Source organism: Lutra lutra, chromosome 8 (genome assembly GCF_902655055.1).
Source record: "Lutra lutra chromosome 8, mLutLut1.2, whole genome shotgun sequence".
In the NCBI taxonomy this organism is placed as follows: domain Eukaryota; kingdom Metazoa; phylum Chordata; class Mammalia; order Carnivora; family Mustelidae; genus Lutra; species Lutra lutra.
Window position 1 is genome coordinate 82,414,698 of NC_062285.1, and position 144,179 is coordinate 82,558,876.

General features: G+C 38.8%; 1 protein-coding gene across 1 annotated transcript; it reads right to left on the reverse strand.

The window, feature by feature from the left end:
- Positions 1–38,773: 38,773 nt before the first annotated feature.
- Positions 38,774–110,919, reverse strand: AEBP2 (AE binding protein 2). The gene is made up of 9 exons (XM_047740789.1): positions 110,076–110,919; positions 85,689–85,896; positions 77,546–77,653; positions 63,855–64,041; positions 58,884–59,008; positions 47,205–47,272; positions 43,517–43,630; positions 40,902–40,928; positions 38,774–40,352 (listed from the first exon to the last, which is right to left on the reverse strand). The coding sequence occupies exons 1-9, from the start codon at positions 110,735–110,737 to the stop codon at positions 40,307–40,309; spliced, it is 1,545 nt and encodes a 514-aa protein (XP_047596745.1). The 5' UTR covers positions 110,738–110,919; the 3' UTR covers positions 38,774–40,306.
- Between the last annotated feature and the right edge of the window lie 33,260 nt (positions 110,920–144,179).

Below are 144,179 nucleotides of genomic sequence, written 5' to 3' on the forward strand. Positions count from 1 at the left end.
TTTCTAACTCCCTGACTCACCTAGGCTAGTCTTCATCTCGCGAACCCTCCGTGGATGGAAGAACTCAAGTGTCTTGTCTACATCAGCAAGAGCGATTTTCATCCCATCCCTACGCCTACATAAAACAGAAACCACCACTTCAATCTCCCTCCAGAGCAGTATCAACTTATGCTAAGAAGGATATTCAGATCAGTCTAAATTGTTATAATTCTGGAACCAATATTCACTTTCTCTGTTTACTCCCTTAACGGATACATGAGACCCATTTAGTGGGAGGAAAGTGGGACCGCCCATATTTCTTAAGAAATAACCACTCAGGCAGGAGATCAAAACCCAAAATTCTGATGAAATCCTTATGATTGTGAAAGGAGAAGAAATAAAAGAAGAAAGCACAGGCACTTAAAAACCATAAAAAGTTTGATGTCAAGAGAGGGAAGCTTTGACTAAACAGGAATAAAAAGATTTCTGAGAAGAGAGTGGCCTCTCTGACACAGATGGGCAGTTTTACAAAAGCTTCAGATGGGGCAGACGGCTTTAAAGACAGGGACTGGGTGGTCCTGGCCAGTGTGAGAGAACACTGGTTTTTCCTGGCTCGCTCTCATGCTCAATCTCTTCAATGTTCCACACTTCCGCCATCAGTAGCAGCTCAGGAGTTGTTGTACGAGAGATTTAGGAGCAGCAATGTGATGGGTAAAGAGTTTAAAAGAATGATCTGGAGCTTGAGTTTGCACAGAATCTCACAATTCATACTTGGGTTGTAGGTTACGTGTCGACTAAAGTGACAAAGCTATTTAAAGGTATTTCCATTTATAATATTCATAAGTTTCAAAAAATACCCATCATCCTAGTCAAATATGTATTTTTTTAAAATGTGAAATAGTGTTAGGGGTGAGGGTGGATGGATTTTTGAAAAAGCTCTTCCTGTTGTACCTCTACCTTCAACCTCAGCAGATGACCTTGAGCTTTTAAGACAAAGTGAATTCACCTATCAAGAACTTCTTTAGTTTCTTCAACTGTAAAATAGGGATAAAAATATCTCTCATAGGGCACCTGGATGGCTCAGTCATCAAGCATCTGTCTTCAGCTCAGGTCATGATCCCAGGATCCTGGAATCAACTCCTGTATCAGGCTCCTTGCTCAGGGGGGAGTCTGCTTCTCCTTCTAACCCTCCCCACTGCTTGTGATCTCTCTCTTACCCTCTCTCTCTCAAATAAATAAATAAAATCTTTAAAAAATAAATAAATAAAAATAAAAGATTATCACAGCAGTGTTTTGAGGAGGACTGAACGAGTTATAATTTGCGAAGCACTTGGATCAGCAGCCGTGGTGGGAAGCATTAAGTGTTCCCACTTAAGCAGTTGTTATTATCCCTCAAGCTCCCCGCAGCAGACCTATAAACCCACCTATGTCTGCACCTACCTTTCCTCCTCCTGCTCCAAGAAAGGTAACGTTCCTCCTCCTATCTAAGCCCCTTATGCTCTGGAGATCCCATCTTTCCAGCCCTCTACAGGACATATTAACAATTATTTTCCCTCATTTCTATATCTTCAACTATGTCCTCTCCATAGGTTCCTTCCCATCACAAGAAACTAAACTTTTAATTCATTTACATTTCCACAGCAGTAAATCCATATTATAATGCCTTTTTCACTTTTTAGACGGATTGTTGCTAATTACTAGTTCTGGATCCAAACTGAACTCATGATCTCCACATCTATCTGTTCTTGGAGACCCTTGGTTCAGTTTCTCTAAAGCCCCCAACCTCCAATATCCACCATAAAATTAATAAATTTCTCCTCTATTAGTCAGGGAAAAGTAGGTTACACTGCAGCACAAAATAACCCCTCCTGTCAGTAGCTTAAAATGACTGAGGTTTATTTCTTACTCAAATTATACACCTGTTGCATGTCAGAGGGGTGTCTGCTCCAGGCTCCCTTGATCAGGGACCCAGGCTGACACAGAGGCTCCACCATCTGAAACACATTATTCAGAGCAGCAGGGGGAAGGAGAAAAAAAGGGACAATTTGCTCCAGCCCTTAAATGTTTCCTTGAAACGTCTCCTTAAATGTTTACTTGAAAGTATATGTTATTTCCACTCATATTTCACACAGCTGCAATTCAAGGAGATGAGATGTAATCCACTATGCACTCAGGAGGACAGGAGAAACAGTGCCAAGTAGCCCATATGTCTACAAAATCAGAAATGATGAGTCCCTCTCATGTCTACTACATCTCCTTGTGGCTAACAAACAGGACGAATAAACTATTGCTCTTGTCTTTTGACCTTATTAATTTTTATTATTTTCCTAAAAGACAGATTATATATACATTATACTCACAGGGAATACCTTCCAGACCTCCAGTGAATGGCTGAAATCATAGATAGTAGCAAACATTATACATAACTATGTTTTGTCCTATACATATGTACCTATGATCTAGTTTAATTACAAGTTAGTCACAGTAAGAGATTAACAACAGTAATTATAAAGTAGAACAATTATAATAATCAATAATAAAAGTTCTGTGAATGTGGTCTCCTTCCAAATTTATTACTGAACTGTACTTAACTTTCTTGTGATGATGTTAGATGATAAAATGCCTACATGATGAGAGGAAATGAGGTAAATGACATAGGCCCTGTGACGTAGCATTAAACTCCCACTGACCTTCCGACCTTACATCAGAAACAGGATCATCTGCTTCCAGATACCGGTTGACCATTGCTAACTGAACCCTTGGAAAATGAAACCATGGATAAGAGGGGACTACCGTATTTACATTTTGCAACAAGCATGAAAATATAAAATACTTCCAAAAGTCCTATAGGACAACCCTCTCGCCAGAAATTAAGTTCACCAATTATGTAATATATGTTTCTGGAAAAGTCTGTTCTTTTAACCAGCCACCGTGGGTCATCACCTCTACCTCCAAGGAAAAATGAAAAGTGTCAGAACCCCTCCCCATTTTCTAAAAAGCTCTATGTTGAGTCTAAAATGTGGCCCCCGCCAAAACCAAATGAGTTATGCCAGATCATAGTTTCTAGAGTGTTTGGACTTTTAGAGCAATTCTACCTTCAAAGATTGAAACAGAAACTAATAAAATTTTTGCATATAGGCAGTGGATGAGAAAGAGCAGGAAGGGCAGGAGATAGAACAGGACTGCTAAGCACACCTTTTTAATACCTAGTTTTTACCTTTGAATGGTGTTGAATGGTGTTGAATATATTTCTCAATATATTCAAAATAATATATACTTATTTATATCTATATATTATATGTAATATATATAATATATATTTTTAAAATAATATAAATATATATTTATATATTGGAAATAATAAATTCAAAAAATAAATTCAAAAATAATAAAAAACAAATGAGAAGGTTAAAAAAAAAACCAAACAACTGGAAATAGTAATCTTTTAAAAACATCATTTACATTAGCACCAGAAACATGAAATACTTAGTGATAAATTTAAAGATTTACATAACTTAGCCAAAGAAAACCATAAAATATAACCAAAAAAAATTTTAAAAACACCTAAAAAACAAGGAGAGTTATGTTATATGCACCAGTTGGAAGCCAATATTGTTAACTGTCATTTTCCCCAAACTGATCTTTACTTTCAAGACAATCCCAATCAAACCAATCAAAATCTTAGCAAGTCTATTTGTAGAAACTAACAAGCTGATTCTAAAATGTAGATGGAAAAGCAAAAAAAATCAAAAAACAAAAAACAAAAAGACTCCACCAAAAAAAAAAAAAAAGAAAAAAAAGAAAACCAGCCAAAAACAATCTTGAAAAAGAGGAACAAAGTTGGAAGACTTCCACCTTCTGATTTCAGAACTTAATTTAAAGTTACAATGATCAGGGCACCTAGATGGCTCAGTCAGTTAAGTGTCTGCCTTCAGCTTAGGTCATGATCATAAGGTCCTGGGATTAAGTCCTGCCTTGGTCTCCCTGATCAGCGGGAGCCTGCTTCTCCCTCTGCCCCTCCACCCATACTCTCTCTCACTCTCTTTTTCTCACAAAAATAAATAAGTGAAATCCTTAAAAAAATAAGATTACTGTGATCAAGAATATGAGGTATTGGGATAGGGATAAACATGGGGATCAATGAAATAGAATAAAGAATACAGTAATAGATTCACTCATACATGATCAACTGATATTTGACAAAGGGTAGGCAATCCAATGGGGGAAAATAGTGTTTGCAACAAATGGTGCTGGACCAAGTGGGTATTAAATAGAATAAATGTACTGACTTCATGCCATACACAAAACTTAACTTGAAGTGGCACATAGAAATGTAAAAGCTAAAACTATAAAACTGTATAAGAAAATATAGGAGAAAATCTTTATTAACCTAAGGTAGGCAAAAATAGTTTTGGCTAGGACACAAAACACAAACCATCAAAACAAAACAAAAACAAAAACAAAAACAAAACCGAATACTTTGGACTTCAAAAAATGAAAAACTTCTATTTTTCAAAAGATATTTAAAGTTAAACAGCAAACTGTATTACATATATATATATACATCTATGTGAACAAAAAGAAAGTATATCCAGGTTATATAGTAAACTCTTATAATACAATAATTAAGAAAGAGCCAAAAAAGTTAATTTAAAAATAAGCAAAAGATATGTACACAAACTTCAAAGAAATATACAAATGCCAATACATATATGAAAAGATGCTCCACATCATTAGTCATCAGAGAAATACAAAATAAAAGCATATTTCACACAACATTACACACCAGACACCAGTTAGAATAGTTAAATTTAAAAATGCCAACAATACCAAGTGTTGATGAAGATATGGAACATCCAAAATTTCATTCACTGATGGTAGACATGGTGCAACCATTTGGAGAACAGTTTGGCTATTTCTTCTTCTTATAAAATTAAACATACTTACACTTACCATATGGCCCAGCAATTCCACATGTTGTATTTACCCTAGAGAAATGAAAAGCTATGTCCTCACAGGACTTTGACACTAATGTTCATGGCAGTTTTATTCATAGTAGCCAAAAAATGGAAGCAATCCAAGGGTTATACCACTGGTATATCCATGCAATGGAACACTACACAACAATACACAGGGGCAAAATAGTAACAGACTGAGCAAAAGAAGGTGGACACAAAAGAGAACTTACAACATGATTCCAATTATATGAAACCTTGGGGAAGAATTCGACCTAATCTATGGTGACAGAAAGGTAAGAAGTATTTGCTTGGGACTGAGCTGAGGGTAAGGGACTAGACTTGAATGAGACACAAGAAAACTTCTCGGGATGATGGAAATATTCTACACCCAGGCCTAGATCTTGGTTTCTAAATACTCTGTCCCTTAAAAGGAACTAGGACTCCCTGGGAAAATGTTCAGGGAAAGTATGAAGCGAACGAAGAAAGTGTAAGCTGAGTTTTGAACAACTCCTTGTGCCAAAAAGGAAGTGCTCACTAAATGGGGACATGTCAAACAAGAAAGGGAAGAGAGAAAAAAAAAAAAAAAAAAGAAAGGGAAGAGAGAAGACAGAAGAGTGTCAACAAATAAATCTATAAAGATGATGGATATTGAGTACTATCATTTTATAACTACCACAGTCAGAACTGACTCGGGCCATAATTATGAATGGATATTATAACCACCGGATGAAAGACTGATGGAAAACAGAATTTACTGAGACACAGCAGACAACAGATTGCCAGATGATTAAACTTCAGTAATAACTGGACAAACCACTATCATGTGCCCTTTTGTGTATCACACTGAATGGCCAAAACATCATGAAAGTATTACTGCATATATTGCTGTAGGCAAACGTTCCAGCTGAATCTCAAGAAAGCTGTTGAACAAATCTAAATTGAGGGACATTCTGTAAAATAAGTGACCTGGACACTTCAAAAATTATCAGTGTTGTGAAGGACAAAACAATAATAATTAAGCTAAACTATACTGGCTAGCCTAAAGGAGATTTAAAGAGATATAACAAAGGGCACCTGGGTGGCTCAGTCAGATATGCACCTAACTCTTCGTTTCAGCTTAGGTCATAATTTAGGTGTCACAGAATCAAGCCCCGAGTCAGGTTCTGTGCTGGGGCAGAGTCTATTTGGGATTTTTGCTCCCTCTCCCTTTGCTACTCCCCCTGTTTGTGTGCACTCACTCTCTCTCACTCTCTCAAATAAATAAATCTTCAAAAATAAATAAATAGGGCACCTGGGTGGCTCAGTGGGTTAAGCCTCTGTCTTCATATCAGGTCATGATCTCAGGGTCCTGGAATTGAGCCCCACACCCGGCTCTCTGCTCAGCAGGGAGCCTGCTTCCCCCTCTCTCTGCCTGCCTCTCTGCCTACTTGTGATTTTCTCTGTCAAATAAATAAAAATAAAATCTTTTTAAAATAAATAAATATAAATAAAAACAAAGAGACATAACCAGTAAATGCACTGCTTGCTCCTCGGTTGGGTCCTTGTTTTAAAAACAGCTATAAAGGGAGAAGAGTCAAGATGGTGGAGGAGTAGCAGACTGAGAGAACATCAGGTCGCAGGACTTCAGCTATATAGTTATCAAACCATTCCAAACACCTACAAACCCAGCAGGAGATCGAACAGAAGAAGAGCAGCAATTCTAGAAACAGAAAATTGATGACTTTCTGAAAGGTAGGACAGGCAGAGAAGTGAATCTGAAGCAACGGGAAGATAGACCATGTGGGGAGGGGCAGGCTCCTAGCAAGTGGTGGAGCAACAGAGCACAAACTCTGAACTTTTATAAGTCTGCTCCACTGAGGGACATCACTCCAGAGGCTAAGGAAGGGTGGAGCCCTCATGGGGACAGTGTGGTCTCAGGTCCCGTGGGGTCACTGAAAGATCAGAGGTGTCTGAGTGTGGCAGAGCTCTCATGTATCGAAGCAGGGAAGCTGACGACAGAGACAGACCCAAGGAGACGGAGCCTCACTCCTTTACCTTAAACTGTATCTGCGGCACAGCCAGACCACGCCTCTTTGAGCAGGGACCCTGCAAGTGGCAGATCTGGGGAGACTCACCTTCCTCTGCCAGAAGAGCAATGCAGCAGGAATCTGCTGGGTTTGGAGACTCCAAACAGGGCTGTGCTCCAGAGACAGAAATGCTCAGTCACAGGCCAGGTAAGCTCAGAGCATGGCCAGAGACCAGGGAGACAGGAGGGATTAACTGCTTTTCTCCGAGAGCGCACTGAGGAGTGGGACCCCGAGCTCTCAGCTCCTCCAGGCTGGTGATTGGGAGGCCGCCATTTTCATTTCTGTCCTCCAGAGCTCTCCAGAAAGCATTCAGGGAACAAAAGCTCCCTAGAGCGAACTCGAGCAGATTACTTATCCTGGCCCCTGGCAAGGGTGGTCCAATTCCACCTTAGGCAAAGACAATTGAGAATCACTGCAACAGGCCCTCCCCCTAGAAAATCAGCAAGAACATCCAGCCAAGACCAAGGTCACTGATCAAGGAGAGCAGAGGAATTCCAGAGGAGGGGAAAGCAAGGCAACCATGGATTTCATGGCTTCCTCTCCATGATTCTTTAGTCTTGCAAAGTTAGTTAAATTTTTTTAACTTTATTTTTTTTTCTTATTCTGATTTTTTTCTAATTTTCCTCTTTCCTCTTTTAACGTTTGTAAACTAGTTTATTTTAATAATACCATTCTTTAAAAAAATCTTTTTAAACCTTCATTATTATAGTCATATTTTATCCTTCATTGTATCTAACTTTATTTTTTGTATATATATATAGGTTTTTTACTTCTAAAAAATTTGGGGGTACAATTTCTTCTTAAAGATCAAAATATACCCTATATTTAGCACAAGGCTTTGTTTTAGCCTCCAGCCTGAGCAAATTCTCTCCACCTTTTTTTCTTTCATTTTCCAACCAACTTATCTTACCAATTCCATTTTGGAATTTTTTTTAATTTTCATCTTTACAGTCATATTCCATCGCTTCATCGTATTTACCCTTATTTTTGTGTGTATATATATATATATATATAAGTTTTTCTTTCTTTAAAATTTTGGGAGATAGTTTCTCTAAGAGAAGAAAATACACCCTAAATCAAGTGGATGACTCTGTTCTATTCACCAGTCTAATATATATATATTAGATATTATATTATATATTAGATTATATATATATATATATATTTGTTATTGTTTTGTTTTGGTTTTGTATTTGTTTTTGTTTTTTAAGTTTCTTTTACCTCTTTTCTTCTCCCCCTGATTTGGGGTCTCTTCTGATTTGGTTAGCTTACATTTCTGTGGAGTCTTTGCCACCCTTTTAGTATTTTATTCTCTTGTTCCATATTCTTATCTGGATAAAATGACAAGGTGGAAAAACCCACCACAAAAAAAAAGAACAAGAGGCAATACCGAGGGCTAGGGACCTAATCAACACAGACATTGGTAATATGTCAGATCTAGAGTTCAGAATGACAATTCTCAAGGTGCTAGCTGGGCTTGAAAAAGACATGGAAGATATTAGAGAAATTCTGTCTGAGAAATAAAAGCCCTTTCAGGAGATATAAAAGCCCTTTCTGGAGAAATAAAAGAACTAAAATCTAACCAAGCTGAAATCAAAAAATCTTTTAATGAGGTACAATAAAAAATGAAGGCTCTTACTGCTAGGATAAATGAGGCAGAAGAGAGAATTAGTGATATAGAAGACCAAATGACAGAGAATAAAGAAGGTGAGCAAAAGAGAGACAAACAACTACTGGAGCATAAGGGGAGAATTCGAGACATAAGTGATACCATAAGATGAAACAATATTAGAATAATTGGGATTCCAGCAGAAGAAGAAAGAGAGAGGGGGGCAGAAGGTATATTGGAGTGAATTATAGTAGAGAATTTTCCTAATATAGCCAAGGGAACAAGCATCAAAATCCAGGAGGCACAGAGAATCCCCTTCAAAATCAATAAAAATAGGTCCACACTCCATCAGCTAATAGTAAAACTTACAAGTCTTAGTGACAAAGAGAAAATCTGAAAGCAGCTCAGGACAAGAAGTAACACAAAATGGTAAAAATATTGGATTGGCAGACTTATCCACAGAGACCTGGCAGGCCAGAAAGAGCTGGCATGATATATTCAGGGCACTAAACAAGAAAAACATGCAGCCAAGAATACTATATCCAACTAGGCTATCATTGAAAATAGAAGAAGAGATAAAAAGCTTCTGGGACAAACAAAAACTAAAAAAATTTGCAAACACCAAACCAGCCCTACAGGAAATATTGAAAGGGGTCCTTTAAGCAAAGAGAGAGCCTAAAAGTAGTAGACCAGAAAGGAACAGAGACACTGTACAGTAATAGTCACCATATAGGCATAACAATGGCCCCAAATTCATATCATTCAATAGTTACCCCGAATGTAAATGGGCTAAATGCCCCAATCAAAAGATACAAGATATCAGAATGGATAAAAAAACAAAACCCATCAATATGCTGTCTACAAGAAACTCATTTTAGACCCAAAGACACCTTCAGACTTAAAGTGAAGGGGTGGGGGTGCCTGGGTGGCTCAGTGGGTTAAGGCCTCTGCCTCTGGCTCAGGTCATGATGTCAGGGTCCTGGGACTGAGCCCTATATCGGGCTCTCTGCTCAGCAGGGAACGTGCTTCCTTTCCTCTCTCTTTGTCTGCCTCTCTGCCTACTTGTGATCTCTGTCTGTCAAATAAATAAATAAACTCTTTTAAAAAAAAGTGAGGGGGTAGTAAACAATTTACCTTGCTAATGGACATCAAAAGAAAGCTGGGATGGCAATCCTTCTATCAGATCAATTAGATTTTAAACCAAAGACTGTAATAAGAGATGAGGAAGGACGCTATATCATACTCAAAGGGTCTGTCCAACAAGAAGACCTAACAATTTTAAATATCTATGACCCTAACATGGGAGCAGCCAACTATATAAAACCAATTAATAACAAAATCAAAGAAACACATCGACAATAATACAATAATAGTAGGGGACTTTAACACCCCCCCTCACTGAAATGGACTGATCATCCAAGCAAAAGATCAACAAGGAAATAAAGGCCTTAAATGACACACTGGACCAGAAGGACATCACAGATATATTCAGAACATTCCATCCCAAAGCAACAGAATACACATTCTTCTCTAGTGCACATGGAACATTCTCCAGAATAGATCACATCCTGGGTCATAAATCAGGTCTCAACCAGTATCAAAAGATTGGGATCATTCCCTGCATATTCTCAGACCACAATGCTCTGAAGATAGAACTCAACACAAGAGGAAATTTGGAATGAACCCAAATACATGGAGATCAAAGAGCATCCTTCTAAAGAATGAATGGGTCAACCAGAAAATTGAAGAAGAACTGAAAAAATTCATGGAAACAAATGATAATGAAAACACAATGGTTCAAAATCTGTGGAACACAGCAAAGACAGTCCTGAGAGGAAAATATATAGTGATCCAAGACTTTCTCAAGAAACAAGAAAGGTCTCAAGCTCACAACCTAACCTAACACCTAAAGGAGCTGGAGAAAGAACAGCAAAGAAAGCCTAAACCCAGCGGGAGAAGAGAAATAATAAAGATCAGAGCAGAAATCAATGAAATAGAAACCAAAAAAACAATAGAACAAATCAATGAAACTAGAAGCTTTGAAAGAATTAATAAGATTGATAAACCCCTGGTCAGACTTATCAAAAAGGAAAGAGAAAGGACCCAAAGAAATAAAATCATAAATGAAAGAGGAGCAATCACAACCAACACCAAAGAAATACAAACAATTATAAGAACATATTATGAGCAACTATACGCCAGCAAGTTTGACAATCTGGAAGAAATGGATATATTCCTAGAGACATATAAACTACCATAACTGAAACAGGAAGAAATAGAAAACCTGGACAGACCCATAACCAGTAAGGAGATTGAAGCGGTCATCAAAAATCTCCCAACAAACAAGAGCCCAGGGCCAGATGGCTTCCCAGGGGAATTCTATCAAACATTTAAAGAGGAATTCCTATTCTCCTGAAACTGTTCCAAAAAAGAGAAATGGAAGCAAAACTTCCAAACTCATTTTATGAGGCCAGCATTAACTTGATCCAAAAACCAGTCAAAGACCCCATCAAAAAAAAAAGAATTACAGACCAATATCTTTGATGGACACAGATGCGAAAATTCTCACCAAAATACTAGCCAGTAGGATCCAACAGTACATTAAAAGGATTATTCACCACGACAAAGTGGAACTTATTCGAGGGCTGCAAGATTGGTTCAACATCCACAAATCAATCAATGTGATACAATACATTAATAAAAGAAAGAACAAGAACCATATGATACTCTCAATAGATGCTGAAAAAGCATTTGACAAAGTACAGCATTCTTTCTTGATCAAAACTCTTCAAAGTGTAGGGATAGAGAGAATATACCACAATATCATCAAAGTCATCTATGAAAAACCACAGCGAATATAATTCTCAATGGAGAAAAATTGAGAGCTTTTCTGCGAAGGTCAGGAACATGGCAGGGCTGTCTACTATCACCACTGCTATTCAACATAGTAGTAGAAGTCCTAGCCTCAACAATCTGACAACAAAAAGAAATTAAAGGCATCCAAATCGGCAAAAAAGAAGTCAAACTATCACTCTTTGCAGATATGATACTTTATGTGGAAAACCTAAAAGACTCCACTCCAAATTTGCTAGAACTTGTAAAGGAATTCAGTAAAGTGTCAGGACATAAAATCAATGCACAGAAATCAGTTGCATTTCTATATACCAACAACAAGACAGAAGAAAGAGAAATTAAGGAGTTGATCCCATTTACAATTGCACCCAAAACCATAAGATACCTAGGAATAAACCTAACCAAAGAGGCAAAGAATCTGTACTCAGAAAACTATGAAGTACTCATGAAAGAAATTGAGGAAGACACAAAGAAATGGAAAAATGTTCCATGCTCTTGGATTGGCAAACAAATATTGTAAAAATGTCTATGCTACCTAAAGCAATCTACACACTTAATGCAATCCCTGTCAAAATCCCATCCATTTTTTTTTTCAAAGAAATGGAAAAAACAATCCTAAAATTTATATGGAACCAGAAAAGACCTCAAATAGCCAGAGGAATGTTGAAAAGGAAAACCAAAGCTGGTGGCATAACAATTCCAGACTTCAAGCTCTATTACAAAGCTGTCATCATCAAGACAGTATGGTACTGGCAAAAAAACAGACACATAGGTCAATGGTACAGAATAGAGAACCCAGAAATAGACCCTCAACTCTATGGTCAACTAATCTTCGACAAAGCAGGAAAGAATGCCCAATGGAAAAAAGACAGTCTCTTCAACAAATGGTGTTGGGACAATTGGACAGACACATGCAGAAGAAGGAAACTGGACCATTTCCACACACCACACACAAAAATAGACTCAAAATGAATGAAAGACCTAGATGTGAGGCATGAATCCATCAAAATCATTGAGGAGAACACAGGCAGCGACCTCTTCGACCTCAATCGCAGCAACTTCTTCCTAGACACATTGCCAAAGCAAGGGAAGCAAGGGCAAAAATGAACTATCGGGACTTCATCAAGATCAAAAGCTTTTGCACAGCAAAGGAAATAGTCAACAAAACCAAAAGACAACTGACAGAATGGGAGAAGGTATTTGCAAATGACATATCAGATAAAGGGCTAGTATCCCAAATCTATAAAGAACTTATTAAACTCAACACACAAGGAATCCAATCAAGAAATGGGCAGAAGGGACGCCTGGGTGGCTCAGTGGGTTAAGCCACTGCCTTCAGCTCAGGTCATGATCTCAGGGTCCTGGGATCGAGTCCCACATCGGGCTCTCTGCTCAGCAAGAAGCCTGCTTCCCTCTCTCTCTCTCTGCCTGCCTCTCCGTCTACTTGTGATCTCTCTCTGTCAAATAAATAAATAAAATCTTTAAAAAAAAAAAAAAAAGAAATGGGCAGAAGACATGAACAGATATTTCTGCAAGAAAGACATCCAAATAGCAACAGACACATTAAAAGGGCTCCACATCATTCAGCATCAGGGAAATACAAATCAAAACCACAGTGAGATACCACCTCACACCAGTCAGAATGACTAAAATTAACAAGTCAGGAAATGACATGTGTTGAGGAGGATGCAGAGAAAGGGGAACACTTTCACACTGTTGGTGGGAATGCAAGCTGGTGCAGCCACTCTGGAAAACAGCATGGAGGTTCCTCAGAAAGTTGAAAATAGAGCTCCCCTACAAGCGAGCAATTGCACTACTGGGTATTTACCCTAAAGATACAAACGTAGTGATCCAAAGGGGCACAAGTACCACAATGGTTATAGCAGCAATGTCCACAATAGTCAAACTATGGAAAGAACCTAGATGTCCATCAACAGATGAATGGATAAAGAAGATGTGGTATATGTATACAATGGAATATATTTGTAGCCATCAAAAGAAATGAAATCTTGCCATTTGTAACAATATGGATGGAACTAGAGGGTATCACGCTAAGTGAAATAAGTCAACCAGAGAAACACAATTATCATATGATCTCCCTGATACGAGAAATTTGAGAGGCAAAGTGGGGGGGTTGGATGTAGGGAAGGAAAAAATGAAACAAGATGGGATCAGGAGGGAGACAAACCATAAGAGACTCATCTCACAAAACAAACTGAGGGTTGCCAGGGGGAGTGGGGTATGGAGAGAGTGGTGGGGTTATGGACATTGGAGGAGGGTATGTGCTATGGTTAGAGCTGTGAAGTGTGTAAGCCGGATGATTCACAGACCTGTACCCCTGGGGCAAATAATACATTGTATGTTAATTTAAAAAAACAACTATAAAGCTCATTAGGACAACTAGGGGAAATAGAACATAATTAGATAATAGTGTTGCATTAATATTAAATGATTTTCAGATGTCTGAAATCTGTTTCAACATGTGTCAAGATGGTGTGGAGGCAGACACAGATGGAATAAATTTGGCTACATATTGATATATCAATATGTGATATATCATAGATATATCTATGAACTGAGGGATGGGTGTCACACGTTCATTATCCTTCTCTCTGTACTCTTAAGTATGCTTGAAATTTTACACAATTTTTTTAAATGAAACCAAAAAAGAACTTGAAGAAACAAGTTACTCTGATATTGGATGGGAAAGGGCTTTCTACCCATTAACAAGAAAAAGTCCCTAATTAAAAAAAAAAAGATTGAGATTTGATTTTTAAAAATCTGTATAAAAATAACGAAAGTTAGACAAACACTGCCTGCAACATACAAGAGAAAAGGATAACTATTCTTACATGAATGAATAATAAATGGATTGTGTGGGTGGCTCATTTGGTTAAGCATCTACTTTCAGCTCAGATCATGATTCTGGGGATCCTGGGATCGAGTCCTATATTGGGCTCCCTGCTCAGCGGGGAGCCTCCTTCTCCCTTTCCCTCTGACCCTACTTCCTACCCGCACTCCCAACCCCTGTAAAATCTTTTTTAAAAATAAAAGGAATGAATAATAAAATAAGAAATAAAACCGATCAACAAGCACAATAATATACCAGGCTTTATTGGAGTAAAATAAATATAAATTAAAACAATGAGCTGCCCTTTATACTTAATTATTTTTATTTTAATGATACTATTCAGGATTAGAAGGGCACTTTAAAAACAATGCCATATACTGTTTCTAGAATGCAAATAACAAAAGACATCTGAATGAAAAAAAAAAATGTGTCTACTCTTTGAGAAAATAATTCCCATTGTAGGATTTTAATTTAGGGAATAACCAAATGCACACTCAAATTTTTCAGTTCAAGAATGTTTATGAGGGACGCCTGGGTGGCTCAGTGGGTTAAGCCGCTGCCTTCAGCTCAGGTCATGATCTCAGGGTCCTGGGATCGAGTCCCTCGTCGGGCTCTCTGCTCAGCAGGGAGCCTGCTTCCCTCTCTCTCTCTCTCTCTCTCTGCCTGCCTCTCTGTCTACTTGTGATCTCTTTCTGTCAAATAAATAAAATCTTTAAAAAAAAAAAGAATGTTTATGTAAGCATTATTTATACTGGTGAGACACTGAAAACTAGAATACTCAACAACAGGTGACCTGCTAACTGCACTACAGGATGCATTTCCAATGGGGTATTGCATCAGTACTAGGAGTCCAGTGATGTGAAGGTGCTCAACATAGCCAGGATCATTTGTTAACCTAACATGGAAAAAAAAAAAATCTGTGTACACAGGGACATCTGAGTGGCTCATTCAGTTAAGTGTCTGCCTTCAGTTCAGGTATTGATGAAAACATCCTCATACACTGATATCTAATATATTAACAAAACATTTTTAGGGGATACTGGTTGGCTCAGTCTGAGTCGGGATTTTGGCTGTCATGATCTCAGGATTCTTAGATCAAGCCCTGTGTTGGACTCCATGCTGAGCATGGAGCCTGATTAAGATTCTCTCTCCCTCTCTCTGTCCCTCCCCCCACTTACATTCACACTCTCTTAAAAATTTTTTAATTTAATTTTAAAGACGTTATTAGATTATAATTTTTGCCTACTTGTCTGTATTTTATGTTACTTTCATATTGGGAAAATTTTCAAGGAAATTATTTGGAAAATGTCCTTTTTGGCTAGGAATTACTCTAAAAAGAAATATAAGTGAATGCTACTGAGAGTGAAGTCACCGTTTTTCCTTGTATGTTATCCAGTTGCTACTTTAAGTAAAAATTTAACTATTTGTAGTGTTAGAGTTTTTTGAAATGCAGATCTGTTTTCTCTCCCCAAAGCAAAGCCTACACAACCTAAACCGAGATTTGATACATATTTCTTCATTATGAATTAGATAATCATGTAAACCAAAAAGGGAATCTTCCTTCACACATGATATACTGTTTCCTGCGGGATCCACCAGTCCGGCTGAGTCTTGTCCCTGAAACAATAATTGATTCAGGACCAAAACCTTCCTCTTCGATACTCTGTATATATGACTGCAAACAAAAGGTTTCTTCAATTTTCCAAATATTATCCTAAGTTTTCTTCTTACTTCTCTCTGGCTGTACGTGGGTGAAAAACACAAGCTATTCCAATGTCTCCTCTTAATCATGGCAATGGAACATTTCTCAGCTAGTTGTATGGCACTTAGTAAAAATTAGTTCAGATAGTTTTCATTAGATAAAGAGTGAAAATCTTCAACCACCAAATCAAAGTAGTTTGCACAAACTGTGACTGTAAATGAAAGTTGTTTAAGCCAAGTAGGCAAGTAAAATTTGTCAAAAACATTAGCTTTACCAAAGCCAGCTGCAGTCCGGTGTTAACTTCACAGATAAATTGTTTCCACACTTGATCACTAATGCCCTTAATGGATTCGTAGGAGATTTATAAATTTTTAAAAAACTCTAGAAACTAGAAACAAAGTCTAACATTATCACAGCACCATAATTCACTTAACAAATACTTCTTGAGCATTTGCTATGGGCCACACACTGTCAGGAGAAAGAGTACTTGTAGATAAAGGATTTTTTTTTTCCTAGCTGCCTTCTAAATATAAACTCAATATACCTCTATATACTCTAGGCCATCACCTCTTCCTGGAGTCATTTTTTTATGGGAATAAATAGAAACCTCTACATTTTTTATTTATCTGTATCACTAACATAATGTATTATTTGCTTCAGGGGTACAGGTCTGAGATTCATCAGTCTTACACAATTCACAGCACTCATACCCTCCCCATAGCACATACCCTCCCCAATGTCCATCACCCAGCCACCCCGTCCCTCACACCCCTTCCCTCCAGCAACCCTCAGTTTGTTTCCTGAAATTAAGAGTCTCTTAGGGTTTGTCTCCCTCTCTGGTTTCATCTTGTTTCATTTTTCCTCTCTTCCCCTATGATCCTCTGTCTTGTTTCTCAAATTCCACATATCAGTGAAATCTTATGATAATTGTTTTTCTGATTGACTTATTTCACTTAGCATAATACCCTCTAGTTCCATCCATGTCATTGCAAAGGGTAATATTTCATTTTTATGGCTGCATAATATTCCATTACATATATACACACCACATCTTCTTTATCCATTCATTTGTTGATGGACATCTAAGTTCTTTCCATAGTTAGGCTATTGTGGACATTGCTGCTCTAAACATTGGAGTTCATGTGCCCCTTCGGATCACTACATTTGTATCTTTAGGGTAAATACCCAGTAGTGTGATTGCTGGGTTGTAGGGGAGCTGTTTTCAACTTTCTGAGGAGCCTCCATACTGTTTTCCAGAGTGGCTGCACCAGCGGTGCATTCCCACCAACAGTGTGAAAGTGTTCCCCTTTCTCTGCATCCTCCTCAACACATGTCATTTCCTGACTTGTTAATTTTAGTCATTCTGACTGGTGTGAGGTGGTATCTCACTGTGGTTTTGATTTGTATTTCCCTGATGCTGAGTGATGTGGAGCACTTTTTCATGTGTCTGTTGCTTTTTGGATGTCTTTCTTGCAGAAATGTCTGTCCATGTCTTCTGCCCATTTCTTGATTGGATTCCTTGTGTGTTGAGTTTAATAAGTTCTTTATAGATTTGGGATACTAGCCCTTTATCTGATATGTCATTTGCAAATACCTTCTCCCATTCTGTCAGTTGTCTTTTGGTTTTGTTGACTATTTCCTTTGCTGTGCAAAAGCTTTTGATCTTGATGAAGTCCCGATAGTTCATTTTTGCCCTTGCTTCCCTTGCTTTGGCAATGTGTCTAGGAAGAAGTTGCTGCGATTGAGGTCGAAGAGGTCGCTGCCTGTGTTCTCCTCAATGATTTTGATGGATTCATGCCTCACATCTAGGTCTTTCATTCATTTTGAGTCTATTTTTGTGTGTGGTGTGTGGAAATGGTCCAGTTTCCTTCTTCTGCATGTGTCTGTCCAATTGTCCCAACACCATTTGTTGAAGAGACTGTCTTTTTTCCATTGGGCATTCTTTCCTGCTTTGTCGAAGATTAGTTGACCATAGAGTTGAGGGTCTATTTCTGGGTTCTCTATTCTGTACCATTGACCTATGTGTCTGTTTTTTTGCCAGTACCATACTGTCTTGATGATGACAGCTTTGTAATAGAGCTTGAAGTCTGGAATTGTTATGCCACCAGCTTTGGTTTTCCTTTTCAACATTCCTCTGGCTATTTGAGGTCTTTTCTGGTTCCATATAAATTTTAGGATTGTTTTTTCCATTTCTTTGAAAAAAAAAATGGATGGGATTTTGACAGGGATTGCATTAAGTGTGTAGATTGCTTTAGGTAGCATAGACATTTTTACAATATTTGTTTGCCAATCCAAGAGCATGGAACATTTTTCCATTTCTTTGTGTCTTCCTCAATTTCTTTCATGAGTGTTCTATAGTTTTCTGAGTATAGGTTCTTTGCCTCTTTGGTTAGATTTATTCCTAGGAGATACCTCTACATCTTTAATGAAAAGTGAGCATCATGATTTAAGAGTACCCCTTTACAGACCACTTTTTAGGAGCTACTTAAAGGAAAACAAGAAATACCTATATCTGAGACTATGAAACCCTTGAGATAAGATCAGATTGCAAACTTAATCAGAAATGAATAATTTTCCTGCTTCCTTCTGACCCAATTGAGTTTTAAATAAGCCTGATAATTTCTTATTTTAAACATACCTTAGCTGGAGCACCTGGGTGGCTCAGTCAGTTAAGCATCTGACTCTTGATTTTGGCTCAGGCCATGATCTGAAGGTTACAAGATTAAGCCCTGAGTTGGGTTCCATGCCAAGTGTGGAGCCTGCTTAAGATTTTCTCTCCCTCTCTCTCTACCCCTTCTGCCCCACTCATGGTCTCTTTCTCTAAAAAACAAAAACAGTGAGTGTTACCTATAACATACACTGGCTATTCAGTACTACAAATTACAAAATTCTTATTAACAGAAAGAATTTATACCCTTTAGAGTCATTCACACGTTAAAAAAACAACAACAACTGGGTACCTGGGTGTCTCAGTTGGTTAAGTGTCTGACTCTTGGTTTGGCTCAGGTCAAACTCATCATCCCATGGGTCGTGAGTTTGAGCCCCACCTCAGGGTCTACACTTAGCAGAGGAGTTTGCTTTAAGGTTCTCTCTCTTTGCCCTTCCCACCACATGTACTTGCTCTCCCGCTTTCCAATAAATAAATAAAATCTTTTTTAAAAATTAGTAAATGCCATACACTTTAAGCAAAATATGCAGAATTATAACCACCATTTTCTATTTTCATCATGTTATAATTACATAAAGGGTGAAAAATTGTTTCTTAAAAAGTTAATTTTAGGAAGTCTTTTCCATTCACTTAATAACAATTTATTAGACATCTTTTAAAATATAAAACATTATGGTACAAACTGAAAAATACAGACAACTGTAACACAAGATACAAAAGTCAGTTAATAACGAGCATTTATGATTTTGGCCTTCTGACTTGGTTGACAACTTTGTGACTGTGTCACTGAAGAACGTTCTGGATCGATGGATTCATTAAACTCAGACATGAAGTGAGTTATCCTCAGAGATAATCACTATACTAGGAAGAAACTTCCATTTTTCTCTTCCCAACCTTTAATCATGCAGTTCGCAGACCCATCATTACAAAGAGGAGACAGACATCAAGGGGTTACCTGATGGTGCAAAGTCACAAAGCTGATGGGAATTAGCAGTTATAACTATCTTCAGCTCACTCCCCATCATTCACCTTTAGAGTCTGCACTTTCTTCTAAGCATAGTCTTGTTCTTCACTACTGCTCCAATGATCATTCAGATTCCAAAATGCATGTAAGGGATTAGTGGCACACTCTGGCCTCTCAGTGACTCAACTTCCTTACATCCAGTGATCACATCCTCACTCCCACCTTAATCATCCACTCTCAGAGTGATCTGCCTGATATTTAACATAGCAATTAATGTATTGTGAGCAAAGTCTTAATCTCAAGATTCCACTCCAACTAAACTCCTGCCTTTCTAGTTCATTCCCACTAGAGACAATGAGTCCACCAGAACTTATGATCCCTTGACTTTTCACTCCCCACCCAAATTGCATTCCATAGACCACATATTTTCCAAGGAATCTTCTCCTCCATTCTACCTGCCTAATAAAATCAAGTTCTAGTTAAAACCAACCCTCCACTAATTCCACACCTGCACCCACAGAGCTCACCACGGCTGGGGGAAAATGTACACAGTAGTGATATCTGTTCTCACTTGAAAGTTAGGACAATAAACCTCATGTTATTTCAGCATTGTCTAGTATTTCTATCACATTTCCTTATTCCATTCACTCTTCCAGATAATTTTCACACCTTCACTTATCCTCCTGGAAGAGAGAAGAATGGAATACACCTAACTGCCTACTCACTTCTGGCACTGACATGTCTAATAGCATCTCACATTTAACCAAACTCAATTTCTCTACCAAATCTCATGCTTGTTAACTCTTCCCCAAAGCTTAACTCAGCTGCTCAAATACCCTTAAGAGTCCCCCGCTACAGACACACACACACACACACACACACACACACACACACACACATTCATCTCATACCCCTTCCTGCCAACCTCACTGCTTCTATCTCAGGTGAAGCCACCATTTCTTTTCTTGATTCACACAGAACCCCCAACAGCTTTCCCTGCTTCCATGTGTGAATGATATACTCTGTTCCCTGAGAAGTAACTAGTAATCCTTTTAAGATTAGTCCTATCACTTTATTCACCTGTTCAACACCCTCCAGTGACTCTGGTCATATTTAGAATAAAACTCAGAGCACTCTCTCTAATGGCCTCTAAGATCCTAAATTACCAGTTAGCAAACTAGGGCCAACATGTAAAATCTGGCCCATGGCATGTTTTTATTTAAAAAAAAGGGGGGGGGGGCTTTTCTGGAACATGTTGCCATGCCCATTTGCCTATGTAACACTTCTGGGGGCTTTCCTGCTACAGTGTCAAAGATTGGCAGCTCGGACAGACACCTGAAAGCACCCAGGTACTTTTTACAGAACAAAGTTTGACGTACCTCTGGTCTCCCTTCGCCTGCTGTGTTCCAGACACACTGGCTGGCTTTCTCTTCATGCAGCGGGCCGAGCCCACTCCTACCTCAGGCCTGGGAAAGTACAGCCTCCGCCCAGAACACGCTTCTCCCACACATCCCATGTTAGCCAGGCCTCTCCGCTCAAACATCACCACTGCAAAGAGAACTTCCCTGACTCTGCTCACTAAAGCAGCACCTAGCTTTTTAGTTCCTCGTGCTGCTTCACTTCGCTTCACTGCCCTCATCATCGACCTCAAATACGTTATTGTCTGATCCCTTACTTGTCCAGAGAACGTTAAGTTCCATGAGGGCAGGCCTTTTGTTCTATTCACTCCTGCATCTCCAGAACACTGCACAGAGTAGGAATTCAGGAAGTACTGAACAACTGGACTTTCTCACTCCTCATTTGAGCCTTCCTTGTTGCTCATTTGATTCTTTCTTTTTATTTCAAGTTGCTCTGCTTTGAATAATAGAGTGTAGAAGAAAAAATGAGAATACTGTACTGTAATTTTGCATGAGAATACTTAATGTAAGTTGATATGAATTACATAGCATACAATCTGAAAACACATCCCTGACCCTTGTATATACTTATTCTCATTTACGGTAATGATGCCAGAGCCATGGACATAAATTAACGGCAGGTTACTATTTATTTCTAGCAGTGTGAACTGCTGGTTTCTATTCAGGCATGGAAGGAATTTGGAAGTCATCACTCTGTCCTAACAAGTGAAAAAGCTGAATTATAAATCAACAACTCTTCTTAGGTCCATCAGAGAATTGAGATCAGAGGGCAAGCCACTGCTCCCAAAACTGGAGAGACAGACGGGTGGATAAAGAGAGTCACAACTTCAGTGGAGCAGAAACTGCCATGGGAACCAGCACTGGGTTAGAAAAACCTAAACCATAATTGGCAAATTGCTAAGGCTCAGTGTGGACAAGTCTGAGAGGTTAAAAACTCAAGGGGACCCAGTCTTAGGGAAGGTCCTCCTACAGTTTTCTAACGTTTACCTCCAGGATTTCTAAGATTCTCAGATGAAGACAGAAAAATGTCCTCTCCTGCTTTTGCCAGAAGAGGGGGAAAGTAGACATTTTGAAAAACACCCAACGCATTCTTCAATTCCTAACAAGACCTGTCCTCAAGGGAAACTATTTTACCAGAGCCTAAACATACATAGTTTAATGAGAGACTAACTGACCTGGGAGAAGTCTTCCAGGTGGGATAAGGTCAGTATCCAACTCTAGTCTCCTCTAGCCATCCCACACCAGCCGAGGAGGGAGAAACATGAGACACTGGTGAAGGTCACACTCCACCAGCGGCTGGACTGTAACACACTTCCCTCTCTGCCTACCTCGCCACCACTGTGCTGATGCCAAAAACCACAGTTCTTTGTACCGGGCACATCACGTCCAGCTTTCAGCAATTACATGGAGGCTAAAAGGCAAAAAGCACATTGTAAAGAGACAGAGCAAGCAACAGAACCAGCCTCAGACGAGCAAGCCAGTTGGAATTATCTGACTGAGAAACTTTAAAAATGAATATGGTAAGAGAAGTACTAAAATACTAATGAAAATAAGTAGGCAACACTCAAGAACAGGTGGGTAAGTGGAGACAGAAATTAACAGAATCAAAAAGAAATGCTAGATTTCAAAAATACTGTCAAAAAAAGGCAGAATGACTTTCTTTGATTGGCTCATTAGTAGACTGGACACAGTTGAGGAAAGCATCTGTGAGGTTGGGGATCTATCAGTAAAATCTTCCAAAACTAGAAAAGCAAGGGAAAGAAGAGAAGAAAAGAAAAAGGGAAGAGAATATCCAAGGACAGTGGGATAGCTACATGCAATGGGAAGACAAGGAGAGAGAGAAATGAAGAGAAGAAATATTTAAACCAATAGAGACAGAGAATTTCCTAAAATTAATATCAGACAGCAAACCACAGGTACAGGAAGCTCAAAGAACTAGCAGGATAAAATGCCAAAAAAATCTACAACTGGGCATGTCATATTCAAACTGCAGAAAATCAAAGATAAAGAGAAATTGTGGAAAGAAGCCAGAGGCAAAAAATACCGTCTCTATAGAGCAGCATGGATAAGAATAACATCAGACATCTTCTCAGAAACCACACAATTAAGGAAAGTGGAATGAAATATTTAAAGTGTTGAAAGAAGAAAAAATTATAAAGTGTTGAGAGGGAAAAAAAGACTAAAATTCTGTATCCTGTGAAATTATCCTTCAAAAGTGAAGGAGAAAGATAAATACCATATGATTTCACTTTATATGTGGAATCTAAAAAAACAAAATAAATGAACAGAAACAGACTCAGATACAGAGAACAATCCGGTTGCCAGAAGGGTGGGAAGAGGGGCAAAATGGAGGGGATTAAAAAGTGCAAACTTAAAAAAAAAAGTGCAAACTTCTAGTTATAAAATAAGTGACAGGGGTGCAATGTCCAGCATAGAGAATATGGTTAACAATATGGTAACAATTTTGTGTGGTGACATATGGTGGCTAGATTTATCACAGTGATCACTTCATAATGTGTGTGTGTGTGTGTGTGTGTGTGTGTATTGAAGCACTGTGTTATATACCTGATATTAATATAATATTGTAGTCAATGACACTTCAATTAAAAAAAAAAGTAAAGGAGAAATGCTTTCTCAGGCGAACAAGAATGAAATTTGTAGCCAGTAACCTGTCTTGCAAGAAATATTAAAAAAAGTTGTTCATGGGCACCTGGCTGGCTCAGTCAATAGAGCATATGACTTGATCTCTGGGTCATGAGTTCAAGCCCCATGTTAGGTGTAGAGACTATTTAAAAATTAATAAAATATTTAAAAAAGAGAAGAAGCTCTTCAGAGAGAAGGAAATATCAGTCAGAAACTCAGATCTGCAAAGAGGAAGAACAATAGAGAAGAAAGAAGTGAAGATAAAATACTTCCACTGGTGCCCTTTTTTTTTTTTTGTCATATTTACTTCATTATGTGTCATAAATTAGAAGTGATTTCAAAAAAATATTTTTAAGTAATTTCAATCCCTAGGCAATCAGATTTGTGTTAAGAAGTGTAAATAGTTTGGAAGCAGGCAAGGAAATGATCAAGGAAACTTGGTTAAGACTTCCTTGACCCAGGGCAGCTGGGTGCCTCAGTCGGTAACCACCTGCCTTCAACTTGGGTCGGGTCTTGGGATGGAGTCCCGCATAGAGCCCTGCGGGAAGCCTCCTTCTCCCGCTCCCTTTGCTGCTCCCCCTGCTTGTGCACACTCTGTCAAATAAATAAAATCTTCTTAAAAAAAGAAAGAAAGCTTCTGAAGGTAACAAGGAATTCCATAAAATACCAGAAAGCCCATCAGAAAAAAAAAATCCGGGGCGCCTGGGTGGCTCAGTGGGTTAAAGCCCCTGCCTTCGGCGCAGGTCATGATCCCAGGGTCCTGGGATCGAGCCCCACATCAGGCTCTCTGCTCTGCGGGGAGCCTGCTTCCTCCTCTCTCTGTCTCTGCCTGCCTCTCTGCCTACTTGTCTGTCAAATAAGTAAATAAAATCTTAAAAAAAAAAATTTTTTTTTTAAAAATCCTTGACACTAATTGTTTTCTTTCTGAGCTGCTGACTTAAAGCTTTTAACACAGCCTTGACAAATACATTCAAATTATTAACCTCTTATCAAAAAGGCACAGTAGTTGGGCACCAGAGTGACTCTGTCACTTAAGCGTCTGACTCCCAATTTCGGCTCAGGTCATGACGTCAAGGTCATGAGATGGCGCTCAGTGTTGGGTGTGGGGCCTGCTTAGGATTCTCTCTCTCTCTTCCTCTGCCCCACACGCCCTTTAAAAAAGGCATAGTACTAAGGTCTTTGGGTTTTGAATCAGGCTCAGCAACTTGCTGGCTGTATAGTACTGGGAAAGTTACCTTATACCTTTATAGTAACTCATCTATAAAACAAAAATAGTGAAACCTGCATTTTATATGTTAATTGTCAGTATTAAATATGAAGGATATGCAAATTTGCCTCGCTCTATGTCCAGCCAATTCTAATGCTTAATGACTGAGTATAAACACTATGCATCTTGTAACTTTCTCTTTACACTAGCTTCATAAATTAGCTTAAAGCTAAAAGTCTATAGCCAATCTTTAGTAAACATATACAATTCCAGAGCATGCATTTTGTGGACATCTCCCCAGCTGTACCTTAATTCCCTATATCTTGGGGCACCTGGGTGACTCAGTCGGTTAAGCATCTGCCTTCCGCTCAGCTCATGATCCCACAGTCCTAGGATCGAGTCCCACATCAGTTCCGCATCAGGCTTCTTGCTTGGTGGGGAGCCTGCTTCTCCCTCTGCCTGCCACTCCCCCTGCTTGTGCTCTCTCACAAATAAATATATAAAATCTTTTTTAAAAATTCCCTGTATCTTATATTTACTATCTCTTTTTTTTTTGAAGATTTTATGTATTTCTTTCTCAGAGAGAGAAGAAAGGGTGCAAAGCAGGGGGACTGGGAAGCAGATGTGGAGAAAGAAGCCGTCTCCCCACTGAGCAGGGAGCCCAGTGCTGGACTCCATCCCAGGGCCCTGGGAACATGACCTGAGCCGAAGGCAGACGCTTAACTGACTGAGCCACCCTAGTTTTTTAAATAATATCTGGCTTCATCATAATAGTATGAAACCTTTAAAACAAGAGGGGAAGGGTTACCTGGGTGGCTCAGTCAGTTAGGCGTCCGACTCTTGATTTCAGCTCAGGTCATGATCTCCAGGTCATGAGATTGAGCTCTGAGTCAGGCTTAAGACAGGCATGGAGACCACTTAATATTCCTCTCTCCCTTTCCTTCTGCCTGCTCCCCTACTTGTATGCACATGCACACACGTGCTCTCTCTCTCAAAAAAAAAAAAAAAAAAAAAGTAAAAAACAAATAAAACAAGAGGTGAAATTAAAATGTAAAGAATAAACTATTTGTTTTCTATTTTCTCCACGGAATGGATGAAACGATCCTAGAAGAGCATTTTAAAAGTATCTCAACCTTCAATCTTCACAGTATGGCACCTGGGCTGACCCACTGGCCCATATTCCCACCCACAAGAAATGCATACTACACACGTCACTGTAGCTATGATTCACTTCTGCATTTTCTTTTTCCCTTTTTTTCTAGCAAAAAGGATAAAATTTGAACTATCTGATATTAACTAAATTTGCTTTGAATTTCTGTTTCATGTTCAAATTTCCTTATAACTATAAATGTCAACTACCTTTTCCATACTAAATAGTATTTTCTATTTTAGGAAATATTCCCAATGTTGCTAAGTTCCTAAGGGATTTGCACAACGTCACAAAATAAACCTTAATGCTGAACACACACAAAAAAATAATTTTGGGGGACGCCTGGGTGGCTCAGTTGGTTAAGCAGCTGCCTTCGGCTCAGGTCATGATCCCAGTTTCCTGGGATCGAGTCCCGCATCGGGCTCCTTGCTTGGCAGGGAGCCTGCTTCTCCCTCTGCCTCTGCCTGCCATTCTGTCTGCCTGTGCTCACTCGCTCTCCTCTCTCTCTGACAAATAAATAAAATCTTTTAAAAAAATAAAAATAAAATAATAATAATTTTTGGCTCAGTTCCATGGTAATGAGGTTATATTTTTCCCTATTTGGAAATATATCCAGATGGGACTTCTCTGTCAGTTTGAATATGACATATCATGAAGGCAAGACCACTTTTTTTTTTTAAAGATTTATTTATTTGAGGGGCGCCTGGGTGGCTCAGTGGGTTAAGCCACTGCCTTCGGCTCAGGTCATGATCCCAGGTCCTGGGTTCGAGCCCCACATGGGGCTTTCTGCTCAGCAGGGAGCCTGCTTCCTCCTCTCTCTTTGCCTGCCTCTCTGCTTACTTGATTTCTCTCTGTCAAATAAATGAATAAAATCTTTAAAAAAAAAAAGATTTATTTATTTGAGAAAGAGAGTGAGAGCATGCACTGGGGCAGGAGTGGGGCAGAGGGAGAGAGGGAGAGAATCTCAAGCAGACTCCCCACTGAGTGCGAAGCCTGACACGGGGCTTGATCTCACAACCCTGGGATCATGACCTGAGCCAAAATCAATAGTTGAACACCAACCGACTGAGCCACCCAGGTACCATAAGGCAAGACCACTTCTAAGGACTTTAAGGGCATTTTTGGTGTTTTATTTCTCACAAAGATAAAATAAGTAATGGACTGTATTCTGTATTACTCCATTGCTTTTCTACATCCCATTTTAAAAGAAAACATGCATTGGTACAGATCATCACAGAGCAAAAAGGACACTTGCTTTGTTTTTTAAGATTTTATTTATTTGAGAGAGTGTGAGTGAGAGCAAGAGAGACAGAGCTCGAGTTTGTGAGGGATGGGGGCAGAGGGGAAAGAGAAGCAGATTCCCTGCTGAGCAGGGAGCCTGACATGGGGCTCAAACCCAGATCATGACCTGAACCGAAGACAGATGCTTAACTGACTGAGTCACCCAGGCACCCTTAAAAGGACACTTATCCTACTCCCTCACCTCACTCCAAAACAAGTTGGAATTGGATAGTAAATTTGACTAAAACCTGATATTAACTTTCCCAGTAATAAACTCTGTAATTTTCAAATCTTGGAAAATTACTTTTAAGTAAAACTTAAACATCTCTGAAAATTATGATTTACTCCTTTTATCTTTCACTCTCTGGACAGCAAGGCAGCGCAGTAGCCTTTGGGCGAGTCTTCCCATCACCACTCCACCAGGCCCAGCTTATCTACTAGGAGGCATGGTGGCCAAAACAAATCTGACCAACAGTTCCTTTCTGTAACCTTAAATTGCTCCCATCAGTCTTTCAGAGAGCCCAGCCTGTGATGCATGAAGATAAGGTCTTCAGCATGGGGTCCGCCCTACCCCACTCACCCACCACTACCACCAGACCCGACCCCTGACCCCAGGCAGTTCCTTAGTGTGGCACATGGAGATCCTTCCAGGTTAAACCACTCCATCTCCCCCTCCATTCCAGCACTAACTTGGTCATCAGCTCTAAGAGATACCTGACTGCTGCCTGCTCTCATGCGCCAGGACTGGCCAAATGCTCGGTGGGCCTCCACAGTACCCCAGGCCTAGCTCCAACATGGCACCTCACATTGCACAGAAATTGTTACTGCCGTCCTCTCCATACTCTCAAGTCCTTGAAGTGTAAGCAGAAAATATTCATTTCTGCTCAAAGTACTTTAAATAGGTGTTGGGTGGGGGCACCTGGGTGGCTCAGTGGGTTAGAGCCTCTGCCTTCAGCTCAGGTCATGATCCCAGGGTCCTGGGATCCAGCCCCACATCAGGCTCTCTGCTCCACAGGGAGCCTGCTTTCTCCCCTCTCTCTCTGCCTGCCTCTCTGCCTACTTGTGATCTCTGTCAAGTAAATAAATAAAATCTTTAAAAAAAAAAATAGGAGTTGGGTACTAAATATTTACACGATTTTACTGTTTTCTGTCTTCTTTGAACACGCCATTTCCTCTGGCAAATCCTATGTCCAGTTTGAAAGTCACTTCCTCTGGGATCCCATTCACAAATTCTTCAAGAAATTTCTCCAAATATTTACTATTTATGTGATTTTGGACATACCATTTAACCTCTCTGCCCTTCTTTCCCGCACCATAAAATGGAGTGATACCAACTTCGCAGTTATTTTAAGGATTAAATGAGTCAATATATCTGAGATATTTAGAAGAGAGTCTGGCACTTGGTGTTTGATAAATGTTCACTATTCCCATTATTCCAAGTAGTAGTATTAATGCCCACTTAACCCATATTATTAAGGAAAAGATTTAGAGAATTCACTTATTTGCAAATGATATATCCAATAAGGGATTAATATCCAAAATATATAAAGAACTCACAAAACTAAAAAAAAAATAATTATCCAATTAAAAAATGGCAGATGAGGGGCGCCTGGGTGGCTCAGTGGGTTAAAGCCTCTGCCTTCGGCTCAGGTCATGATCCCAGGGTCCTGGGATCGAGCCCCACATTGGGCTCTCTGCTCAGCGGGGAGCCTGCTTCCTCCTCTCTCTCTCTCTGCCTGCCTCTCTGCCTACTTGTGATCTCTGTCAAATAAATAAATAAAATCTTAAAAAAAAATGGCAGATGATCTGAATAGAAATTTTTCCAAAGATACACAGATGACTAGCAGACACGTGAAAAGGTGCTCATGTACCACTAAGTACCAGGGAAATGCAAATCAAAACCACAATGAGCTACCACCTCACATCAGTCATAACGGCTAGTATCAAAAAGACAAAACATAACAAGCGTTGGTGAAGATGTAGAGAAAAGGGAACCCTCGAGCACTGCTGGTGGAAAACGGCATGGAAGTTCCTAAAGAAATTAAGAAAAGAACTACCCTATGACCCAGTACATCCCCATGCTAGGCATTTAACCCAAGGAAAATAAAACCACTAATTCAAAAACATAGGTGCATCCCTATGTTTCTTGCAGAATTATTTATAATAACTAAGATATGGAGGCAACCTAAGTGTCCATCAGTAGATCAATGAAGCTGTGGTGTGTATGTGTACATGTATCTCATATATATATATATACACACACACACACTATATGTAAGAATAATGGAATATTACTCAGCCATAAAAAAGAGATCTTGTCCTCTGCAGGATGGATGGACTTAATATTACACTAAGTGAAATAAGTCTAAGAAAAAGTCACAGGGATAAAAAGCACAGCTTAGACAATAGAGCATTTTATAATGTACAGAACTGTTGAATCATTAGGTTGTATACCTGAAACTAATGCAACATTGTATTATCAACTAAATTTCAATTCTAAAAAAATTTCTGGCTGAAATACAAAATAAAACCTGAGATGTTCCCAGGGTGCTTGCATGGCTCTGCCAGCTGAGCCTCCAGCTCAATTTCAGCTCAGGTCACAATTTCAGGGTGGTGACATCCAGCCCCAAGTCCAGCTCCACACGTGGCAAGGAGACTGCTTCTCTCCCTCTCTCTCTCTAAAATAAATCAATCTTTAAAATAAAATAGGGGCGCCTGGGTGGCTCGGTCAGTTAAGTGTCTGCCTTCGGCTAAGGCATGATCCCAGGGTCCTGGGATGGAGCCCAGAGTTGGGCTCAATGCTCAGGAGGGAGTCTTGCTTTTCCCTTTCCTTCTGTCCACCCCCACTCATGCTCTCTCTCCTGGTCTCTCAAATAAATAAAATCTTAAAAAATGAAATGAAATGAAAGGAAAGGAAATGAAATAAATGAAATGAAGTGAAATATTTCCATGTTCGTTAAAAATAAGTGATTTAATGGGTTACCTTTGGTACATCCCTTTGGTCCACGGGATGTAAGGATAAGCAGTTCGTACTATACCTAAGTTTTTTTTTTTTTTTAATAATTTCACCTGTTTCTCTTTACTTTTTTTTTTTAAAGATTTTATTTATTTATTTATTTGACAGACAGAAATCACAAGTAGGCAGAGAGGCAGGCAGAGAGAGAGAGGGAGAAGCAGGCTTCCCGCTGAGGAGAGAGCCCGATGCGGGGCTCGATCCCAGGACCCTGGGATCATGACCTGAGCTGAAGGCAGAGGCTTTAACCCACTGAGCCACCCAGGCGCCCCTATACCTAAGTTTTTTTATCACAATCAACCTGAACCATGGATCATTCTTCACCGTCATCCACCCAGGCGCCCCTATACCTAAGTTTTTTTATCACAATCAACCTGAACCATGGATCATTCTTCACCGTCATTTGGCAGGTGTTAAGCATATCAAGTATCTGTTTCTAACTAGGTGGTAGGTTGAAGTACTGCCGCTTGCTGCTTGTCCGGAAAGTGCCCAGGTCCTGCTCTTGCTCAAGCCAACTCTCAAGGAATTTATAAACTCTTCACTGGAGGTGAAATGTAACAACTTCCCCTAGATTTTCAAAGAAAGTATGTAAATTGCATTCACTGGTCTTCTACCTTAAATCATTTCTACTATAAATTCCCCTAAGTTGGGGCGCCTGGGTGGCTCAGTGGGTCAAGCTTAGGACTCTTGGTTTCAGCTCAGATCATGATCCCAGGGTCCTGAGATCAAGCCCTGTGTTGGGCTCGACCCTCAGCATTTAGTCTCCTTGTCCCTCTCCCTCTGCTCCTCCCCCTGCACACACTCTCTCATAAATAAATAAAATCCTTTTTTTTTTTTTAAGGAAAAAATAAATTCCTCTAACTCATGATACCTCTGCCTTGGCTGTCTAATAAGCATCCCAATATAAACCATTCAAAGCTTAATTCAGCTCTCTCCTGTCCATCTTGCAGTCATTCCCATAACTATTGAGGCTGGCAGTTCTATCTTAACCAGTATCATGCCAAAATAACCTGGACTCATTCTTAACTCTCATACCACATCTGAACTCTCAGCAAATCTACCTCCAATGAATTTCCAAGTTCCAACTTGTTACCACCACACATTCTGGTTCCAGATTATACTTAGTCTTTTAAATGCTCATCCAGCCTCTGCCTTTGCTCCCTTAGTCAATTCTTCAGTCATTAGAATGACTCTTTAAAAACAATTCAGAGGGGCGCCTGGGTGGCTCAGTGGTTGAAGCCTCTGCCTTCAGCTCAGGTCATGATCCCGGTGTCCTGGGATCGAGCCCCGCATCAGGCTCTCTGCTCAGCAGGGAGCCTGCTTCCTCCTCTCTCTCTCTGCCTACTTATGATCTCTGTCAAATAAGTAAAAATAAATCTTAAAAAAAAAATACTTTAAAAACAATTCAGAGGGGTGCCTGGGTGGCTCAGTAGGTTAAAGCCTCTGCCTTCAGCTCAGGTCATGATCTTAGGGTCCTGGGATCGAGCCCCACATCGAGCCCCACATCGGGCTCTCTGCTCAGTGGGGAGCCTGCTTCCTCCTCTCTCTCTCTGCCTGCCTATCTGCCTGCTTGTGATCTCTGTCTGTCCAATAAATAAATACAATCTTAAAAAAAAAAACACAATTCAGAACATCACTTTTCTCTGCTCAAATCCTTCCAACGGCTTCCCATCTCCGCAAAGATAAAATTACTTTTTAATGTTTTTGAATGTCTTGTTAAACACAGCATCACCAATGCCTGGAGTCATGCTAAGACAATGTAAGCAAAATGTACATTTGAATAAATGATCTTGCCTCAAGGGTTTTTATACTTGCTGTTCTCTCTGCCAGGAATGCTTTATTCCCCAGATATTACATGACTTCCCACTAAAGCTCCTACAAGGCTTTGCTCAAGTATAACCCCTCAATAAGGCCTGAGCTACCCTACTTAACTTGCATCACAAATTCTGTCCTTCCCTCCATTTTGTTTTCCTTCATAGAACTTATACTACCTCAACTCTCTGTACATATTGCTCATTTACATATTGTCTATCATCTCCCATCCACACACTTTTAAGTTCCATGAGATCAAGAATATTTATTTTGTTCATCGCCGAACCCCTAGCGTCCAGGGCAGAGACCCTTGAACTTTGCAGAGGCTCTAAGATTCTGCGTTTCATTAATAGTTTATTAAATTCGAAGACTAACAGCTAACTTCAGGACATCCCTAGTACAACAAATTTCTTTGGTAGAAATACTTGCTCTAATATCTTCAGTATAAATACCCAAAGACTTCCATCTTAGGCCACACAACTATCTTAAAAACTGATAATAAGTTACAATTAAACAGATAACTGCTTTTTTAAAAACTGCCTTAAAGGTATCTTTAAACACTGCCTAATCACATCCCAGAAGTCTTTCATACTTAATAAATCTGAAGTGATGATCTGGAATAATAACCTGAAGTCAGAAGAGTTCAGGTAATTTTGTGCTCCCACTACCTACTTAATATATAAATAGAAAACACAGAAAAAATGTGATCACTAGAGGGGTGCCTGGGTGGCTCAGTGGTTAAACCTCTGCCTTCAGCTCAGGTCATGGTCCCGGGGTCCTGGGATCGAGCCCCACATCAGGCTCTCTGCTCAGTGGGAGCCTGCTTCCCTTCCTCTCTCTCTCTGCCTGCCTCTCTGCCTACTTGTGAACTCTCTCTCTGTCAAATAAATAATCCTGATTGATTCTTTACCTGTTTAAAAAAAAATGTGATTACTAGGTAAGTAGGAAATGTAAATATTTAGCGTATTTGTTGTTCCATTTCAAAATCATTATGCTACGTGAAAGCCAAACACCATAGAGTTCATTCTATATGATTCATTTAAATTTTAGAAAATGGAAACCCATCTACATTAATAAACTATAGCTCAGTGTTTGGCTGGCCTAGGCTGCAGAGGAAACTTTGGGAGGCCAACGGAAATGTTGTGTAATTGTTATTGATTTCATGGGTATGTGCATCTGTCAAAACTCATCTAATTGTACAATAAAACTGACTCAGATAAAATACTGAAGATGAAAATGAGATTATTTTTGTGATTACATGTGATTGGAGAGCTTTTTATTCCCCAAGAATAACCAGAAAGATGAAGGAACTTACATGAGATTTCTTCCAATGATAAGAAAAGACCAAGTCTAGAATGGGTTTAAAGGGATTAGAAGATACAGGGGTACCTGGGTGGCTCAGTCAGTTAAGCCTCTGACTTGATTTTGGCTCAGGTCAAGATCTCAGGGGCATGCGATGGAGACCCATGCTGGGCTCTGCACTCAGCAGGGAGTCTGCTTGTACCCCCCCTTTCTGCCCCTCCCCCACTCGCTCACATAATTATTTATTAATATTAATATAGTAATTAAATTTAATTAATCAAAATATCAATAATTTATTATTTAAAATAATTAAATCTTTTTTTTTTAAAGGAGTAAGAAAACAAAGATTAAGACTGCAGTCTTTCAGGACGCCTGGGTGGCTCAGTTGGTTAAGCAGCTGCCTTCGGCTCAGGTCATGATCCCAGCGTCCTGGGATCGAGTCCCACATCGGGCTCCTTGCTCATCAGGGAGCCTGCTTCTCCCTCTGCCTCTGCCTGCCATTCTGTCTGCCTGTGCTCGCTCTCTCTCCCTCTCTCTCTCTCTGACAAATAAGTAAATAAAATCTTAAAAAAAAAAAAAAAGACTGCACTCTTTCAAACCATGATCAAAACAAGGACTATACAAATCGTATCAAGTAAGTATCCACAGCATGCCATTTTACAAATGAAAAAACATGGGCACCTGGGTGGCTCAGTCATTAAGCTTCTGCCTTTGGCTTGGATCATGATCCCAGGGTCCTGGGATGGAGTTCCACATCAGGTTCCCTGCTTGGCGAGAAGCCTGCTTCTCCCTCTCCCACTCCCCCTGCTGTGTTCCCTCTCTTGCTGTCTCTCTCTGTCAAATAATCTTTAAAAAAAAAAAAAGACAAAAGGAGTTCAACTTCCCCAAACCGCAAAGCCAGGTTTCAATTGAACTGAGAATCAACCCAGGCAATTCTCATAACCCACTTTTCCACTTAGACTGATTAAAATTTAAAGGTTGATACTTAAGTACTGGTACAGTGCAGGGAAAAACACATTCATACCCAGTTGATAGTTTATGTTTGCAGCACACCAAAACTTTGGCAATACCAAAACTTAAAATAGACACAACTCACTAACTCTTTTTAAGTCAGCTAATCATCCCTCCCAGGAGACTACACTACAGAAATCTCTCCAACTATATTTTCAAGGATGCTACTGTATTAATTATATGACACCAAATCTGTAAACAATCTCAATGTCAACCAGTAGGAATGACTAGATAATTCATGGCACATCATACCTGGCCATAAAAAAGAATAAAGAACTATTACAGAGGTCTGAGTAAAAGCCAAATCCTAGAACTGAATGTGTAACAATGTAAGAAGCAAGCACAGTAGTTGGGGAAGGACTGAACAAAAGATTTATCTGGAGACGAGGAATGTGTGGTCAGTGGAAAATGAGGATTTTCACTTTTATCGCTATTTCCTACATATTAATTTCTTCATCTTGGCAATTATAATTTTAATAAGAGAAACTAAAATTATTATTTTTTAAATACTACCAATGTTGAAGACAAAGTTTGAATGAAGTGCTGACTATTCTGAATGACATTTAAATAGAAAACTAGGTATTTTGGTTGATTTAGGGAAGAACATACATGGAGATACACAGGAACTTAAGCTTTCTTAACGTCTATAAAAAATGACAATTATTACATTTACTACACTCTTTTAAAGCTATTATGCAGGTATTAAGAAAATATTCAAGTACTCAGAAGAAACCAGTTAGGTTTCCTTAATTTATGAAATTCAAGAAGACCTACCCTAGGAATCTTCTGACCTACACCTATTCTTCTGCAATGCTCGATGATGTTTATACTAAACTACTTACACTGGGCCCAGCTATCAAAGAGTAAATGCCCACATTTTACAATCTATTATTATTCCCTTGCTACACAGTCTCTAAGAAAACTGTTTTACTAAACAGAAAAAGGCCCCAAATTTAATAATCTTATGCAAGACGCATTATGCATAAATGAATTCCTGAAATGGTTTTAATAGGAACATATAAGTCCTTGGCAATTTCTTAATAAATTCCTAAGATTTGTAACACATAGATTTTTCTTTAGCAGAAGCATATAAATACTGAAAAGGAAAACAGGTTCTTTGGGGGGCAATGCTCTGGGACCATGACAAAACATTTAAATAAAGAAATCAAATACTGGGTAACTCCTTCAAAGTAGTGTTATTACTTAAAAATGTAAATCATAGGGGCGCCTGGGTGGCTCAGTGGGTTAAAGCCTCTGCCTTCAGCTCAGGTCGTGATCCCGGGGTCCTGGGATCGAGCCCCGCATCGGGCTCCCTGCTCTGCAGGGAGCCTGCTTCCTCCTCTCTCTCTGCCTGCTTGTGTTCTCTGTCAAATAAATAAATAAAATCTTTAAAAAAAAATGTAAATCATAGCACTGAGTGTTATACACAACTGATAAATTATTAAACTAAGTATCTACTATATGCTGGCTTAAATGAAAAAAATGTTATTCATATCATAAATTGAGGTATTATAAAATATGGAAAACTAAATTGAGCCCCTTTTTAATAAAAATAAACCCCAAATGGGTTACATTACAACTGAATATGTAAAAATATAGTAACATCAATAATCCTTCATATTGAGAATGTTCAGACAAACTGAAGTATATCTCCCTTTATAGGCTCATAAATAAAGGTACATAAATATTATCACAGTGTGGTTTAAGCCAGGTTGTTCTATCCTATTAGTGTTTTATGGACATAATTCTCCAAAATATGTTCCTGCAACAAGTACTCACCTGTAACACCCTTTCAACAAACAGACTATCTTACAGACTATTTCATGCCATGTATCATGCTAGGGACTGGCTGTGGCAGAAACACTGAAAACAACTTTACAAGTGGTATTACAATGTACATTTATTTCCTCTCACACATTGCAAAAAGCAGTTTGGTATAGTGAAAATAATACTGACCTAGAAAAAAAAATGTGCTTTGTAATTCCTGCTGTAGCCACTTACAACTCCTTTTTAATTTTCAGAGTAATAGAACCATGTATTATATACCATCCAAACCTAATTCAGAAAATAAATTGGACTATGTCAATATTTTAAGTCTTTTTTAATTAAAAATAAAAATACAGCATTTCATTACATTTTTAAGGCTCTTGAGGTTCATAACCATTAGAAATGACAAAATACTCTAACCTAAAAGGAAAAAAAAAGAATGCTGCAGACCCTTATTTATATTAAAGCTATTGGGGCGCCTGATTGGTGCAGTTGGTTAGGCGTCCGACTCGTTTTCAACTCAGGATGTGATCTGGGTGGTGATGAGGGTCGGGAGATTGAGCCCCGCATCTGGTTCTGCGTTCAGCACAGAGTCTATTTCAGACTCTCCCTCCTGCTCCCTACCCCTCCCCCCACAAATAAATAAATAAATCTTAAAAAAAATATAAAGCTGTAGTGCTGGATTATAAAGTCCTCCATGAGGTCAGATTCTTTAAGAATTAAAAAAAGAAAAGTATGCATGAAATTTTCTAAGAAATTTTATCCTTCTAAGAAATAGTCTACATTTTCTAGAAGAATATTTTTCATTTTCAAAATGTACCAAAAACCCAAAACATTCAGGGTGCCTGACTAGCTCGATGAGTGCAACATGCAGCTTTAATCTCAGGGTTGAGTTCAAGCCCCGTGCTGGGTACAGAGATTGCTGAAGTCTTAAAACAAAACTCCGAAACATTCAAATGACATACAGGATTTAACTGCCTTTCGTAAGAAAGACTGTCATGTTTATTAGCATCTCCTTGTAGGTCTGTAACCCTAGGCTCTGTTTGACAGATAAATATCAGTTTATCATACTGAGAAGCTACCTAAACTAAGAATTTGTGTTTGACTTTTAGAGAACTACTCAAACATATTAAAGACTTAAAAATAATAATAGTAAGTATATAGAAAGCCCCCACCTATTTTATAAACTTCAACCATATTTTCCCATTTTAAATTTTATCAGAGTATCTAACACTTCTGTTAATCATATATTATTAAAAGAAGAATTCAAATAACAATAAAAGGTGTTTTAAATAACTAGCAAATTCTATCCTTTTAAGAATACTTGTGTATTTAAAACTTTTATTAAGGTGTGAAAGGGAAAGAAGTTTTACAGTCAAAGATTTACTGACATAATTATCAATGCTTTCAATCAGAGTAAAACAAATCTTAAAATATGTTTTATTTTATTTTAATTTATTTTATTTTAATTTTATTTTAATATGAGAGTTAATTACTCTTCATCTTAATTTCCTTCCATCTGAAATTCAGAAATCATGTGTGTCCACTTTAGGGAAAATTTATATAGGAAAAAGTTTATTAGAAAAATAAAGAACTTTAAATTTTACAGTACTTTCCACTTCCAAAATTCTTTTATATAGAGCAGATGTGCCTTATGGTTTAAACATAATCTGATTTACAATTCTCATTTAGTCCCAAGGATACAAAAACACAAATGGTGAAATGCTGGTAACTATTAAGAATTTCAGTGTAAAATTTTTTTTAAAAAACACCATTTGTTGCAGGTACCTAATATATAGCAATATTTACTGAAAAGTTACTGTACTGGTTTGGTACCAAAATTAATAATATCAGATTAAAATGTAGATTAATTTGTGTGGCCTATGTTTATTTTCCAAAATTTTATCGACTATATCAGGAACTGGCAAATTTTTCCTTAAAAAGTCAGAGATTAAGTATTTTGGGTTTACAGGCCTTACGTTCTCACTCCTCAACTCTGCCACTACAGGGAGAAACCAGTCACAGACAATACCTACGTGAAGGGATACACGCCTGTGGGTGGCAGTTTGCCTGCTGCTGAACCATACAATGGATTCTGATAATTTCAGGTGCCATATTCCAAATATGTCATATATGGGGATTAGGAGGAAAAATATAAATGGTAAACATCACTAAATAAACTATTTTTGGTTAAAATGTTCACACTTATTTCCCAATCTTAATTGCATGTGTGTATACATGTATATATACAAGTTATAAAACTATTTCATTTTAATTCCATATTCCTTTTGGTGTTTTAGTATAGATAGTATCGGACCAAAGTCAGATAAGCAGCAAAGTACCATGGTAATTAAGTACTCAGAGGCTAGCTAATCCATAACCATGAAATTTGGTTTGGACATCTCAATATTTTCAAACAATGAAAAAACTTATTTGTTGTGCCCTTCAAGAAAATATGTGATGTATATTTCAGATGTCGTTTAAAAATTTAATTGAACTGTTACAATTTTGAAGCTAAATGTGATTTGCTTTTGTTTTATTAGAAAAAATACTCAGGCAAGGTCTACAATCATCGGTCAATTAAGAATGACTTACAAGAACATGAGGCAATAAAATAAAAAATACAGGTACAAACTATATATCTGAAACACTTCTATTTGGCAATTTTATAACAAATCAAAATTTTAAAATAACAAAGAAGATTGCAGATTACTTCGTAGATACAGAATAAAGCAAATGATGAAGTGCTTAAGCAAAAGAAAACAAAAAAAAGTAAAACACACTGCTTTTCTCTTCTTTTCAAAAATAAAATCACATTTGCTACAGATCAAACGGATAATACCCTTATTAAACAACCATTCCAGAACGTCTTATAGTAGCAGTGCTTTTATTTGCACTTCATTTAATTTTATATGACTCATTTCATGTATATAGCTCTTTACCCCACTGTTAACGAATAAAGTCTCCCATAATTTTTATTATTTTTAAAATTTTTTTAAAGTAAATGAGAAATGATTTATGTATCATGGAACCTTTCCCATTTTGGAACCAAAGGCTTAATTCTATATTTTTGTCTATTCTTTTCTTTAAAAAATTTAGTGTAAAAACTGCTGGTTTTTATATCACTGTAGTAAAGTGAAAACTCCTCCATCAGGAGTATTTTCTGCAGTTTGACTGCATATAACCACATATACTTTACAGTATGTCCTTCCAACAGTAAGGAAATAATTGATTTCACGGTCACTGTCAGAAATGAGTGCCATAATTCTATTATGGGTATAGGTCCTCCCTCAAAAGACTTTCTGGAAGGATGTTCAATGTGTTTTGTTCTTATAGATATTAACAGTAGTACATAGTCCCTTAAGTCTGCAAAGACATTTATTGTTAAAGAAGGTGCTTTATTAACAATTCCTCTGGCAGCACTAGTGAATTACAATATCCTTCAATATTATTTCTACCCATAATATATACATTTAACTTTCATGCCTCTAGAAAAACATCTACAGTACATTTCATAATATAAAAATATATTACAAATCTGCTGAATTATTTACAAGCAATGTTCTATTATCTCTATGCAACATTTGTTTGATACAATACTAACAAGTTACACATATTTCCATTTCTCTAAGTTAAAAAAAATCCATATGGCTTCTTGCTTACCAAGCAAGAAAGTGATTTTATTTTCCTTTTCAAAACCAACTTTGGTGCATAAAGGATTCAGTTTGAAATACTTAAAAAAAAAAAAAAAATACAATTTTTCTTATGTTAAGAAAAAACAACTCATAAACCAAATGCTTTCCTCAGAAAAAAAAAAATTAGAGGCTTATAAAGGTTAAAATGAAAATATGAGGATTATTCAAATAATTGGAAATAGAGGTTTTTCAAAAACCGTTAACAGATTAGTTATATAAGGTAAATATTAACATACTGTACTCCATGAGAAAACCCTAGTCCTGAAAAGGGAGCCACCAGACATACTGCAACACTCTTTAACAGAAATTTTCAGCCCTAATTCGATAGACGAATTTTTAGTTGATTGCAAATGCCGTTCACTGTTTGCTTAAATACAAATTGAACACTTTTCTTATCAGAGTTCTGCAAAAGAACACAAATGGCAACCAATCACATCTATTTATCATAATCGAAAGGTAAATTATCTCTTGATAATTTTCATTATCAAAATATTTCCTAATATGACTTCAAATCAATAGACACTGTCAAGACAAATATCCTTACAGTGCTTTTGGTATTTTTAAGGGCACATGTTGTAATTGTTTTCTTTCCAATATAAACTACTGTAATCACTAAAGGGGGGAAAAAAAAGCAGCTTAAAGCAGCAAGCATGCAAAGCCTTTAAGAAGCTGTTCCACTAAGTTGCCAGAAGAGTGTTTGCTCAGTCTCCCACAGTACCATTCCATGAAAATGTGGATATACAGTAATATATTAATATATTCCACAGAAGAGCCTACTTCATTCACAGAATGTTTACACTAAGCATAAATATTATTCTAAATACTGGATTTAAGGAAAAAAAAAAGGAAAGGGGTTGACTCTAATGTGCAACTTTTACTAAACCCATTGTCAGTGACTAAGACTGCAGGTGTCCCCGCTTGTTTGCTTTTTATGTATTTATTTATTTTTTACCTCTTCAACCTCTTCTGCGGCATTGTTCTAGAAAAAGAGAAAAAAGAATATTATTTTATTCGACTGAATCAAAAGCACATTAAGTATTTCAAAAGAGACATTAAAAACATTAAATAAGATATAGGCAATGTGATAATCATTGATCATTAAAATTTATTTCCAAAGCATTCATACTTTAATAATTGCAAACTCAGTTACATAATACAGCTTTTTAATAAATCTTTTAAGTAATCTGATTCTAAAAGAGATTTTCATGCTTAACACATGCATGTTAACCAAAGAGAACTTTAAAACTGATGCTTAAATCTTAAGTAAATGTTCTTTCTAGTTTCATTTTGAGTATATTTTTAGAAGGTTTATCATGCTTTCATTTTGAGATGTGTATAAGCCACAAGATAAGTCTCCTAAAAGAAGTTAGAACAATTGCTTTTTTACTTAATTTCACAAGTTTTCCAAATCCAAATCCAGTCCTTGCTCACATGTTACATCACAGCAGATGTAGCCAGTTCTATTAATCTGTACCACTTTAGGAAAGACTTAAATGCTAATTTCCAGAACAGGAGAAGCATGAAAGTTTAGACTCAAAATTAAATGTTAAGAACGGGTAGGGGGGGCGCCTGGGTGGCTCAGTGGGTTAAGCCGCTGCCTTCGGCTCAGGTCATGATCTCAGGGTCCTGGGATCAAGTCCCACATCGGGCTCTCTGCTCGGCAAGAAGCCTGCTTCCCTCTCTCTCTCTGCCTGCCTCTCCGTCTACTTGTGATCTCTCTCTGTCAAATAAATAAAATCTTAAAAAAAAAAAAAGAGCGGGTAGGGGTTAGGGGTGGGGGGTAAAATACAGTTAAAGAAAAATAACTCCACAGATGCATTTAATATGTCTTAAGAACATGTTCATTACCCAAAAATGAAATCAATAAGAACTGCAGATGTACACTTTTGAGAACATGCAATGCAATTCCTATGCTCTTTTAGACAGTAGTTCTGCACCTGAATTTTTTAAGTCCCTAAAAATATTCACTAAAATATCTAATTTGCTTACAGTATACACAAGAATTACAAAAATAAGCTGGTCTGTGAAAAAGGAAGACCCTTAGAGAGGGGCAAGTAGAACATAGGGCAGAAACACAGAAGTTAGTCTGAATCTTGTAATTAAGATTCATGCCCCTTTGCCAACCCTCTGCATAAGGGATGTTTACAACCAGTTCTAATAGCAGGGTGGCTTTCCCAAAATATCACTCTTTTAGAATGCTAATTTTAATTACTCCCTTCAAAGAGTAAGCAGAAATAAACCCTAAATTAAGTACCAGTAAATAAAGAATATTCAATTATTTTTCTTATAAAGAGAAAGGTAAATCGTGACTTTCCCATATTTTTGGTAGTGGATTTCCTTCAATCTTCTCCTTTAAGGTAATTTCACTATTACGCTAATCTCTTGATAACACAGTTCATCACAAAAAACAAGTTTTGACGGTACTTATTATTAGCACCTTCATTAGATGTTTAAAATAAATTTGGGGGGAGTAGGGAAAACTCAAGAGTCTCAGTGTTTCCATATGGCAAGGCCCATTATGTTAGAATTTAATTCTCCAAAGATATCTCCAATTATAAGAAATCCTATTATACTGAATAACATTCCAAAAAATCGAGTCATAGAATTAACAGAACCTTCAAAGTGTTTAATTGCTGAATTTGGCATAGGACACAGTCTCTTTAATGATAACTAAAATTCACATTTGGTGTTATCAATTATTATATGCTATTTATTCAACCTATTTCTATGCAAAATACATACCAAATTAAAACTGATTTTAAAAACACACAAGTTTGCTCTTGAAGAGTGCTTCTTAAGCATTTTCACCACTTTCTAAATTACCCTAGTATATGTCATTTGGATGGAGGCAGTAAGAAGAGTTCAGTCACATACTATCTGTGTAACCTTGGACAAGCTATTTAAACTCTTGCCTCAGTTTTCCAATCTGTAAAACAGAGATAGTAACACCTACTTCACAGGCTGCTGTGAGGATGAAGTGTATGTAAAGCACCTAGCAAAGTGACTCAGCACATAGTCAGAAATGTTGGTCTCTTCTCCTTCCCCCCCTATACCTTCATAAGCACAGCACACTAAAACAAAGGTCAGATCAGAAAATTATTAGCAATGTGAACACTGAGCTACCTCTTAAAAACAAACACAACAATATTTAAACTGTTCTCCTAAAAAGTTTGGGTGGAGTATAAGTTTAAAAATTTAACCATTTATGGTATTTTAGGCCACATGAGATATATTCCCAGACCCACAAAAGACTGGTATCATAAAAAGAATCACATACTTAAATAAAAGGCACTTATTTTCGAAATACTATATATATTACAATCTAAGCTACATAAGATAAATCTGGAATTAAACTGGCATATAAACTTTACCAAAATATTATCTTTCTGGATCCTAAAATTTATAAATGTTTATATAATGGTATTTCCATATACAAAGCTCCAGAAAGCAAACTATGCTTGGTACTGAAATTTAGTACTTAAAAATAAGTCTTAACCTGATATCCAAAATTTAGAGAGTTTAAGATTACAATTCAAAAGTAAAACATCAAATCAAGAATTAAATTACCTGTATATGTTTGGATCCAAAAGCAAGGCAGTATCTTTGGGTAGCTTTGATAAATGAACTACTTTAGTTTTTAATTGATGTCGTTCACTTTCATTCACCCACACATCAGGCAGACTACGAATTAAAAAATAAGCATAAAAGAAATAACATTAATCTTAAAGCTTATTCTTTTTTTTTTTTTCTGGGAAACTAGGGGTTTCCTTTTATTTTTTTTAAGGATTTTATTTATTTGACACAGAGAGATCACGAGTAGGCAGAGAGGCAGGCAGAGAGTAGGCAGAGTAGGCAGAGAGGCAGGCAGAGAGAAAGGAGGAAGCAGACTCCCTGCTGAGCAGAAAGCCTGATGCGTTGCTCGATCCCAGGACGCTGAGACCATGACCTGAGCCGAAGGCAGAGGCTTAATCCACTGAGCCACCCAGGCGCCCCTTCAAGCTTATTCTTCATATGACCTTACATTACCCAGACTTTTCTGCTAGTGTGACTGAGTCACCTAGGTTAACAAGCTTTTGTAGAACCAAGGAACAGCAAGGATGCAGAGTCCCAGCTAAAAAATGGCAGTGAAATTTCAGGCATGAATTTGAGAATGAGTTAGGAATTTTTGGTGGTAAAGCCATATCAAACTCAGAAACATGCATTATAAAACACTGTCTTTTAATTTACTAACTAAATTCATATTTGAGCTTGACTTGATGACATTTTGACAATGTTTTTTTTTTTTAATTGAGGTACAGTTGACTTCCAATGCATAGTAATTCAACAATTTTAGATATTACTCTGTTACCGTATCACATTACACTATTAGTGACTATATTCCTCATGGTGACACCAAGTTTTTTAATGACTAAATAAGTAAACACTCCACTAGATCAAACCCCATGTAAAAAAATGCACATGTGATCAAATCCTGAATTCAAAGAAATCTAATCCTACCAGGAAGTTCAAATAAAAGCATTCAGATACTTGGACTGATCAATTTCCAGAATACTAAGAATACACATATATTTCAATTTATCTTGAACTACATTTATAACCTTAATATAAAAAGAGCTCTTACAAATCAGTATGAAACAGGTGAATATTCACTGGGGAAAAAGGAACAGGGAAGGCAAAGGACACAAACCAACAATTCACCAAAGATTAAAAAGTTTAAAAATGGAGCGCCTGGGTGGCTCAGTGGTTAAAGCCTCTGCCTTCGGCTCAGGTCATGATCTCAGGGTCCTGGGATCGAGTCCCGCATCGGGCTCTCTGCTCAGCAGGGAGCCTGCCTCCTCCTCCTGTCTCTCTCTGCCTGCCTCTCTGCCTACTTGTGATCTGTCTGTCAAATAAATTTTTAAAAAATCTTTAAATTAAAAAAAAAAGGTTTAAAAATGATCTTACATGTAATTATAGAAATACAAAATGTAAAAGGATAATAATTGACGTATTAATAATAAGCCAGAGAAATAAGTTCTCTAATGTAACAGGTGGGATTATAATTGGCACAAACTTTCAGAAAGGCAATGTGTATCAAAAACTATAACATTTTGCAGTTTGTGTACTGATTTTAACAGCTTTTAATAATAGAGAAAAATGGGTAACTTTCAATGTTTCAGCTAAAAAAGAGCCCATTAAATAAACTTTACAAAGCCATTTCAAAAATATTTTACAGTAGCATTTCCACAAAACCTGGATGGAGCCAGGGGAAGGTAGTGGAAAATATGTTCTACATTAATGGCAGTTAATAGGCACAGGATTTTTTAAAAAGCTAGATTTCTTTACCAATATGCTAGCATGTATTGTAAACTCCAAAATCTATTTAAGAACTCTTAATTCATGGGACACGGGTAACTCAGCCCGTTAAGCATCTGACTCTTGATTTCGGCTCAGGTCATGATCTCAGTGTTGTGAGATCAAGCCCCACAATGGGCTCCATTCTCTCTCTCCCTCTGCCCCTCCTCCCACCCCCCAGTCTCTCTCCCTCCTCTTTTAAAAAAAAAAAAAAAAAAAAAAAAAAAGAGGGCAATGGGTATTAAGGAGGGCACAGATTGCATAGAGCACTGGGTTATACGCAAACAATGAATCTTGGAACACTACATCAAAAACCAATGATGTACGTATGGTGACTAACATAACATTAAGAAAAATGATTAAAAAAAACAGTAAGCATCCCCCCCTCTCTGCCTGCCTCTCTGCCTACTTGTGATCTGTCTGTCAAATAAATAAATAAAATCTTACAAAAAAAAAAAAAGAACTCTTAATTCACAGCACATTCATTAACATCTCCTTAGAATGAGAAACATTATAGAAAAATATTTAATAACAAAGACAAATGTTAACCACATACTAATGATTTATGAAAACCAAGTATACACAATGAGATTCCATCCTCTTAAATTTATTCTATCCTTACTATGCAGCCATCAAAAGAAATGAAATCTGGCCATTTGCGATGATGTGGATGGAACTAGAGGGTATTATGCTTACTGAAATAAGTCAATCAGAGAAAGCAATTTACTATCATATGATCTCCCTGATATGAGGAAGTGGAGATGCAACATGGAGGGTTTAGGGGGTAGGAAAAGAATAAATGAAACAAGATGGGATTGGGAGGGAGACAAACCATGAGAGACTCTTAATCTCACAAAACAAACAGGGTTGGGGGCGCTAGGGAGAGGGTGGTGGGGTTATGGACACTGGGGAGGGTATGTGCTATGGTGAGTGCTGTGAACTGTGTAAACCTGGTGAGTCACAGACCTATACCCCTGGGGCTAATAATACATTTATGTTAATAAAAAAAATTTATTCTATTCTTGGAAATTTTTATTCTATCCAAAATTTCTAAGATACACTTTCATTACCTTTTCTAACAAGAAAAAAAAATTAATGAAAAGATAAAAGGATTATTAAACATGAAATGTCTAATTAAGGGGCGCCTGGGTGGCTCAGTTTGTTAAGCGTCTGTCTTCAGCTCAGGTCATGATCTCAGGACCCTGGGATGGAGCCCCACCATCAGGCACTCTGCTCAGTAAGGAGCCTCCTTCTCTCTTGCCTTCTGCCCCTCCCCCTCCTTGTGTTCTCTGTTAAATAAATAAAATCAGAAAGAGAAAAAAAGAAAGAAAGGAAGAAAGAAAGAAAGGAAGGAAGGGAGGAAGGAAAGAAGGAAAAGAAAGAAAAGGAAAAAAAAGAAAAGAAAAGAAAGAAGGAAAGGGGGAGGGAGGGAATGAGTACCAGAAAGAAAAAGGAAGAAAGGGAGAGAGGGAAAGAAAAGTCTAATTAAGGAGCATCTGGGTCAGAAAAACACAGTGCTGCTAGAAAACTAGCCAACTGATTTTTCTATAAAATATCATTGTGTGCTAGAAATTACTCAGAAATTTTTTAAATAAATGATTCAAACAAAACCACAATTAAGGCTGCTTGCATAATACCGAAGGGTCACTGAAAAATGCTAAAAATGATCACATCCTAAAAACGACTAAAAACTGCTATAACAACTTTTATTAAAAATAGTAAAAAAGCTAGTTGTAAAGTTATACCTTGATGCAGGTACTGTAAGAGCTTTCACAGATTATTTTTTTAATACGGACAAGTCAAAATGTTTTGCAGTTTAATTTCTGTAATTCTTTTATAATATTCAAATCCAAATTTTTTAGTATAAGATTTTAATAAAAGTAAGAGTCTATTCATTATACATAGTATTCCAAATACTTACATGTCTTCAGGCATCCAATGAAGCAAAAGTTTTATCTTTCCAGAATCCTCTTTTCTCTTAGCTATTACCTAGTAATGATATAAAAGAGATCATAAAAATGATTTGTAGAACATTGTTTTAATATATCAATAAAAAATACTTCTGATTCTAATTAAGATTTTTCTAAGTTCATATCCTAGACCAGATATTACTACAATATTTTGTTCTGACCTGCTCTGAGATGCTTCACCTTTGATAATGTACTTTCACAAAAGAAAAAGAGAAAAAAGGAATTGAAGAAGTTTTGCATTGCAAATACTAACACAATGTTAACTTTATTAAGGGCCTGAAAATGCTATTTATTTTACTATCTATTAAAGTCTGAATATTAGCTAGATTGCCAATGAAAAATTCGTTATTGGTTGAAATATTTTTAAAGAACAAATAAAAGAGTAAAGAAAAAATAACAACAGCTGAGATAGGAAAAGTCTTTAATTTATGACTAAGATATTTGTTGTTTGCTTGGATGTTTCCGTTTGCTGGTTTGTGTTATTTTAAAAGAAATGTGAGCCAATCTGTGTCTACAGATCAAAGTTAAATAGTGGATCAACCTGAATAAAAAGACCTATATAAAACGTAGAAAGGGCAACATACTTGTCATTCATTAGGAGATTCTGAAAATTCAAGGAAATGCTTAAATAACAGACCAAAATTGTATTTTATAACTCTTGTAACTTCTATGTTAACAAAATTAGCATCTTAGTGTTCTCATAATCTAAATCTCAGTATCTAATTTAAGCTGCAAAAAGCCACACACCTCAAAATGTATTAGAATTAAGCAAAAACAGCACTTTATACAAAAATAAAAATACGTTCTATTCTCATTATTTAAAACCAATAGTTAAGTACTCTAATTCTAGACCTGGCACAAGGAGATTAATTTAAGAACCCAACGACAGATCTGAAGATGCTGAAACAAAATACCTCTAACAATAAAATAAGACATGAAAACAATGCAAAGCAACCAACCACAGCAAGCCAACTGACTGGTAACTAGGATTCTGCTGACCTCTTCTGGAGAAGGCTCGAAAGAAAACGTTTCAATTAAAGTAAGACAAATGAGGTCAACTGTACAGTATGTACCTCACAACATATTTTTCTGCAAACTGTATGTTTTTTTTTAATTTCCTATAATTGCTTATTTGGTTTCTAGGAAACTTAAATTTACAGTTATCATTGCAGAGTCTGCTTACTAAAAGAAGTGATTCTGTGTAACACATACCACTTCCTTCCTTGTCATGGAACTTGGGAGGTCCACCTAATTCCCTTCTTTTCTATTTAGTCCAATGAAGTACACCTTTTCCCATACTGATAGTTCTTTCTTCCACTCTCCTCAAGAAAACGCACACCTCCGATTACACTCTACCTTTGAGGCTCTTCCTCAGTTCAAGGTATTCATGCATCCCTGATGTGACTTTGGGGTGCAAATCACTCTTATTCGTTAGTTTTTATTGTATGACAAACATAAAAATCAGGTTCTTAAAACCTCTCAGATATTTTCTACATCTAAAAAACTGATTTTCATGTTCACAGATCATTTTGACACAGTGAATTAAAAAAAAAATTTTTTTCCAGATTCCTAATATCACCATTTTTAGTTCTTTGATTTTTTTTATCATATCTACTCCTCCCATGGTGAACCTAAGGATTTCATCACAAGAAGCTGCTCTAATGAAAGCATGTGAACACTGGTGCTTCATTTTTTAACATACAGCCTTATTCACCATCATCACCACTATTACTTAATATTTGAGATATTTGCTCATTACTAAACCATAATTTCATCAGATCTATTGCCCTTTAAAATCGGTGATAAACCCCAAACCTCATTCTTTACACTTCTTCTCTACTTATATTTAGTTCCTAGATGATCATATCTAGTCTGATTCCTTTAAATACCACTAATATGCTGAAAATGTATTATTTGTATATATAGCCACACTGCTCCTCTGGGCTCAAACTCTTACATCAATCTGACTAAGTGAAAGATGCAATGGATTCTCTATTGAATGTGTGAAAAGTAAGATCTTGACACATCCCTCTCCCCCAATCTACTCCAAATTTTCTATTAAATGGCAACTCCATTCTTTTGCCCAAATGCCCGGGCCAAAAACACTAGAGTCATCCTTTACTTTCATTATCAAACTGACATATGATCCACCCATAATTCTGGTCAGTACTACTTTGAAAAGATATTTAGAATCTAACAATTCTTAGCATCTCCACTGTAACTATTCTGGCCTTTTCTCACCTCAGATACTAAAAAGACTGATCCTCTTTTCCCCATCCTGACCTACACTCTGTCTTCAAGACAGAAACCCAAGCACATTAAAACCCACATGAGAGGAGACTACTTCAGGTAGCAGGAGATCAGCTAAATAGCTTATCTAAAGATTGCAAACACCTACAAATCCAACGGGAGATTGAAGAGAAGAAGAACAGCAATTCTAGAAACAGAAAATCAACCACTTTCTGCAAGGTAGAACTGGCGGAGAAGTGAATCCAAAGCGACGGGAAGATAGACCACGGGGAGAGGGGCCGGCTACCGGCAAGCGGCAGAGCAACGGAGCACAAAATCAGGACTTTTAAAAGTCTGTTCCGCTGAGGGACATCGCTCCAGAGGCTTAACTGGGGTGAAGCCCAGGCGGGGTCAGCGCGGCCTCAGGTCCCACAGGGTCACAGAAGGATCGGGGGTGTGAGTGTCGCAGAGCTTACAGGTATTAGAGCGGGGAAGCCAGCTACAGAGACAGAGCCGAGGAGTAAGCTCTAAACTCGGGGTTGCCTTGAGCCGGTCGCAGGCTCGGTCAGCTCGGAGCGCGGCCGGAGGCCAGGGTGACAGTAGTAATTGGGCGCTGTTCTCTGAGGTCACACTGAGGAGTGGGGCCCCGGACTCTCGGCTCCTCCGGGCCGGAGACCGGGAGGCCGCCATCTTCATTCCCGCCCTCCGGAACTCTACGGAAAGCACTCAGAGAACAAAAGCTCCCAAAAGCTGGGGCGCCTGGGTGGCTCAGTGGGTTAAAACCTCTGCCTTCAGCTCAGGTCATGATCCCAGGGTCCTGGGATCGAGCCCCGCATCGGGCTCTCTGCTCAGTGGGGAGCCTGCTTCCTCCTCTCTCTCTGCCTGCCTCTCTGCCTACTTGTGATCTCTGTCAAATAAATAAATAAAATATTTAAAAAAAAAAAAAAAAAAAAGCTCCCAAAAGCAAACCCGAGCGGATTACTCAGCCCGGCCCCGGGTAAGGACAGTGCAACTCCGCGTGGGGCAAAGACGCTTGAGAATCACTTCAACAGACCCCTCCCCCAGAAGATCAACGAGAAACCCAGCCAGGACCAAGTTCACCTACCAAGGAGTGCAGTTTCAATACCAAGGAGAGCAGCGGAATTCCAAGGAGAAGAAAGCAAAGCATGGAACTCGTGGCTTTCTCCCCATGATTCTTTAGCCTTGCAGTTAATTTAATTTTTTTTTTCTTTTTAAATTATTTTTTCTCTTCTTCTGCTAAATTTTTTTAACTTTTACCGTTTTCTTTTTTAACGTTTTTTAAATAGTTTAAATAATATATATATATATATATTTCCTTTTTATATTTTTTATCGGCTTTCTTTTCTTAATAGTTTTTTTTTTCTTTCTGAACCTCTTTTTATCCCCTTTCTCCCCCCTCACGATTTGGGATCTCTTCTGATTTGGCTAAAGCATATTTTCCTGGGGTTGTTGCCACCCTTTTAGTATTTTACTTGCTCCTTCGTATACTCTTATCTGGACAAAAAGACAAGGCGGAAAAATTCACAACAAAAAAAGAACAAGAAGCAGTACCAAAGGCTAGGGACCTAATCAATACAGACATTGGTAATATGTTAGATATAGAGTTCAGAATGATGATTCTCAAGGTTCTAGCCGGGCTTGAAAAAGGCATGGAAGATATTAAAGCAACCCTCTCGGGAGATATAAAAACCCTTTCTGGAGAAATAAAAGAACTAAAATCTAACCAAGTTGAAATCAAAAAAGCTATTAATGAGGTGCAATCAAAAATGGAGGCTCTCACTGCTAGGATAAATGAGGCAGAAGAAAGAATTAGCAATACAGAAGACCAAATGACACAGAATAAAGAAGCTGAGCAAAAGAGGGACAAACAGGGGCGCCTGAGTGGCTCAGTGGGTTAAAGCCTCTGCCTTCGGCTCAGGTCATGATCCCAGGGTCCTGGGATCGAGCCCCACATCGGGCTCTCTGCTCAGTGGGGAACCTGCTTCCCTTCCTCTCTCTGCCTGCCTCTCTGCCTACCTGTGATCTCTGTCAAATAAATAAATAAAATCTTTAAAAAAAAAAAAAAAAGAGGGACAAATAGCTACTGGACCACGAGGGGAGAATTCGAGAGATAAGTGACACCATAAGACGAAACAACATTAGAATAATTGGGATTCCAGAAGAAGAGGAAACAGAGAGGGGAGCAGAAGGTATGTTGGAGAGAATTATTGGAGAGAATTTCCCCAATATGGCAAAGGGAACAAGCATCAAAATCCAGGAGGTTCAGAGAACCCCCCTCAAAATCAATAAGAAGAGGTCCACACCCCGTCACCTGATAGTAAAATTTACAAGTCTTAGTGACAAAGAAAAGATCCTGAAAGCAGCCCGGGAAAAGAAGTCTGTAACATACAATGGTAAAAATATTAGATTGGCAGCAGACTTATCCACAGAGACCTGGCAGGCCCGAAAGAGCTGGCATGATATATTCAGAGTACTAAATGAGAAAAACATGCAGCCAAGAATACTATATCCAGCTAGGCTATCATTGAAAATAGAAGGAGAGATTAAAAGCTTCCAGGACAAACAAAAACTGAAAGAATTTGCAAATACCAAACCAGCTCTACAGGAAATATTGAAAGGGGTCCTCTAAGCAAAGAGAGACCCTAAAAGTAGTAGATCAGAAAGAAACAGAGACAATATACAAAAACAGTCACCTTACAGGCAATACAATGGCACTAAATTCATATCTCTCAATACTTACCCTGAATGTTAATGGGCTAAATGCCCCAATCAAAAGACACAGGGTATCAGAATGGATAAAAAAACAAAACCCATCTATATGTTGCCTACAAGAAACTCATCTTAAACCCGAAGACACCTCCAGGTTTAAAGTGAGGGGATGGAAAAGAATTTACCATGCTAATGGACATCAGAAGAAAGCAGGAGTGGCAATCCTTATAGCAGATCAATTAGATTTTAAGCCAAAGACTATAATAAGAGATGAGGAAGGACACTATATCATACTCAAAGGAACTGTCCAACAAGAAGATCTAACAATTTTAAATATCTATGCCCCTAACGTGGGAGCAGCCAACTATACAAACCAATTAATAACAAAATCAAAGAAACACATCGACAAGAATACAATAATAGTAGGGGATTTTAACACTCCCCTCACTGAAATGGACAGATCATCTAAGCAAAAGATCAACAAGGAAATTAAAGGCCTTAAATGACACACTGGCCCAGATGGACATCACAGATATATTCAGAACATTTCATCCCAAAGCAACAGAATACACATTCTTCTCTAGTGCACATGGAACATTCTCCAGAATAGATCACATTCTTGGTCCTAAATCAAGTCTCAACCGGTATCAAAAGATTGGGATCATTCCCTGCATATTTTCAGACCACAATGCTCTAAAGCTAGAACTCAATAACAAGAGGAAATTGGGAAAGAACCCAAATACATGGAGACTAAACAGCATCCTTCTAAAGAATGAATGGGTCAACCAGGAAATTAAAGAAGAATTGAAAAAATTTATGGAAACAAATGATAATGAAAACACAACGGTTCAGAATCTGTGGGACACAACAAAGGCAGTCCTGAGAGGAAAATATATAGCAGTACAAGCCTTTCTCAAGAAACAAGAAAGGTCTCAGGTACACAACCTAACCCTACACCTAAAGGAGCTGGAGAAAGAACAAGAAAGAAACCCTAAACCCAGCAGGAGAAGAGAAATCATAAAGATCAGAGCAGAAATCAATGAAATAGAAACCAAAAAAACAATAGAACAAATCAACGAAACTAGGAGCTGGTTCTTTGAAAGAATTAATAAGATTGATAAACCCCTGGCCAGACTTCTCAAAAAGAAAAGAGAAAGGACCCAAATAAATAAAATCATGAATGAAAGAGGAGAGATCACAACGAACACCAAAGAAATAAAGACAATTATAAGAACATACTATGAGCAACTCTACGCCAACAAATTTGACAATTTGGAAGAAATGGATGCATTCCTAGAGACATATAAACTACCACAACTGAACCAGGAAGAAATGGAAAGCCTGAACAGACCCATAACCAGTAAGGAGATTGAAACAGTCATCAAAAATCTCCAAACAAACAAAAGCCCAGGGCCAGATGGCTTCCCGGGGGAATTCTACCAAACATTTAAAGAAGAACTAATTCCTATTCTCCTGAAACTGTTCCAAAAAATAGAAATAGAAGGAAAACTTCCAAACTCATTTTATGAGGCCAGCTTCACCTTGATCCCAAAACCAGACAAAGATCCCATCAAAAAAGAGAACTACAGACCAATATCTTTGATGAATACAGATGCAAAAATTCTCGCCAAAATACTAGCCAATAGGATACAACAGTACATTAAAAGGATTATTCACCACGACCAAGTGGGACTTATTCCAGGGCTGCAAGGTTGGTTGAACATCCGCAAATCAATCAATGTGATACAACACATTAATAAAAGAAAGAACAAGAATCATATGATACTCTCCATAGATGCTGAAAAGGCATTTGACAAAGTACAGCACCCCCTTCCTGATCAAAACTCTTCAAAGTGTAGGGATAGACGGCACATACCTCAATATTATCAAAGCCATCTATGAAAAACCCACCGCAAATATCATTCTCAATGGAGAAAAACTGAAAGCTTTTTCGCTAAGGTCAGGAACACAGCAGGGATGTCCGTTATCACCACTGCTATTCAACATAGTACTAGAAGTCCTAGCCTCAGCAATCAGACAACAAAAGGAAATTAAAGGCATCCAAATCAGCAAAGAAGAAGTCAAACTATCACTCTTTGCAGATGATATGATACTATATGTGGAAAACCCAAAAGACTCCACTCCAAAACTGCTAGAACTTGTACAGGAATTCAGTAAAGTGTCAGGACATAAAATCAATGCACAGAAATCAGTTGCATTTCTCTACACCAACAACAAGACAGAAGAAAGAGAAATTAAGGAGTCCATCCCATTTACAACTGCACCCCAAACTATAAGATACCTAGGAATAAACCTAACCAAAGAGACTAAGAATCTATACACAGAAAACTATAAAGTACTCATGAAAGAAATTGAGGAAGACACAAAGAAATGGAAAAATGTTCCATGCTCCTGGATTGGAAGAATAAATATTGTGAAAATGTCTATGCTACCTAAAGCAATCTACACATTTAATGCAATTCCTATCAAAGTACCATCCATTTTTTTCAAAGAAATGGAACAAATAATCCTAAAATTCATATGGAACCAGAAAAGACCTCGAATAGCCAAAGGAATATTGAAAAAGAAAGCCAAAGTTGGTGGCATCACAATTCCGGACTTCAAGCTCTATTACAAAGCTGTCATCATCAAGACAGCATGGTACTGGCACAAAAACAGACACATAGATCAATGGAACAGAATAGAGAGCCCAGAAATGGACCCTCAACTCTATGGTCAACTCATCTTCGACAAAGCAGGAAAGAATGTCCAATGGAAAAAAGACAGCCTCTTCGATAAATGGTGTTGGGAAAATTGGACAGCCACATGCAGAAAAATGAAATTGGATCATTTCCTTACACCACACACGAAAATAGACTCAAAATGGATGAAGGATCTCAATGTGAGAAAGGAATCCATCAAAATCCTTGAGGAGAACACAGGCAGCAACCTCTTCGACCTCAGCCGCAGCAACATCTTCCTAGGAACATCACCAAAGGCAAGGGAAGCAAGGGCAAAAATGAACTTTTGGGATTTTATCAAGATCAAAAGCTTTTGCACAGCAAAGGAAACAGTGAGCAAAACCAAAAGACAACTGACAGATTGGGAGAAGATATTTGCAAATGACATATCAGATAAAGGACTAGTGTCCAAAATCTATAAAGTACTTAGCAAACTCAACACCCAAAGAACAAATAATCCGATCAAGAAATGGGCAGAGGACATGAACAGACATTTCTGCAAAGACGACATCCAGATGGCCAACAGACACATGAAAAAGTGCTCCATATCACTCGGCATCAGGGAAATACAAATCAAAACCACCATGAGATATCACCTCACACCAGTCAGAATGGCTAAAATTAACAAGTCAGGAAATGACAGATGCTGGCGAGGATGCGGAGAAAGGGGAACCCTCCTACATTGTTGGTGGGAATGCAAGCTGGTGCAACCAATCTGGAAAACAGCATGGAGGTTCCTCAAAATGTTGAAAATAGAACTACCCTATGACCCAGCAATTGCACTGCTGGGTATTTACCCTAAAGATACAAACGTAGTGATCCGAAGGGGCACGTGCATCCGAATGTTTACAGCAGCATTGTCTACAATAGCCAAACTATGGAAAGAACCTAGATGTCCATCAACAGACGAATGGATAAAGAAGATGTGGTATATATACACAATGGAATACTATGCAGCCATCAAAAGAAATGAAATCTTGCCATTTGCGACGACGTGGATGGAACTAGAGGGTATCATGCTTAGCGAAATAAGTCAATCGGAGAAAGACAACTATCATATGATCTCCCTGATATGAGGGAGAGGAGATGCAACATGGGGGGTTGAGGGGGTGGGAGAAGAATAAATGAAAGAAGATGGGATTGGGAGGGAGACAAACCATAAGTGACTCTTAATCTCACAAAACAAACTGAGGGTTGATGGGGGGAGGGGGGTGGGGGGGGTGGGGTTATGGATATTGGGGAGGGTATGTGCTATGGTGAGTGCTGTGAAGTGTGTAAACCTGGCGATTCGCAGACCTGTACCCCTGGGGATAAAAATATATGTTTATAAAAATAAAATTAAAAAAAAAAAAAACCCACATGAGAGGGAAGAGATCAATGAGTTTACACTAGAAAACTTCTGAGTAATGGGAATGTTCTATATTTAACTGTGGCAGCAGTGGTGGATTCATAGATGAATTGTCAAAGCTCATATAAAACTATACCTTAAATGGGTGCATTTATATTTATTACACCTCAGTAAAAATTACTAAAAAAATTACATCAGACCACGGCTACTCAAACTTCTTCAACAGCTTCCCATCACAAAGAATAAAAACCAAAGTCTTAGTCCAACAAGATTCTCCCCCTATTATCTCTCTGACTTAACTCCGACTCTCTGCCTTCTTGTGTACTTGGCATACTTTCAAACATACTTGGGATATTCTTACTTTTCAACTTATATTTAATTTTTCCCTCTAGCTATGATGTTCATCCCCCTAATAACTGAATGGCTCACACCCCTACTTCCTTTAAGTTTTTACAATTTTACTATTTCATCTTGTTTATCATGTCTCTTCCACTAGACATGGTTTATTGTTTTGTTTTAATGGTTTTGTTCACTGTTGTATCATCAGTACACAGTAGGTGCTCAATATTTAAGTGAATGAACAAGTGAGTACTAATGCCACATTTTGGGTCTGGTGACCAATCTTACGGACCTTTGAAGAAAAGAACAATTATAGACCCACCAAATTATAAACCTATGTTATCAAACTTCAGAGGATTTCAGGGGCACCTGGGTGTTTGGATGGTTAAGCATATGCCTTCAGGGTTCTGGGATCGAGCCCTGTGTCTGGCTCCCTGCTCAGCAAGGAATGTGTTTCTCCCTCTCCCTCTTCCCCTCTGCCCACTTGTGCTCTCTCTTTCCCTCTCTCAAATAAATAAATAAAATCTTTAAAACAAAACAAAAACAACAGCAAAGGAGGACTTGAACCATTACTGCTAAACAAGCCCTTGATCTTGCTGAATCCCATTAGAATTCCCAGCAGAGTCATTTTAACTTTGTCTTCTCAAACTCCAATTTTCCTTTCAACCCTTTCATTCTTATTTAGATAACTATATTTCCAATGTTGATTTTTTTAATCCAATGTTCTTTAAAAGAGAATAAATATGGTGCACCTTTCCTCAAATGCAAACTCAGAAAAGGTTCCCTTGCTTTCTAATCTTTGTATTTCTTGCCCTTAATTCTGGCAATTATAACCAAAATTGGGAATTTTTCACTGGAAGTATACATAGAAGAAAAAGTGAAAATGCAAAGCAACAGAACCTCTATGTTATAGGAGATGGAAAAATAAATATTCAAACCAGTAGAGAAACTGATATCAATACTGATTTCTTAGGCAGCTCTTTCTGCCCACAGATCCTGTTCCTGCTATAATAAAACCACATTTTTGCACCAATAATAATAACTGATCTCTTGTATTTAATTCTGTGATTCTGATTGATATAAAAAAATTAAACCTAAATTTAGTATATTTTATATTTCAACACTCAAAATTAAACAATCCCTTTCTCTAGGGATTCAAATCACCAAGATCTGCTCTAAAATTTACCTCTACTAACTTACCTACACCAAAATACACCAATTTAAGGATGATGGATAATAAAATGGCAAGAGGCATGGGAATAAAGAACAACTCTTTGTTACCTCTTTGCTAACCAAAAATAAAGTATTTATTGCTCTTTCAAAGTTGACACTTTTCATTTACTGAACATAGTCATTCAAATAAATATACAGACTGCCTACTCTGTGTCAAGGCACAATGACAGAAACTTGGGATATATCAGCAAAATGAACAAATAAAAAACTCCCTCCTTCACAAATCTTTAATTTGATGGCCATTATCTTACTTCTGTTTAATTCCAAGTTTAGAAGTGTTTTGGCAGGTGAGGGAGGAGCATGTAAGCACTTATGGCTATGAGTTAAAGAGTCTAATATTCTAATTTTAGAAATGAGGAAACAAGAAAAGACAGCTAGTTTGAGGTTAGAGCCTGATCTTCAAATGCCAAGAAGCCCAAATGTCACCCCAATATTCCTAAATAGCTCAAATTAAAGGCCAAAATATTCAATTTAATCATCAAAATGTTGAATTGTGGGAAATACAGGTGACTCTTGAACAATGCATAAGTTAAGGGCTGCCAACTACCCACACTATCGAAAACCCACATTTAACTTTTGACTCCCAAAAACTTTACAACAGTCTACCACTGATCAGAACCCTTACCAATAATATAATTAACATATATTTTATATATTGTATGTATTATATACAAATTGTTATATACTATATTCTTACAATAAACTAGGAAAAAAATTAAGAAAATCATATGGAAGAAAATACATTTACATTACTTTAATATATTTATTTTAAAAAATCTGTTAAGTGGACCCCTGCAGTTCAAACCCATGTTGCTTAAGAGTTAACTAAATTTGCTTTATAACCAACAATACATGTAATTTTCAAAATACTGATAAAGCAGAACTTTTTATGATTTTGTTAAAATATAATTATTAGATTTTGAGCAGTTTAGAAATGGTTGTGAAAAGTCAAAATACATGTTCTTGCAAACCTACATAAATAATTTTAAAAAACAGTAACAAATACTTACAGTACTATGAAAAACAACACTGTGTCCCTTCCCTAAACTTTCTATGTGAGCTGAGAGGTTAAAGCATATGGCTCGATGTCTTATCGCATCCAGTGTTTGTGCATCGAAGAAATCATGTGGTCGTGCTAAAAGTCAATACAAAAAGGTAAAGAATATTTAGAAAAATATAACAATATGCCAAGCAGCCAAATAATCCATTTTCCACAAAAATATGTAATAAGTAAGAAGGACTGAAACAATTAACATAAATATCTATCTAGTGCTTAAATAAAAAAATTTATTTTGCTTTCAGAACCTGGGGTCTAGTTGACAAGAAGCATACACAAAAGCAGACTTCCAACTAATGAGTGAATGTGGGTTAACTATGCCCACTGGTGTGTGAAGTTCTAACATTAGGCCTCATGATTCCACACTGCAGTTACTATCTTTTCCATACAATTTTATGTTTTACTTCAGTGCCTCTCTTGAGCACCAGTCCTGTATTTTCAACAATCTGATGAGTTCCCCATCTATCACTATATTGAGATCCAATGCACCACAGCCAAGCATCTAAAATACATGTCATGAATATTCTGTATTAACACAAAATCAAAAATTTTCCAAACCTGGGGCACTTGACTGGCTCAGTTGGAGGAGCACAGGGCTCTTGATCTCAGGGCTATGAGTTTGAACCCCATGTTGGGTATAGAGATTAAAAAAAAAATTTTTTTTCCCAAACTTGGCAAACCTGTAATGTTATTTTGGAGTTTTGGACAAGTATTTTCTTGATTATAAATAACTCTCCTGGGGCGCCTAGGTGGTACAGATGGCTGAGTATCCGACTCAGTTTTGGCTCAGGTCCTGATCTCAGTGTCCTAAGATCAAGCCCCACAAGAGCTCCACACTTCGCAGGGAGTCTGTTTGGGATTCTCTCTCCCTTCATCTCTCTCAAATAAATAAATGAATATTTAAAGAAAAAAAAATTACTCTAACAACAATCCAGGGAAATTATAAATATAGTTTTCAGTGCCAACAATTATGCCAAAATTCTTTCTAACTCCCAGCTCCACCAGTTACTAACTGTGTGACTTCAGGCAAACTGCTTAATCTGCTTAGCCTATTTCCTTATTTGTGAAATGGAGACACAACAATTTCCTTATTTGTGAAATGGAGACACAACAGCTATAGACTATGATTAAGTAAAACAAATGCATATGAAAAAATGCTTTAAATCTCAAAGCAGTTCATATTAATAACCTTATACTACTTTTTAAAATAAGCTCAAGGGGTGCCTGGGTGGCTTAGCCATTAAGTGTCTGCCTTTAGCTCAGGTCATGATCCCAGGATCCTGGGATCGCGCCCTGCATCGGGCTCCCTGCTCAACGGAAGGCCTGCTTCTCCCTCTCCCACTACCCCTGCTTGTATTTCCTCTCTCAATGTCTCTCTCTCTCTCTGTGTCAAGTAAATAAATAAAAAATTTTTTAATAATAAAATAAGTTCACAAACCTGGAGTAAGCAATCTCTTAGTGTTAACATTAAAGATTTAATTTGGTAAGAACATTTTTTTAATTTCTATTTTCATCCCACAAGTATTATAAATTGTGCCACTTTTATTCCTAATAAGAATGTTGCTCAAGGGGCACCTGGGTGGCTCAGTGGGTTAAGCCTCTGCCTTTGGCTCAGGTCATGATCTCAGGGTCCTGGGATGGAGCCCCTCATCAGGCTCTCTGCTCAGCAGGGAGCCTGCCTCCCCCTCTCTCTCTGCCTGCCTCTCTGCCTACTTGTGATCTCTGACTGTCAAATAAATAAATAAAATCTTTAAAAAATAAAAAAATTTTATTTTTTTTTTTAAGATTTTATTTATTTATTTGTCAGAGAGAGAGGAGAGCGAGTGAGCACAGGCAGACAGAATGGCAGGCAGAGGCAGAGGGAGAAGCAGGCTCCCCGCCAAGCAAGGAGCCCGATGTGGGACTCGATCCCAGGACGCTGGGATCATGACCCGAGCCGAAGGCAGCTGCTCAACCAACTGAGCCACCCAGGCGTCCCAAAAATAAAAAAATTTTAAAAAAGAATGTTGCTCAAAATAAGGAAAATGAAAATTTTCTTATTTTACAACTGTGGAGCTTACTAATACATGAAAACTTTCAAGATCTGTAATTAAGAATTAAATTTTATTGACAATAAATGAAATGGCCTGATTTCCTGGTACAGTATTTTCTAAACTACATATATGCTGATTTATCACAGTATTCTGATTTACTACTGTGTAAAGTAGATTTGCCTCTACTAATCATGGAGTTCTCAGAACATCTACACAAATCCAGCAGCGCTTTGGTGGGAACTGTTTTCACCAGATGGCATACTTAATAAATAGCTAATTTTTCACTGGACTTTTCTTCAAAAGAAGTAAGCAAAACAGCAAGTAATAAACTAGCAGAACCCACAGACAAGGAATGCAACGGTAAATCAGAAAAAAAAATATTTGACATTTATGGGGAAGAAAAAAAATCATAAGGAAAAACAAACCCCCTTCCTACCAGATTTGTGCCTACTGGGGGGAAAAAGTATACTCTATCTACTCTGTCCATGTTCTCCAAATTTGCTTTTTCCTGAGCAGGATAAGCACTTATAGAAAAGAGAGTAACAACAATAGTCTCTAAAGCACGTCTGTGTCATGATCCATTAGGTTGAGGGAAGAAAATACTATCACACTACTTTTGTTTTTCATCTCAGTGTTTTTCAATATACCCTTCTCGGTAATTGCTTTATAATGTGTATCAGCAGCAATACCTGTGTGTACTCTATAAGCACAGATGTTGGGATTGTGTGCTCAAGCATTTTTTTTTAACTGATGAGCTATACAATCAAAAGCCTTTGGAGACCACAAAAACAGAGACTGTGGCTCAAAATTATACATATTACTTTATTTCTTTTTAACCTTTTGGTATGGTATTATGGGTAACTCCCCAAGAACGGTATTAATCATAGGAGACGCCATCTTGTATGTTGGAATCAGGACCAAAAAAGGGTATATATGTAGGGAGATAAACCAAATATGGCATACTCTCTAAATGAAAGATATACAAGTATTTATTGTATTATTCTTTCCACTTACTTTCAAGTATGTCAAAAGAGAAAAGCTTTAAAATAAATTTTAAAAATTCTATCAAACAGAAAATGATTTAAGCTACAGTTCTATTCGTTAATGTATTTTTCACCCAGTTCAGTGAAAATGACCTCTCTGAATTACATGAAGAAGGTACTATCAAAGTGATTTTAGTACACTGCTATAGACTTGTGTATTTTTAAGGAAGGAATAGGCTGCAATGGCAGAAGCTCTGCCATTAAAATCATAGGACTTAATAGTGGCTGCTCACAGTGAAAGATCTTGGATCTTTTAAAGTTCTTATTCAGGGGGCGCCTGGGTGGCTCAGTGGGTTAAAGCCGCTGCCTTCGGCTCAGGTCATGATCCCAGGGTCCTGGGATCGAGCCCCACATCGGGCTCTCTGCTCAGCGGGGAGCCTGCTTCCCTTCCTTTCTCTCTGCCTGCCTCTCTGTCTACTTGTGATCTGTCTGTCAAATAAATAAATAAAATCTTTAAAAAAAAAAAAAAAAGTTCTTATTCAGGATTATCCTCATTCTCCTCTATAAAACAGGAAACAAAAAGTTTTTTTTTCACCCACCACAAGACCTCCCTCTCCACAACTCTCCCTATCACATAGCCCGTTTTATTAATATTGAAAAAACATTCTCAAAAGAAGCTACAGACTTGCAAGCCATTGGTCCCTCCATTCCTAAGTGAGGACTGGATATTTAACTGAACCATTCTTTTTAAGAAAACTAGCAAATTGTATAGATATTACCAAGCAAATGTTGTGAAAAAGTCAGTAAGTTTAAATGATTACTATGTATACACTGAGAAGAAAATATTGAGGCTATTAAGTGGAATAGGTAGAAAAGTTATTCTCAGTTTTGAATACTGTAATATATATTTAGCAATTTGCTGTGTGTGATTACAAGCTACCCAAATAGTCAAGTAAAATAAACAAATGTCATTGCTGTTTTTATAAATGGAAGGTGAAAGGAAAATGATCCATAACCTAAATTCAGCAGCCAACTTTGAAAAATACATGTTTATTTCAACAAGGAACTTAAGAGTTTGGAAAAGTTTGTCACCAATGATTTGTTCATTTGTCCACTGTAGCTCTGAAGTAACAAAAAAAATGTTAACATTTTAGAGAAAAATCTCCTAATATGGATTAGTGTCTGGAGTCTCTTCTATATGCTAATCAAATGCCAACAGAAAGGAGAATATGGCGCAATCTGTTTTTTTCTTTCTAGTTCATCCCTTAAGTGGATTCCCTTTCAATGACAGCTGGAGTCTATCATAGTTCTTTATTTAGGACATATTTAGTTAGCCAGCTGACATTAAGAACCAGGGCCAGTGCTAGGCTCTGGGAAGTTCTAAGTCAATTCCTACTCCCCACATTTGATAAGTCTTATCATCTTGTGTTCTATCCTAAATATTGAGGATACATTTCATAACCTGGTAATTGAGCACATAAGAGAGAGACTTAAGTACTAAGACATACACTACAAATAGTTTTTGCTATTCACACATACCACTTTGGAGTAGACCAATTACTTTTACTTCATTATTACTTTTAACATGTTCAAATTTTCCTAAAATACCAACACTGCCATATTTTAAATTTTCTTATTTTAGAACAGAATCAAAGGGGCTCTCAAATTGGAATTCTATACAGATTTTATATTCTAAGGCCACAAATACTTACCCTCCATTAACCACTAAAATAAAACATCTATTACACTGAATTCTCACACTGACACTCAAGGGATCCTACCTGTTTATTACTGTTAACAAAAATACACAAGCAGAGTTAAAGAACAGTAAAACTCAAATTGCATGAATGCCCAATATACAAACAAAACCTATCTAATATACACACAGATTTTTAGTGAAACACTTACGTAATGAGCGTCGTCTTTTGTTCTTTAATTTTCTCCTTTTGTTCATCCCAGCTTTAGAAGGAGATTCTTCTTTGGCCTTTGGCTGGCTAGAAACTTTTGAGGAGTTCTGCTGACTGAAGTGTGTGGGTACATGGCGAGCTAGCCCTCCCTGAGAAGCAAAGCTGGCATTGCAGCCACCAACAACACACTAAATAAAAATAAAAAAGTATGTCAGGGATGCCATGTAGGGAAGAAGTATAATATGAATGAGTACTCTGTATTTTCAGAGGTAAACCCGTAACACTGCAGAACTTCCAGATAGGAATCATGAGAGACTACTACATCCTTTCTTTTTATAAATTGCCCAAAATAATACACACTAGGCACTAGCAGGGCTGGAAAAGAAAACTCTATAGTCTCACAACTCTCCAGTTTACTGCTCTTCCTATTCTACACAAGACAAAAATAGTGAGATATTCTTCCTAGGAAAAATCTGATTTTCAATTTATCACTTTCCTAAGAGAAATGATAAGTTTATGTTTTTTTAAAGATTTTATTTATTTGTCAGAGAGAGAGAGAGAGAGGGAGGGAGGGAGGGAGGGAGGGAGAAACAGGCTCCACACTGAACAAGGAGCCCTATGCAGCACTCAAACCCAGGACCCTGGGATCACAACAGAAACAATGACAATGACAGAAACTCAACCAACTGAGCCACCCAGGCATCCCACTAAATTATTTTTAAATCAAAGAATTCAATATCCTGGGGTGCCTGGGTGGCTCATGACCTCATGGGTAGTGGGATCAAGCTGTGTCAACTCCCCTCTCAGCTTGGCATTCTCTCTCTCCCTCTCCTACCCCGCCTCCACACACATGCGCTTTCTCTCTCAAATAAATAAATTAGGCTTAGCGGGGTGGGGGGGTTGGAGGAGAGTTATATATCCTAACAATTACTTAGGACTCCTAGATTTTCAAAATCATTTTTATCTTAATGATACATACTACCTTCAAGACCTTCAGCAGCCACCCTACTGTTCTACACTGTTTTAACAGATAGGGAAGGTATACAGTGATACTGAATTTTAAACTACTAGATCCAGCTGCTGAGAAGACTTATGCCCAGAAAGTTCCATTAAATATTGCCTCTTTAGCCTTCTGCACTTGCCAGATTGAGAAAACAAAAGGTTAACTACCCAAGTCACCTGGCAGAGCTGCTACTCCCACAATGAATGCAGAATGTTCGAATATCACTAAAATTATAATACACAAGGTAGCTATAGTACAAGTGTGTGACTTCTAACAAATAAATGTTACTAATTAAAACAAACGCCATTTTCAAAATGCTCTCCAAACAACAAAATCCACAGTTGGATTTCTGGTGGCTTTTCTAGTAGTAACTCATCCAATTCACTTCACTTCTGACTTAACCACCGAACTCCAAGCATGCAAATCTGTTGTGCAGAATACCAAATAAATCCATCACATTACTCCTAGGTGGTTCAACTGATTATTAGAGTTTATCTAGATAATACCACAAAAAAATCTACATGTTTCCAGGCTCTTTCTTTCGGGGCACCTGGGTGGCTCAGGCTCTTTCTTTCAATGCAGGCACCTTTATTTACTATTTTAAACTTCTAAAAATGCAATATAGAGAGTAGAGATTATATTGTTATTCACAAAGTCCCTCAAATCTACCCAACTTTAAAAAAGCTCATCTTAGGGGCACCTGGGTGGCTCAGTGGGTTAAAGCCTCTGCCTTCGGCTCAGGTCATGATCTCAGGGTCCTGGGATAGAGCCCTGCATCAGGCTCTCTGCTCAGCGGGGAGCCTGCTTCCCCGTCTCTCTCTGTCTGCCTCTGCCTACTTGTGATCTGTCAAATAAATAAATAAAATCTTAAAAAAAAAAAAAAAGCTCATCTTAAAAAAAATAAAATAAAAATATTAAAAAGCTCATCTTCCTTTGAGGGTGTCTTGACACTTTCACTGCTTATCTAGATACTTATCCCAATTCATCCTTTCTCCATGCATTCTGAAGGCAAGAGTGTGTGTGTGTGTGTGTGTGTACATATATCCAGAAGCACCTTATGAATCAGAGCTATTTCTAAATATATCTGAAGAACTAAGCCACTTAACAGATTCTGATAAAAATGATGCTGGCTGAAACATTTTGCAGCAAGATCCTTATGCAGTGCCATTCATAATTATTCTATTTATTTTGATAGACAAAAGACATTTTATGGGCTCTAATGGTACTCAGCATTACTAATAAAAATCTTTGCCCATTCTAAGGGGCACACTAAGAGGCAGAATGAGTCAGGGTTTTAGTTCATTCATCTATTCTATGTGTTCTGTAAGATGCTGCAAGTATAAGGATAACTTACACTTAAGTTCCCACCCTTAAAGAGCTTTCATCTGGTCAGTAGACATATGAAATGACAACTTCAAAAAACTAAATTCAGGGGTAAGGGACAGAAAGCTATGGGAACCCTGAAAAGGAGCAACCAGCCATGTCCAGTGCTTTAAAATCAGTATTTCATTTAATTCTTTTTTTTTTTTTAAAGATTTTATTTATTCATTTATTTGACAGACAGAGATCACAAGCAGGCAGAGAGGCAGGCAGAGAGAGAGGAGGAAGCAGGCTCCCCGCTGAGCAGAGAGCCCGATGAGGGGCTCGATCCCAGGACCCTGAGATCATGACCCGAGCCGAAGGCAGCGGCTCAACCCACTGAGCCACCCAGGCGCCCAGTATTTCATTTAATTCTTACAATGACCCTATCAATAGCGTGGTCGTCAAAAAGTCTACATCAAGAATGTTCAGCCACAGATTTTAAAATGAGAAGTTTAGCACCTAATGGCTACTGAATTCTCAGAATTTAAAAATTTACTATGTATATTTTGAGTTCCAAGAAAAAAACAGTGCTTTAAAAATTTCCATCTCCTATAGACTACCAATAGAACACTATCCACTACAAAAGCCACCAGCCAAATGCTGCCACTTAACACTTTAAGACTACTGTAACCAAGAAACAAAACTTTAATTTTATTTAAATTTTATTAATTGAGATGAAATTTATATAACTCAGTGGTCTTTAGTGCATTCACAATGTTATATAACTATCCAGCTAGCTGCACATCCTTGCCAATACTTGTTATTTTCAGTTTATTAAAATCATCCTATTGAGTATAAGTAGTATTAAGTCATTGCAGTTTTTATTTGTATTTCCTTAATAACCATTTAATTTTTTTTTTAAGAAATGTTTTTTTTACTCTAACAGTAAGACCAGCCCTTCCATTTTAAGCTTCAATTGAAACCTGTTTCTCAATTTCACTACTGAAAAACTTTTTTAAGTATATCAGGAACAGCTTGGTATGTGAATCTACCTCTCCAATTGCAAATTTTGTGAAATCTAAATAAAGATAAAATGTTTAACATCTGAATGGAGAATACTTAAGTAAAATCACCCTAATGGGTTAGCTTTACACTGTTCAATACATTTTAGGCATTGGACACATATACTTGTTGAGCACTTGAAATGTGGCTATTCCAAATTGTGAAGAATTTTAAGTATCAAATACACAATGGGGGCACCTGGGTGGCTTGTCAGTTAAGCATCTGCCTTTGGCTCAGGTCATGATCCTGGGGCCCTGAGATCAACTCCCTGCTCTGTAGGGGAGTCTGCTTCTTCCTCTTCCTCTGCCCCTCCCCGTCACTTGTGCATATTATCTTTCAAAATAAATAAATAAAATATTTTAAAAATATAAAATAATAAAATACACACTGAATTTTGAAGATTCAGTACCCCCAAAAAGTTAAAAAAAAAAAAAATTTCATTAACTTTGTAAACTGCTAAGATGTTAAAAATAATAATATAATGGGTTAAGCCAAATGTACTATGTAAATTATTTTCATCTATTTCAATTATTTTAGTGAAGCACTGGAAAATTTAAAATGAACTATTTGGTTGACACATATTTCTACTATACAATACTGCCATAGAATAAAGCCATACAGTATTTATTATTCTTACTTTTCAATTTTAGAAGGTATTCCCTGTATTTCCTAACACCTATTTAAAAAACATATATTGTCCTTTGGGCCCTTGTGTCAGATGATTTAAGGAATACAACAACATAAGGCAATCTTTGCCCTGGAACTGCCAGTTGAATATTAGTTATTCAAACAAAAACTCCGTATTTCAAACTTTAGACTACCTATTTAACCACAATTAAGGCAGAGATGACAGCTCAGATCCAAGCCTCAGTTTTTTTTGTTTTTTGTTTTTTTTTTTTATTTGACAGAGAGATCACAAGCAGGCAGAGAGGCAGGCAGAGAGAGAGGAGGAAGCAGGCTCCCCGAGAGAGCAGAGAGCCCGATGCGGGGCTCGATCCCAGGACTCCGAGATCATGACCTGAGCTGAAGGCAGCGGCTTAACCCACTGAGCCACCCAGGCGCCCCCCAAGCCTCAGTTTTAAATTCTGAAGGACTCTGTGACTCTGTGACATAACTCCACCCAGAATACCCTTAATTGTAGGCTAGCAGATTCATTTTATCCCAGAATCCTTTAATACTTCAACGAATAGCCCCGATAGCATCTAGAACTGAGTAAATATCACAAGTGTATTTTAATCAGTGATGCTTCAGTGTTCTGGAAATTAATATTGAGAATTCTAATTAGAAAACAGTTTTAGGGTTGGCTCAGTGGGTTAAAGCCTCTGCCTTCGGCTCAGGTCATGATCCCAGGATCCTGGGATCGAGCCCCGCATCGGGCTCTCTGCTCGGCAGGGAACCTGCTTGCTCCTCTCTCTCTCTGCCTGCCTCTCTGCCTGCTTGTGATCTCTGTCTGTCAAATAAATAAATAAAATCTTTAAAAAAAATAAAAATTAAAAAAAAATAAAATAAAATAAAATAAAATCTTTAAAAAAAAAAAAAGCTTTAACTTTGATTTTAACCATCCATCAAGAATCATCAATTTAAAAAAGAAAACACAAAGTACAGTGAGAATTTAGAATGAGAGAAGTACTTTAAAAAAAAAAAAAGAACAAGGGCAACTGGGTGGCTCAGTGGGTTAAGCCTCTGCCTTAAGCTCAGGTCATGATCTCAGGGTCCTGGCATGGAGCCCCTCATTGGGCTCTCTGCTCAGCCCCTCATTGGGCTCCCCCGCCTCTGCCTGCCTCTCTACTTGTGATCTCTCTCTCTCTCTCTCTGTCAAATAAACAAATAAAATCTTAATTAAAAAAAAAAAAGAAAAAGAGAATTACACACATTTCACTTAAATACAAATTCTTTTCCCCTAGAAGAGAAAATAATTTAAGCACCATTTAATGAATATTCCACTCATTAGGTATATATCACAGAGAACAAGGTAGAGACATTTGAGCTATTGCCTCAAATGGCCTTTTATTCCTCTCAACATGAGGATCTCATGATGTGGAGTGTGATTTTAATGTTCCAATATTCATGTTTTCACTAACACATACAATGACCCCTGAATTCAAGCCACCACTCTGAGGTTCTGATTTCAACAACAGGGGAAAAATCCGGTTGTTGGACACCAAATGTTTTAAATGATCTATCCCCGAAATCCACTGAAATACTCTATGTTGGCTATGGTTGTGGTCAAGTAGCTATTCTAAAATGTGAAACATGGAATCGCTGTTTTTTTATTTTTTTTTCCCCAAATGTATTCGACTATAGTAATACTGAGACTATCTTTGCTAGTACTGTCTTATTCAGATAGTCCCATAAGTAATATGAAAATCTAGAAGGCACTACTACTGAAACAGAGCAGAAAACATCAGCTTCACAGAAGATAGAGTAGTATTTATTAGCCTCCAATGGTGACCAATTTGTTTTTCTTTTGGGGGAAGAAAGGGAATAATTTTTTGTCTTTTAGAATCATGATGATCACTGCAGTTATTATTCTTATTTATAGTCAAATATTACCATGTTTGGTCAGCAGGAACATCCTAAACACTGGCTGCCAACGCTAAGGAACAGGAGAGCTTCAAATACACAGACCCACAAACATACAAAATGTCAAAGACAAATTAAAGACCGATAGCACCACAGGGTATTTAAAGCTTTGTGTTACTACACAGAAGGTCTGTTGAAAATCAAAAGATTTTATTTGTCAATTTAGCCCAAAAAGTTGGGCGGGGGGTGGGGGAAAGCAAATGACTTAAAAATAATCAGCATCGGAGCTGGCAGGGGAAGGGGGCCCCCTCAGGCACTATAATAAACAAACAAAAAAATAAATAAAATTACCAGCATCAACTACTACTACAAAACAGGTCATAAAGGAATAAGAGAAGGAAATTATTTCATCATCCATCACAGTGAATGATGCAATAACAGTATCATTCACTACATAACAAATTACCAGAATTAGCCTGTTTATACAACTGTAAGGATATCATAGTTTAAGTCTGGTTTGATAAAATCTCTTTTTTCTTTATCAACAGTGTAGGCCAGGATCTTGATTCCAAAAACACCTAAAAAGATAGGCTATTTAAGGTATCAATCTTGAAAGTCTGAGTTTTTTTTTTTTTTTTTAAAGATTTTTATTTATTTGTCAGAGAGAGAGGAGAGCGAGCGAGCACAGGCAGACAGAATGGCAGGCAGAGGCAGAGGGAGAAGCAGGCTCCCCGCCAAGCAAGGAGCCCGATGTGGGACTCGATCCCAGGACGCTGGGATCATGACCTGGGCCGAAGGCAGCTGCTTAACCAACTGAGCCACCCAGGCGTCCCGAAAATCTGAGTTTTTTAAGCACTACTCCAACACAATGAGAAGTTATTCAAGTATGTAAGTATCATGAAAGGAATCAATCACGCTGAGCTACAGACTAACTGCTGAGGAAAAGTTACAATAAATAAATTAACCCAAGACAAGGAGATGACTGTACTATGTTCAAAGTAAAGAGAAATACTGGAGTAGGGGAGAAATGTGTGTGCAAAGTAAAAGTACATATTAATAAGCTTACCTACTAAAAAGCACAACTGTGTAATTTCTAACATACACAAATCTACCAAGACAAACCAATGTCTCATTAGCAATAAAGTAAGGAAATCAAAACAATCACCAAACACATTGTATATAACTACTTTTTCTTATCCTCAGTTAAGTAACATATGTATTCCTAAGCATGGTAGGGTTAAAGGCACTTAGCTATCATAAAGCTCAACACCAGATAACTAATAAGAATGAAAACTGAAAAGGGAAAAAAAAAAGACCAAGAAATAGTTTAAAATATTCTCATGCCCTACTACTGTAAACACATGTAATTTTTTCTCAAAGATTTTAAGTAATCTCTACACCCAATATGGAGTTCCAATTTACAACCCCAAGATCAAGAGTCCTACCCCTTCTACCAACTGAGCCAGCCAGGGATCCCAAAACATGTAATGTTTTCCAAACCCTTAACAATTAAAATGTTTCACTACATTTAACAAAATGGCAGCAGCAACTCCCCTTCCCACAAACCCTAAATGTATATATAAGGCAGAGGTATATATACCTGACAAAATAAACCTAGGGATGGGGAAATCTTATCTAGGAATAATCGTTGCACTTCATCAAAGATAAAACAAAAACCCTTGGCAAAGAAGCTATATTTACATTTTAGGGCTATGCTGATTTTACAAATCTAAAATTTCATAATGAGCTAATATGATCAATTATTTTCATATGATACATATGAAAGCAAATTCCACCTTCATCAAGTGATCTAGGTTAACATCATCTATGATGGAACAAATTCTCATCAGGTATTCCTTGAAGTGACACAGTGAGAATTTTGTTCTATTTTCTCCAAAAATGCATAAACTGAATGTGATCATTACAAAAACACCAAACAAACCCAAATGGGGAATATACAAAATTAAAGAAAAAAAAAGGTTTATATTCTTCAAAACTATCAGTGACATAAAAGATAAAAAAAAATTTTTTTTTAAAAAGATTTAAAAAAAAGTGACATTAAGATTAAAGGAGTCATGAAAACTAAATGCAATGCATGATCCCCAACTGGATTCTAAGCAGAGGAAAAAATACTACAACAAAAGGACATTACTGGGACTTAGTGCAACTTCAATAGCTAATAGCATCAGTTTTAAATTTCTGGGTCTTGATAATGATGCTAAGGTTATGTAAATGAATATCCTTGTTCTTAGGAACTTCTCACTGAAATACTTAGGGATTCTGTTCCTCTCCAATGTTTTCCCAAAAATGGGTGTACGTCTGTGTGTGTGTGTGTGTGTATGTAGGTAGGTAGGGAAGGAAAAAAAGAGGGAGAGATTGAGGTAGGAAGGAAGACAGATGGAGAGACAAATGATGGATGGATAGATGGATCGGAACAAATGCAAATGTAGCAAAATGATAATCGGTGAATTGGGTTTAGGGTATATGGAATTTATACATTTGTGTGTGACACAGAAAATATATGAGAGTTTTCCATCTTTGGAAGTTGAAATTATTTCAAAATTAAGTTTAAAAATTCTGCCTTTCAAATAACACCATAAAAAGTCAAGAAAAACATGTTATAATGGGGAAAATATTTAACTCCTATCACAGCAGTGAAATGATGTCTATTCTATTTAATAAAGATGAGCATGTTAACAAGATTTCCACTCTAAAAATAACAAAATCGGGGTGCCTGAGTGGTTCAGTCAGTTAGCATCTGACTTGATTTCGGCTCAGGTCATGATTCCGGGATCATGAGATCAAGCCCCAAAATAAACTCCGTGCTCAGTATGGGGTCTGCTTGGGATTCTCTCTCTCCCTCTCCCTGTGCCCCTCCTCCTGCTCGTACTCTCTAAATAAATAAATAAATAAAACATTTTAACACAAAAACACAGGAAAAAGAGCAATGCAAATATATAAATATATTTACAAAAAATATATATTTACATTGTGTTTACACTGCACATGTCTACATGTATATATGTAGAAATATATGGTAATATCACTACACAGAAACTTCTTGATGGCAGAACAAAAAAAGTTTATGAGAAATGACAAGCCAGACGAAATATCTATTACATGCAGGAAATATGTACCCTTAATATTAAGGTTTATATAATTCAGGGGAAAAAAAATCCAATAGAAGAAAGGGCAAATCAAGCAAATAATCAATTTAGAGAAAAAAATACCAATAGCCAGAACATGTAAAGATATTCAAATCTTGCTAGTAATCAAAAAAATGTGCTTGGCAAATGGGCAAAGATAAAACAATGCCAATTATTAGTGTCAGTAATTATTGCCAAGCTTCAGGAAGACTGGACCAGGTTTTATGGAGAGGGATTTAATAATACCTATCAAAAGCAAGCCTGTACATCTACTTTTTGAACTAGTGAAATAGCTTCTAGGAATTTCCATTAGCTCCCAAAAGCAGTTTATAAAAACATGTTCATTGATTACATTGTTCTTTATATTGGGATAACTGGACCAAAAAAACCCATCAAGAAAGGACTCATTAGGGACACCTGGGTGGCTCAATCGTTAAGTGTCTGCCTTCCGGTCGGGTCATGCTATCAGGGTCCTGGGATCAAGCCCTGTCATCAGGCTCCCTGCTCAGTGGAGAGCCTGCTACTCCCTCTCCCACTCCCCCTGCTTATGTTCCCTCTCTCGCTGTCTCTCTCTGTGAAATGAATAAATAAAATCTTTTAAAAAAAAAGAAGAAGAAGAAAAAGAAGAAAGAAAAAAAGACTAATTAAGGGCACCTGGGTGGCTCAGTCGGTTAAGCCTCTGAATCTTAATTTCTGCTCAGGTCAGGCAATATTTATCAAAATCACCAATACTTATATTGATTTTGGCTCCGGTCATGATCTCCCTGGGGAGTACTCCGTGTTCAGTGGGGAGACTGCTTGAGACTCTCTCTTTCCTCTCTCCTCTGCCCCTCCTCCCCACACGCTATTGCTCTCTCTCAAATAAGTAAATCTTTAAAGAAAAAAGAAATGCTTTAAAGAAAAAAATCTACTCCCTAAATCATCCACTCATTTCTTTTATGCCTTTTTTTTCTCTCAAAAGCACTAATTCTGTAAGTAAATAGTGGTGACAGTTGCAGGACACTATGAATACACTAAAAAACTACTGAATTGTACACTTGGTAAACTTTATAGTACATAAATTGTATCTAAATATAAGCCTAGAAATGGTTTCTCTACAACCATAAGACAAAACTCCTAGCTTTTCTATAAGACCTTCATCTTTTATTTAAGATTTTACTTATTTGAAAGAGAAAGTGAGAGAGAGAAAGTACAAGCAGGGGGAGGGGCAGAGGGACAGGGAGAAGTAGGCTCCCTACTAAGCAGGAAGCCAGATATGGGACTCAATCCCAGGACCCTGGGATCATGATCTGAGCTGAAGGCAGACACTTAACCAACTGAGCCACCCAGGAGCCCAACTGTCCTCATCTTCATTTACTAAGGGTAGGCAAAAATTTCTTAAACAGAATACAAAAAGCACTAACTATTTAAAAAAAAAAAAAAGGTTGGTAAATTAGATTTCACTGAAATTAAAAACTATTCTTCAAAAGATCCCATTAGGAGGGGCACCTGGGTGGCTTAGTTGGTTAAGTGTCTGCCTTCAGCTCAGGTCATGATGCCAGGGTTCTGGGATGGAGTCCCACACTGGGCTCCTTGCTCCGTGGGGAGCCTGCTTCTCCCTCTACTTGCTGCTCCCCCTGCTTTTGCACATTCTCTGACAAATAAATAAATAAAATCTTTTTTTTTTTAAACAAATCAATCAATAAATAAAATGATTCCTACGACTTAGAAAACAACGCCTCACTCAATCATTCCCTTAACTTCTGTCTTTTAAAGACATTGTTTCCCCTTCTCCAACGGCAATCATCTATAGTTTCTAAAAAGAGGATTTGGGAGAAAAATGCATCGGAGAGGGTTTGAAATGAATCTGCACATCATAATCAACCAGAAGGATTGCTGTCCTAAAGAAAAATGTATGAAAATACACACAATGAGAAAGGAAATGATTCTTACTTTCACAACAATAAGCTCTTACATTTACTGGATACATACTGTACAGCACTATGAGGTAACAATTCCCACCAGCTACATCTTAGTTGGGAAGTTTAAAAACTGTCTCAGTGCTTCCTCTTCTCTCTCTACCTGCCTCTCTGCCTACTTGTGATCTCTGTCCATCAAATAGATAAATAAATAAATCTTAAAAAATAAATAAATAAATAAATAAATAAATAAATAAATAAATAAAAACTGTCCCAGATCATACTCTTCTAGTACCTACCAGGGCAAGGATCTAAAGTATGGCCACAGGAAAGACTAGGGTGTTAAAGTTATATTAAGATCCGCATGCCAACACAAAGCTCAGTGAGACCATTTATTTAAAAAAGAATAAGGAGGGTGCCTAGCTGGCTCAGTCAGTAGAGCATGCAAATCTTGATCTCAGTATCATGAGCTCAAGGCCCACACTGGGCACACAGCTTGCTAAATATAAATAAATAAAGAGAAAGAGAGAAATTTTAAAAATAAATGATATTTAAAAGAAAAAGAAACCCAAATTGTTAAACATAAGATCCCCGAATTTCCTCATAATGAAAGAAAAACAAACTACCATTAGGATGAAATTTCTCATGTATTAGACTGGCAAAATTCCAGAAGTTTGACAACACCTTCTAAGCAAGGCTACTGAGAAGGCAGATGCTCTAATAATGATATGGCATTATGGTCAAAGATTTATCACTGCAACACTATTTAAAACAGCCAAAGACTAGAAATAACCCAAGCGTCTACACAAGTTTGGTTAAATAAACTGAAAGAACATTCTCTATGAATACAGAAAGCTCTCTAGCATAAAATAAGTTAAAAAAAAAAAAAAAACAAAGTACACCTATATGCAACAAAGATATTAACAGTGGGGAAACTTGGTATGGGTTACAAGGAAGCTCTGTAATCTTTGTAATATTACTGTAAATCTAGAACTGCTTTAAAATGAAAAGCTCAGGGGCACCTTGGTGGCTCAGATATGCATCTGCCTTTGGCTCAGGTCATGATCCTGGGGTCCTGGGATTGAGCCCTGCATCTGGGTCCCTGCTCAGCGGGGAGTCTGCTTCTCCCTTTCCCTCTACTCCCTCTCTCTCACAAATAAATAAATAAAATCTTTAAAATAAAATAAAATAAAAAGCTCATTTTAAAAAATAAAGCAGGGGCGCCTGGGTGACTCAGTAGGTTAAAGCCTCTGCCTTCAGCTCCGGTCATGATCCCAGGATCCTGGGATCGAGCCCTGCATTAAGCTCTCTGCTCAGCAGGGAGCCTGCTTCCCTTCTTCTTCCCTGCCTGCCTCTCTGCCTACTTGTGACCTCTGTCTATCAAATAAATAAATAAAATCTTTTAAAAATTAAAAATTAAAAAATAAGGCATAGACAGTATAGAGTTTACTGGATTATGTTTAAGAAAGGAAAATGAAACTACATATTTGCCTGCTTATACTTTCATAAAGAAATACTAGAAGAATTCACTAGAAACTAGACAATAGTGATACATACTTGGCGAAGAAGGAACAAGAAAAAAGGGGGCAATATTTCTCAATGTAAGCTATTATTTTTTTTAACTTGATAAAGACTGTCTTTCCAAAAAAGGGGGAGTATTTTTAAAAAGCAGTTCTACAAGAATTATCTCCTTCTCTAATGAAACCCAAGGGAAGTTTCTGGCACAATAGTTACATGCCAGTAGATTATGAGTTTAACAACTGTTAAACTTCTCTAAACACAAACTTTTACCTCTATGATATAAAAAACCAGATTAAAAAAAAAAAAACAGGGGCGCCTGGGTGGCTCAGTGGGTTAAAGCCTCTGCCTTCGGCTCGGGTCATGGTCCCAGGGTCCTGGGATCGAGCCCCGCATCGGGCTCTCTGCTCTGCAGGGAGCCTGCTTCCTCCTCTCTCTCTCTCTGCCTGCCTCTCTGCCTACTTGTGATCTCTGTCTGTCAAATAAATAAATAAAATCTTTAAAAAAAAAAAAAAAACAAACAGATTTTAACTTTTAATGAAGGTAAATAGAAAAGTGATTTTTATAGACACTAGCTCTTCATGCAATTTCTCAAAATATATCTATTTGACACAGTAATTTACAAAAAAACTCAGTAATATGACCTCAAAACTGAGTGGAAAACAATCAAACCCTTCAATGTTGTACAATTTCACTTTTTTGTATAATAATCAATAAAAAGGGGCGCCTGGGTGGCTCAGTGGGTTAAAGCCTCTGCCTTTGGCTCAGGTCATGATCTCAGGGTCCTGGGATCGAGCCCTGCATCGGGCTCTCTGCTCTGCGAGGAGCCTGCTTCCCTCTCTCTCTGCCTGCCTCTCTGCCTACTTGTGATCTCTCTCTGTCAAATAAATAAATAAAATCTTTAAAAAAAAATCATCAATAAAAAGACTAAAACGTATGGCAGTGAGAAGACACACAGCACAAGGTATTAAAAGCCATCAATTTTAAAGACAGGTATTCAAACTGGTGTGCTCACTAGTTATTTTGAAGACCCTAAACTTGGGTTTCTTTTTTTGTTGTTGTTCTCCAAATTTTAAGAATTGGATTAAATTATTTTTATCTCCATCTATTTTTTAAATTCCATGTATCCACAGGAATGTCTACACAAGTGTTTCTTTTAAACATTTTAAGAAGGGCGAAAGTATGCCTATTAAGAAATACATTAACTAAAAGTTAAAACAACTCACATATGCTTACTTACCTTGAAAGGTTTGTCTCCACTGTGCGTCAGCATATGCCTTTGTAACCAACTCTGACTGGTCGATGGAGTGTTATATACTTTACAACCTTTCCACAAGCAAACAAATACCTGTTAAAAGAAGAGCCATAATAATTTTCATCACTTATTTCAACAGTTTTATTCCTTGTAAATTCAAATGAACACGTTGCAAGTCTTTAACTGACAAAAAGAGCCATTAATGTATGAATCAATCAAAATGCTTAGTTAAACTTCTGAACTTCCAGTATGAGGGGCATGGTTTTAACCCTTTTCCCCCCGTAAGGCTGCTGTGCAATTCTTTCATTGGGGACTGACAAACCAATTCCAAAGTGTCATTGAGAAGGAAATATAAAAAATATTAACAATATATCCCTAAGGAACCAGGATTACACACCATTATTTTTATATTTACTACATGAGGGAACAATGTATTAATTATAAACATCAGGAAAATATAAGAGTATAAAGAAACAATAAAAATAAATCAAAATAATCAAATATTAATTTTTGAAGATGAACTTCAAAAAATGACTAAAGTAATTAAATTACCAAATTAAAATTTTCTGCTCTTGATTCCTTATTCTTACATCCATACTAGTACTCATTTTTACATAGCTCTATTCATTAAAAATTATTTCCAATTATCTTATGAAGCAAAATCTAATATGTTAAATTAATCCAGTTGCAAAGCAATGGGCATAAACTGCTTTATCATGAGATCTATAATCTTGGATTCATATAACTGAGTGTAACTAGGTTTGGAAAGTACTAATCTAACAGCTAACAATCTAATCTTTATCATCTTGCTATTAATGAGATATCCATTTTCTAACATTCTATTTCCATCAAAATGAACACTGAAAACTGTCCCCCAACATCAGTAAAGGTATGAATCCACTATAATCATAACCTTCAAAAAATAATAGGCTCTGCTCTTTTCTAAGGTAAGAGCAATTACAAATAGAGTGACACTTTGAAGACTTTACTGCATGTAGAACAGAATAAATTTACATACAGAACTGAAGAAACAATCATCAAATAGTTAAACGTTTTTTTTTTAAGCCTAAAAAATCAACAATCTAAAATAACTGAATTTTTACTGAAAACCAAAACCTTTTTATATCAGATAGGTCTAACAAAGCAATATGCTTTTGCTCTTTGACATGACTGTTATCATATATCCTGACTCCTGTAGAGACTGGCTAATTTCTTTCAGTTGAACAGATATAGAAATCATAACATTTCCTCCTTCATACTTCAAATACCTGACCCTAGGGTATGTTTATAAAATGATTCCTGAAGTTCCCACAATTAAAAGCCACTTTTTAAATATATGTGAAAAAAAATTTTTTCTTAAAACTACATGTATTAGGGGCGCCTGGGTGGCTCAGTGGGTTAAAGCCTCTGCCTTCAGCTCAGGTCATGATCCCAGGGTCCTGGGATCAAGCCCCACATCGGGCTCTCTGCTCCTTGGGGAGCCTGCTTCCTCCTCTCTCTCTCTCTCTCTCTCTGCCTGCCTCTCTGCCTACTTGTGATCTCTGTCTGTCAAATAAATAAATAAAATCTTTAAAAATAAAAAATACATGTATTATGTTGTGGAAATTAATTCATTAATGTTTAATAATCACATGCAGATGACCAGGGCCATCTATCCATTTCCTGACTCAAGACTACTAGATTCTAAGTCTTAAATATTCAATTCAAGCAATAAACAGGAATCTGAGGTTGGTTTAAAATTCTCTCACAAGTCATACCACATAAAAAAAAAAAGCCTTAAAGCAAGTAACTGGTAACAAAATTAACTCATTTATGCAGTAATTTTTATAACAGTGAAGAATTCTGCTGTCTTAACTCTTAAGTAACCTCTGTGCTGAGTTACTCTCAAACAACTAAGGTAAATACTCAAACACTGCCCCTACCTAACATTAGCCAACCATTACATCTGAGAGCAACAACGTGACTTCTAATTTCTGTTCAAAGTAATAAAAATGAATATGGACGGGTGCCTGGGTGGCTCAGTGGGTTAAGCCGCTGCCTTCGGCTCAGGTCATGATCTCGGGGTCCTGGGACCGAGTCCCACATCGGGCTCTCTGCTCAGCAGGGAGCCTGCTTCCCTCTCTCTCTCTCTCTGCCTGCCTCTCCGTCTACTTGTGATCTCTCTCTGTCAAATAAATAAATAAAATCTTTAAAAAAAAAAAACATGAATATGGAGACAATAGCAGACTGTACTTCCACTAGATAATAGCCTTCACTATGAGTAGGTATGGTCTAGACTTTAGATGGAATAATGTCTAGTAACATTGTTAGAGCAACACCTTCAGGTTCAAAGAAAAACCATAACCTTCAGCCTAATGAATTTTACAGGAAATGAAGTAAGTGTAAAGAGACCAAAGCTAACTATGTTTAGCTATAATAGGGTGAAATATTTGGAAAATAATTCCCAGGGGTGGGGGTAGGGGAAGAGGAAGCACTAAAGTTGCACAACAACTAAAGAGGTACCAGAACTCCACACCAAGGGTCCATAAAAAATACAAAACTGTTGAAAAGCTGAATTTCCTTCCCTAATCTATGTTTGTAAGACACTTTGGTAAAAAAGAGTTCAAAAATCTGACAAAAGGGTCTTTCTTCAAACTTGAGAGTTTTTAAATGCACAGTATTTGAAAAACGTTTTCATACCCCATTTTTAGAAACTTTCTCATTGTAAAACGAACCAAACGCCACAGGAATCCAATCCAAATGTAAAAGAAATTATTCAAGAATAAAAACTGTCATGGTCCCTCTATACCATCTTAAAATGAATTAAGATCTAGCTATATTAATAGAATGCTGAGGCACAGATGTTCATAGTGTAGTCTCTCATGATAGAATTATATAAAGTTTATTATTAGATGCAACAGAAATTGGGGAGCCTGGGTGGCTCAGCTGGTTAAGCGTCTGATTCTTGATTTTGGCTCAGGTCATGATTTCAGAGTGGTGAGATCAAGCTGCGGGGGGGGGGGGGGGGGGGGGGGGCGGGGGGATGATGCAGAGTGGGTGTCAGGCTCTGTGCTCAGCATGGAGTCTGCTTGAGATTCTCTCTCCTTCTCCGTCTGCTCCCCCCACCCCACTGTGCACTCTCTCCCTCTCTTAAATATATAAATAAAATATTTTTAAAAAATAGAAAATAGAAAAAAATAGAAACAGCACAAAAGTAAATGACCTGAATTCTACTTAGGAGCTTTCACACTTTGCAGCAATATAATGTTAGAACACTTATCTAAACCTCTATTTCCTTTTTCATCCAACACTATGAGCACACATTTGCTACTCCAAAATACGATGAAAATGCAAGATTATATATTATATATTCTCTCCGAAGGACTATTTAACAGAAAAATTGGGTTTATATTAGACACTGGCAGTCCTTTCTCAAAATAACTGCCACCAAATTTTTCTGCCAGACTATCTTAAATAAAAAAAGAAAGAAAGAAAAGAAAAGAAACACCACACAGTTATTAAAAGAATATTCCTGGGGGCGCCTGGGTGGCTCAGTGGGTTAAGCCGCTGCCTTCGGCTCAGGTCATGATCTCGGGGTCCTGGGATCGAGCCCCGCGTCGGGCTCTCTGCTCAGCGGGGAGCCTGCTTCCTCCTCTCTCTCTCTGCCTGCCTCTCTGCCTGCTTGTGATCTCTCTCTGTCAAATAAATAAATAAAGAAAGAATATTCCTGGACTACCAAAGAATCTTCAAATTTATAATGACCTAACTCAAAAGATACAGAGGTCAAAAATTTCAATGTTACAGAGAGGTCTGGGCTTTCTGCTGAGAAGTCCTGTGGAAAACCTTCCTTTACTGTCAGAATAGGTCAATTTTACCTTAAGGGAACTCCTCCAAAATGCCCCAAATGAAAAAGAATGGTACAAACCCTGGAACCTAAGGTAGTGCAAATCTCCTTTACTTTCATCACTTTCTTTAACCCAACGTACCAGAGTATTTTTCTGACTGTACTCATGGCTTACACCTTTGACAGCTTGTGTGACAGTATAAAGATACATGCCCTTAATCCTATCTGGCCACTAACATTTCACACCTGGAAGTGTACAAATGAATCCAACAAAATCTTCTTTAATTGTAAAATCTACTGTAAAAGGATACAATGAAATGTGCCAGAATCTAAGTATGCATAAGGAAAATTCAGTTAATAGTAAGGTAAATTAAAATCAGAGCCAGTAGGCAATATAATTTATATGCAGGGGTGGGGAAAGGAGATGGTTTACCAAGGAATTAGATTCCTTTTGCAGTAAGATGATACAGGAGATTTTATATAAAGCACAAGATATACCATCTAAAGTCAGGAAAGGGTTGGATGATTTCATGGATCCCTTAAACTTTAATACTTGAGAAAAAAAACCCAGCTTACTCTTTTATAAGATGTCAACAAACAGAAGAGAAATAAGGTATTTTTATATGTAATTATTTTGTCTCAAATCAGTTTGCTCTTCCAAGAACTAAAGTGACAGCTATAATTTTGGATCCCATTATTTTTAGCTACACTAAATGAACATTTTCAATTTTCTCCATTAAAAGGTATTTAATAAGACAGGACAATAATATTTATAGAACACTCAAATTATAAGAATTAAGTATTTCTCTTTTATTACAAAATATATGACCAATTTCATGTTGTTGTTCAGAAGATATCAGACAGGTAATCAAAACTCAAAGTGACCTCCTAATGATTTCACTTCCTAGGAACATTCCAATTTGACCATGAGTGTCTACAAATGTCATTTTTATATAGCATACAGAAGTAACTGACCTTATTCAAGTCTTTGAATATCATCCCTCCCCCCCAAATCTCCCTTGGGCCCTCTGCCCTCAAATACCCAAGAACTATACAAAAATGAACTTAATCAAATGACACATGTAAAATAACTCCTGCATCAAGAAACAAACAGATTTCTTTCTGGCAACTGTTTTAAAGTGAGAAACAGTTAAAACAGAAAGAACAGAACACTAATGGATGTTAATGAACCACTGAAATCCTACAAGATGAAGTTTCCCACCTACCAAGACTTCAGTGGATATGAAGAGGACACTGGAATTAGGAATACTGGCTAGTAAAATAGCTCAGTCTAGTCTTTGAAATCCAGTCATGCATAGAAGTATGGACCCAAGAATACAATTCTACTATACCTAACAAAAAAAGGGTTTGTTTTTTTTTTTTGCTTCTTTGTTTTTGTATTTTAAATAGGAACAAACACTTTTAAGTGTTCTTCCCCTCCGCCCCACTTTAAGTGTTCTTATGAAAAGGTACATTTGGGGTGCTTGAGAGGCTCAGTAAGTTAGGTATCCGACTCTTGGTTTTGGCTCAGGTAGTGATCTCAGGGTTGTGAGATTGAGGCCCTGGTCAGGCTCTGTGCTCAACACAGAGTCTGAGACTCACTCTCCTGCTCCCCGTGCCCCCACCACCAAATAAATAATCTTTAAAAAAAATAAATGTTACATTCATAATTTGGTATTTAAAGGTTTAGTTTAACTTTTGAAATAGAATATACTCACTTTGATATATGAAAAGATCAGGAAAAGCTAAACTCTACCCAATTTCAGCCTCCAAATATCATTACAGTCATGTGACATGGCAACATAAAAAGCTTAAAGGGAGGGAAAGAAGTTTCTAAGCTGTTACTTGATGGTTTTATTTTCCCAGGGTGACAATTAGAGTGGGATGAGAAAAAGAACAGGATTAATATAGTATTTAGATCTTGCTAACTTACTGCTCCAATAAAACTCATCTTAATAATTAGAAGCATAAAATCCTCTAGAGGTACCAATTTTTTCCTCATTTGTTTCCGTTCCATCAAGACAGTTTAACACTTGGGGTAGAAAGAAGAGAAATAAGAAATCTAAAAAAATAAAATTGTGTCATGAAAATCAGCTGAATTCCACATATATAAGATATCTAGAACAGCCAAAGTTATGAAGACAGAAAGTAGAATAGTGGTTACTAGTTGCTGGGGAAAGAAAGGATTAGGGAGTTATTGTTAAATGGGTAGAGATTTCAGTTTTGAGATACTGAAAAAATTCTGGAAGTGGATAGTGACGATGGTTGTACAACAATATGAATGTACTTAACGCCACTGAACTGTATGTTTAAAAACAGTTAAAATTATTTTTTTAAAGTTCCCTTCAAAGAGGCCATTCAAAAAAAAAAGTCCCAACCGACACCCACTCTATTTTAAGCACAAAACCAGATCAAGATTTCCTGTTACATAGTTGTGTATAGGTTTCAAAGTTTCATTCATACTTTCATTCTGAAAGCTTAGTCTATGTACCAGTGACTGGTATGTAAAAAGTGATTTCAACATATTTTCTCCATTCCTCTGAATCTTTAACATTTGTAGTTCAGCAATTAATGTCCTTCAAGGATCAGGGCTCCTTTCTGTGGTCAAAACAGCATTAACCCTAAAATTAGCCAATCTTACAATAAAGTAATTTTATGAATATGCATTCAAGAAATGACATGGGGGCGGGGAGGTTCATTTCAGCAAGTTTATACTAATAGAAATACCAAGACTTCATGCCTAGCTCTTTGATATCAATTAAGTAAATACACCTGCAGTGATTACATGATAAAGTCTGCACCTCTATTTTTTCTACAGATCCTTAAAAGGCTAAAAACTTTCTCATAAGGCTGTACACCACTCCTCAACATGTAGGATCCAACAATTATAAATGTGAAATTCTCCCACACCTACTAAGAGAAGCCCAGTAATCTACACTCTGATGATCCTATATATAGTTGCTAAGTTGAGTAACTAAAAAAGCATCATGCTATGGCTCAAAGGCTATCTTACTGATATATTCCAAGTGACATCAAGCACTGACTCACAAAAGGCAACTCTGTAATAACTAGGAAACCAACTTGGTTGACAGTTCACCCTAAAAATCTGAAATATGAGAGAAGGGAAAAGATTATTAGAAAAGTAACCTAACCATTGAGCTGGGCTGTGTTAGAAAGTGAAAATACCATATGATGGGCAAAGTTCATTAATATACCATCTGTCATCAAAATCAAATCTATTAAGACAAATCTTTACTTATCAAATTCATGTAGTCAAGACTGCTGACACATTACAACATATTGTGACAATGGCAAATATTTCTTAAAAGAAATTCTAACGCACAAATACCACCTGTTAAAATGTTGAAGACATGCTTATATTGTTGCATGTTTTTTTAAAAAAGATCAATCAATGCAACCTTGGAAAGAGTTACCCACTTCCTTAAACCATAATGCTCTTAATCATTTTAATATCAGTATTATCTCAATAGTGGTGGCAGGCTGATAGGAGATTATGTGGCCTAAAGCTTATCTGTACTTACAATGTGGCATTAATTTCAGGAAAATGCACTTAAGTGTGGTAACTATTCAAGACAAACCTAGTAAAGTTGGAAAAAATTATAAGTAACATAATACTTTGATCCATTACACTTTGATTCATTTAATTTACTTAGCTCTTAATTCACTATCCAATAAAAATTATATAAACGGACACAATTAAATGTATTCCTAAAAGGGCATAGGTCAATTCTCACTAATCATAACTTTCTAAGTCAGCTCTGTTAAAACCTGGGAAAAGATTATCAGTTCTCATTCACAAATACGAATGCAAGTTGTCATTTAACAGAACTGTATATATTAATCCTGGTACCAATAATCTCTCCAGTTAATTTCAGCATCAGAGATAATTTAGGACCACTCTAACAAAAGAAATCCTAGACAGTGCCAACTCCCAAATGTCCTCAACTTAAAACATTAGTAACTTGGAATAGGTGGCATTTGTTTATTATATTCCCACTATATTTTAGAAAGTCTAATATTACCACTATATTTTAGAAAATAGAATTTCTTCCCTCTATATTTTAGAAAGTCTAATTTTGTCTAAAGGCAAATTAAAATCCAACACATATGTTCTCTATTTGATTCCATCAAGTTATGTGGGAAATAAAAGAAAAAAATTGTGAAAAAATAAAGCCTGTGTAAAAACAATCCCAAATTACTTTGAGAAAAAAAGCCTAACTAGCAATTATAAATTAATAAAACTAATGAAAACAGGGAGTGAAAAAAAGAAATGACAAAACCAACCCCTCCTCGCTGACCATCTACATGTATGGAACGGATGTGATCTGCCAGATCTGGACTAGAGTTGAAGCAAGCCTGGCACTGGTCCCAACAACAATTATAGGCAATATTTTTGCTTGAAGAAGTAGTGCTTCCTTGTCCATTCATCATTGCTGGAGTTGAACGCCCACTGGATATTGTGCTGTCTACATCCATTATAGTACTGCTTATGCTACAAAAGAAGAAAAAAGGCTGTGTTATTCCTAGAAATTCACTAACATGAATATGATCTTATAAATAATTAAGATTACTACTTGACATTCTGCTCCATACAAAACATACTAACCATATTTTCTATTAGAAAACAACACTGATTTGAAATTATTTAGTTGGCAATAATGTACAAATCAAGTAATAGTTTCCAGCTATAAATAACTGAGAATCAAGGGTATCTTTACAGTTCTGTAAATCACTTGTTAATCCAAAACCTTTTCCTCTATTCACTAATCTGAGGATTCAACGGCTTGTCACAGCCCACCTCTCTCCATCTCAAAGAAGTTTGGGAAACTGTGCTGTATCTTCTCTTCTAAATAAAAAACCAGGGACACCTGGGCGGCTCAGTCAGTTAAGCATCTGCCTTCCACTCAGGTCATGATCCCAGGTTCCTGGGATCAAGTCCCCCACTAGGCTCCTTGCTCAGCAGGGAGCCTGCTTTTCCCTCAGCCTACTTCTGCTTGCCATTCCCCCTGCTTGTACGCGCGCTCTCTGACAAATAAATAAAATCTTTTAAATAAATAAATAAATAAATAAACGAGAAGAAGAGAGAAAACTGGGTCCAAGCAAAGTTTCCCCGATTTTACTGAAGTCCAAATAAAATGTCTTTCCCTGGCCCTCAATTTTTTTTTTTTTAAAGAAAATCACATATTAGTAACTCTTTTATTAAGAAAATCACATATTAGTAGAAATAGAGTAATAGAAGTAATTCTGAATGCCCAAAATTTCATATCTTAATAAAATGTAACACACTTTTGCCTCCCTTTTAAAAGCAATCAGTTTAGGGGAAGCTGGCTGGCTCAGTCAATAAGAGTATGTGACTTATCAAATAAGTAAATAAAATCTTAAAAAAGGGAATCGTTAGAGGTGCTGATGGCTCTATCGGTTAAGCATCCGACTTGGCTCAGGTCATGATCCTCGGGGCTATGAGAACAAACCCCACATTAGGCTCCATGCTATGCAAAGCCTGCTTGAGGTTCTCTCCCTCTCCCTTTGCCCCTTCCCTCGTGCTCATTCTTTTTCTAACATAAATAAATAAACATATTTGTTTAATTAAAAGCAATTCATTAAAAAATTTTTTCATTTTAGTATCTTCCCAATACAGAAACTACAGGAAAATAGTTTCAACACAGAAGGGTCAACAGTAAGAATGTTTGCAGGTTAAAATCCATCAAAAGCTATGTATCTGCTTACAATTTAAGTAACACAAATTATGAAAGTTCTATTAACTTAACTTTTAAGAGGCATGCTTCCCTACTCCAAAGTTATTACAGAAAATTTCAACGACACAGAAAAGTATATCTAAATCTAAACTTGACAATTTTCATTTTGTCCTATTTGCTGTATTTTCCCCACTCAATCATCTGCAAGTTGCAACATGATACTTCAGCCACAATTATTTAAGCATACACCTTCTAAAAATAAGAACATTCACCTATAACCAAACTTATCTGCTGATATGTAAAAGTCAAAATAAATTTTAACTTATTAAGTAAGCTTCTGTTTTGTTTTTCCCTCCTTCCTCATTAAGGAAGCTTAATAATGATTTGTGTCTAACACCCTGTGCACCCATTTTAAAAAAACTAGCAAGGGCACCTGGGTGGCTCAGCTGGTTAAATGACTGCCTTCAGCTCAGGTCATGATCCTGGAGTCCCTGGAGGATTGAGTCCCAGTATCCAGCTCCCTACTCACCAAGGAGTCTGCTTCTCCCTCTGAACCCCCCCCCCCACCCGCCTCATGTGCACACTCTCTCTCTCAAATAAATAAAATCTTTAAAAAAATAAAGTAACTACCAAAAATGTTTCTTAGGTTGCTTCAGACATGAAAAATGTCTCAGATTTTACTTTAAAGAATGTTCACATTAAATTCATCCGGCTATCTACCAGTCAATATATATATTCCAAATGTAAACTCTAAAACTTCATTCTAAAACTCTGTAATCTTGGGGTACCTGGCTGGTTCAATCAGTAGAGCATGTGACTCTTGATCTCAGAGTTGTAAATTTCAGCCCCACACTGGGTGTAGAGATTAGTTCTTTTTTTTTTGTCCCTTTATAATCTCTATTAAACTCTCAAATGCAAATCACCTCTTGAATACCTGAACATTTATTCATATTTTTTGGTTTTTGCATAAACTGTTTTTCTACACTGAAATGCGTATTTTAATTTGAGCCTTAGAAATTTCAATTTTCGGGGCGCCTGGGTGGCTCAGTTGGTTGAGCAACTGTCTTCGCCTCAGGTCATAATCCCGGACTTCCAGGATGGAGTACAGCATCGGGCTCCCAGCTCCTTGGGGAGCCTGCTTCTCCCTCTGACCTTCTCCTCTCTCATGCTCTCTCTCACTCATTCTCCCTCAAATTAATTAATTAATTAATTAATTTCAATTTTCGGGCGCCTGGGTGGCTCAGTGGGTTGAGCCTCTGCCTTTGGCTTGGGTCATCTCAGGATCCTGGGATCAAGTCCCACATTGGGCTCTCTGCTCCGAGGGGAGCCTGCTTCCTTCTCTCTCTCTCTCTGCCTGCCTCTCTGCCTACTTGTGATCTCTCTCTGTCAAATAAATAAATTTTAAAAATAAAAAAAAAATTTTTTCAATTTTCATGAGGCCCTTAATATTTTTCTTACTGCTTGTTTCATGTATTTTAAAATATTTTGACTATAAAACTCAATACACTTCTGTAAACCAAAGGCAAATAAAATATTAATAGTTTTAAGTGAACAACCAACCATACTCAATTTATAAACAATCTTAGGGAAAGAAAGAAATCTCAGTGACCTCTTCTGATACAATTTCTAAAGTATAGCAAAGTTTAAACACACACACACACACAAATGCAGGGCAGTAATGCTCTAATTTCCATACCTAAATCAGGGAGGGAGATATAGACACAGCTATCCTCTAAAGGCAAAACTTCTTTTAAAGGATACACAAACACTGTCCATGTTTTTTTGGAGGAGGAAAGGGAGGGTCAGTAGGAGAGAACTTTCACTATATACACCTTCTGAGTAATTTTTAATCGCATACCTGTACTGCTTTTATGTAAAAGTCCAAAATTAGTTGAAAATGAAACCAGAGCAACTACCTTCAGCTCAGGTCATGATACTGGAGTTCCAGGATCAAGCCCCGAATAGGGCTCCCTATTCAGCAGCGGGTCTGCTTCTCCCTCTGTCCTTCCCCCTCTCATGCTCTCTCTCAAATAAATAAAAAAAAAAATCTTTGGGGTGCCTAGGTGGCTCAGTAGATTAAGCCTCACCTTCGGCTAGGTCATGATCTCAGGGTCCTGGGATCGAGCCCCACATCGGGCTCTCTGCTCATCAGGGAGCCTGCTTCCCCCTCTCTCTCTGCCTGCCTCTTTGCCTACTTGTGATCTCTCCCTGTGTGCCAAATCAATCAATCAATCAATCAATCAAAATCTTTAAAAAACAAACAAAAAAAAAGAAAATGAAACCAATTTTCTCCTTAAATTAGATAAAGTAAAGGTCAAGAGACTCTACTTACTATAATATTATATTATATATTACTTAATATATCCAACTAGCAATATAAGACTACCTTATAGTCTTATATAAGACAGTGCTTAGTATACATTTTTTGCTTATTAATTTTACCATAGAAGGGGAACCTTGTAAGTCCAAATATCCATAAACACTAAGCACTAGGTAATTAGTCTATGTGCAGTATCTTTCACTTGAAACATAGTACTTCATGTGGATAGAGATCCTCATAAAAAGATGGCATAATGCTGATGTTAAGAGCATGAATTGTGTCCATCAATGTCAACTAAGCTGCAAATGCAACGGCAGAGGAGGTAAGAGACAGGTCCCAGGCCCTAGAAGACTTGATCAAGAGACCGTCACACATGTGCAGCATCCCCAAAGTCTCCCATTCCGTAGCAGGGCCAAATGGAGTCCTGCCATATAGTCCCTCTTAGGTTTTCTCCAACTTCTAGGAGTGCCCAAATCCTAAGCCTCCAGGCTCCCTTTTGGCCCCAGACCCCTGCTGGAATCAGCAGTTCTCTCCATTCCTAAGACTGATAAAGGCAACAGTCCTGATGCAGAAAAGCACAGGAGATAAGGTACAGTTCATTTCAATTTTGACAGGACACTGAGCTAGTCACAGATGTCACAGAAAAATGTTCTCCTCCTTCCCATAACAGTAAGATATCAAGATGATCTGAACCAGAAGGGCACATTCCTTCCACTTATCCTGTAATATTCCTAGGATAGTAAATATATTAAAATTTTTCACTCAGTTCTCCTTCCCAATGAATACCTACTGATTCTGTAAAACAGGAATAAAAGCAGTCTAGTATTTGGACAAAAACCAAAGCCAGAAAAAGCACTCTTATTCAGGTAATTACAATAATTCTAAAGCAGTGTTTCTCAGTATTCTATGTATTACCTGGCATCTTAGCAAATGCAGATACTAATTTGGTAGATTTGGGGGTAGGACCTGAGATACTGTATTTTTAACAAGCAGCTACTTGTTGATACTCCTGCTACCACAGTGTAAGTAGTAAAATTCTAAAAGATCTTTTACCATTATTACCCAAGTAAGACCAATCAGACTATGCAAGGGAAGTATTTCCCGTTGCAAAATGATAAACTAAAGCATACACAAAAACACACTCACAGACACACATGCACACCCTGTGACAACAGATAATCCCTAAGTTTCAAAAAAACACATGCTGTTAGAAATTCAAATGCAGTATTTAGAGAAGGACATGAGACATTTTCAACCTAACAACATTCCCTTTTCCCTCTTTTCCATGGGCTCTTTTCCTCTTGTTAAGAAACTACCTGGCACGCCAGACGTTTTTACCCCAACATCTAAAGTACACAGATTTTATGAAAATGACTTCCTCTGAGAATTCAAGGGCCAAGTCACTCTACATTAATAGACCCTTCTTTGAGAGCTCAAATTACTGTCGAGCAAAACATCTGTGTGGTGGATATGACCACAGCTGACAGGGCTGCCAACACTGAAAAGTAAAGAGCAGCTTGCTGAATGACAAAATACGAGAAAAGAGGAAGCAATACATGGATGTTATATTATCATGATGGAGGACAGATCAGGCTCTTCATGTAACAGAATAAGAAAAGTTCACTCTTTCGGTTTCAGATTCCACATTGCAAACACTGCAAAACAAACAAACAAACAAAACACTATCCCTTTTATCAAATAGGCATAAAATTAACCTAAAAAAGCTATTAAAAATAGCCTTCCTTTTCCAACTAAATATCTGTAAGAGGCCAGATAGTCTTCAAATAGTTCAACCAAACAATTCATTGCAACAGACTGAATGCAGAAGTTGATATGAAAACTAGCTGTTACACCAGATATTAAAGACACTAGATATAAAATAACATCATTCTTCAATTTTTTTTAAACTGGAAAAGTTATTCTATGTTAAGAAAATACTGTTTGGGGGGCGCCTGGGTGGCTCAGTGGGTTAAGTCCCTGCCTTCGGCTCAGGTCATGATCTCAGGGTCCTGGGATCGAGCCCCGAATCGGACTCTCTGCTCAGCGGGAAGCCTGCTTCCTCCTCTCTCTCTGCCTGCCTCTCTGCCTACTTGTAATCTCTGTCAAATAAATAAAATCTTTAAAAAAAAAAAAAGAAGAAGAAGAAGAAGAAAATACTGTTTAGGGGTGCCTGGCTGGCTCAGGCGGTAGAGCATGCAACTCTTGATCTAAGGGTCATGAGTTCAAGCCCCACACTGGGCAGGGAATCTCCTTAAAAACAGAAAGAAAATACTGTTTGTTACCTATAATTGGTTCATTTTTAAATTAATGTTTCTAAAGTTCTTGGTCTTAATTTCTGCTCCTGTAATAGTGATAAATATAACCCACATAAACGAAAGTTTTTTATTTTTTTCAGTAACTTTTTAATAGCTTTACTGAGATCTAAGTTATATTCCTCAACATTTAAGAAAACAAATGGATTTTTAAAAGCAAAAGGTCTGAGAACCACTGTTCTGGATCAAAGCTTAAATGACTCTCTAAAACAGATTGGAAAGATTATGTTCCTGAGATGGAATATTTTTATTTTATTCTGAGTATAACTGATGAATTTGAAATTGAATCTGAGGTCCAATGGGTAGAAGCCTTATCGGGAGTCTTCTTTTCAGTTACCTATGAGGAAAGTCATTTATATTGTGGATTTTCCTTGGTATCTTTGGGTTCTTTTCTTCTCCCTGCTCATAATTTCTAAGTTACTGAAATGTCTAACTTTTTTTTTTTTTTTTAAGATTTATTTGACAGAGAGAGAGCATGAGCAGGGAACGGCAGGCAGAGGGAGAGAGATAAACAGGCTCCCCGCTGAGCAGGGAGACCAATAAAAGGTTTGATCCCAAGACCCTGGGATTATGACCTGAGCCAAAGGCAGACACTTAACCAAATGAGCCACCCAAATGTCCCTGAAATGTCTAACCTGAAAGGAGGGTTGAGAACAGGGGCCTGAAAGTATATGGATGTATAATTTGAATATAAGTATAATTTACTCTTGTCACTCAAAAAACTTTAAATATCACAATTTCCTATATATATGTGATTGATTAGCAAAGTTGGAGATCTGTACTGCAGATCTAATTTAGGCCTCCACATATCCATTTACATAAAATTAGATCTGCAAATCACACCCTTACGCCTTACCCAATTAAATACCTTCCAAGAAGACTCAGTTATTTGCTACATGCTCTCCCCTCCTAGGGAACTAATAACAAATTAAAGGGCTGACACAGAACAATACTAAGAGTTTTACTGCCTGGGGTGCCTGGGTGGCTCAGTGGGTTAAGCCTCTGCCTTTTGGCTCCGATCATGATCTCAGGGTCCTACGACAGAGGCCCACATCAGGCTCTCTGCTCAGTGGGGAGCCTGCTTCCCCCATCTCTCTCTGCCTGCCTCTCTGCCTACTTGTGATCTCTGTCAAATAAATAAATAAAATCTTAAAAAAAAAAAAAAGAGTTTTACTGCTTAACTTTGAGGTTCCAGTCACTTTTGCATTTGTGATATAAAGACAGTTAAGATCATTAAGTAATGATATTTTTCAAACAGAATTTCCCTACTAGTAATCTCCTTTCATAGTTCTTGATCAGTAGAACAAAGTGTAGTATCTGGAGACTGAAAGACAAGTTGCCCATATCTGCAAATCAAATTTTCAAGACTAAGCAACCAAAATAAAACAAAGAGGGGGACCCGGGTGGCTCAGTCAGTTAAGCATCTGCCTTAGGCTCAAGCCATCATCCAAGGGTCCAGTGATCCAGCTGGCATTGGGCTCCCTGCTCAGCAGGGAGCCTGCCTCCCCCTCTCCTCCCTGCTCATGCTTTCTCTCACTGTGCTTTCTCTGGCTATCTCTGCCTCTCTCTCTCAAATAAACAAAATCTTAAAAAAAAAAAAAAATGTTGAGGACACCTGGGTGGCTCAGTCGGCTCATTGGATTAAGCTCAGGTCATGATCCCAGGGTCCTGGGATGGAGTCCTGCATCAGGCTCCTAGCTCAGAGGGAGTCTGCTTCTCCCTCAGCCTGCTCTACCCTGCTGCTCCCTGCTGCTTGTGCTCACTCTCTCTGACAAATAAATAAAATCTTAAAAAAAAAAAAAAAAAAAGGCTTAAAACATTTGGTGAGGGGGCCTGGGTGGCTCAGTGGGTTAAAGCCTCTGCCTTCGCCTCAGGTCATGATTCCAGGGTCCTGGGATCGAGCCCCATATCGGGCTCTCTGCTCAGCAGGGAGCCTGCTTCCCTTCCTCTCTCTCTGTCTGCCTCTCTGCCTACTTGCGTTCTCTGTCAAATAAACAAAATCTTTAAAAAAAAAAAAAAAATTTGGTGAGACTGACAAAAAAAAATTAAAGAAACAGAATAAGGAAATTTTGTTTAAATACTAAAACCGACATAAATGTGGGGCACCTGGGTGGCTCAGTGGGTTAACCCTCTGCCTTCGGCTCAGGTCATGATCCCGGGGTCCTGGAATCGAGCCCCGCATCGGGCTCTCTGCTCAGCAGGGAACCTGCTTCCCTTCCTCTCTCTGCCTGCCTCTCTGCCTACTTGTGATCTCTGTCTGTCAAATAAATAAATAAAATCTTAAAAAAAAAAAAAAACTGACATAAACTTATAACATTCATTTATAAACAGCACTTTGAATTTAAATTCACTTAAGTTTTACTGTTCTGACTTACTTTATAAATATAAATTTTTGAACTTATAAAAAATACTAATAAAATATCATTTTAATATGTCTTGGACATTGGAGTTCCACACAAAAAATTCATTGGGGGGGACGCCTGGGTGGCTCAGTGGGTTAAGCCTCTGCCTTCGGCTCAGGTCATGATCCCAGCCAGGGTCCTGGGATCGAGCCCCACCATCAGGCTCTCTGCTCAGCAGGGAGCCTGCTTCCCCCTCTCTCTCTGCCTGCCTCTCTGCCTACTTGTGATCCCTCTCTGTCAAATAAATAAATAAAATCTTAAAAAAAAATCATTTGGGGAAAAAAATTTCATCCACTACTCAGTCTGTAAATTGTTTTTAGATTGTTTATTTTCTCAACAATAGTCCTAAAACTGTCAAACTACAAGCTATGAAATGGATAGTACTTTTACATTAAAAAGTTAGAAACAACAACAAAAACAGAAAACATGGAGCTGTATCATACACAGAATAAGTGACAGAAGAGGATAAAAAAAGTGCCATAAACTTAAAGAATGTAATAGGAAGGGGCACCTGACTGCCTCAGTCAGTGGAACATGCAACTCTTGATCTGGGAATTGTGAATTCAAGCTCCACACTGGGTGTAGAGATTACTTAAAAATAAAATCTTAAAAAAAAATAATAATAATATAGTAGGAAAACAGGATGATCAAGGCATCTAACTACTTCCTTCAATATTTGGAAGTCATTGATTGAGGTTCCACAAAGGAACTTTCCTAATCTCTAAAGAATCAAGGCTGTTTTATTTTTGTTCTTCAATGAAAACCATATAATCTTGGGCACCTGGGTGGCTCAGTGGGTTAGGCCGCTGCCTTCGGCTCAGGTCATGATCTCAGGGTCCTGGGATCGAGTCCCGCATCGGGCTCTCTGCTCAGCAGGGAGCCTGCTTCCCTCTCTCTCTCTCTCTGTCTCTCTCTGCCTGCCTCTCCGTCTACTTGTGATCTCTCTCTGTCAAATAAATAAATAAAATCTTTAAAAAAAAAAAAAAGAAAACCATATAATCTTTAGAAAGTCTTAGGTTTATAAACTTCTATCTTACTATAAAACAAATATTCTATAATTCTTACTTTAAAAGAATGGAACACTGTCCTGCATATGGACTGACGAAAATGGCATGAGATAAAAGGAAATAAAAATTCTGATTTGTAAGTTACATTTAACAGGATCATAGCAAGCATTATAAACTTAGCTTAATTCTAATTGGTAATAGTTTTACATAGAAATACGTATACTATACATAATTTTCAAGGTATTTATCAAACTGTAGGTAAACAGCATTATATCCACACACCAGGGATCTGTAATCTAATCACCCAACTAGGTAAGTTGTTACTTGACTAACAGGTTATGTTCCTGTCATCTATGAAATTGCCACTCATTACTAGAATGATTACTCTATGTTTCTCCCATGCTTATAATCAAAATTTTTAAAGGCTAAAATTCAAGAGTGTCAACCATTTAGGACAAACCTGTATTCTTGAAAAGTGTGAAGCTGTATACCTGATATTATATGGATAATATACAACTTTAAGAGTGAAATTCTAAAAAAAAAAAAAAAAAAAAAAGTGAAATTCTACTATTTCTCAACTCCATTTGTTGGAATGGACTATAATTTTGTGCCCTGCTCCTTATTCTAGACATTGACAATGGGATTGAAAGTCATAAAACTAAAAGAGTTAAAGGAAACAGGCACTTCAAGAAAATTATGAACTGTCTGCCTGTTACATTTTATGACTCTTAAAAAAAAAGATCATAGAACTTACTGAATCAAAATTTACATCACAAAGTAAAGTATTTTATTTAAATCTGAGTGCCTATTCTTTATTAGAACAGCTAACACTTACTGAGTATATTTCCCAAAGATGGCCACACCATATATACTTTCCCACATCCTTTTCTTACAATATGGCATCAGGGTGCTGAGGGGCCATTATTACCTCCCCTTGAACGTGAACAAACGTGAGACTACTACAAAAGTGATACTTCAAGACTTAAAAGGCGAGGTCATAAAAGGCAATACTACAGCTTCAGCCTGACTCACTCTTGGGACACACAGCTTGGGAGACCAGAACTACCACATTTAGAAATCTGGCTCCCCTGAAACCAGTATGCTCAAGAGACCTCCTGAAAAAAGTACACAGAGCTAGAGAGAGATGCCAGGGAGTCCCAGATGTTTCAGTCTTCTCAGCCCAGGCACCACACATGTGACAAATAGGTGAGTGCGTAAGTGAGTTTTCTGGTGATTTCACTTCCCAGCCTTTATACCGTTGTTCTAAATTGATACCAAGTATGATGATGATGTGATCTAAACCTACCCAGCCCTGCTCAGATCTTAGATTTGTAAGCAAAATAAAATTGTTTTTAATCACTAAATGTTGGTGTTGGCTGTCATGCAACCATAGTAAGACATGCTTGACATGTATTAACTCATTTAATATTTACAACAACCCCATGAGATAGGTACATTAGTATCCTCAACTTAACAGATAAGAGGTTGAAACATAGAAATTACGTGACTTGCCCAAAGTCACACAAATTCAAAACGCTAACGCCAAACAACTCAGTTGCCACATTTATACAAAGGAAAAACATGAGAAACCACAGATTTGCGAAATACTAGAATGCAGCCCTTATCATATGTCAAAATAAGTTTCGCTTGGTGTGCCCATACAAAAAGTTGTTTCTTTGCTTTTGTACATCTAAAACTCACACAACACAAAAGATATTTAACGTTTACATATAATTTGATTCTTTGAGGTAGATAGTTTTGCTAACAAGATATTAAATTTGATTCCTGGGGCACCTGGGTGGCTCAGTCGGTTAAACGTCCCACTTGTGATTTTGGCTCAGGTCATGATCTCAGGATTGTGAGAGAGAGCCCCGCATCTGGCTCTGACCTGGGCAAAGAGCCTGCTTAAGATTCTCTCCCTCTCCTTCTGCCTCTGTGGGTTCTTCTCTCTCTCAACAACAACCAATAAAGATTCCTCCAAGTCAATTAGCTTCATAAAAAAATTAATTCAAGGTCATAGAAAGCAACACTATCCTCAGGTAGAACTTGTCCCAAATTTAGAACTTAAGCCACTGAAACAGAGAGGAGCCTGACAGTGTCAACATAAAATTCAACTCCAAATATTCACTTGTCTTGGGACAAAGGGACAGTCACTTTGGTTTTTCTTTATCAAGAAAAAACAGTAAATTAGAGATTGGGTTTTAAATGGGATAAAGGAATTTAGATCACATCAGATTTCTGTAAGGCCACCTGGTTTTGCCTTCCAAACAGCCACGGTGCTGTAAGCTTTTAAACCTTTAAACTCAGAAGCAATCAGAAAAAATAAGTAAAGGGAGGCCTGTGTGGCTCAGTCAGTTAAGCACCTGCCTTAGGCTCAAGTCATGATCCTCATGATCCCAAGGTCCTGGGATCTTCAGCATCTGACCCTTGCTCAGCAGGGATCCTGTTTCTCCCTCTGCCACTGGAGGCTCCCCTTGCTTCTGCACCAGCTCTCTCTCTCACAAATAAATAGAACCTTTTAAAAAGGGGGGAAAGGGGCGCCTTGGTGGCTCAGTGGGTTAAAGCCTCTGCCTTCGGCTCGGGTCATGATCTCAGGGTCCTGGGACTGAGCTCCGCATCGGGCTCTCTGCTCAGCAGGGGGCCTGCTTCCTCCTCTCTCTCTCTGCCTGCCTCTCTGCCTACTTGTGATCTCTATCTGTCAAATAAATACATAAAATCTTTAAAAAAAAAAAAAGATAAAAATAAAAAAGGGGGAAAAGAAGTAAAAAAGAACAAAGAAAGTAAAAACAAGTGCTTCTTCTATCACATGCATTACATATGCTCAAGTCACATTTCCGTAAAGCCCTATTTTGGTTCCTTCTGATCTGCGTAATTTGTACTAGAATCACCTAAAAGTCTCTCATTTAGGGTAAACTCCTAAGCCTATGTAGTGTAGTCTTGCACACAGTCAATGCTCATACTTTTAGTGACAAATTTAAGCAGGATTTTTAAGGCAAGTAAAATACATGGCTTTGTCATACTGAGATAATTATAAAAATTAATTGGAGGCACACTAAAAATCATTAGCCAAAACCAAGATATTATTATTACTATTGTTACTGTAATTACAAGCTATTATCACTGTAATTTAAAAAGCTAAAATGGGTTTTTCTAATCAAGAAAAAGACTACTCTCCATCCCTACAATTATTTCTCTGAATAAAAACAAAAGATTTTTTCCCCAAGACCCAGCAGCATTCACTAAATTGGTCAAAAGGGACTTTATGCAACAATGATGAAATATAGCCTATAGAAAACAAGTAGGCTACATTCTTATATTACCACTGTGCACATCATTTCAAATTTGCTTCTCATTTCTTGTTTATTGCTCTTTAAGATTACTCCACCCACATTTTTCACGCAGTTTAAGACCAGATCAGCAAGCAATTACCTTCACAAAGACTGTAATACTAGAAACATTCTATTTCAATGTAATTACATTATAAGGAGTTAGCTTTTACCTTCTTTTTTAGTCTTTTACCTTCAAAAAGATTTCCATGGAAATGCCTGTATGTAAAGACAGTATGTAAAAAAATCTGCTACGAAGACTAACACCCATTTTGTAAGAAGCAATCACATTTACTTGTTTTTTTTTTTAAGTTAGTGTAATCACAAAAATTACTTAAAAGATTATTTCAATACACACATTTCTGGCAAAAATGTCTACAGGAGTTCTCAACACCTCAAAAGACATGTTCAAATCACTGCCAACATGAACGTAAAGCACTAAAAAAAATCTACTGCTACTGCTGATTCATCCACTCTCGGTACTCTAACAAATATTTATAAAAAGTAATGACAAGACAAACCATAAGTAACTCTTAATCTCACAAAACAAACTGAGGGTTGCTGGGGGGAGGGGGGTTGGGAGAGGGGGGTGGGGTTATGGACATTGGGGAGGGTTTGTGCTATGGTGAGTGCTGTGAAGTGTGTAAACCTGGCGATTCACAGACCTGTACCCCTGGGGATAAAAATATATTATATGTTTATAAAAAATAAAAAATTTAAAAAAAATTAAAGTAATGACAAAAATTTTATAATTTAGCAATGATATAGTAAATGTATTTACTGAGAAATACAAATACCCTTCTAAAGTCTCTATATTTTCTCTAATTAGTAACACTTCATCTTTCTAGAAATTTGAAACATAAATGAAGACCAGAAAGCAGGACAGGGACTTCGAAAAGCATTAAATTTAAATAAAATACAAATAAAGACACTCTATTCCCCTAGAGACTGAATAACTACAACACTTAAAAATCAACTTTTATACTTCATAGTCTTAAAAGGGATTTAGGCCATGTATATTATAATTACCAATGAAAATGAGGCCCAGATATGCAAATGAATTCAAGCTCCTAAGTTATACTTTGCACAAGAGTTGAAATTTAAACTAGCCACTGACTTAATAGTGTTTTCATTAAACTTCCCCAAAGTTGGTTACAAGAATCACCTAGGCAGTATGGTAGCTACGAGCACACCTAGACTGCCTACATTCTCAAGGACCTCTGTAACTCTGGGCATGTTCTAATGCCTGCACTTCCTCGCCTCATTAGTTGTTTGTGAGGATGCAATGAACTGAACTTCATAAAATCCTTCCAGTAAGCTCAAAAGGCTCAGATTCATAAACAAAGTACAGAATAGGAGTTTTCTCCTAAGATAGTATCTAAATTCATTTTTTTGTTGGGAAACAAAATATCAGTTGGGGAAGTCTGCTTTTTAAATTTTTCAAAAATCACAACTTTTTTCAAATACTGTTTCTACAAATGCTGTTAAAAAGAAATGGGAGAGGGACGCCTGGGTGGCTCAGTGGGTTAAGCTACTGCCTTCGACTCAGGTCATGATCTCAGGGTTCTGGGATCGAGTCCCGCATCAGGTTCTCTGCTCAACAGGAAGCCTGCTTCTCTCTCTCTCTTTAAAAAAAAAAAGAGGGGCGCCTGGGTGGCTCAGTGGGTTAAGCCGCTGCCTTCGGCTCGGGTCATGGTCTCAGGGTCCTGGGATCGAGCCACGCATCGGGCTCTCTGCTCAGCGGGGAGCCTGCTTCCTCCTCTCTCTCTGCCTGCCTCTCTGCCTGCTTGTGATCTCTCTCTGTCAAATAAATAAATAAAATCTTTAAAAAAAGAAAAGAAGGGGCGCCTGGGTGGCTCAGTGGGTTAAGCCGCTGCCTTCGGCTCAGGTCGTGATCTCAGGGTCCTGGGATCGAGTCCCGCATCGGGCTCTCTGCTCAGCGGGGAGCCTGCTTCCTCCTCTCTCTCTCTGCTTGCCTCTCTGTCTACTTGTGATCTCTCTCTGTCAAATAAATAAATAAAATCTTTAAAAAAAAAAAAAAAAAAAAAAAGAAAAAGAAAAGAAAAGAAAAGAAATGGGAGAAGCGATGCCTGGTGGCTCAGTCACAAGAGCAGGAGACTTTTGATCTTGAGGTTGTGAGTCTGGAGTGCCACACTGGGTGCAGAGATTACTTAAATAAGTAAACCAACTTAAAAAAAAAAAAAAGAAGTGGAGAAGATATAAGGCATAGAATGGTTCTCCTTCCTATTTCATACAGTCATGATAGTGAAAAAGAAGAAATATGTATCAGGTTCATTCAGAAATATGTATCAGATTCAGTCTAATCCAACCAATTACTGAGTTCTGAATACAGGCAGTGCAATAGTTGAGGACAGCTGGTAAGTAATGGGAGTATAAAAATAAATAGAACCAGATTTTAATTCTTAAAAATGTTATAGCCTAAAAAAGGCAAACACAAATGGATATTTCAACATGACACCGTAAGTTATGGTGATTTTTGAACCCAGAAGAAAGTATGTAAAGAGTATCTTTGAGATTCTGGATATAGCAAAGCCGGGCTTGGGATATTCTGAATTATGGGAAGGATAAAATAGAGCATTTGCCAGTCTACATCAGAATCACCACATTTGAACTCCAAATTATTTTATATTGTTTAAAACCCTCACTTTTAAGGAAAAGAATCAATCTGAAGTTCAGAGAAATGAAATGATTTGCAAGCAGTCTCTAGTAAAGCTAGTACTGTAATATCAATTACTGATTCTCACCGGAAGCTTTCTTTCCACATCTATCTGCATAAGAAATGGAAGCATAAATGACTCTACAAATTAAATACAGCCCTAGGCCCTTTACATATTCCATCTCCTTTAATCACAACACTAAGATATTCTATTTTACAGGTAGGTAAACAACTCTGAGAAGTTAAATTATAATACCTTCTAAGTTCAGGTTAACTTGTCCTTGAATTATTTTAGTTATGGATGTGGCTGGAAAAATAAGCAAGCTATTGTTCCAATGAAATCCTCAAGAAAAAAACATTTTACTCAGAAATAATAACATAATATTTTTCTTAAAAGCCACTCAGGAAATTTTTCTTTAGTTTCCTTTCTTTAGTTTCCTAAGCATGACTTTTTCCCTAATTTGTTCTCTAGTTCAAGTCTCTTCATTTCAGACCTGTACTATTCCTACCACTTCCTAATTGGTCTCCCAGCTCCCAAAATTTCCTCTCTACCTTTGCCACATTTTCCTGTAACACAGAAGTTTAATCATTCATTCAAAATACATTTAAGAATACCTAAGGGGTGCCTGGCTGGCTCAGTCGGTAGGCCATACAACTCCTGATCCTGGGGTTCTAAATTTGAGCCCCACACTGGGTGAAGGTATTACTTAAAAATAAAATATTAAAAAAAAAAAAAAAATAAACAAAAAAAAAACCACCTAAAATAAGCATCAGGCACTGTTCCAGGTGCTGTGGATAGAACAAAGATCAGAGACATGATTCCTATTCTCAGGAAGTATAAACTCTAGCAGGAGAGATAAACAGTAAACAACACTCCAATTGTAAAAAGGGCAACTGAAGAATTTGGGAATGCTAGCATTGTGCCTAACAAAGAAATCAGGGATAGTCTGCCTAAGAAAATGTTTGAGATAAAACCTGAGTGGGGGGCACCTGGGTGGCTCAGTTGGTTGAGCGACTGCCTTCGGCTCAGGTCGTGATCCCGGAATCCGGTGATAGAGTCCCGCATCGGGCTCCCACCTCCGGGCTCCCACCTCCGCGGGGAGTCTGCTTCTCCCTCTGACCTTCTCACCTCTCATGCTCTCTCTCACTGTCTCTATCTCCGATAAGTAAATAAAATCTTAAAAAACAAAAAACAAAAAACAAAACCTGAATGGCATTAGGAGTTACAAAGAGAAGTTGGGGAGAGGTAATAGAAACTGATTGACAAACCTACACAGAAAAACTGCACACATCTGTTATTAGCATGAAAAATCCCACTTTAGCCATTCTTATTTCCCAGTTCGAATGTGAATCCTCTGACCTAGGCAGGAAGTCTGAACACCTTAGGCTCTTTTCTTCCTATGTTTCATTTAGGCTTTCTGAAAATTCCTCCTCCCATCACCTGGGTGGCTCAGTCGGTTAGGCCTCTGCCTTCAGCTCAGGTCCTGATCCCAGGGTCCTGGGACGGAGGCGAGCATCAGTCCCACATCCTTGCTTGGCAGGGAGCCTGCTTCTCCTTCTGCCTGCCGCTCCCCTGCTCCTGCCCACCCAACCCCCGACAAATAAACAAATACATAACATCTTTAATAAAATAGATTGTGTGCCAAATACTCTACATGTAATCCCCATAACAATCTTACAGGATAGTTAACTATTACTGTCCCCCTTTTGCAGATGGGAAACCTGAATAGTAAAATGGTAAATAACTTAAATAACTGTCCCATAGTCACCCCATTTAAGTGAAAGCCAGAACTCAAACCACACATTCTGACTCAAATCAGTCTTTTTTTTTTTTATTTTTTTAAAGATTTTATTTACTTATTTGACAGAGAGAGAGAACACAAGTAAACAGAGCGGCAAATAGAGAGAGAGAGAGAAGCAGGCTCTCCGCTGAGCAGGGAGCCTGATGTGGGGCTCCATCCCAGGACCTGGAATCATGACCTGAGCCAAAGGCAGCCGCTTAACCAACCGAGGCACCCAGGCGCCCCTCAATCACAGTCTTAAACCACTGCTCTCCCTACACTTTCTCCCTCCTTAACTTCAAAATTTCCACTTAACCTTGGTAAAATGTTATGCATTTTTATACAGTAAATGTTTCTTTTATTTTTTTTTAAGATTTTATTTATTTATTTGACAGAGATCACAAGTAGGCAGAGAGGCAGGCAGAGAGAGAGAGAGGAGGAAGCAGGCTCCCCGCTGAGCAGAAAGCCAGACTCGGGGCTTGATCCCAGGACCCTGGGATCATGACCTGAGCCAAAGGCAGAGGCTTTAACCCACTGAGCCACCCAGGTGCCCCACAGTAAATGTTTCTTAACAATGATTTAGGAGGGGCACTTGGGTGGTTCAGTCAGTTAAACGTCTGCCCTCTGCTTTCAGCTCAGGTCCTGATCCCAAGGTCCTGTGATTGAGCCTGGCACTGGGCTCCCTGCTCACTGGGAAGCCTGCTTCTCCCTCTCTTTCTCCCTCTGCTGCTCCCTTGCTTGTGCTTTCTCTCGCTCTCTCACTCACTTTCTGTCAAATAAGTAATCATATTTTAAAAAACAAACAATGATTTAGGGAAAAAAGCCCTGTAGTGACTATCCATTTCAGATTTTCTACACTCAAACTCATTTATAAAAATACCTTTACAGAAATCAACAATTTCAGAAATGTCCCAACATTTTTTTTTTGATAGACTTGTCCACAACCATTTAATCAACACTTATTATGCACCTCTGGATTGCCTCTAAATTGGTAAATTGTTTTAGTCTTGTTCTAAGATTTTATTTATTTATTTGAGGGGGGCACGTGCATGTGAGCAGGGGGAGGGGCAGAGGGAAGGGAGAGAATCTCAAGCAGACTACATACTCAGTGCAGAGCCCCACACAGAGCTGGATCCCACAACCCTGAGATCGTGACCTAGGCAAAAACGGGGAGTCAAGAGTCAAACACTTAACCGACTGAGCCACCCAGGTGCCCTTGTTTTTTATGTAAACGCTGCTGCCACCATAGGGCGTGAACTCATGAGCCCGAGATCAAGTCATAAGCTCTACCAACTGAGCCAGCCAGGCACCCCTAAATTTGTAGTTCTTAACTTAGACCCACCTCTTGAAAATCTGATAGAAGTTGCTGACATCTTCTCAGAGAAATCACATGAAATTTTGCATCAGATCTCACAGGCTTTATTGGAGTACACTGACCTAATAACTTTAAACTTATCAATACCAAATACAATGATCCAACCAAAGGCACCAATTCCTGGCCCTCAGTTTATAGTCTCCTTTATTTATATAAATTCTATTGTTGCTATTTCAATTTAAGTCTAATAATTAATTAAGTACTCACCATATTCAAGGTACCATGTTTGGATCTAAAGAGAGTCCCTGCTCTCAAAAATACTACCGTACAACAAAAAGGATGAAGCAAGCATTCAAATAATGTGGTTTCTTCAGAAAAGTTCATAGGACTCTAATAGGAATTCATTTGGACTTAGAATACAATCCCTTCATGGTAAAACCTCTTTTTAGCAGTTAAAGAACTAAGGCTCAAACATTTAACTTAAAATCATAGTACAGGCTGCAATACAAAGATCTGAATTCAGACTGACTCAGATTACATGCTCTGTATACAGATGCAGAGATATTCTACATCCCACCACCTACAGAATAGAGCCATAAGCAGGGAGGAAAAAGATTAAAAAAAAATACATCTATGGGAATTAAAAGGAAAAAGAAATTAAAAGCCAGGATTTACTGTGGCATTTTGATGGGTTTTGAAAGGTGGTCTTAGTGAACAAAATATGAAGGAATTATTGTGTAACAGGGTATGAACAACAACAACAAAAAAATAGGAAAAACTCATCTGCTAAACGAAAACATAGGAAGAATAAAAAATAAGCAAGTATTTTAGGTCATAAAAAGACTCTGTGGGGCACCTGGGTGGCTCAGTTGGTTAAAGCCTCTGCCTTTGGCTCACGTCATGATCACAGGATCCTGGGATTGAGCCCTGCATTGGGCTCTCCGCTCAGCAGGGAGCCTGCTTCCCCCCTCCCTCTCTGCCTACCTGTGATCTCTATCAAATAAATAAATAAAATCTTAAAAAAAAAAAAAAAAAGACTTTGTGGCTTCTTCCTTGCTCTCTCAGATCACTTGCTCTGAGGGGAAATAGCTGCTATGTTATGAGGGCACACAAACAGATAATTGACTTGGTGAGTAACTGAAGTGTCCTGCCAAGAACTACAAAAAGTGAGCCATCTTGGAAACACACTTCTAGCCCCAGTGAAGTCTTCAGATGACTGCAGTGCTGGACAACCTTTTCACTGCAACCTCATGAAACCCCGAGCCAGAACCACCCAGCTAAGGCCTATCACTCCTGACCCTCAGGAACCTCTGGCGGTAACAAATTTCTGTTCCTTAAAGTTGCTGAATTTGAATTTGAAAAAAAAAACTTTTTACACAGCAATAAACAGCTAATACAATTGGCAAAGTGTGAAATTTGACTTTGTTTACATTAGAGTCAAAACAGTTTTTCCTAGGAACTAGGGCAAAACCTACACCTTGGAATTAAAAGCCTCACAGCACTATGCAAGATGGATGAAGTGGGAAGCACTGCTTCTTCCCATCTTCCACAATACTCAGTGAAGAGTCCAGCACACAGTAAATACCTGAGTTTGGTTAGCAAATCAACTTATACACAGGATGTACTAATTGACTCAACATAGTAGTCTTAATTTTTCTTAAAATTTTTCTTCATTTTTCTTAAAAGTAAAATGACTCCCTAGAATCTCTCCATAAATTCAATCCTGAAGTCTGTAGTTTTTTCATGATTTTATTTTGGGCACATAGCCATGCCTTCCTTAACTGGGAGTCATCAATGAAAACTGAGACCTACTAAAAGCTCTTTTCCCTAAGCTGCTTCAGAGTTGAAGAGGTAAGTACTTAAATAAGCTCATCATGAAGCATGAGCAACAATTACTTTATATAAAAGTATTGTATTGCCTCAACCATACAGATCCTTAATAAATCCAGATAACTTCAGCACGCAGCCTTCTGGTATCAATAGGATTTAGAAATTTAGCCTCCGTATTAGATCTTCCCAATCGTACAACTAAGAAATTGGGGAACATAAGCCTGTTGTCCCAGCTTCAAAGCAATGTCAGTTACACCTCAGTTTGCAACTCCTAAGATTGGAATTACAAATTTTGATCCACAAAATGCTAAGGGTCTGTCGCCTTTCCTGATCACTAAGTTTCATACTGTAAGCCTTTACCTATCACCACATCCTTACACATGCACTTTTCATTTGACATTCAAATTTACCCAGAAGGCTGATAGAAGTGGCTAAAAGTGGTCTTGGCTTTTCAAAATAAGTCTTGGTTTCTAGTCTAGTTGGTGGGGCGGGGGGGGTGTGCTGGAGAAAGAGTGTGTGTGTGTGTGTGTGTGTGTGTGTGAGAGACAACCACAAAAGAAGTTATCAATTCACTTATACAGAAAAAGTAATACTTTCAATGTATAATCTGATTCAACAGCTAGAACTAATTTGTAAACTAAAAAAAATTTCAGAAGTATTTTAAATTCTAAAATTCTATTTAAAATTTAATTAGTCTCTGAAATTAACTTTAAAAAGTGGTAATTAGGGTGCCTGGGTGGCTCAGTGGGTTAAGCCGCTGCCTTTGGCTCAGGTCATGATCTCAGGGTCCTGGGATCGAGGCCCGCATCCGGCTCTCTGCTCAGCAGGGAGCCTGCTTCCCTCTCTCTGTCTCTCTCTCTCTCTCTCTGCCTGCCTCTCTGTCTACTTGTGATCTCTCTCTGTCAAATAAATAAATAAAATCTTAAAAAAAAAAAAGTGGTAATTATTTTTTAAAAGGTGGTAATCTTTTAAAAAGTACTTAAGCCGGGGCACCTGGGTAGCTCAGTGGGTTAAGCCTCGGTCTTCGGCTCAGGTCATGATCTCAGGGTCCTCAGATTGAGCCCTACATCCTGCTCTCTGCTCAGCAGGGAGCCTGCTTCCCCCCTTTCTCTCTCTCTGCCTGCCTCTCTGCCTACTTGTGATCTCCGTCAAATAAATAAATAAAATCTTTTAAAAAAAAAAGTACTTAAGTTTACTGTTGAAGTTAAAAAAAAAAAGAAAGAAAAGCTAGTTTATAATGGTCTCAAATAGTTAAATACTTCCCTAAAGAAAATAAATTACACACCAACATCAAGGTTTTCTAACTTTACCAAAATAAACACACTAAAACCCTTACTCTGGTTTTGAATAACTTTCTCATGGGGAAAATAATCAATGTTTTTGTACCAAGTGTCATTTATTCATTTTATAAATTAGTCACCTTTCACCACACAACACTTCCAATACATGTTTGTAAATTGATACCTTGGATCATGAGCTTTAATATCTAAGTCTTTATATCTAAATGTTTCTTTAAAAGAAGCAATTACAGTTAAGACATTTCAACAAATTTTAAAGTACATTAACTCAAAAGTATGATCTACTTTCAAAGTAAGAGAAAAACTGAATAGGCGTTCTAAAAGAAACAGTAAATTCTAATAGTAAAATCATTTTGATAGGAATGCCCCAAGTTTTTTAAATGCACTTTAAAACCATGCTATCCCTCCATCAGTCACAAAAATAAAGGCCTCCTACCATGAAATCCATTTATAAAATCCACACAGATTAGTATAATCTGCAGGACAGTTCATAAAACTATGAATCCTTTCCAAATTTAAAAGGAGACTTTAAAAAAAAAAACTTAAAGGCAACAAAGGGGCATTTAAAAATGAAGATTGTTAAGATCACCATATCCAGTTCCACTAGTAAAGCTTTTTCATAGAAGTGATAAATCTATTACCTTGAAACAGCAAAATGATTACACAGTATTTTATAGTCTCTAATGTTTAAGCATTAAGAAAAGCAAGTATTTTTGATTATCAGGTTTTAACCTTATCCGGACTTGTGGTACTAATAATCCTACTCCTTATTCTGAAATATGTAAAAATTAGATATTGCAGTGACTCTTACAAATATGAAATGAAGCCAAAACTCCACTTCCTGAACTATTACTTGCCCAATAGTTCATCATCTCTTTAAAGGGTTGTAGCAGATAGATATTAACTCAAAAAAAAAAAAAAAAAAAAAAAATCCTGACACTTACAGCTTATTTAACGTGAAGTGTTCTAACTCTTGTAAAGTGGAAATAGCAGGGGGCTTGAAAACCTTTGTTCAGATCCAGCTCTACCACCACTTCCATTCTAGACTTACTGTTTTGAGTAAGACACTCAACTTGCTTCTTCATCTGTTAAATGGAAGTCAAAATAATTCCTATCTTGCACCAGAGTTGTGAGAATGGGATAGACATTTAAATTGTGTAGTGCTAAGCGTGCATCTGTATGCCCACATCGCTAGATAAATGGAAGAACTGTGGAAGATGCTAACTGTATAAACTCATGTCAACTTTCAAATATCTACTGGTACCCATGAAGGAGGATATAATAAAATGTAAGTAACATATGCTTCATTGTGTGGTTCCCGTCAGTGTTTAATTGTCTTGAAGACTCTCCTTCCTGCCATGCCTATGTAGTTCTGCACAATTTCTCTAGGGTTTGTACAGTCTATTTTATCCCATCAAAGATATTTTCTTCACTAGATATTAAAGTAAACATGAAACAATAAATCCAATGCTGTATTTTCACAATATTTAGAGCTTTGTATTCCTTATATTAAACAGAAACCGAAGTTTTCTAAGTTACCAACCAGAATTCCTAGAACTTTAGCACGCTTAAACTTTTAAAGCCAAGTCATTATTGATGGTTAAAAACCCGTTCATCAAAACAATCAAAATAAATGCTAGAAGCAGTATAACATTCATGATGCGGTTCTCTCTGTCTTTAAAAAAGTACATTAAAAACCAATCAGTTAAAATACGAAGTTTTCCAAAGTGATCAGAAGTAATGATAATAATGAAACATACTAATGCAATAAATTTTAATGTCTTGAAAGAAATGAAGCCCTTTTTTGTCAGTATCCACGTTATTTCTAACAAGCTTTAGAAAAAAGCTACTAATTTCTTCAGAGATCTCTCCAATACATGACTTTAAATATTATTATCATCTAAAATCATGACATTCATGCCAAAGCCTTATTACATAAAGATCATAAACCACATGCTATCATGATGTACCTTCCAAACTGTATTTTATTATGATTCCAATTCTTTAATCCCGTAAAATTATTTTAAAGGACATCAATTCATTATTCTTTTCTTCAGTAATTTATACGTGTTTTAAACTTTCTCCCAGATTTGATCACAACAAAAAAACAGAAGTTACTAAAATCACGTTGGAGAGTATACGGATGATTACCCACGAGGACTTTTAGAAGCCCTGATTAAGTACAGAAGTCTGATGTTTTCCTCAAGTAGTGAAAAGTGATAGTTGGGGGGGGGTCTCCTCCCTGCACAAGGAAGTTCTGGTCAATGCAGGCGAGACCAGCCATGTTGGAGCACACTTGTCAGTTATAGTTGTGACAAGTGTTCGCGAACACGGCTGGACGAAGCTGACCTTGCGTACCGCGGTGTGTCCATCAGGGTCCCCCCACGCCCCGCCAGGGGATCCAGGCCTACTTTGCAGACTGTTTCTGAGTTCGAGCTGTCCGCAGGTCCGCGGAGAGCGCACAGCCGAGGGGAAAGAGGGCGGGGAGAGGAGAGTTGGGGGGGAACTGCTGTGAGAGTTGGAAGCGGCTCTCCGCAGCGAGGGGCGCGGCGACCGCGACACATTGCCGAGTTGAGAGCCTGGGGGAGGGGCCACAGATTCGGGGAGCACGGGGATCGCAGCGAAAAGTCCCCCTGGCCCCCTCTGAGGGGCCCACGAGTGTAAAAGGAAGGAGGGGAGGGGAGGGGAAACGCTTCCGTGCACTGACCTGTCCTCCGAGTCCATGCGGCTCAGGGGTTCCCCGTCCGACGACATCTCCAAGCTGCCTCGCCGGCCCCCGGAGGTCGCGCTGCTTCCGCCGCCCCCGGTCCCGTATCCCTCGTCGCCGCCACTAGAGACGACGCTGCTGCTGCTGCTGCCGCCCCCGCCGCCGCCCTGGCTGCCCCGCGGTCCCTTGGGCTCCTCCAGGCCCTCCTTGCCGTCCCCATCCCCGCTGCTGCTGCTGGCGGCGCCGGGGCTCAGCGAGCGCGTCTCGTCGCTGCTGCTCCCGCCGCTGCTGCCCACCAGGCTCTCAGCGCTACTCTCCTCCTCGCCCCCGCCGCTGCTGCTGCTCTCGTCCTCCTCTTCCTCGTCCTCTTCTTCGTCCTCGTCCTCCCCGGCCTGACTGGCGCTCTCGGGGCTCGGCTCCGACATCGTCTCCGCCTCGCCGCCCCCCACTCCGCCGCCGCCTCCGCCCCCACCGCTGCCGCCGTTCAGCAGCAGCGCTGCCACCGCCTCGGCCTCGGCCTCCTCTTCCTCCTCCTCCTCGTCCTCATCCTCCTCTGGGGGCTCAGCCCGGCCCCGCGCCGCCGGGCCCGGGCTGCCGGGGGGCAGAGGGCTCAGGCGAGAGAGCTCCTCCAGGTCGGCCATGTCGGTGATAGCGGCGGCCATGGCGGCGCCTGCTCCACCTCCTCCTCCTCCTCCCCGCCGCCGCCGCCTCCCTCGCCTGACTCTAGCTCCCTCGCCCCCTCCCAAACGCCCAAAATTCCGCCGCCGCCGCCGCAGAGCAGGAGGAGGGCCCGCGAGCTGCGTCAGCCTGCACACGCGCTACGGAGCCCGCGCGGGGACAGGCGCGCCACTGCGCGCACTCACGCGGAGACGGTTGCGCGCCTGCGCGGCGGCGCGAGCTGGCACCTCCCCCGGGCCGCGAAGTCCGCGCGCGCGCCCCCACCCGTGTCCCCGCCCGGCCCCCGCCCCGACCCGCCGAGGGCTCAGAGTTTCCTTAGGACCTGCCCACGCCTTCCCCAGCCTCGCCGCCGGCGGGACACGCAGAACGAAAGCCTGGGTGCTGGCCGGGGATTTTAGCAGTCCTTCGAGTTCTCACGATAAAGTCATTCATTCCGGGGATGTTTGGGGAGTGTCCCCCGTGGACCGGCAATGAGCCAGGAATCCGACAAGTCCCTGGTGTTCCGAGAGCTTGAGTCTACGAGGAGAGACGGTTAAAAGGAATAAAAATGAAGAATACAACGCAAGGGACTAAATCCGTACACACAGCATAGAGCCACAGGTTTCAGTGCAACCTTCGCTAGAATACCCCAAGAAATGGTTAAGTCAGTCTCAGAACAAACACGTCTTAGTTTCAAAATCTTCAAACTTTTTAGCTCATGAGTCCTCCAAATAACTGTACATCCTTGTACAGCTTAAAAAGACAGTTACATTTTTCTCCAGCTTGTTATCAAGGTTTTACCATTGTCACACTTTTAAGTATAGCCAATGAACTCTAAATGCAATAGGGACTTTATACCCACCAATATCCACTTTCTAAAATACAGGTGGTTTTTTTTGTTTTTTTTTTTTTAAGATTTTATTTATTTGACAGAGAGAGATCACAAGTAGACAGAGAGGCAGGCAGAAAGAGAGAGGGAAGCAGGCTCCTGCTGAGCAGAGAGCCCGATGCGGGTCTCGATCCCAGGACCCTGAGATCATGACCTGAGCCAAAGACAGCGGCTTAACCCACTGAGCCACCCAGGAACCCAATACAGGTGTTTTTTTTTAAGGCAATTTCCATCCTTCCTTTATCTTCTGGAACTCATGTTTACATTCCACACCCCCTCCAGAATTTTATCCTAACAATAGATTTTATATTTGAACTGTTTTATTGATCGTCTTGTAGCTCTTTGTAATAAAATGAATTGAAATTTAAGGGTCGTTTTTGAATTTCCTGTGATCACAGGGAAACTCGAGGTCTTATTATTTCAATTGATCAAAACACATATTTTAAATACTTATATAAGTGGGGCGCCTGGGTGGCTCTGTCCCTTAAGCCTCTAATTCTTGTTTTCTGCTCAAGTCATGATCCCCCAGGGCTCAGGTCCTCAGACTGAGCCCCAAGCAGGGCTAAGAGCACTCAGCAGAGAGTATGCTTGAGATTCTCTCTCTCCCTTTCCCTCTGCCCCTCCCCAGCCCTGCATGCACACTTTCCCTCTCTCTGTCTCTCTCCAAAATAATAAATCTTTAAACGCTTGTGTAAGTATTAAACACAAAAGTAAAGTTTTGTTGGAAATGCGTCTTGCAGAGATGGAACTGCTAATGCCAACCAGTTTTTTTGTTTGTTTTTCGAGTAGGCTCCACACTCAGCAGGGAGTGCAAGGCAGAACTTGAACTCATCACCCTGAGATCAAGACCTGAGCTGAGATCAAGAGTTGGACCTTTAACCAACTGAGCCACCTAGATGCCCCCAACTAGTTTATTTTACTAGTGGATGAGTATTACTAGAATGAGAACAACTTCAGCATCAATTCTCTTCCAAGTTTTCAATTTCATAATGTATGCAGTGAGGAAATTTGTTTGCATAAATAAGTAGATGAAAATGAATAGAGTTTTTAGTAATGCCAACTGGTTCTTTGAACTCCTTCCAAATTATATTTCCAAAAAAATCACATAAAGATCTAACAACAACAAAAAAATACTTTTAATGATCTATCACCTGACAATTCTGATTAGGTTCTCTTTCAACTTTGCTGAAAGCAAGTAACAGAACCACCTGACTTCTAAAGGATGTGTTACCATTCTCATTCACCAGTCAATTGTTCCTTTTTTGGCATCCTGGAGATTTTTTTTTTTTAAGATTTTGTTTATTTAAAAAAAAAAAGATTTTATTTATTTATTTGTCAGAGAAAGAGAGTATAGGCAAGAGGAGCAGCAAGCAGAGAAAGAAGCAGGCTCCCCGCTGAGCAAGGCTGAGCGTGGCTGAGCGTGGCTGAGCAAGGAGCCCCACATGGGACTCCATCCCAGAATGATGGGATCGTGACCTGAGCTGAAGGCAGACCACAGACTAAGCTACCCAGGCATCCCCAACCTGGAGATTTTTGCTTCCCGCCACCTCCTCCTAAGAGCTGGGATGGGGAAGAATTGTGTTTTTCTTTTGTAAAGCAGGGGAGGGGCAATTTGGATAAGGAAGGCAGGAAAGAACTTGACACTCTGACCCCAGAGGCGTATCTTTAGGCATATCACTTTTAGGAACAGCCACCAGCGAGAAGTGAGGATCTGAGAACAGCTTGCATTAAAATAGTCTCTTCATAGACCCTGAGTACCCACGTATTATATCCGCGGCCTTAGGCCTTTGGACAGTTGTTATATGTTCCATATGTTGCCTCAAGGGAAAGCAAAAATTGAAAAAAATAATACTATGGGGCATTATGGTTTACAGATACCTTTCCAAACACATTCCTTGCAAATTACTAGCCTCAAACATTTCAACCTCAAAGCCACTCTTTGAGAAAGACCAGAAATGTATTACCCTGTATTGTAAGTACTATCAGAGAGTTTAACTGAAAAGTGTATATAAAGTGTATGTGCCAAACATTGTACTGAACCCTGGAAATCAGGGTTAACATTTAGCTGAGCTAATCAAGGAAAACATGAAGAATGCAGAATTTGAACAAATTCATCTGGTAAGATAAGTAACTACATTTGAGTTTAATTAATTTGAGCTGAATCTTGAAGAGTAAATACAATTCTGTGTGAGGGGGAATCTAGGACTGAGAAGTAGTAACATGGGAAGGCATAAAAACGTATTCATGACAGTGTTAACCAATCATGAGAAAGCAATCTAGAAAACTAAAAAAAGACTTAAAGATTAGATGACATTAAATCTTGAATAAAAAATCTGACTTTGAAAGACAACTGAGATACATACTGAGATTTTTTTTTTTTAAAGGTGTGGTGATAGGATTCAACTTATCTGTAGGGATATCTAAGGAATAGGAGAGAGGAAGAAAAGTGTGAAGAGAGTGAAAGTGAATGGGGATTAAAGCAGGTATCAAAGCCAGAAGTTCTCTCCCTCCCCCATCTTCCTCCCCCTCTTCTCTAACCCCCACCTCTTCTCTTTCTCTCTCTCTCCTCTCTGCCCTGGTTCAGTTGCAGAGGTCATTAGTCTGCATGTAGGCCACCCTCCTCCGTAACTGCAATGGATAATGAATGACACAAAATGTCATTATCCCACTCACTGAAGTGTGTGGCTAGAGGACAGACTTGTGGACGATAGAGTTGTTTCAAGTGGCATCAGGTGAGAGGAGGCATGAAAACATGAACCTGCAAGACACAGGGTCTACCAAACAATGCACATCCTTAAACACCTCCATAAACTGTGACCTATCTGTAGCTAGACGAGTACTGAAATTAATTTCTGGAAAATTGTATAACACCTTGACAGAGTAATTTTGTGCCTACTGAATCTAATAATAAACAATTGGGGCTATATTTTTGATGTCATCACTTTATTTTAGTATTCTGGTTAATTCGCCTTTCCTGTATTTTGCAGAAGTCCACTGGAAATTAAATAAATAAATAAATACTGGTCCTTTACAGATTGAAAATCACTGTTGTAGAGTTCCCTCCTTCCCACTAGGAGAGTGTGTGATTCTATGCATAATTAGAAGTTACCTAATAACACATCACTGCACCAGAATGATTTGATTGGGAACAGTATTCAAACTCATCGACCGCATTACTATTGGGGGCAGATTAGCAATAATAACTTGAAATTCCTCTGCTTTTCCACCTACTAACAAAGTAAGGACACCTCTAGCTTTCTGGGAGCCTCTGGGGTGGGAGGTCTCTTGTACATTCATTCACACACCCCTCTCCCAGCGCCCCCCTCCCCCGCCCTGCTCTTCTAGGCGCTGCAGGCTCCTTACCAGGATCTGTGATACAAGCCAAAGAGCCAAAGCCATGGTGTAGCTTACAGAAATGGAGATCACTGTGTTGACCTCTTTTAGGGGAACCCCGAAGCAGACAGCTTGTGCCCAATATCTTAGAAGGCTTTCAGTGAAACAGCTCTTTATGTTTTACTCAGAGCTCTGTTTCTCTTAGGAACCCAGACGTGCTTTCATGGGCCTAGATTGGCGACAGATTTGAGTAACAGCTACCCCAAGCTGTATTTATTACTCCCCATCCAATGACTAAGTCTTTCTTATAGAGCTTCTCTGTCTAATTCTCTTCCACTAAAATGAGCTCTGTTCTAGGAAACGGTGTCAGCCCCCATGTCAGCAGTTTCTTCCAGGCCTGCCTCACCAGTTTGCCAGACATGCCCAGGCATGCTTGAACCCAGCAACAGACCCAGCTGAGATTCAAGCTGAGATTCCTGCTCCACCACACACAAGAGACTTCTGGAAACAGCGTCTCTAGAACAGGCAGCTATAGAGCACTTTCCACCTTTATTTCAGGTTCCTCATTCCACGTGTTGAGATCGCCCTAGTGAGTAAGATCAGTAGCTGCATGATGACCTCATCCTCTGATGGACTTGGGGTCTGAAGGACATTTGCATGAAAAGATAGAACATCTTACGGAATGAAGGAATGATAGGATCCTCAAACTGGAAAGAACTAGAAATCAGATGAAATCTTCCTCAGCCTGTGCATTGTCAGCCAACCAAAACACAACCAAATAATGACCATAGTATTGTGTATAGTTTGTTTTTTTTTAAAGATTTTATTTATTTATTTGAGAGAGAGAGCACGCATACATGAGCAGGGGATGGAGAAGCAGACTCTCCGCTGAGCAGGGATCCCGATGTGAGGCTTGATCCCAGAACCCTGAGCTGAAGGCAGACACTTAACCAATTAAGATACCCAGATGCCCCTAGTTTTATAGTTATATATACACATACAGATTATAGTTAAAACTTGTCACAATGTCCATTTTGAGACATTAACTGCATTTGGCTGACAATTTACCACAATAAGATCATACATCTGTCTCGTATTTTGGATAGTTCCTCATTTCTAATATAGTAAAAATGCTTTCCTATAAACTATCAGTGAATGGGTAGGCAAATGTGAAAGGTAAGTAACTTAAAAACCACATTTTTTGGTCCTTTCAGGTATTTTATATCTGACTTGCTAACCAAATAACTTTTGTCAATGTTCAAAATGCTCTTAATAAGTAAATTGAATGTTTTGAATTAGTTACTAGAGCATACAAATTACAATACCAGTTAATACTTTATCCATTTAATCTCTGAGAAGGCAAGGAAAAATCTAAACAAAATATGTAATGGGTGAAATATTTAAAAAGGTAATCAGCAGGAAGGATAAATTAACTTGGCTTCATGCAAAAAACCCACATTCCACACCCTTCTTTTTCTGATGAATGTATGGAATCTATTTTGACCACTAACCTTACTCATACACTTTTTTCCCCGTTCACACCATTTGCCCTTACTTTGTTATTTTTTTTTTATCTACTTTGTAGCCCTTTATACATCTTGGTAAATCATCTCAAATTATTATTTTTTTCTAATGAAACTCCTCCCCCAACCTGGGGCTTGAACTCAGGACTCCCAAGATCAAGAGTCACATGTTCCCTAACTGAGCCAGCCAAGCGCCCCTCAAATTAATTTTAATTTTTATTTTTTTTAAAGATTTTATTTATTTATTTGACAGACAGAGATCACAAGTGGGTAGAGAGACAGGCAGAGAGCGTGATGCAACGTGGAGCTCCATCCCAGGACCCTGGGACCATGACCTGAGCCAAAGGCAGAGGCTTTAACCCACTGAGCCACCCAGGCGCCCCTCAAATTAATTTTTTTTTAAAGAGTTTACTTATTTATTTGACAGACAGAGATCACAAGTAGGCAGAGAGGCAGGCAGAGAAAGAGGAGGACGCAGGCTCCCCGCTGAGCAGAGAGTCCGATGTGGGGCTCGATCCCAGGACCCTGGGATCATGACCTGAGCCGAAGGCAGAGGCTTAACCCACTGAGCCACCCAGGCACCCCTCAAATTAATTTTTAAAGTAAGATTTGTTGGTTTATTTTGTTTTTGTTTTCCCAGAACCTGCTATCCCCACTCATTCCCACTGTGGGTATCTGGACCACCAACATCACTCACAGCTAGATTTGGCCGTGTTACTGCGTTCTATCACCAATGAGCTGTAAGCAGAAGAATCCCATCCTCCTAAGGAAAGCCAGTTGCTCTCCCTCCTCTCACTCTTCCTGTGTCCTTGGGCTGGTGCAGAGACTTAAATGTGGGGGTGATTCATGATATGCAACCATGCATGCCAGAACCACACCCTAGGATAACAGAGCCACAGAGAGAAGGGACCTTTGTCTCTAGATGAGGATGAAGGAATCCAGGTCTTGTTTTACAATACCACCCACTCCCTTGGGCCAATAACTCAGATTTTTTGTAGTGAGAAAGAGATGTTTTGTGTAGTTTGTCTGTTGTAAACCAGCCAAATCAATATATTAAATGAACAACTAGTGCTCCTAAGTACTTCCAGTTTGATGCTGCCTGATTAGAATCAATTTTGCTCAAATAAACTCTCAGTTAAATTTTTGTCTGTTGTTTTAGAGAAGGGGGAGGGGCAGAGGGAGAGAGAGAGAGAGAGAATCTAAAGCAGGCTCTGTACCCATTGCAGAGCCCGAGGTGGGACTTGATCTCACAACCCTGAGATCATGACCTGAGCCTGTATCAAGAGTCAGACACTCAACTGAGTGAGCCACCCAGGCAGTCCCAAAATTAAAACTTTCTTAAAAATTAAAAATAATAGGGGCACCTGGCTGGCTCAGTCCATGGAGCATGAGACTCTTGATCTTGGGATCGTGAGTTGGAGCCCCAAATTGGGTATAGAGATCACTAAAAATAAATAAATAAATAAATAAATAAATAAATAAAATTTAAAATAATATAAACAAACAGGCAAACATGGCTTCTTATTCCCTAGAAATCTGAGGCCCTCAGGAGTAAGACCTTCAATTTTCTGCTCCTTATCTATAAAATCATCTCTATCTACACTCATTTTTTTTCTTCTCAAAGCAAGCCTAAGCATTCTACTGCAGCAAACTCTTAGGTGTTCTAAAAAAAGAGAAAAAAATGACTATATATATATATATATATATATATATATGTATGGTGGGTTCCCACCCACCCCCAACCCCACCTTCTTCTTGAGCACTTAGCTACCTAGCTGGAGACATTTCCCAGCCTCCTCTATGCTCCCTTACATCCAGATAGTTAACCTGAACAATATTTGGTGAATCAAAATATTGGATTCTTTCAGGTAGAGAGCAGTAGCTACCAAAAAACTATAAATATAGCAAGAGTGTAAGCAAGGTGAAATTGGCAGCTCTCCTTGTACTTTTAGGTGCTCTGGTGACATGTTGAATGAAAGATACCCCCAAGACAAATACAAAACCATTTCAGGGGCAGGATTCCGTGCCTTGCAGTTACCATTATGGAATCAGAAATCCCAGCAGCTCAGCATAGGACAGTTTAGGACAAGCCTCACGAGAAATCTCTAAGGTATCACATACTAAAACAATACTTGCTTGTCTGTCAACATAAGAAAAATCTCGGGGCGCCTGGGTGGCTCAGTGGCTCTGCCTTTGGCTCAGGTCATGATCCCAGGGTTCTGGGATCAAGCCCCACATCAGGCTCTCTGCTCAGCAGGGAGGCTGCTTCCTCCTCTCTCTGCCTATCTCTCTGCCTACTTGTGATCTCTGTCTGTCAAATAAATAAACAAAAGTCTTTAATAAACAACAACAAAAAAGAAAAGTCTCCTAACTATTGTAGACAAGCTTTATACCTTGAATAAGTTTAATTTTATTGTTTCTAACATTCATCCTGCTGTTTAACAGACCACTAGCTTCCCCAATACAAAACCCATTTTTAACATTCATTACACCATTTAGTGAGACTTTATGGAGATCTTGATAGTAAAAAATGTGTTAGCAGCAACCTCTGGAGTATGTCCCTTTCTGATAGAATGCTAGCGAAAGACCACCGACTTGGGATTTTTTTTTTCTTAGTATACGAGTAGACTCTATAGAATTAAAACTTACCCTGGTGGGGTGCCTGGATGGCTCAGTGGGTTAAGCCTCTGCCTTTGCTCAGGTCATGATCTCAGAGTACTGGGATTGAGCCCCACATCGGGCTCTCTGCTGGGCAGGGAGTCTGCTTCCCCCTCTCTCTCTGCCTGCCTCTCTGCCTACTTGTGATCTCTCCGTCAAATAAATAAATAAAGTCTTAAGAAAAAAAAAAAAACTTACCCTGTTGGTGCATACATAATATCACACAAACCAACTGAAATACAGTATTTTAAACTGAATTATGGAAATATTAACAGTTAATGTTAGTTCCATGACTGAATTCTCACCAAGAGAATGTGAACAGAGATAATACATACAATCTCCACCTAATTTGCTTTTGACTTCCTTCCCCATGTGCTGGAATAGGACTGTACCATTGACCCAACTTCAACATGCAGTGATGGAAGCAATAATATGGAAGGAATATGGGTGTCTGAGTAACTGCACCATGTAAAGCTAGAGGCCAGTCTACACTGACCAGGCTGCTACATGGAAGAGAAATAAACTATCTTATTCAAGCTACTGTATTTTGAGGTTCTTTTTTTTTTTAACGACAACTTGAACTTTACTCAAATTAAGAAGACTTTACATCTTGGGGCGCCTGGGTGGCTCAGTGGGTTAAAGCCTCTGCCTTTGGCTCGGGTCATGATCCCAGGTCCTGGGATCGAGCCCCGCATTGGGCTCTCTGCTTCCTCCTCTCTCTCTCTCTGCCTGCCTCTCTGCCTACTTGTGATCTCTGTCTGTCAAATAAATAAATACAATCTTTAAAAATAAATAAATAAATGAATAAAATAAAACTGTACATCTTGACCCGTTAGCTTCCATTTCTTCTTCTAGGTCTTCAAGCCCATCCTCTACTCTGGTTCCTTTATGAACATGATCAAGTCCTTTATTTTATTTTATTATTTATTTGTTATTATTATTATACTATATATTTTATTGTTATATTATATATTACATATAATAATTATATAATAATTATTATAAAATTATTTAATTATTATTAAATTGTTTTTGAGAAAGAGAGAGAGTGTGCATATGCGCTAGTTGGGGGGAAGGGGTAGAGGGAGAGAGAATCTTAAGCATGGACCCCAGTCTAGGGCTCACTCTCATAACTCTGAGATCACAACCTGAGCCGAAATCAAGAGTCAGCGGCTCAACCGACTGAGCCATCCAGGCGCCCACATGATCAGGTTTTTCTATCCTTACAAATTAAGTATTTCCTTCTGTTTCATCCAAACTTCTAAAAATATGAACTGTACTTGCTTGTTCCACTTTCTTACCTCCCATATAGTACCTTTCTACTACAGAATGATATCCATCCCCACATTTTTTTAAAAGTTTTATTTATTTATTTTGAAAGTGAAAGAGAGAGAGGAAGCAAGCAAGAGAGAGAAAGCACAAGCAGGGAAGGCAGCAGGCAGAGGGAGAAGCCAGCTCCCTTCCAGGCAGGGAGCCTAATACAGGACTCCATACCAGGACCCTAGAATGGTGATAAGAGCTGAAGGAGGATTGCTTAACTGACTGAGCCACCCAGGCACACACACCCCCCACCACCACCAATGTATAAACTCTGCTTGGGAAGTGGGCAGAAAAGTCATATAACATGTTCAATGGATTTCAGGAAATCCTCACCCTTTGTCTTCCGGCATGCCCACATGCGTCTTGTATGAGAGATTCACACTGAGGTAGACGCAAGAGTATCCAAACAGGGGGTGCCTGGGTGGCTCAGTGGGTTAAGCCACTGCTTTCGGCTCAGGTCATGATCTCAGGGTCCTGTGATCGAGTCCCTCATCAGGCTCTCTGCTCAGCAGAGAACCTGCTTCCCTCTCTCTCTCTCTGCCTGACTCTGCCTACTTGTGATCTCTCTCTGTCAAAAAATTAAATAAAATCTTAAAAAAAAAAAAAAAAAGAGTATCCAAACAGAAAATCCACCAGCTTTCAATTCAGGTCTGTCAACAGATGCCTCCAAAAATGGAAGAGAAGACATTGGGGAGAGGTGGATAACACAGAATCAACTAGAACTTAGACCAAGAAGTTGGAAGATTGTTGAGCTACCCAGCAACTTACTCACCATGTATTGAGTAGATTGAGTGTCTCCCATGTGTCAGGCACTGTTCTTAGCATTGGGTGTATAAATATGAATATGTATGAATATGAATAAAGCCAATAAAAGTCCCTGCTCTCATGAAACTTATACTCTGGTCAGGAGTGTTCTTGGTTTTTATGTTTGGTGATTGGTTTTGTTTTGGTTTTGGGCAGGTATCTTCTTGCATCTCATTCACACAAGTGACAGTGCTGTGACATCTTTCTAACCAGCCATGTATCTGGGACATCATTTATTTCACCAATAAAAATGTATTTCTGATGTCCCTTAAGCTAATTAATGAAACTTCTGATATAAATTTCAATAAAGATCCTTGAAATACTTAAGTAGCCACCTGGGGATTATGGATCCCTGATTAGAGCACTTCATATTATAACTAACTTCCCCTAGAGTGTGAATTCCTAATAGGGTAACTCTAATGATACATAACCTTCCCCGGAGTGTAGATGAAAGCTAATTTACACACAAGTACATTGCACTGTTTATAAGGAAGTGTTTTAAAGTAAATTATAACAGAAGTAATAGAATAACATGGCAAGAGGCATGGTTGTACAGAGCTCCCAAGTTTCATATACACGTTTTAAAATACTGAAAGACACCATTTCCCTTAGGACCTCTGGGTTCTCCTCATGATCCGGCAACTACAGGGACAACAAATGGCATGTCCAGGGGCTTCCAGACCATTGTAGTGTAACGTGGTTTACAATCATGATTGTAAAGCATCATTCTGAATGGCCAGTGTCCATATCATTCCAAGCATTGAGTACTTTCAATAATGCTCTTGCTCAAATCTTTAGCCATGAAGAAACTGACAAGACTCTTTGAATTTTGACTCCAAATACCTTGAGGAAGAAATTCTAACTATCCTAGTTTGGGCCTGAGATTCATGCCAAAATTGATTTGGATTGGTAAGACTAGGGGACCTTTACATTTTTGTTCAGGGGGATGATGGAGATGCTTGAAAAAATTCTTTGGAGTTTATGACAAGTGTATTGGATTGTTCTGGCATCAGGATTTTGCCAGGAGAGTAAATCAAAAGGGCAAAGAAACAAAAGAGTTAAAAATATAGGCAGGAGCATGAACAAAGACAATTTAAGTTGGGTAGAAAAGGAAGTAACAAGAGGACTTTATGTGGGTGTCTGGCTGGCTCAATTGTTAAAACACACAACTTGTGAAATCAAAAGATGAATTCTTATGAGTTCAAGCCCCACGTTGGGTGGGGCTTGAGAAAAAAAACAACACACACACACGCACACACACACACACAGTACTTTATTAAGTCATCTGTAGTAGAGAATATTATTTATATCAAAGAGATATCAATATGAATTGAAATGCTATCTTTTCTGGTTCATTGATACAAATATATATATACAGTTCCACAGATGATCTGGTAGTGTTAATAACTGCTACTTCATTTTATTTCTTGATTTTTTAAATAACTACTACTTTATAGCAATGATATTTACCATATCTTACTGTGATATAAGAAATAATTATTTTGGTCTTCATCCTTGACTTCAGGCCAAGAGGTCCTAAAAACCTTTATAATTTCCTAAGAAATAAAGCACCTGGGTAGCTCAGTCGGTTGAAAGTCTGCCTTTGGCTCAGGTCATGATGGAGTCCCAGGAACTAGCTCCGAGTCTGGGTCCCTGCTCTTCGGGCCTTCTGCTTTGTCCTGTCCCTTTGCTCTTCCCTCAAAGGGGAATCTGCTTCTCCCTCTGCTCCCCCACCCCGGCATGTTCTCTCTCTCAAATAAATAAATAAAATATATCTATTTTTAAGATTTTATTTATTTACTTGTCAGAGAAAGAGAAAGAGAGAGAGTGCACAAGCAGGGGGAGCGGCAGACATAGGGAGAAGCAGACCTCCTGCTGAGCAAGGAGCCCGATGCAGAGCTCAATCCCAGGACTCTGGGAATAGGACCTGAGCCGAAGGTAGCCACTCAACCAACTGAGCCATCCAGGAGTCCCAGTAAATAAAATCTTAAAAAAAAAAAGAAAAGAAAAAAAAAAGAAAAAGAAAATGAAAAAAGGTGCTAAAAGCATCTTTTATTCTAAAATTTGGTCTTTTTTTTTTTTTAAGTTTTTATTCATTAATTTGATAGAGACAGCAAGAGAGGGAACACAAGCAGGGGGAGCGGGAGAGGGAGAAGCAGGCTTCCCACTGAGCAGGGAGCCTGATGTAGGACTCCATCCCAGGACCCCCTGGGATCAGAGCTGAGCCGAAGTCAGACGCCTAATAACTGAGCTACCCAGGCGCCCCTAAAATTTGGTCTTTGACCCCAGTTCCTGAGCCAGAGTTCCTAAATCACTTGGAATTTCCTGGGTGAAAGAAGCACTTTTTGGGGCGCCTGGGTGGCTCAGTGTGTTAAGCCTCTGCCTTCAGCTCAGGTCATGGTCTCAGGGTCCTGGGATCAAGCCCCGCATCAGGCTCTTTGCCCAGCGGGGAACCTGCTTCCCCCTCTTGCACTCTGCCTGTCTCTCTAGCCTACTTGTGATCTCTGTCTGTCAAATAAATAAATAAATTCTTAAAAAAAAAAAAAAGAAAGAAGCACTTTTTGTTCTAATGAGACAATGCTTGGTGGGCTCTTGGATAAATTCATGATGGGGCCTGGTCACCGGAAGACCAAGCCATGATTAGAAGCTTAGAACTTCCATGGGGCGCCTGGGTGGCTCAGTTGGTTAAGCCTCTCCTTCCACTCAGGTCATGACCTCAGGATCCTGGGATTGAGCCCCACACCAGGTTCCCTGCTCAGTGGGAAGCCTGCTTCTCCCTCTCCCACTCCCCCTGCTTGTGTTCTCTCTCTCTCCATTTTCTTTCTCTGTCAAATAAATAAATAAAATCTTAAAAAAAAAAAAATGAAGCTCAGAACTTCCAGCCTCACCCCCATCCTCTGGGGAGGAGAGAGGGAGTAGATATTAAGTTAATAATTTATCATGCCTAGGGGCACCTGGGTGGCTCAGTCATTAAGCCTCTGCCTTTGGCTCAGGTCATGTGGGATGAGGCCCAAGTCAAGGTCCCTGCTCAGTGGGGAGCCTGCTTCTCCCTCTGTTTGCCAATCCCCCTGCTTGTGCTCTCTCTCTGTCAAATAAATAAATAAAATCTTAAGAAAAATAATTTATCATGCCTGTGTGATGAAGCCTCCATAAAAATCCCTGAACTATGGGGTGGTAAATACATCCCATGTGCCAGGAGGATGGTGTACGCCAGTTCCAGCATTTGGGACTCTTCTGCACTCTACTGTAGGTATCTCTTCATTTGGTTGTTCTTCCATATTTTTAAAAAATATTTTATTTTTAAATAATCTCTACATGAAATATGGGGCTTGAACTCACAACTCCAAGATCAAGAGCTGCTCACTCCCCTGACAGAGCCAGCCGGCTGCCTTCATCAGTACCTCTTATCGTATCCTTTATTAGATAATAAACTGGTAAATGTAAATGTATTTCTCTGAGCTATTCTAGCAAATAACTGATCCTGAAGGGGGTCATGGGAACACCAGTTTAGGGTCAGTAGATCAGAAGTACAGGTGACAACCTGTACTTGAAGCAACCTGTACCTGGCATCTGAGGTAGGGACAGTCTTGTGGGACTGAGCCTTAACTTGTGGGATCTGAGGGTAAGTCCAGACAGATAGTGTCAAATCTGAATCAAATTGTGGGACACCCAGGTGGTGTCGGAGAACTGGTTCACACCTCTGGTATCAGAAGTATGGTGAGTATGACAGTAAAGGAAACCACAGTGAGATTTTCCTGCACACTGGTCATGACAAGAGAAGTGAAACATGCATCCATCCATGACATCAACCTCCGAGGAAAATAGGTGATCAAGGACATCATGGGTTTCACTGGTGTTTCCATTATGTCCAAAACTTCCTTTCAAAGAAAGTAAAGTTATATGAGGGTATATTTAGAAGACCTGGCTAATAGTTGAATCATAACTTTAGCTGCAGTATGTGGTAAGTCAAAGAGACTAGTGAAGTATTATTTTGAAAACAAGCTATGGAGATGCCATATTTCTCAGATCATTTAAAATAGCAAAAAGTAGGGGCACCTAGCTGGCTCAGTTGGTGGAGTATGTGACTCTTGATCTTGGGGTTGTAAGTTCGAGCCCCACATTAGGTGTACAGATTATTTAAAAATAAAATCTTTAAAAAAAAAGAATAAAAAAATAAATAGGGGTGACTGGGTGGCTCAGTAGGTTAAAGGTCTGCCTTTGGCTCAGGTCATAACCCCAGGGTCCTGGGATCAAGCCCCACATCAGGCTCCCTGCTCAGTGGGGAGTCTGCTTCTCTCTCTCACTTTCCCTCTGTGGTGTCTCTCTCTCTCAAATAAAGAAATAAAATCTTAAGATAGATAGATAGATAGATAGATGATAGATAGTTAGATAGGTAGATAAAAAGTTGATAGATGAAAAGTTCAAGGTGTCTGGCTGTTTCAGTTGGTGGAACATGTGACTCTTGATTCAGGGGTCATGGGTCGAGCCCCTCACTGGACATGGAGTTTACTTAAAGGAATTTTTTAAAAAAATATCAAAAAGTCGAAAACTAGGAAATGGACACAATGAGAAAATATTGAAAACTTGTTATACACAAGTCCTGTTCTTGTAAATTAATCTGAGCCAATTTGGGTATGCACAACTTTTAGGTTCTTTTTGGTAGATACAAGTAGCCAAAAAATCTTCTCAAGTAAAAGCCAAGATTCCAGAGGGAAAATTGGGTCAGGCACCCAGAATTCTCTAGTGTTTTGACCAGAGATGGACTCCTTGAAGGAGTTAGCCTATGGCATCATTGCTAAGGATACAGGCTACAAGCCTCTTGGGATTTGAACATCCTACTTATTCTAGGGCAGGGAGAATCTCTGAAATATTTTTAGATAATCATGTATTTTTTTTTTTAAAGATTTTATTTATTTATTTGACAGACAGAGATCACAAGTAGGCAGAGAGGCAGGCAGAGAGAGAGGAAGGGAAACAGGCTCCCTGCTGAGCAGAGAGCCCTATGCGGGACTCGATCCCAGAACCCTGAGATCCCGACCTGAGCCGAAGGCAGAGGCTTAACCCACTGAGCCACCCAGGCGCCCCGATAATCATGTATCTTGAATATCTTTCCTTTGCCCTGAAAAAAACCCCCCTCATTTCCCACATTCATCATGTTCGTCAACAAGCCACTGTTTTTACCGGTAAAACCCATTTCTCACATTTAGTAGGCAAATTGCAAAGAATCATTGTTGACCAAGATACTGATAACAGAAACATTTGTAAAAGCCACCTCTGAATGCTAGAAAGCCACCCCCTGCACTATGAATTCTTTTTTTTTCTCTTTAGCTTTTTCGTATTCACATTTTTATACATATAAAAAGTAGAGAGAATAGTATAATGAACACCCAAACACTCATCACCTAGATTTAATAATTCTTATAATTTCCTCATATTTGCTCAAGTATTATATAGTTAATTATAGACATCATGACATTTCACCCTTAATTACTTTAGTATGCACTTCTAACAACCTACATACATTTCCCCATGATCACACGTAATAAAATTAACAGTAATCCCGTAATATCCTCTAATTCTCAGTCTGTACTCAGATTTCCACATTTGTCCCCACAGTATCTTTTTTTTTTTAATTAATTAATTAATTTATTTATTTGACAGAGAGAGATCACAAGTAGGCAGAGAGGCAGGCAGAGAGAGAGGAAGGGAAGCAGGCTTCCTGCTGAGCAGCGAGCCCGATGCGGGACTCGATCCCAGGACTCTGGGATCATGACCTGAGCCGAAGGCAGCGGCTTAACCCACTGAGCCACCCAGGCGCCCCCCACAGTATCTTTTATAGTTGATTTTTAAATACCAGATCCAAGGAGAATCTAGCCTTGCATTTGGATGTTAATGACTTGTGCCTTCTGGATTAGAGTGCTGGCAGCCTCTGGGTGATGGTTTAAGCCAAATGGGGTACACCCATAGCAGCACACTGTATACACTAAAATATTTTAAAGATAGTGACAGACCTCACAATGACTTTACTGGATATTTTCACCAACATTATCTTACCTATTTCTTTTAAATATCTATATGGATATATTTTATTTTATTTATTTATTTTTTTAAAGATTTTACTTATTTATTTGACAGAGAGAAATCACAAGTAGGCAGAGAGGCAGGCAGAGAGAGAGGAGGAAGCAGGCTCCCTGCTGAGCAGGAAGCCCGATGCGGGGCTCGAACCCAGGACCTGGGATCATGACCTGAGCCGAAGGCAGCGGCTCAACCCACTGAGCCACCCAGGCGCCCCGTATATAGATATATTTTAAGTGATCTTTACATCCAACATGGGGCTCATGACCCCAAGATCAAGAGCTGCAGGGTCTACGGACTGAGCCAGCCAGGAGTCTCCTTACCTTTTTTTCCCACAAAGAGGAAGAAGGTGTCCAAAGAACTCTGCCAGACTAGCATGTATTCTCTATAGAAAAGATCTTTCTAATCAGTTTGGGAATTCTAAAGTTAAAAGCACAGATGGGAAATAAATAAATAAATAAATAAATAAATAAATAAATAAAGCACAGATGGGGGCACCTAATAGCTGGATTGGTTAAGTGTCTGCCTTCCGCTCAGGTCCTGATCCCAGGGCTCAGGTCCTGGTCTCAGGGGCCTGGGTTTGAATCTTGTATCAAGCTCCCTACTCAGCAGGGAGTCTGCTTCTCCCTCTCCCCTCCCCCATCTCATATTCCTTCTCTCTCTCAAATAAATAAATAAAATCTTTTTTTTAAAAGGAAATAAAAACAGATGATTCCAACACCACACTTTGAGAAACTTACCCACAGTATAACACACAAGTTCTCAGGAATGACTTTAAAAGCACTCTAGGATTGGGCCTCAAACCACTTTTCTACTCTTTTGTATCCACCTAGGTCCTCTGAGCTCTTCAGTGTTTACCGACAAGGCCAGGAGTAGGATGAGGAGAGGTACTTAGGACAGACGATGGAAGGAGGCAGTATTCTTACGAGAGATACTGACTTTCATGACCTCTTACATGACCCTGAGAGTAACATCTGAGATGATCATAGTAATCACAATCATAATATTTCTTGAGTCTTTACTTCTGCCAGGCACTGTTCTAAGAACTTTGCATGGATTAACTCATTTAATCCTCCTAACCCCATGAGCTAGAATTTGTAAAATCCCTCTTTAGAGAGGCACGAAGGCCCTCACCAGAGCTCAGGGCCTCCTCTGGCTCTGCAAGGGTGAAGAAATCAGGCACCACAGGAAGTTCTCTCTTTACAGGGTCATCTTTCTTCGCTAGTCCATGTGGCTATCAGGTTGTACACACTGCCTGCCCATGAGGAGCTATATGTCCTCTCCTTGGCCAGTCCCTAATGCTGTGAATTCTCAGATAAGCTGTGTAGTTCTTGTAATACTGGAGCTAATGATGAACACTAGATGGTAAGATGATGTTCTCTGTTTTATGAAATACAGAATAGGTTTGTCTGCTTAGTGGACTTGAATACTTTCAGAATATCCAGTCCCAAATCTGACAGTCTAAGCTCCCACACGCAGACTTTTAATAGTTGGCTAACAATTTTGCTAGATCTTTAGTTTCTCGGTCAGCAAAATGGGTGTATGTTTCACACCCGACCTCCCTGAACAGCTTTCCGGACTCTCCTCCTTCTGCCCTCACCCTCTGCTTTCTGCCATTGATATGGGAGTTAACTCTAGTTTAAGTAACAAAAGTGAATTTACCCAAAACAAACTCTGCATTTTAGCACTCCTTAAGCCGTTAAGCCAGGTAAGGCCTCCCCTGCACCTCCTGAAACGCGGCAATATGCATAGTTTAGCATATCACTGACAGTTCTCTTCAAGCTCTCAGCAAGGAGACCTCTTTCATATGCTTCCAGCCACAGAATTCTTAGCTCTCGAGAGCCCCAAGAGCAGAAACAGCTCTGATCACAGTCAGCAGTCTGGCCAACAGTCACATACATGAGAATATGGTATTTTTATTGATTCAACAAATACGTACTGAACACCTACTATGTGCCAGTATTTGTAAGGTCTCCGGCAAAGAATTCAGAACCCCCGTTTGGGTTGGAGAAAGGGTGGATGAAGCCGAGAAACAGGGGAGCTGCAATTCCTAGAGGCGCCAGTAGGCTTTGGAGAGAGCAAGGCATTGGCCCTGGTGCCCTCTGCTAGAGAAAACGTCTGTAAAGGACCAGACACAAAGCAGGTTCTGTCTCAAATATTTGAATCTATTCCATCTACACCATTTGGCTGGCAGGAAGTCCCCGCTCTCTGCGGATTTGCTAATGGGAGACACAAACCTCTGACATAATGAAGTGGCAGGAGGTGTGTTTTACTCCAGCTTCCCTTGAAGGGCAAGAAGAGTGGCAGAAGTTTCTTGGATTAATCCCAGGGCGCCCATTTCTGTGTGGGTGCGCATGCTGGTCGGCGATCTTCTGTTAAGTGCAACAGGCTTCAGCTCTGTAAGAGAGAGTCCACGAACTCGTGTATATTTTCAATCAACAACACAAAAAGGAGGCTTCGCAGTAAAGTTAGGATACTGGGCCCTATTTTAGTTTTATTTAATTTGGGGGGGTACTGTTTTAGAAAGAGACAGTTTGCTTTCTTAGAAGGGGGCTGCTTGCACTGTTTTCTTGCCCTCTTGGGCTCCATTCCTGCCCACATCTGACAACAACACAAAAAAGCTACATAAAGGCTGAAATCAATTCCTTGGAGTGTACTCAGCTACCTATGAATCTCGGGGTACTCTAGATTTTAGAACGTTAAATCAGACAATGATTCAGAAAGTTTGCTTTTAAAGCAGAGACTTAATACGAATTATCGCTCAGAAGAAAATTTTAATGCAGCCCGAAGATCATTAGCTACAAAACATGAATTAGATGCAGTACTTGCTAAATTGACTTTCTGTAACTTAGAAAAAAAGATTCTGAAGCAAAGCCTACAACGTTATAATGCAAAAAGCCGTCTACTAAGCCTGGTCTGATTGACTTGGTCAAATGGTATATAAATTAAATCCATCTGAAGAATCCAATCTCCAAATGGGATTTTCATTTCCATAAGACTACAGTTTAAAAATGCACATGAAGTAAGAAAGTAAGAGTAAAATCATTTCCCCCCACGGCTGGTGAACTTGGCAGCCCACGTGGAAAATGAGCCAGCTCTTCCCCTGCTGAACAAATCCATTCAAAATGATTTCATAGTTTTCCTTCCTCATCCTTTGGAATGTGGAAGCCATTTTCCAGTGGGTTTTAAAAAAAAAAATCTGAATTTAACCCTTTGAAAGGAGATGTTTATTCTCTTTTTTGCTTTTGTTTTTCTAAGGATATGTAGAATAATGCATTGGGGATTTTTTTTTTTTGCACAAATGCTGTAGGCAGGAAGTTGGCGCCATCTTATTTAATTAGGACCCATGGGAAATAGTTGTGCTTAATATAATGCAAAGTTCTGTAATTGAACTAATGTGATTTTGTAGCCACCTGCCAGGGAAATACCAATGCAGGTAGATTAAATGATACAGGAAAATTTTTTTTTTGATTTGGTATTGCAAAATTAAGTAAGCTAATTAAAAATCAGTAGTTGAGGACTGCTGGCTCTTGTAGTCAGGTTGGATTTGTTTTGGGGTATCTTTCTTCCCTGGCCTAATTTCCCCATATTTTATACCAAACTCTGTTCCAGGCAAAAAAAGATACATACGTATTTGCTTATATATGCCTAAGATATATCTTCTAGCAGAGAAACATGAAAAAAAAACTTTACTTTTTGCTTTTTTATAAATTTTTCAAATTATTGATTAAGTTAATTCACATATTGGGATCTACAAAATGGAGGCTGTGCCAGTGGCCCAGACCACGTCACATATCTAAAACTAAGTCAGCTTGCACTTACAGGAAACACCTGTCAAGGAGTCCTAACACAGCACTCACAAACTTCTAACTCAGCTTTTGCTAGCTTACCTTACTCTAGAAAACAGGACCTGCTAACCTTATTAGGAAATCCCAGACCTCTTAGCCAATAATACCCTGTTTCTGGGTTGCCTCTTCTAATATTTTATACAACCTCTTGCCCAACATACCTTAAGAAGAATGCTCAACTACTTGTGTATTCCCCCAATCTATAGTTTATTTTCCCTTGAATAAAGCACATTAGATTTGTTACCAATTTTTTTAAGGTTTTATTTATTTGACAGAGAGAGAGATCATAAGTAGGCAGAGAGGCAGGCAGAGAGAGGGGGAAGCAGGCTCCCCGCTGAGCAGAAAGCAGGATGCGGGGCTCAATCCCAGGACCCTGAGACCATAACGTGAGCTGAAGGCAGAGGCTTAACCCACTGAGCCACCCAGGTGCCCCACCAAAATTTTTTTTAAAGATTTATTTATTGGGGCACTGGGGTGGCTCAGTCATTAAGCATCTACCTTTGGCTCAGGTCCTGGGATCAAGCCCCAAGTCAGGCTCCCTGCTCAGCGGGAAGCCTACTTCTCCCTTTCCTACTCCCTTTGCTTGTGTTACCTCTCTGGCTGCCTCTCTGTGTCAAATAAATAAATAAAATCTTAAAAAAAAAAAAAAGATTTATTTGTTTATTTGAGAGATAGAGAGAGTGTGTGTGTGTGTGGAGGGAGGGGGCGCAGAGAGGGGGGAGAGAATCCCAAGCAGACTTGGCACTGAGACAGAGCCTGAGGTAGAGCTAGATGAAGACGAGAGCCGAAATCAAGAGTTGGACACTTAACCGACTATGCCACCCAGGCACCCCTCCTAAATTGTTTTTGTCATTTGACAGTATATATTCATTCACATTAATCCAAATTGAGAAAGGGTTTACTGTGTTGGGGAGCAAGAATATCCTGTCCCCTTAAGATCCTTCTAACTGAATGAAGAATCAAATTGACATGAGGCAGATGAACAAAAGAAAATAAAATTTAATAGCCTATGCATGGAGAATCCATATAGACATTGAAATCCCAAAACAGTCAGGCAGGGGCTCCTGGGTGGCTCAGTCAGTTAAGTTTCTGATCAGGTCATGATCCCAGGGTTCTGGGATTGAGCCCCATCCATGCTGGGCTTTCTGCTCAGTGAGGAGAATGCCTCGTCCTTTCCCTCTGCTTGCTGTTCCACCTGTTTTTTTTCTCTTGCTCTCCCTCTCTATCAAGTAAACAACAAACAAACAAATAAACAAAATCTTTAAAAAAAAAAAAAGCAAAATAGAGGCATATATGCCATCCTTGACTAAGGAGAAGAAGGTAGGTTTCTGGGACTTCCAAGGGAAGGAACGCAGTTCACAGGACAATAAGAAGAACTGATGCTTGGTAATTAGATATTTGTCCCTCCATAGAGATGGGTCACTCAGAAAAAATTTTCTTTGGTAATAACCCTAATTCTGGGAAAGACCTCCAATTTAGATTCTTCTATATAGTTAAGGGAGGAGAAATTTTTCTTTTGAGCCCACAGGGCCTTGATTGCCTTCAACTCAGAATAATCTTCATGCTGTTGGGACAGCCTGCGCTTGGCCCCTACAACAGGAAAAGTCTTTCTAGGTTTACTTCATAGCTGCCCAATTTTCCTTTTCAAAACAATGAATATTGTAAGTTTGTTTTGGCTTTGTTTTTGTTGCAATGAGGAATATAACTCTTCCTGAGACATTTTAAGGACAATTTAAGTAACTATATATATGTTTTCCCTCAACCCCAGTCTTTTTTATTTTAATTTATTTGGTCTTTTTTAATGATTTTATTTATTTATTTGACAGAGAAAATGACAGTGAAAGAGGGAAAACAAGCAGGGGAAGTGGGAGAGGAAGAAGTCCACCGAGCAAGGAGCCCAGTGTGGGGCTCGATCCCAGGACCCTATGGGATAATGACCTGAGCCAAGAGCAGTCGCTTAACCAACTGAGCCACCCAGGCACTCCCTCAATCTTTCTCTTTATACAAAGGCTAACATAGCAAAATATTAACCCCCAAAATTTATTTGACAAAGGAGCAAAATTTGGAACAACTGAATATCCACATCCAAAAAAATGAATTTAGATACAGACCTTACACTTTACAGAAAAATTAACTAAAAATGGATCATAGACCTAAATGTAAAATGTAAAAGTATCACACTCTTAGAAGAGTGAATAGGAGAAATCCTAGATGATCTTGTATTTGATGATGACCTTTTTCTTTTTCTTTTTTTAAAGATTTTATTTATTTATTTGTCAGAAAGAGAGAGAGAAAGCACACAAGCAGGCTGAGAGGCAGGCAGAGGCGGAGAGAAAGGCAGGCTCCCCGCTGAGCAAGGAGCCCGATACGGGACTCCATCCCAGGACTCTAGGATCATGACCCGAGCCGAAGGCAGCGGCTCAACCCACTGAGCCACCCAGGCGTCCCTGATGATGACCTTTTAGATACAACACCAAAGTCTAATCTATGAAAGAAATAAATGATAAGCTAGATTTCATTAAAATTAAAAACTCTGTTCTTATGAAAGACACCGACAAAAGGATCAAAAGACAAACCACTGATGAAAAATATTTGTTAAGACATTTCTGATAAAGGACTTTATCCCAAATATACAAAGAACTCTTTAAACTTGACAAGTGGGTATAATAAAAATACATTTGGTCTTTGTCCCCAATTCCTGACATAGAGCTCCTAAAACTCTTGGAATTTCCTAAATGACAAGAGCATCTTCTGCTATTCATAACCAGCCCCTTTCTACCAGTTCTGAGTTTATGCTAATGAGATAACTCAGAGTAGGGCCCTAAGAGAGCCTGACCCTGTGATTAGAAGGTTGGAACATTCAGCTCCACCCACAACCTGGGAGTGGAAAGGGGGCTAGAGATTGAGCTCTATAACAACACTTGACAAAGAGATTTTGAAAGAGTTTCTGAGATGTAAACACATTAAAGTTATGGGAGGGTGTGTGTCCAGTGGGTGTGGAAGCTCCACACCCCTCCCATCCCTATTCATTTCCCTACACATCTCTCCATTTTGTTGTTCCTGAATTGTATCCTTTATAATAAATGGGTAAACTTAATGAAAGTGTTTTCCTGGATTCTGTGAGCTATTCTAGGAAATTACTAAATGCAAAAGGAGTTCATGGGAACCCCTGAGTCTGTGGTTGGCTAGGCAAGTGTGGTAACCTGGGCACCTCATTTGCAGTTGGAATCTGAATTGGGGGCAGACTTTTGAGCGCAAGCCTTTTCATCTGTAGCATCTGATACTGACTCTAGGTAGATAGTGCCAGAATTTAATCGAGTTGTTGGACACCCAGTTGGTCACTGAGAATTAGAGAACTGGAGAATTGATTGGTGTTGGAAAAGATATCATATATTTGGTCTTAGAGGGGGAAAAACCCCTCACAATAAGAAAACAAACCCTCTCCCTGAGAGGAAAAGAAAGAAAGAAGAGAGAAAAGAAAAAGAAAATAATAGAAAAGAAAAGAAAACAACCAGATTTTAAAATCCACAAAAGACTTGAACAGGCAACTCACCGGAAATAATATACAGAGGGCAGGTAAGCACATGAAAAGATGCTCAACATCATATGTCGTTGTGAAATTGCAAATTAAAACAACAATGAGATACCATTAAACACCTATTACCATGACGAACATACAAAACAGTGACAATACCAAACCTGGCAAAGATGGAGAAGAGCAGACACTTTCATTTACTGCTTATGGGAGTACAAAATGGTATGACTACTTAGGAAGACAGTTTGGCAGTTTCTTACAAAACTAAACCTACTCTTATCATGTAATCTAGCAAACATGCTCCTTGAAATTTACCCAAATGTGCTGAAAATTTATGTCTACACAAAAACCTGTATCAGTATGTTTATAGCAATTTTATTCATAATTGCCCAAATTTGGAAACGACCAATATATCCAGAAGGTGGATGGGTTGATGGTGTTAAACAATGGCGTATTATTTAGCACCAAAAAGAAACAAGCTATCAAGCCACGAAAAAGCATGGAGGAAAATGAAGTGCATCTTACTAAGTAAAAGAAGCCAATCTGAAAAGGCTACATTTACATGATTCCAACTATAGGACATTCTGGAAAAAGTAAAACTATAGATACTGTAAAAAGATCAGTGGTTCTCAGGGATTAGAGAAGGAAGGGAGGCATGAACAGGCAGAGCACAGAGGATTTTAGGGCAGTGAAACTATTCTGTATCCTATAAGGGTAGATACATGTCATTGTATATTTCTCCAAATCCATGGAACGCACAATACCAAGAGTGGACCCTAATGTAAGCTACGGATTTAGGGTGATAATGTGTCAATATGGGTTCATTGATTGTTAACAAATGTAACACCTTAATACCAGATAATGGGGGAGCCTGTGCATGTGTTGGGGTAGGAACTAAGTATATGGGAACGCTCTGTATTTTCTTCTCAATTTTGCTGTGAAACTAAAATTGCTCTAGAAAATGAAGTCTAGGGGTGCCTGGGTGGCTCAGTTGCTGGGCGTCCAACCTTTAGTTTTGGCTCAGATCATGATCTCAGGGTCCTGAGATTGAGCCCCATGTTGGACTCTACACTTAGCATGGAGTCTCTTTGTCCCCTCCCTCTGCTCTTCCCCCAGCTCTTTCTCTCATAAATAAATAAAAACTAAAAAAAAAAAAAAAAGAAATCTAGTTTTCTCTTTTTAAAATTAACCAAAAAAAAGTAATTGGATATGTATCTTAGAGACATTTCTATATTGATATTGAGAGTTTTTCCTTTTCTTTTTTTCAGTTTATTGGCTAGTTCTATGATATAGATGTACTAGTATTTATATTATCAGTTACCTACCAATGGCCATTTATGTGTTTTCTAATCTTTTATAGTTATTACAAACCATGCTGTTGTAGTGTATGCCACCTCACATGTGTACATGTGTATTTTTAGGGTAAATATGCATTTGTAATTTCTTTTTTTTTTTTAAGATTTTATTTATTTATTTGACAGACAGAGATCACAAGTAGGCAGAGAGAGAGAGAGGAGGAGGAGGCAGGCTTCCGGATGAGCAGAGAGCCCGACGCGGGGCTCGATCCCAGGATCCTGGGATCATGACCCGAGCAGAAGGCAGAGGCTTTAACCCACTGAGCCACCCAGGCGCCCCGCATTTGTAATTTCTATAGGTGCCACCGAATTGCCTCTATAGAGGTTGTATCAATTTATGCTCCTTTTCTGTTTTTTGTTTTAAAGATTTTATTTATTTGACAGAGAGAGAGAGAGCGAGCACAAGCAGGGGGAGCAACAGAGGAAGAGAGAGAAGCAGACTCCCCGCTGATCAAGGAGCCCGATATGGGGCTCCATCCCAGGACCTGGGATCTTAAGCTGAGCTGAAGGCAGATGCTTGACTGACTGAGACACCCAGATGCCCTAAAATACTGAATTTTATTTTATTTTATTTCTTTATTTTTTTAAAGATTTTCCCTATTTATTTGAGACAGAGAGAGAGCAAGAGAGAGTGAGCAAGAGCTGGAGGGTGGGCAGAGGAAGAGGGAGAGGGAGAAGCAGACTCCCTCTGAGCAGGGAGCCAACTCTGGGCTCGATTTCAGGACCTCAGCATCATGACGTGAGACGAAGGCAGATGCCCAACCGAATAAGCCACCCAGGCACCCCAAAATGTTGAATTTTAAATGTATTATTTCATTTTTTAAAAGATTTTATCAATTTATTTGAGGGAGAGCCCACACAGGAATGGGGGGAGGGGCAGAGGACGAGGGACAGGTAGACTTCCCAATGAGCAGACATGGGGCTCCTGTGGATCTATCCCAGGACTCTGAGATCATGACCTGAGCCTAAGGCAAATGCTTTATTGACTGAGCCATCTAAGTACCCCTATTATTTCATTTCTAGTCTGTATAGCCCCATCAGATTAAAAACTACAAAACTCATTCTATATAGGGGGAAACTTAGACTAAGAGAAACATGCTATGGTCACACCCCAGTCCAGGAGTTCCTGGAATTCCAAAGTCAACCTGCTTTCCATCTCTGTTTGGTACATCTCATTTTGTCTATAAAACTATCTTCTTATGGAGCCATTAATTTAATCTTAAGTCAAAGGCAAATAAATCTTGTAATCAGAGCTTTGGAGGAGGATGGAGTAATCAGAGATAACATAGTGACATGTATCATGTCAGTCAAAACTAATGACTTGATATTTTAGTTATTCCATGAGGCTCTTCTACAGGGAAATTTATCGTTTTCCTTGCGCTTTTAGAAAATGGCACAGCAGCCCTTTTTCATTTCAGCATCTTAAAGGGCAGAGCTCATACTCTCATGTAAAATAATTAGTAGGCTTTTCTCTTTGGTATACTGTAAAACACTATTAAGTTAATATTTCTCACTCATTTGTCATAGGACAGGCACTATGCTAAGAGCTGGGTTAGAATGGTGAACAATACAGACATGGTCTCTACACTTAGTGAGCTTCTATTTTAATGGGGAAGCATAAGAAATAGTTTATGAAGTGTGATCGTTGTTCTGATGGGAAATACAAGGTGATTTGAGAGCGTGCACTGGGGAACAGGGCTAGTTTTGGTGTGTGTTGAGGGAGGGTATCAAAGACAAGTTCTTCAGGAAGCAAAATCTGAGCCAAAATCTGCAGAAAGTGTGATCAGCGAGGTCTGCTCAAGGGACTGAGAGGGCTCCAGAGTGCCCAGAGAATCGGTGAGGGAGGAAAACATCCGCATAAAGGTTGAAGAAGGGTGAAGGAGAGAGCATGCAGGCCCCTTTGGCCCAAAACTGACAGGAATCCTTTGAAAAGTTCCAGGAGTTTCTATTCACAACACTTCTGACAACAAAGGAGGTGTTTCCCTTCCCACACCACTTCCTCAACTATGTGACACCAGCTGGATGTGCAACCATTCAATTCAACGCAGAATTAGCATCAGCTCCCACAGAGTAAAGGACTTCGTCCCACAATGCGTCTCCCACCACAGACACCAATTACAAGTCTGGGCCCCTCTTTCTTCTGACTGACCAGCCATAAATGGAGGGTTCCCATAACCTGCTCTGGGATTTAATAATTAGCTAGAATGACTCACAAAGCTCAGGAAAAGGGCTTTGCTTACTATTACTGGTTACTTGTAAAAGTTAGAACTCAGGGGTACCTGGCAGTAAAAGGTAGAACTCAGTCAGTGGAGCATGCAACTCCTGATTCTCGGAGTCCTGAGTTCAAGCCCCGTGTTGGAGATTACTTAAAAATAAAATCTTAACAGGGTGCTTGGGTGGTTCCGTTGGTTAGACATCTGATTCTTGATCTCAGCTCAGGTCTTGATTTCAGGGTCGTTGAGTTCAAGCACTGCATTGGGCTCTGTGTGGGTGTGGAGCCTACTTTTTTTTTTTTTTTTAGATTTTATTTATTTATTTGACAGAGAGAGAGACAGTGAGAGCAGGAACACAAGCAGGGGGAGTGGGAGAGGGAGAGGGAGTGGGAGAGGGAGAAGCAGCCTTCCTGCTGAGCAGAGAGCCTGATGTGGGGCTGGATCCCAGGACGCTGGTATCATGACCTGAGCCGAAGGCAGATACTTAATGACTGAGCCACCCAGCAGCCCTGAAGCCTACTTAAAAACAAACAAACAAACTAAAACAAGTATTTTTTTAAAATAAAACAAATATTTTTTTAATTACTAAAACAAACAAACTTAAAGGTGCCTGGCTGGCTTTCTTGGAAGAGCATGCAACTCTTGACCTCAGGGTCATGAGTTCAAGCCCCACACTGGGTATAGAGGTTACTTAAAAACAAAAACAAACAAACAAAAAAAGAACTCAAATAGCCAAATGGAAGAGATACACAGGGCAAAGTATGGGGAAGGAACTTGGAGGTCCAATGCCCTCTGAGTGGGTGGGCCATCCTTCCAGCACCTCCATGTACATTCACCAACTCACAAGTTCTCAGTTCTCCAAACCCCATAATTTAGGGGTTCTGTCAGAGGTTTCATTGTGCAAGCATAATTGATGAAATCATCCAGTATTGGTGACTGAACTCAGTCTCTGGTCCATCTCTCCTCCCTGGGGTTTGAGGGTGAACTTCCAGCTGGAAGTTCCAACTACCTAATCACAGGGTTTGGGTTTTCTAGTGAACAGCCTTCCCCCCGGAGCTATCCAAGAGCCCCCTGCCACCAGTCACCTCAAGAGCATACCAGAGACACTGTCATCACTCCAGAACTTCCAAGGGTTTTATGAGCTGCATACTAGGAACTGGGGACAAAAACTAAATATTTATCTTTTATGGTACTGCGGGTCTCAAGTGGAAGGATATATGCAGGTTTCCATTTTTGAAAACACCGCTCTGCGGGATGGAAAATGGACTGGGGGAGATAAATCAAAATGAGTGTTGATGGAAGCTTGACCCAGGGGATGGAGGAAGAGCTGAAAAGAAGAGCACACGTGGGGGATATGAGAGAACAATAGCAGGATGGGGAGGGGGCTTGGATGGCGAAGGTGAGGCAGGAAGAGGCATGTCAGTGATAGCTCCTTGGGGTCTGTCTGTGCAGCTGGAAGGAGAGTGATGAAGGAATCATGAGGTAAGAACTGGAGGAGGACTACGGTTAGAGTGAATGTGTGTGAATTCAGTGTGGAACATGTTCTATTAAAGGTGATTTTGAGACATTCAAGTCGGATGCTTGTCAAACAAGCAGCTAGAGATATTCACTCACAGCAATGATAGGCTTCCAGACAGCTCTGGCTACAGATATTCCTCAGATCACCTAGGACATAATATACAGTGAGAAAGGCTGGAGACTGAAGCAGGGGCTAATTCCCTAGTTCAGAAATTTGGCCAAACTGTCCTCTCTTCTAGTCTTATCATTTGGTCCCTAATAGATACTGAATAATGTTTGAAGAATAACATTAAAAAAATATATATGCATATATATTTTTTAAAGACTTTATTTGATAGAGAGCACAAGCAGGCAGAGCAGCAGGCAGAGGGAGAGAGAGAAGCAGACTCCCTGCTGAGCAGAGAGCCTGATGTGGGACTCCGTCCCATGACCCCAGGACCATGACCTGAACTGAAGGCAGATGCTTAACTGACTGAGCCACCGAGGTGCCCCTAAAAAATATTTTCAATGATTATTTGGACATCATTCTGGGCTGGTCATAAGAGCAAGTAAAATATCACTGGCTTACGTACCTCTCTTATTCCCTCACAGCTATTTTTAGGCAGTAGAAAAGAGATAATGCCAGGAATCACTTTTTTGGTGTTTGGTTATAGCACAGAAGAGAAACCTGGCCAATGTCTATAAAGGCTACAAAAAATATGAATCAACAGCCTGATGAGGAGAAACACAGGGCCACGTCCCTAACAAAGGAGCTTCTATCCTCATGGAGCCTGGTGGCACGGGCAAGCATTCTGGGTCCCCAAATGTGGAAGCTCTCTGAAAAGAGAATAAAAAAGCTGTCTTCTTGTTTTTCTTATGGAGGCTTCATTACGTAGTCATGATTGACTAAGCCATTGGCCACTGGCGACCTCTGCCAGAAGACACCCGTTTCACCTTTATGGCCCTAAAGCCTTTTCAGAAACTGTAGATGAAGGTCAAATATATCTGAGAAATCTATTTTGGTCATCTGAATGACTGAGTATATATTTCTTACAAATCATTATATAATGCACCATCCCATAGAAGAAAATTCCATCTTTGGCTCTCCTGGTACTCAGGATATACTTCCCTCATAATGCCACCCATCATTCCAATAGAGTACCACGTCTTTCTTTGTTTAAGGGATGGTCTCCCTAGAAGACTGTGAGCTCTTTAAAGGCAGATATATTATCTTATTCCATCTTTGTATCTACAGTACATTCCTTAGCATGAAGTAGGAAATGCTCAACACATTTTTTTACACGAATAAACTTTATCTTTTAGAGCAGTTTCAGGTTCACAGCAAAATGGAACACAAAGTACAGAATTTCTCTATATCCCCTGCCCCCACACACGCAGCCTCCCACACTAGCAACATCCTGCACCTGAGCCCTCTATTTCATGTAACTGATGAGCTGCATCGACCCACCGTCATCATCCAAAGTCCGTGGTTTACATTAGAGTTCACTCTCGGCATGGGAAATTGTACAGGTTTGGACCAAGGTATAATGACATGTATCCACCACTATAGTGTCACACAGAATAGTTTCACTGTTCTAGAAATCCTCTGTGTTCTGCCTGTTCCTTCTTCCCTTCTCTAACCCCTGGGAATCACTGATCTTTTTATTGTCTCCATACTTTGCCTTTTCCAAAATGGCATGTGGCTGAAATCATACAGTCTGAAGTCTTTTCAGATTTGCTCCTTTCACTTAGTAATATGCATTTAAATTTCTTCCCTACCTTTTCATGGCTTGATAGCTCATTTCTTTTTATCATTAAATGTAATACTCTATTGTTTAGATGTGTCACAGGTGATTTGTCCCTCCACCTACTGGAGGACATCTCGGTTGCCTACAAGTTTTGGCAATTATTAATAAAGCTGCTATCAATATCCATGTGCAGTTTTTTTGATATGGACATAAATTTTCAATTTATTTAGGTAAATGTCAAACAGCATGAGTGCTGGTTTGCATGGTAAGAGTAGGTTTAGTATTGTAAGAAACTGTGAACTCTTCCAAAGTGACTGTACCATTCTGCCTTCCCCGTGACAAGGAATGAGAACTCCTGTTATTCCACATCCTTGCTGACACCGCTACATACTACCTGAATGGCAGAAACATCTTAGGGGTGCCTGGGTGGCTCAGTCAGTTAAGCATCTGCCTTTGGCTTGGGTCAGGATCCCAGAGTCCTGGGATCAAGTCCTGCATTGGGCTCACTGCTCAGCAGGGAGCCTGCTTCTTCTCCTCCCTCTCTCTCTGCTGCTCCCCCTACTTGTGCTCTCTCCCCCTCTCTCTCCCTGTCAAATAAATAACTAAAGTATTAAAAAAAAAAAAAGAAAGAAATATCTTGGGGCTCCTGGGTGGCTCAGTCGTTAAGCATCTGCCTTTGGTTCAGGTCGTGATCCCAAGGTCCTGGGATCGAGCCCTGCATCGGGCTCCCTGCTCAGGGGAAGCCTGCTTCTCCCCATCCTGTTTCTGCTTCCACTTCCCCTGCTTGTGTTCCCTCTCTCACTGTCTCGCTCTCTCTCTCTCTGTCAAATAAATAATAAAATCTTAAAAAAAAAGAAATACCTTAAATTTTTTTCCTACATCAATGGATGGCATGTATTTATTGGTAAGGTGATGTGAAACAGCTCAGAGCTGATAATTATTCAGGGGTTTCCCTTGTAAGTGAACTGCAAACTCAAAATTCCAAAACTTGGGGCGCCTGGGTGGCTCAGTGGGTTAAAGCCTCTGCCTTCGGCTCAGGTCATGATCCCAGGGTCCTGGGATCGAGTCCCGAATCGGGCTCTCTGCTCAGCAGGGAGCCTGCTTCCTCCTCTCTCTCTCTCTCTGCCTGCCTCTCTGCCTACCTGTGATCTCTATCTGTCAAATAAATAAATAAAATATTTTTAAAAAAAATTCCAAAACTTGGTGAAAATTAGGTTTATAGATGAAATGTAGATTTCATTTATTTGGCTCCAATTAGCATGTAAAAATACTCTTCATTCTTTTTTTTTTTTTATTTTATTTATTCATTTGACAGAGAGAGATCACAAGTAGACGGAGAGGCAGGCAGAGAGAGAGAGAGAGGGAAGCAGGCTTCCCGCTGAGCAGAGAGCCCGATGTGGGACTCGATCCCAGGACCCTGAGATCATGACCTGAGCCGAAGGCAGCGGCTTAACCCACTGAGCCACCCAGGCGCCCAATACTCTTCATTCTTATAATAAGCATAATGTTGGCAGATTAATAAGGACAAGAAAGAACTAGGTATTAAGTATACCTGCAGATTGAATAATGAAACATTTAAGGGAACATTTTGGGAAGTTTATTAATCATTGTTGATTAAATGACAATGATTTGTTGCTCTGTATCATTTGGGAAAAAATAGGACATTAGGTTGCTAATGTTTGCCTATTTGTAAGATGAGCCCAAGTCATAAGTTATGTCTACAATGCTGTCCTTATTTGCTTGAAATGCCCTTTAATATCCTACCAAGAAAGCTCCTATTCAATCACTTAAGAGCATTTAAACTTCATAAATTATGAGCTGTTTGAACAGGTTGATTCAATTAAGAGTGTACGAAAAACCCATATAACTATTGTCATAAAATTCCTCCAGATTATGCAAAAGCCACATGATCTTCCTGAGATAGGACTGAAACACAAACAGAGCTGTTTTCTTTCTACTGTGTGTTATTAAGTTTAATTGCTTCATTCTTGTGATTGCTTTTGAAAGAGAAGGAATCAATCAAGCTTTCACCAAAAGCGGATGCCATTGCATTATGTATGAGGTTGGCAAGGGAAGAGAGACCTGTGACCTAGAAGGAAATCAGGATCTAAAGCACTTACAAATGGGAGGTTCTCATGTGTCCACGTCTGCTTTGTCAAGGGGCATGCTGTCTTTGAACATGAACTTCATTATTCACTTCATATAAATTTCTCGAGTTTATTTTCTAAGATAGGGCAGTCCCTTGAATGTGAAGATGACGCTGATACATTACAAAAATATAAAGAAAGACACACTTTCCCCAGGAGTGCTGAAAAGGCCCTGTCTACACTGCCTCCTCAAAGTCACTTGGGAATTCACAGCATTCATTTTTGAGATGGCAAAGCAGAATTAGGAATGTTGATGACAGAAGATAATTATCCTGTGTGAATGTCCTGGGTCCTGGGGGGCAAACCTTTGGCCTCATAGGTACCAGCACCCAACAAGCTGAGAGAATTTTTTTTAGTTTTTTTTTTCTCTTCTTTTTATAGGTTATTTATTTGTTTTTAAATAATCCCTACACCCAACGTGGAGTTCCAACTAACAGCTCTGAGATCAAGAGTTACATGCTCTACCCACTGAGCCAGCCAGGGGCCCCTAACATTCATGGAG

Excerpts from the sequence above, each read along its gene's own strand:
- AEBP2 (XM_047740789.1), bottom strand. The coding sequence starts at position 110,737 with ATGGCCGCCGCTATCACCGACATGGCCGACCTGGAGGAGCTCTCTCGC. Across the intron at positions 43,631-47,204 it reads CATTGGATGCCTGAAGACAT|TCTGCCTGATGTGTGGGTGA; the intron begins GTAAGTATTTGG and ends TTTAATTCGTAG. Across the intron at positions 40,353-40,901 it reads CCGCAGAAGAGGTTGAAGAG|AACTCTGATAAGAAAAGTGT; the intron begins GTAAAAAATAAA and ends GTTCTTTTGCAG.